We start from the raw sequence: 144,179 nt of genomic DNA on the forward strand, positions 1-144,179 counted from the left end.
CAGTAGGTCTGATGTGAAATGAAGTAAACCTTCCCTGTGGAAATCAGGAAGCCACTCACCCAGGAGCCAATAGACAGATGAGCACAAAGAGTGCAGTTCATGATTATTGGGTAATGCAAGGGCATACAGACAGCCACATAGCGATCATAGGCAATGACAGCCAAGAGAGTGCACTCTGTGCAGGCCAGTGCCAGAAAGAAGAATAACTGGACCATGCAGCCTGTGAAGGAGATGCCTTGGCTCTTAATCACCAAGCTCACAAGCATCTTGGGCACTGTGACAGAGACATACCAGATCTCCAGAAAGGAAAGGTTGCCCAGAAAAATATACATTGGCTTGTGAAGCTGGATATTTGTCCTGACAAGCACAACAATCATTGCATTTTCTGTCACTGTCAGCACATAAGCCAGGAAGAATATCAAAAAGAGCAGGATCTGGATCACTGGTTCACCTGGAAAACCAACCAAAATGAATCCAGTCACGGAGGTCTGGTTATCTGAGGGCATGCTGGTAATCCCACAGAAGTTGCTGTGAACTTTGTAGGAGAAGCAGATGTAGCAGCAATTTGAACATTCACTCAGGCTAGCTTATAAAGCACAGGCTGGCAGCAGAAAATCTGTGTTTATAGCAAGAGCTGGCTGGATTTAAAAAAAAAAAAAACATATTAGTTGCAATTAGATTTTCATAATGAAAACCAAACAAAAGTGAAACAAAAAATCCCAGCCACCAACAGTAACAATACATCAACTTCGCAAATTAACACTGAGAATAACAAGAATCTTGACTAGTCAATAACGTGTACACACATAGAGGTACTTGAGGTATTTTCCAAAGTAGATAGAAGGGTTTTTCAAGGACCCTTTCTGGAAATACAATTAGGATCATGATCAAACAGCTGTCAGTTATATTACTGATCTAGGTCTCAGGTATCTTGTGATACGAACACAGCACAACATCCTACATACTACATATGGAAAGGAGTACAATGCTCAGGATATACAGATATGCATATATGTGTGTCTGTCATTTTCTTTTGTTTTACACAATTTTTTTGCCAGTCTCCACATTTCTCCTCACCCAGAGCTCCACCAGCTATTACTGTATCAGGACATTGAACTTTAGTGCTTATGAGCTCCTCTGGACAAATTTAATTGAACCATGTCACTAAATGTTAAGGTTAGTCATCCTCGTGTGAATTATCAGGGCATCTTCATAGAATGTTTCATATAAACGGCTTTAATGTAATTTTTAAATGTAGTTGCATATCTTCTATTGCTAGTCTTTAATACTGAGAAAGGACCTGTCTCTGCTTGAGTTAGGGTAGATAGATCTCCTCATTATTAACAATATAGTCCTTGGCCACTAACTGTGATTCGTTTGGCCCTCACTATGGTTCTAGTTAGGAATGAATTAAATATTTCTGGATGATGCTGTCTCTGTGGCTTGCACTTACACTACTTTGGAATTACACAACAGTAAACAGAACATAGGCACTACATTACATAATAGTTATTGCACTGTGGGGACTCATGGCAACATTGAGGCATCTGTAAAAAGTGAATGCAATTTTACCTGCCAAAGATATCTTAGTCACTTGCTTGGAGTTAAGAGATATGACACAAGTCCTGCAGAAGATCTGTGGCTTTCCAGAGCAGAGCTTCCAGACTACCTCAAGAGGTCTAAAATAGCACTAGATGCCAGTGTTTAAGGACTTAAATTCTCAGTCCATTGTCATACACAAATAAGTAGGTGAGATGTCAGTAGCTGGGTGGACAGGGGGGAGCAGTAGATGTAGTCTACCTTGATTTCACTAAGGCTTTTGATACTGTCCCCCATGACATCCTTATAACAAAGCTAAGGAAGTATGGGATAGAGGAGTGGACAGTGATGTGGGTGGAGAATTGGCTGACTGGCAGAGTGCAGAGAGTTGTCGTTGGCAGTGCGGTGCCTGGCTGGAGGCCTGTAAATAGTGGCGTCCCCCAGGGGTCTGTGCTGGGTCCGGTTTTGTTCAACATCTTCATCAACAGCCTTGATGAGGGGATAGTGACCACCCTCAGCAAGTTTGCTGATGACACGAAGATGGGAGGATTGGCTGACACGCCTGAAGGCTGTGCTGCCATTCAGCAAGACCTGGACAGGCTGGAGAGCTGGGCAGTAAGAAACCAGATGAGGTTTAACAAAAGCAAGTGGAGAGTCTTGCACCTGGGTAGAAATAATTGCATGCACAAGGACAGGCTGGGGGAAGACCTGCTGGACGACAGATTGACCATGAGCAGCAGTGTGCCCTTGTAGCCAAAAAGGCCAATGGCATTCTGGGATGCATTAAAAAGAGCGTGTCCAGCAGGTCGAGGGAGGTGATCCTCCCCCTCTACTCTGCCCTGGTAAGGCCTCATCTGGAATACTGTGTCCAGTTCTGGGCTCCCCAGTTCAAAAAAGACAGGGATCTCTTGGAAAGAGTCCAGTGGAGGGCCACAAAAATGGTGAAGGGCCTGGAGCATCTCCCCTATGAGGAGAGACTGAGTGAACTGGGTCTGTTTAGCCTTGAGTAAAGAAGGCTGAGAGGGAATTTGATAGGAAGTTCCACACAAATGTGTGGAAGAACTTTACGGAGAGGGTGACAGAACACTGGAACAGGCTGCCCAGGGAGGTGGTGGAGTCTCCTTCTCTGGAGATATTCAAGACCCGACTGGATGCCTACCTCTGCGACGTGGTGTAGGGAACCTGCTTCGGCAGGGCGGTTGGACTCGATGATCTCTAGAGGTCCCTTCCAACCCTTACAATTCTGTGATTCTGTGAGATAGCAGAGATTGCCTAAAACTGCTGTTCTTTCTGCTTTCTATGACAGAAAGCAGGTTTCTTAAAGGCACTTGTTAAATCTTGCATACGTGCTTGTAGTTAATTCTGAGGTTAATTTATTTTACAAATGTGCTATGTGATTATAAACATACACTTATGTGTTTACCTACTCATTCATCTATGTTTATACCAACATATTAACACAGTGTACCTGATGATAATCTTCCTTTCTATATGTGTACTAGATACGTGTTTCTAATGTCAGATTTGGCTAGATAGAAAAAAGTATGCTGTAACAGAAATGCAAAAAGGTATGCCTACATTATTTCCCTTGTGGGATTATTGTCTTTTTCCCATGATTTCTTAATTGTTAATTTTAATGTTCTGCTGTTCCTTCAGGGCTCTATCCCCCTATCTGCATCTTCAACAGAAGAAAAAAACAGCAGAAATGTTTCATGATAATTTATAGGTGAATGTAGAAATGTGTATGTGTAGGTGAATCTGTTTTATAATTAAATATTTGTGTACAAAATTTTTATAACAATGACAGTTGTTTACTTCTCTATTAAATACAGTGGTGGGGCTATCATCGGCTGGCTGCCTAGTGCCCACCAAGGTTGTCTCTCACTCCTCCTCAGCAAGGTGGTATAAAATACGATGAAAAAGTTCATGTATCAAGATGATGACCAGCAGATCTCTTAGTTACTGTCATCAGTTACCGGCAAAAGAAATTTGGTTTGGGGAGATTCATTTAACTGCCAGGTAAACAAAAAAGAGAACAGTGAGAAAGTAAAATAAAAACACCTTTTCCTCACATCTCTCCTCTATCCAGGCTCAACCTTACACCTTTGTTTCCAACTCTTTTACCTCTTGACTGAGCTTAGCAGTTAGCATGGGGAATGGGGGTTTGCCACCATTTGATAACACATTCTCTCTGCTGTTCCTTTCTCACATTCCTTCTCAGCTCCACTGTGGAGTCCCTGCTATGGGATGCTGTCCTTCACAAACTGCTCCAGCACAGGACTTTTCCACAGGTTTTGGTCCTTCAGGAGCTGAGTGCCCCAGCTCGAGTCACCCATAGTGCCACAGTTACTCCTGCGTGAATTGCTCCAGTGTGGGATATCCACAGGCTACAGTCTCCTTCAAGGTATATCCACTATCCACCCACTCCAGTGGACTACTCCATGGGCTGCAGCAAGAATATCTGCTTTGACATGGTCCTCCACATGCTGCAGAGGCACAGCACCTGCAGCATCTCCTCCCCTCCTCCTTCACTATCTTTGGTGTCTTTCTCACATTTTTCTCTCTCTTCTTTCTCACAGCCTCAACACTGCAGAGTTTTTGCCCTTTATAAAGTATACTTCCACAGAGATGCTGACTGCATCACTGATGGGCTCATATTTGCCCAGGAACACGTCCATTTAGGATTCAGGCGGAACTGGCTGTTTCCAACATGGGAGAAGCTCCTAGTCTCTTTGCACAGAGGCCATTCTTGGAGTCCTCCACTTTCAAAACCTTGCCACATAAAGCCAATACAAACTCACTCAGAGAAAATGAGGTTATCAGAAAATGACAAGCAATCTCTTCAAATTAGTTCCATTTGGGATCTGAAGATCCAATTACATCCATTAACTGGACCAAATATTTTGCCTATTGTATTAAAAATGGGATGGTGTCCCTAAGTAATAGAACGTTTTATGCAGGAGAAAACATCAGGGAGATTTGATAACAGTCTGCTCACAGGCAGAGAAAATGTCATGTGTTCTTCATTTTAAGGTGTATTAACTTTACTCATAATAGGAGCCTCATCAACCTATAGATAAAGTACGTATTTTAATCAATTAATTCTATGTAGAGTTCCCTCTGTATAACATGAACCACATGGGATGGTCTTGAAAATAATTCAGGTGAATTACATTCAAAGAGTTGTTGACAACAGAAACATTAGCAATGGAGGTAAAGTATAGAAAGCTGTGCTGATGGTATTTATTTTTATTTTATTGATAATTAAGTGAAATTAATCTCATAGTTCCCAGATTTGAGGAATAAGGAAGATTATAAAAAAGAGAAATGGTGAAAGGGTAAAAAAAAATGATAAAGGTGATAAAAGTTGTTACAATAATAAACATGCTTTAACATAAGCACAAAACAAAAAGCACTGCTTATGTGAGAAGTATGATGATGAATATTTCAGCCTATTATTTATTACTTGATACTTGTTCTCAATAACTGATGAACAGAACAAGGAGAATCAAGGGGAAATGTATCTTGGAGCATGAAAGTGGAAATCTGCAAGAAAAAAAAGAAAAGTACTGTCAAAATAAAAATACGTTGAAATGCTTTTATACTGAAGTTAAAGATGAAGAGTTATGCAAGGTGTGCATAACTCTTGCACATTCTCCTGTTGCATGGGAAAAATAAACTATTCTCTCATGGGAAAAAGAAAGGAAAAATGAAAAACAAACAAACTAACTAACTTGTAGGTTGGGATAAAAACTGTTTTAACAAGTGCAGAAGAGGCAGAAGACTGGAAAAAAGCAAAGCCAAACAAAACGTGAATGCAGTCACTCACCACATCCCATGGGAAGACTGATGTCCAGACTGTTCCTTGGCAAAAGATGACTAACCTACGCTACAACACCTATTTCCCCTTTTTAATGCTGAACATGACATTATATAGAAAGTAGTAATTATTTGGTTAGATTAAGCCATCTGCCTTGATGCTGTGCAAACGCTGTGTAGCAGGAGCAGGAGGCTATTTTGATGCTCAGGGGCACCTGAAATATCAATATGCAACGACGTACAGATACATGAACCCTGTCCTTACCTTGTGTAGAATGTATATAATAAATAATACTGTGTGAGATCTGAAGTACAGTCTCTCACTGAAAGCAGATCCAGTCTAATGAATGCTAATCATCGCTAATGTTGATAGCGATGAACATTTCCCTTGATTTACCATCTATGTTGTCTTTTATACAGTATAGGATGCTGTTGATAATGTAGAGCTACTCTGCCACCACGGAACTCTAATTACTGATGTTCACCCCAGGGATCTTCTCCCTAGACTGTCAGTCAGTTACAGTTGTTGCCAGGGGTTATATCTTGCCACATGCAGGAATTGATATTTATCTTTGAGCCTTCGGGGGAGGGGATTGCAGACGCTTCCCAGCTCCCAGGATCAGGGCACCCAGGGCCTGGTCCAGCCTTGCCTTGAAATTGCCCGGGAATGGGGCATCAACCACATCTCCAGGCAACTTTTACCAGTGCCTCACCATCCTCACTGTGTGAGGTAGATTTTGTTTTTGCTGTAGAAGTTTACAGTATTTTTTGTATGTCCTGTTCTCCCATGCTGCAATTATATCCTTATAGAATTATATTATATATGATATGTATAATATATTATTATCTATATTACATATTATATTATATTGTATTATATATGACATTATATTATATATGACATATATTATATATTATATAATTACAATTATGAAATTATAACCTTATTATAAGGCTGTGGGCTCTTCCTTCTCTAGAGGTACTCAGAACCCGCCTGGATGAGTTCCTGTGTCAGCTAATCCGGGTGTTCCTGCTCCAGCAGGGGGACTGGACTAGACAATCATTCGAGGTCCCTTCCAACACCTGAGATTCTGTGACTCATGAATATGTGCTGACGTCCATTTGGGCATGCGCAGTGGTATCCAGGGTGGTACTGAAGAGTGAAAAAGGACCCCGTAATAGATGAAAAGGGAACACTTTTCTAAGGAAAGGGAAAGGGGGCTTCACTAAGGCAAAGGGTAGTTACAGAGAGCTTATGTTAAGGGGGGAGGGACTGCATGCTAATGGCGTCTCAGGAATGTAACGAATATGTATCCAAATTCCTGCAAACTACTGATTATGCATTAGTTCAGCCTATATCTGTCACATGATTTCTCCTAACAATGTGCAAGTGAGGTGGAGCTATCCCCCTTGCACCAGGGTGTCTGCGCATCACTTATTAAACATACCTGCTTTATAACTACTTTGTGGTTATGGAGTTTGATTCCACAAGTCAGTATCTGGATGACTCAGAATCCCCTGGACCCATACGAAGACCCCCTGGACACCCCAAGACCCCATTGGGACATCTCCAGAGCCTTCTGCGTGACTTCAAAGAGTCTCTGGACACACCCAGGGATCCCTTGGAGACAAATTTTACCGGGACATCTCCAGGCCCTTCCATTTGCTCCTGGGAGCTTCTGAACCCACACCAGGAGCTTCCAGATCCCTCAAGGAACCCCATGGACCAACATGAGGTGCCCCCTAGCAAGACCCTGCTGGGACACCTCCAAACCATTATGGATGACTACAGGACGCCCCAGGAGGACCAACCAGACCCAACACGATCCTTCCGGGACATCTCCAGCCCCTTCCAGTTGCTCCTGGGAGCTGCTGAACCCTTACTAGGAGCATCCAGGTCATTCCAGGGTCACCCTGGACGCTGTAAGTCCTCTCTGGGACACCTCCAGACTATTCTGGATGACTCCAGAGACCTCCCAGGCCCACAAAAGGACACCCTGGACACCCCAAGGCACCTCCAGACCCACGTGGAGGACTCCCCAGGAAATACCTGAATCCCCTCTAGACCTGACATGATCCTTCTGGGACATCTCCAGACCCTTCCGGTTGCTCCTGGGAGCTTCACAACCCATACTAGGAGCTTCCAGACCCTTCCAGGGACCCCCTGGACCCACCTGAGGACCCACCTGGGCACCACTCGACCCCCCAGGACCCCTCTGGGACATCTTCTCCAGACCCTTATGGATGATCCCAAAACCCCCTAGAACCACCTGAGGACCACCTGGCCACACCAAGATTTATCTGGGACATCTTGAGATACTTCTGGAGCACTCCAGGACCACACAGACCTACATGAGTCCTGGACAACCCAGGACTCCTCTGCAACCTGCCCGAACTCCTTCAAGTCACCTCTAAACCCACCTTCAAACCTTCCAGATCCATCCAGGCCCACTGTCCCCGTTCCCCTAACTCCTCCCCACCCCTGCACCCCTACCCCCCCTAGCCCCCCCACACCTCCCCCCCATTAAAAAAAATAAAGAAGAAGAGAGAAAAAATCAAAAGAAAAAAACAACACTGGTGGGGAAGACAGGGGATAGGTTTCTATGGGGTGGAAAAGGAGCCTGGAGGGGAAACTTGAAACTTGGGGCAATGGGGAGGAAGATGTGTAGGGGGGAATGGGGTGAGTAAGGCTTCTTCTAAGGGGAGTAAAGGGGGCCTGAAGGGGAGGTGAGGGGTGGAAGGGGAAAGCTGGGGGGTTGGGAGAGACTTCTACAGGGTAGAAAGAGGGTCAGGAAATGGGGGAAAGGGTAGGGAGATGAGCCTGAAAACAAAACAGTGGCTACCATCTGAGAAGGAAAGCTAATTTACTAAATGTAATATCGGAATGCAAGATAACACAATACAGTACAATAATCCCGTCCCACAGCAACTGGAGCGATCACCTTTTTAGAAGAGATTGCCATGGAGGCTGATCTGTCTTGCTATTCTTTTATGCATGCTTGAAGTGCAGGAGGGGTTTTTTTTATGCCACTTCTTCATATTTTCTCCATGCTCACGCAAGCAATTCCACAAAGCAATACGCAACATAATCTTACTGTTGTCACTTGCTTGAGCTGGATTGAACAGTGAAGCAGGAAACAGATGTTCTGCTGGAATTCGGAATAAAGGGGGGCTAAAAGGGGGATAGTTAAAGGTAGTTTATAGAAACAAGTAAAGGAAACTTAAAGGTAGTTTATAGAAATAAGTAAAAGAAACTTAAAGGTAACAAGTAAAAGAAACAAGGGGCCTGAGAGAGCAGGGAGGATGCAGATAAGGTGTGAGACCTCACGGACGACCAGAAGAGGAGTTGCATTCCCCCTGATAAGAACAAGGGGGGTCTGTATGCTAAAGACAAGAGGGGGTCTGTATGCTAAAGAGCTATTGAATATGTACCAGAATTCCTAGAACTATTGACTATGTATTAGAAGTCTAAGAAATCATTGACTATGTATCAGAATTCCGAGAAATTATTGACTATGTATTAAATGTACCTATAACTGTGTCACGATTTTACAAGTCGGTGTGCAAGTTTGAAGGAGCTATCCCCCTTGCACCTGGCACTGCGCAACGCTGGAATAAACATACCTGCTTTATAACCCATCTCTGGATTATAGAGTTTGATTCCGCAAGTCAGGAGGACGTCTTAACAGCTGAGACACTGGATGATGCAGGCTGGGAGGAAACCAGTTTGATCAGCCCCTCCAGCATGCTGTTTTGATCATCCTGATCCTCATCAGCTGTGTCCCATCTCACCACGGGTTCACAGGGCTCATCACGATGAAGCACAGCAGACAGTTCCTCCATCCTACCTTCCTGATTACCTTCTACTCTATCCAATCTTTCAGTTACTTTCACAGGGGCTGAAACATAAGCACATAGAGGGGTAAATGTAGCTCAAAGTCATGAAGCTTAGTAATCGTTTCATTCAAAGGGGTCTTCTTTGCCCTCTGCCAGATGTTGCTGCTCATGTACTGCCATACTCACCTGGTGCAGACCTTGTGCACATATGCCACATACTTGGTGTACGCCTGACTCTCTCAGGATCGTGGCCTTGGTTTGGACTGGAATTTGGATCAGAATTCTGAGGAATAAACGTGGGGTCATGTAACATCTCCACCACGGCCCGTTCTCTCAAATAACGACGCCTCTTTCTCTCTAAGTAAGTCACAATACGAAGACTCATGGGGACGACAGTGTATTGTAGGGGTCAGAAACGGGGACGGGACGGGACGAGGGGGGGGGGCACAGATAGGGGAGCCTAGGGGTCAGAATGGGGGCATGGGGTGGGGCAACGAGGTACCCCTGGGAGGGGAGGAGGCACAGGGAACATCCCGCCGTCCAACAGAAGCCCTGAGAGCCACAGAGGCCCCGCGGGGCCAACGCAGGCCGGCTCGTGGCGCCCCCGGAGGGGACCCCTTCAGGCCTCCCCCAGAACAGCCACTTGCAGAAGCGGAGGCGGCGCTCGGAGCCCCGGGGTTGCCCGGCGGCGCTGCAGCAGTGCAGAGAGCAGCTCGACTTCGGCACGGCCGCCTCTTCCTCGGGGAGTGGGGTGATGACGGCACGGCTGGCGCCGCTCGGGCAACGAGCACAGGCGCAGGCGCGCTGACGCGCTGTTGCTATGCCGACGTTGTCACGCATGCGCTGTCGCCGTGGTGGCAGTTTCAAGTGCGCGCAGAGAGGGTGGAAGGTGCGCTGTCGCCATGGCAACGCGGCCTGTACACGCGGGGCCTGAAGCCTGAGTGGGCCTCGGGGGCGGTGGGGGGCAAAGAAGCCGGGGGGGAACGGAGAGCCCTCGGGGATCTCCTGGTGAGGTGTGGGGGGGCTTAGGGGGAAGGGCAAAGCTCCGGGTGTGCTCAGTGGTATCCGGGGTGGTCGAGCGCACACCTACTTCTTCCCCATTTTGTCACCATCAGCTTCATCACTGAAACCTCTGACTCACTTCCATCCGCTCTTCCCCGGTTTGCAAGATTTCCATTGCTTGTTAGGCCAGGGGGTGCCACTTTCTAAAAACAATGCATGTGGAACGCGAGGAAAATGCCCATGGCCCGTTTTGAGGCAAAAGACACAAGAATTCTGTTGCAAATGCAGTCCTTATTGTGAGGCAAAATCACCAAGTGTAAAATTATTGAGGAAAAACAAGACTCTTCACCCAGTAAAGCTGAAATGGACAGTTTTACAACTGTAGCTTATGGATTCCTTTTGCTAAACTAATATATTGGTTCTTATACTAATGTGCTAATTGCTATTGGTCAGCAAACATAGGTTGCTATGTTGAGCTGAACATGTCCAGCCTTCAGTGGATTCTTACCCTCTTTTTCACACTCCTTTATAACCCTTCTAATTCTTTTAGGACCAGAATTTGTCTTCTCTCTGTCTTTCAGGTACCCGAGGAGGAAAGACTATTCTCGCTTCCAATGTCCCTGTCTTTTCTCCTTTGCAGGTAACACTTTGTTTTCTATAAGAGTCTCTGGCCCACAGCTCGCTCTCTCTCTCTTACTCTCTCCCCCTCTTAGAGAGTGCTGATTCTGAGGTTTGGGGGGAGGGGCGGGGGGCACAGTGCAGAGGATGTGTTCTCATGCCCGCAGCATCTACTTTGGCTAGAGCAGATCACAGACTTAGAAAGATATTATAATTCTGACTCACCGCTTTTCCTTACCCCTTTTGCCGTTTTGTTTTGGTTTGGTTTGGTTTGGTTTGGTTTGGTTTTTTTTGTATGTGTTGTGATAAAGTGTTTGCTCATTAAGACCAGGATGTGGCAACAATGTTTGTAAAGCGCGCGAATTTACAGGTAGATTTTGCAAGTCTCAGCAAGTCTCAAGGAAGGACCAATCAACTAACGACACACTGGCCTAACAACCAAGGCCGACCAGTCGGATACCAGCACACCCGGGAGCCTGAGGGGGCGCCCCGCCTAAATAGGCGGCCTCGGCTCCTATCCTCCCGCCCTACTCCTGCCGACGATCCGAAATTTAAAACACAAAGGCAAGGAAAAACCGGTTAACCCTTTAAATTTCGTGCACGAAAGTCCGGACGAAGACACAGGACAAGTGAGTATAATCCGGTCTGGGTCGGGAATCCAGCGTGTGGCGAGTGTTGTGTGCTTGTGAAGGGGGGCCGGCAGCCGGCACTAACCCGAGCGAGTGTGGACCCCACAGTAGTGCGGTTCCCATTGCCCGCGAGGGCGTGGGCCACGACCTGGGGGAAGCGAGTGAATGCAACACTGACTGAAGGCACGCTGAAGGGTGGGTACAGGGTATAAGCGGGACCCTTTCACCACCACAACCCCTAGGGCTACGGGCACTAGGGAGGATTACTATTAGGTATTCCCCTAGAGCTACGGGCACTAGGGAGGATTACTATTAGATATTCCTCTAGAGCTACGGGCACTAGGAAGGATTACTATCAGATATTCCCCTAGAGCTACGGGCACTAGGGAGGGTTACTATCAGATATTCCCCTAGAGCTACGGGCACTAGGGAGGGTTATTCTTACGTATTCCCCTAGAGCTACGGGCACTAGGGAGGGTTATTATTAGGTATTCTCCTAGAGCTACGGGCACTAGGGAGGGTCACTAGGTGAGGCAAGAGATCAAGAAGTAGGAAGTGAGATGGGGCAAAGTAAAACCAAACCATCTGCCCCTCCTAAGCGGCCACCCGTTCCTAGAGATTCGCCTCTAGGATTCATGTTAAGTGACTGGACACATTACCCAGGGACGAAAAATAAGGATAAGGCAAAGATGATATATTATTGCGTAGAAATTTGGGGTGGGCAACAAATTGGCCCAGCAGTATGGTGGCCTAAATACGGTTCCAGTGAAGACTGGGTACAACAACAGTTAAATTTTTGGGTAAATTCCAGAACCCCTTTCAATCAGGAAGAAAGCGACTATGCAGCTGTATGGGTCACACGTCCAGAAGGTTCAGGGGTCTCAATTTTTAATTTGACACAAACAGAAAAAGGCATTGAAAAACGTAGATCCCGAAAGGAAGAGGAGACCTTAGTAGGACCCCCACCATATGCATCACCACCAGCAATTCTCTTGCCTCCTCCTTCTCCCCCTCAAACGGATCATGGGCAACTGGACCCAAGAGAGGAGAAAGAAGCACAAGGAACAGACAGAGGAGGGCCTTTGACACGAGCAAGGGCACGACAGAACAACCTTTTTCCTTTAAGAGAAATGCCCATGGGAGGCCCACAACCCCAGATGGGATTTATATCCGTGCCTCTAAATTCAGGGGATGTCAGGGATTTTAAGAAAGAAATGGGCAACATACTAGAAGATCCCCTGGGGGTGGCGGACAGAGTAGATCAATTCTTAGGGCCAAATATTTACACTTGGGAGGAACTACAGTCTATTTTAAGTATATTATTTACAGTGGAAGAAAAAGGCATGATTAGGCGTGCGGGGATGCGCATTTGGGATGCCCAACATGCCCATGGGCCTGCTGCAGATGATAAGTGGCCTCTACAAAATCCTCATTGGGACCATCAGAACCAGAATCATAGGACTCACATGCAGGACCTACGGACTATTATTATCCAGGGCATTAGGGAGGCGGTCCCAAGAGGTCAAAATATCAATAAAGCTTTTAATGAGAGACAAAAGAAGGAGGAAACACCCACTGAATGGCTAGAAAGGTTACGCAAGAACTTACAACTATATTCAGGATTGGATCCCGATACACCGATAGGCCAGGCTCTGCTCAAAACACAGTTCGTAGCTAAGGCTTGGGAAGATATCCGCAAGAAACTAGAAAAGATAGAAAATTGGCAGGATCGGGGGCTTGATGAACTTTTGAGGGAAGCTCAAAAAGTATATGTAAGACGGGAAGAAGAAAGGCAGAATAGGCAGGTTAGGATGATGGTAGCGGCAGTCAGAGAAAGTAGGGAATTGGAAAGGAAAATGGGGGGATGGACGCAAAATCGAATTCCAGGACAGCAAAAATTTAGGAAGCCTGAAAACAGGAAGGAGGAGAGAATATGCTATTATTGCAGGAAAAAGGGACACCTGAAGAGGGACTGCAGGGTTAGAATGAGAGACGAAAAGTCCTTCCAAGAAGACTAGGGGTGTCAGGGACTATATATATTGGGGACCCAGAAACAACAGGAGCCCTTGATAAAATTGAAAATTGGTCCCCAAGCTGAGGAGGTAGAGTTTCTAGTAGATTCAGGAGCAGAAAGGTCTACTATACAACAGATCCCCCTTGGATGCAAACCTTCCCGGGAAACTACCAAAGTAATAGGAGCAAAGGGAGAACCTTTCACAGTAGGAATAGTTAAAAATGTAATGATAGAAGCAGAGTCCAAAGTGGGGTTGGGTGATTCCTTGATACTGCCTGAAGCGGAGTTCAATTTGTTAGGACGGGATCTGATTATTGCATTAGGCATAGGACTAGAAGTAGAGAATAAAGAATTGAGAATCAAACTCTGCCCTCTTAGGGTAGAGGATGAACAAGAGATCAATTCTGATGTCTGGTATACCCCCGAGAGTGTGGGACAACTAAAAATACCCCCTTTCACGGTAAAAATCAAGAATCCTGAAATCCCAGTAAAAATAAAACAATATCCTATTTCCCTGGAAGGAAGGAGGGGTCTCAAACCAGAAATAGATAGATTAGTGAGCAAAGGATTACTGGAACCCTGTATGTCCCCATTTAATACCCCTATATTACCGGTAAAGAAACCTGATGGAACATATCGGTTGGTTCATGATCTGAGGGAAATTAACAAGCGCACTGTATCTAGGTTCCCAGTTGTAGCTAATCCCTATACGTTGCTAAGTAAATTAGGGCCCGACAACTTGTGGTATAGTGTCATAGACTTAAAAGATGCTTTTTGGGCTTGCCCTTTAGATGAGACATGCCGCGATTTTTTTGCATTTGAGTGGGAAGACCCAGATACTAACAGAAAACAGCAATTAAGGTGGACTGTACTCCCCCAAGGCTTCACAGAATCCCCTAATTTGTTTGGGCAAGCCCTAGAACAGATCCTGCAAGAGTATCAGCTAGATCCTGATACCAAATTGATACAGTATGTAGATGATCTATTAATTGCTGGAGAGGATGAGGGAAAGGTTCGGAAAGAAAGTATTAAATTGCTGAACTTTTTGGGACTGAAAGGACTTAAAGTATCAAAAAGGAAATTGCAATTTGTGGAAGAGGAGGTTAGATATCTAGGGCATTACTTGAGTAAAGGAGAAAAGAAGATAGATCCTGAAAGGATACAAGGAATATTGTCCCTGACGTCGCCAAGCAATAAGAGACAAATAAGACAATTGCTGGGATTAGTGGGATATTGTAGACAATGGATTGAAAATTATAGCAGTAAAGTAAAGTTCCTATATCAAAAGCTCAGTACCAATGGATTAATAAAGTGGGATAGACAAGATGAAGAGAATCTACAAAAGCTGAAGGAGGATCTCATCAATGCCCCTGTCTTGAGCCTGCCTGACTTAAAAAGACCCTTTTATTTATTCGTTAACATAGACAGTGGTACAGCGTATGGGGTTTTAACACAGGATTGGGCAGGGAAGAAGAAACCCGTTGGATATTTGTCAAAATTATTAGACCCTGTGAGCCGAGGATGGCCCACTTGCTTACAAGCAATTGTTGGGTGTGTGTTATTGGTAGAAGAAGCCAGGAAAATTACTTTTAACAGCAATATAAAGGTACTATCTCCACACAATATTAGAAATGTGCTCCAACAAAAAGCTGAAAAATGGATATCTGATTCTCGTCTTCTAAAGTATGAGGGTATCTGACTGGAAGCCCCTAACTTAACCCTGGAGACCACAAGTCTCCAGAATCCTGCAGAATTCTTATATGGAAAACCCGAAAATGTGGGACTCATTCATAACTGTTTACATACGATAGAAGAACAAACAAAAATCAGACCAGATTTAGAGGAAGAAGAATTAAGAGAAGGGGAAAAATTATTTGTGGATGGATCCTCTAGAGTAGTGGAGGGAAAGAGAAGATCAGGTTATGCAATAGTAGATGGAAAGACCCTCCGGGTATTGGAATCAGGACCCTTGAGTAACACTTGGTCAGCTCAAGCTTGCGAGCTGTATGCTGTTTTACAGGCACTAAAAAGATTACAGGGAAAAGAGGGCACTATCTATACCGATTCCAAATATAGTTATGGGGTAATACATACCTTTGGGAAGATTTGGGAAGAAAGGGGATTGATAAATTCCCAAGGAAAGGACTTAATACATCAAGAATTAATAAAGCAACTCTTAGTGGCCCTACGAAAACCAAAGAAGATAGCGGTGGTACACCTTAGAGGACACCAACAGGGGACCGATTACAAAACTAGAGGAAATAATGCAGCAGACCTACAAGCTAAGCAAGCTGCCCTCAGGGAATTGGTCCTGAGGCAGGAGAGGCAGGAAGAATTGACACATGATAAGGCCCCTTCGTTTACTCAGAAGGAGGAACAAAAACTTAATCAAATGAGAATAACGAAAAACGCAGAAGGGAAGTGGCACTTAGCTGATGGGAGAGAGGTACTGCCTAAGTCAATAGCATCTCAGGTGCTGACCCAGTTGCACGAACGGACCCACTGGGGAAGCCAAGCTTTAATAGATCATTTTGCCACTAAGTACATGTGTATAGGCCTACATAATTTAGCTAGACATATTACTCAAGGATGTATTACGTGCTTAAAGATAAACAGAGCCGTACAAAGAAAACTGCCTATGGGGGGAAGACCCTTGGCCACTAGGCCATTTTCTAGAGTCCAAATTGACTTTACCGAATTTCCTATAGGAAGATATAAATATGTATTAGTCATAATAGACCACCTCACACATTATGTAGAGGCATTCCCCACAACTAAAGCAACAGCTCAGGTAGTAACAAAAATATTACTCGAACAAATCATCCCTAGGTATGGGGTAACAGAAGTAATAGATTCAGATCAAGGACCACACTTTACATCAAGAATCACTAGAAATATAGCTGAAGCCTTGGGAATAAAATGGGAAGAACATACTCCCTGGCACCCACAGAGTTCAGGGCGAGTAGAGAGAATGAATGGAGAACTAAAGAAGCAATTGGCCAAATTAACGTTAGAAACTAAACTCTCATGGATAAAATGCATCCCCCTGGCCCTCTTAAACCTTAGGGCCCAGCCCCGGGCTGACATAGGGATATCTCCCTTCGAAATGTTATACGGAATGCCATATGATGCAGGAACCCCTAAAGATCACCTGGGGGTGTTAGATAAGAACATTCAAGCTATATATAACGGAATTAATGAAATATAAACAGGAATTGTGGAAATAGGGACAATTGACTCAAAGACCCCCTCTGGACATTACCCTCCATCAAATAAAGCCTGGAGATTGGGTTCTGATAAAGACCTGGAGAGAAACCACACTGCAGCCTCGATGGGAAGGTCCCTATCTGGTACTATTGACTACTAATACGGCCATCAGGACTGCCGAAAAAGGATGGACACATGCTAGTCGTGTTAAGGGCCCGATACGAAATCACGAATGGAGAGTCACTAGTCCAGCGGGTGATTTGAGAGTAAAACTGTCACGAAGACCTCCGATGGGGAACATAAAAATATGAGTTAGTGTATTGTTGGTGGTTCATTGATTATATAAGTGTACCAGAGTGGAATACTTAGACTTAGCATGTATAAATAACTTGTAATACGTTTATTGTAGACACAATTGCCATTTATCTGTACACTTAGAGAGGTGGTGGACCCACTGCAGAAACGGGGATTCTCTTAGAAGGGAAAATTTAAAAAGAAAAGGGGTAAATCCGGATCCTGACTAGCATTACGTGGGTGTGTCATCGGTGGGTAAAAGGAGCAGGTTGTGGCATCCTAAAGATCGGGGATTAGAACTGAAGTACTTGTACCTTAAGACCCACTTAGAAGGAGAGCAAGCAACTGCCCCTCCTGAAGAATACTCTTGCTGCCGAGAAGATGATACACCCCATGTCTCGAGGCAACCGAGTCGATGGGCGAGACAGACGAGATAAAGTGTGTGGAGGGGTTTGCTCCATTACGAATGGATCCAAAGACTCAGGATCCAGGAAACGACCCAAGGCTGGGAATAACCCCCCTAAACAATTAAAGACCTGCTACTGCAGTGGGGAAACCGCCTATCTAAGACTATTTCACTTAATAATGGCATTAAGTCTCATTAATGGAGGATGGGGCACAGAGGTACAGATAAGTACAAATGTGACCCCAGGCGCTTCCGTTCTCAAATGTCAAGTATCTGGTATGAAAATTGGTTTAATAGTTCCCCTTGGTTCACCACCTTATTATCAACAATAATGGGACCGGTAGTTATAATAATATTGGGGCTGACTTTCGGACATTGTATCTTTCATAAACTAATAACTATCGTTAAGAATCGACTTGAGGCAGCCCACCTAATGGTGGTTAGGGAAAAATATGAACCCATTAATGGGGAACCAGAAGAGGATGCTCTAGAATGGAGTCGACAAGAACTAAAACGGTTTAATGAGCAAAACAAAATGGTACAATAAAAGAAAAGGGGGGACTGTGATAAAGTGTTTGCTCATTAAGACCAGGATGTGGCAACAATGTTTGTAAAGCGCGCGAATTTACAGGTAGATTTTGTAAGTCTCAGCAAGTCTCAAGGAAGGACCAATCAACTAACGACACACTGGCCTAACGACCAAGGCCGACCAGTCGGATACCAGCACACCCGGGACCTGACAATACAAAAGAAGTTGCAAGGAACAGGAACGCGCAGCAGTTGGAGGAACGATAATCCCCCTGTCGTCCAGCGCTGAATTGCCTTTTTGTTTTACCCGCTACAATTAATAAAATTTTCTGATTGGAATATCGTTGACTCATTGGCGTATTGCTTATAAATTGATGACATGTGTGTGTGTGTGGTTTTTTTTTTCCTCCACAATTCCACTATTCACTATTCGTACCCTCCATTACACTTCCATTGTACCATCAATAATCAAGCAATACCTTTCTTCACTTCCCACTAATATCCAGCAGTTGGTCTCACAATTAGGATACTTAATTATAAAAACTGGTCCCAGAACTCCATTTATGATCCTGGTTTCTTACTCCCTATTCCCCCTGACTCACCAGCAAAGACTCTTCAGTGAGCCAAAACACAGCCCAGGGGGTCTTCTAGATATTTCTTAGACACCCCTTGTACCGTAACAGCTTCTTAGATAGCACTTTCACAAGTGTGAAATTTAACAGTCACAAAGACAGAGACAGTAACCAGTACAGTTTATCCTCGGGATCCTTCCTCTCTCCACCTCTCCCCAGGGCCCAACCTTCCTTCTGTGTTCCATTCCTACTCTTGCATAGCTGCCCACCTAATCGTGCCTCTTTCTTGTCCAGTAAACAACTTATCCATGATAAACATCACTTCCACCCATGAGTAGAAATCAGGCCCTGAGAATCAATCTCTGCTTCTCTTCGCGGATCTTCTCTTTTTGATAGCTAATTCCTCCTTTTCCATCTCTAAAGCAGAAAACACATTCTATTCCTACACTAACTACTGTGCCTGGCAGCATCCCTCCTCGCCTTGGTCATTTTTGTAGGATGTCCGTGGCACATCTGACGTCGCGGTCAGAGATAAGTCACGGGAGGAGGACGTATATAATCTCGCTCCCAGGCTGGAGTTTTCTCTCTCTCTTGGACTCTCGGGGACTGGGAAGCATTCCAGTCGTGTCACCTAGAGTTCACAGTAGGCCTCTCGGTTTTCTGGGGACTCTCTCTCTCTCTCTGTTTTGTTTGATTTATTAGCCTCAATCATATTGTATTATATTGTGTTATCTTGTATTCCGATATCATATTTAGTAAAATAAATTTTCCTCCTTAGATTGCTGCCGCTGTTCTTTTTCCCATTCCCCTTTCCCTTCTTCTCTGGGCTGGGGGCCCTATGGGGCGGCTGTCCCCTGTCACGGGCAAAGGTAAATCTAGGTAACCCGTGACACTCACTAAGCTGGCAATACCTTGCTTGATGCACTCCAGGGGACCATTGGCCTTCTTGGCTGCTTGGGCCCACTGTTGACTCATGTTCAATCTGATGTTGACCAGGACCCCCAATCCTATTCAGTCAGACCGCTCTCCAGTGTCCCATATCCAGTCAGTGTGTATGTCCAGGGTTGCCCCTACCCAGGTGCACAATCAGGCACTTGTTATACTTTCTGCACTTGGTGCTTAGTACCAACTGGTACCCAGTTCTCTGACTTGTCCACATATCTCTGCAAGTCCTCTCCACCCTCAGTGGAAGCAACAGCACCTCCTCATCTGGTATCATCAGCAAACTTGCTCAGAACATCTTCTAGTCCTGCATGCAAGTCATCCGCAAAAACATGAAAGAGAAGCAGCCCTAAAATGGAGCCCTGGGGAACCCTGACAGTGACCATCTACCAGCCCAATGGAACCTGTTGACTCTAATCATTTGGACCTCACCTATTGGCCAACTGCTCAACCACCACATTCTGTTTCTGTCTATCCGTATGCAGGACATTCTGCCCAGAAGGGTGCAGTCAGAAATAGTTTCAAAAGCTCTACTGAAATCATCAAGGATAACATCAACTGGCTTCCCATGGTCAGCTAAATGGATAACCTTGTGATAAAAGGAGCCAGGGAGCTGAACTCCAAACGAGCAGGGTGAGAAAGAGTCCCCTACTGATGATAAGGCCAGGCATATCATGCCATTCTCCTGGTGGGAAGTCAAAGTGGCCAACTCTTTCAAGATATTAGATGCCACATGGTTGAGCAGAAGTGAAAGAAGCAAGGACAGGCACTGTAGAGGTCTTACCCTAGAGTGCTTGAAAGAGTGTATTTCAGGATTTAACAAATCTAGTCTTGAATTGAAACGTCTTTGTCTGGAGTATATGACTCCCTGGCTGTCCAGTCTGGTCTGATTCTGCAAACACAATGACAATGCACAGCGCCAGCGAGTCACTGCTATCCTTGCTAAGCCTATAACGACGACAATAAATGAAATGCAGATGTATCCTTCTATTCAGGCCAAAATATGGGGAAGTCTTGAACAGATCACAGATCTCCTTGATGTAATGCTGGACAGTTTCATCAAAACTAGTGCCACAGGGGACCACCCCCTACGTTCTGGATATTCACAGCCCAGGTACACAGAACAGACACACACACCAAGTACCCATGACCCATATGTCTCGCATATGTGACCGACCCTGGTGCACGCAGGCACCAACCACCACTACACCCCACCTGTGTCCGCGCCCTGGTGCATGCAGGCACTGCCCGCAATGCCGCAACCCATCGGGACCGGACTCGCTCTGCCTTCCAGTGCCCCGCAGCGCTCCGCACAGAGAGATTTCCAGATGAGGCATTTGCACTTCTGCTAGGCAACCACGATCTGTTAGTAAACCGATAGAGTAAAAGAGTAAATCTCAAAGTTAAAAGTCAGGTATGTGGGCCCATAACCAAGTAGGATGTGCAGTTATGATAAGGGAAGAACATCCTGCATACTAAAAGGGACATAGCCCAAGAAGCCGTCCAGAAACAGACTAGTTCAATCAAACATGATGGGGTAAAAAGGATGGAGTGAGGAAGACTTTGAGCCTTTGCAAGGAAGACGTCTGACTTCATCCCCACAACCTCCGGAGGAAGAACCCAGCTACAAACAGCCCATGTGCTGGAGGGAGGGGCAGAATATAAGTGAGTTCCTGGAAAATAATGAATATGTAGATGAATTCCAGGAAATCTGTTGAATATGTATCAGCTTGGCTTTCAAATGGGTAACACTTCTGTTTTCTGGTGTGCAAGAGAAGTGTGATCCCCTTTGCATTCAGTGCCTAATAAACGTATTCCTGCTTTATAACCTAATTCTGGGTTATAGAGTTTGATACTGCAACTCAAAGCCATGCTTCTGGAATCAGTCTGTCCACTAGTGAAAAATACATCTTACTCTGCCGCCTGCCAGGGTCAGCAGTCATCCTGCTCGGGAAGCTGCCCAGGGCGCTGCGGGGAGACGTGTGGGGGGAAGGAGCCCCCCGGCAGGGCTTGTGCTGCCACAGCTGCTGCCTGGGGCAGGGGGATCACAGCTCCACTGCACAACTGAATGTTGTAAGGGTGCTTTGCAAGAGGAGAGCCAAGGCAGGGATTTTCCATTTCCTGTTCTTAGGGAAGGAATAAGGATTGGAGGCAGAAATCTAAAAGGGGTGGTCAACTTTCAACACAGCTCTGAGACTCCCAAATATTTCTTCAGTAAGTCGCTTGTTTTGTGAACAGTCACACAGGTTGTGCTTTCAGCCTCACCTACCGAAATGGATACAGTCAGCTTAAGTTATAGTTGTTTTCTGCAGACATTAACAGTTCACTTGTCCTGTAAACAGGCTGATTTCTCTGAGACAAACTGAAGTGCACAGAGGCTGGTGCTGGGGTCTCGAAGAGCAGCTGGAGTAAAGAGGAAAATATCCAGGAGGCTGTGATGTGATTAGGAAATGAGAAGGAAGAAAGAGCTCCCTAATCTCCTATTCCTCATTCCTTTCAAGAGTCCCAAGGAGATCTGTAAGGGACTCGGCAGTGCTGTGGTTTAGAATTTGTTGGGTTAAAGCTATTTACTAAGACAGAGAAAAAGAAAAGGATTATGATTATGACATAGATCTATATCTATATATATAAACACATGCTTACTTACGGTATATTTTCACATATATATAATGTATGCAGATGTAAAAATACATGCAAAGATGCTAATACATATGCATATCTGTTTGCAAGTCCAGGACATGTGGCAGGGGTTTTAACAGCCTCAAGGTTCACTGTAGGAACTGGAGTGGCTGTTGGGCTGTTGCAGGAGTTGGAGCAACTGCAGAACTCATTGCTAGAGCTGGAATCACCACAGGACCTGTGTCTGAAGTTGGAGCAGCCACTTGGCTCATTGGAGGGGTTGGTTGGAGCAACCACAGGGCTGTACATCCTGGCATATTGCACCTCCCTTGGGAGGCATTTGTTTCATTTTCTTATTGCAGTACTTGGAACAGCTAGAGAACCTGTAGCAGGAGTGACTGCAGAGCTCATTATGAGGGGTGGAGTGACAGCAGGACCTGTCCCAGAGCTTGGAGTGACCGTAGGACGTGTAGCACAAACTTGGAGCTGCTGCAGGTTCTGTGATGCAGTGTCATCGTCATTGGGTGTCACTTTTGGCAGCCAGCGTTGGGTGTCACCATCATGCAGAGGGGACAAAAAGTCCCCCCTGGGGACACTGCACTGAAGCTGGGAACACCATGACCAGCTCGAGGACTTCCTGGGGCAAATGGGGATACGGCGTCATGGTGCCTCACCCCCATAGCTGGGGACATCCCATGTTACTCTCAGAGTGTCGCATGCCAGAGTTGGTGACATACCCACACCACACACCAGGGTTGAGGACACCCCCTCAGTGTCACACCATGAAGTTGGGGATACCTGTGTCACCCCTGTGGTGTCACACCCCAAAGTTGGGGACACTCCTCAGGGCACCTCATCTGTGTCCACCCCCACAGACCACCATTGTTCTCATGGGGTGGGGGTGACACCCCTTACTTTTCTTATTAAGATTTCTTTCTTGATAATGGCAGATTGGGGATGCCCCATTTTCTGATCTTCTTTTCATATCCTCACATCCCAATCCCAATTTTCGCAATCCCACATCCAACAATCCCAACCCGACGTTCCAAATCTCATTCCCAACCCCACCTCTCACCTGTCAATCCCAATCCCTCATCCCAATCCCACATCCCATCCCATCCCATTTATTGCTAGAATAAATAGGGTGCTCCCATAGACCCCTCCCCCACCGCCACTCCGCCCCGCCACCTGCCCACCCGCCTCCAACCAGGGGCCACGTGACATAGGTTGCTATGTTGTGCTGAACGTGTGCAGCCTTCAGTGGATTCTTACCCTCTTTTTCACACTCCTTTATAACCCTTCTAATTCTTTTAGGACCAGAATTTGTCTTCTCTCTGTCTTTCAGATATCTGAGGAGGAAAATGCTGACCTAATGTTGGAAATATCCAAGTAATTTATCTGGAAGTTATCTCTGATAAAGCAGAATTTATTCACAATTGCAGTGGCAGGCGTCCCACAAGCAGGAGCACGCACAGAAAACAGCGTTAAATCTCTTATGCCCTGTTACTCAACGCTTATCTTTCCTTCCCCTGGTTCTTCATTGGTCGAGTAGTTCAGGTTCACAGCCTTCCTGACACTCAACCAAACATACGGATACTGGATAAACATAAATTTTTGCTAGCTAAGCATGTGTCATTTTTTATATAACTTCTAACATTTGCTCACTCAACACTCAGTCATTATTTCTGGAAATCTGCTCGTCCTTGGATAAAGGTAAGTTTGGAAGAAGGACAGAGGGCAGTATCTTGATGCCTGCCTGTTGCATCCCAACCTACCCACAAAGCGAGGCAATGCAGACACTTCTGGAGGCCCTGGCTTCTCGATGCTGTTTGTTAAGTCTGTTTTTCTTTGGCTGAGGGACTCTTATCCAAACAGAATAGCCTTGCATATGCTTTTTAGTCCACAATACTATACACATACTATTTGCAACATTTGAAAACAGTTGCAGTTTTGCAAGCAATAATTAATCACATAATTCAGCAATTGTATTTCTAAAATATGCTACTAACAGATATGGTATTTCTACTTTTTCGCATCAGTGATTTCTATGGTCAGGTTACAAAATACAAATACATTTTGCTCTACTTCTTCAGATCAGTCCCCCTTTTCGACATCTAATGCAGAAACAACATTCCATTCCTACAGTTCCCGCCTTTCTTTATATGTTGTTGATTTCTGCAATTCTTTTCTACGGTACAATTTTATACAATTAAACAATTATATATGTATTTTTATCTACAGTCTTGTTGATCATCACCCAACAAAACAGTGACTCTAGCTCTGCAACTGCTTGATTTCTTGCCTTGAATTTGCCAGGGACTCTAAGAAGTGCAGAGTTAAAATCGTCAGCTTGCCCACATACTGATATTATTATACTTTGCAGCGTTTTTCACAAGACATACATAAACATTTGCATCCAAAGCTGCACTTATCAAATTAACATTTCTAATGATTACAAGAGCTCATATTACTGTCTTTGGATTTGCAGTTTTAAAGGTCCAGCTGACTTCGATCCGCATCGTGCTCGAGGGACCTTCTAGATTCTACTGTGATGTATCCACAGTGCTTTTTCTTCAGTTTTGTCTGTTGTGTGAAGCATTAGCAGCACCTGGAATGGACCTTGGACCCAGGGGCAAATCTGAAAGAGACGTAATATATACACCATCTCCTGGTAAAACATTGTGTACTGATCTGTCACGGCCTTGGGCTCTTGTTACTAGAACCAGTTTCCCTACTTCCCAAAGCTATTTCTGTAGACCTATCACATACTCACTTAGTATTTCACACCCTGCCTGGGTAGAGATCCCTGTCTGCGCAACACACAGTATTTCAAAAGGATTTATCTCCTTTTTGGCTCTGCGTTTTGTTCTGATCCACAGAAGAGCCGAAGACAATGACTGTGGCCAGCACAGTGCAGCCTCCTGGCCCAGTTTTAAAACCTGTGATTTAAGCAAGTGGTTCATCTTTTCCACCTTACCATTTGCCTGAGGTCTTTGTGGTGTGTGCAATTGCCAGTCTATTTCCAACAGCTTGCCGACCTGTTAGACAGTCTTCGATGCACCATTCTGTCAGCTTGCTCTCTTCCCTTTTAAATCATTAACTGGATTTCTATTCTCTCTAGAATACTCCACAGGTTCTGACTCAGGTTCAGAGGTTTCAAGTTTACTGTCCGGAATTAAAGCTAGTTTACCAATTTCTTTTCCTTCAACTGCCTGTTCTGCCACCTGATCCACCATCATATTTCCAGTTTCCCATACAATGTTACCTTTCTGATGTCCTTTACAATATATAATAGCCACAGTCTTTGGTAGATTTACACCATGCTGAATTTGTTTTCCTCATGTGCGAGTGATCCTTGCTCTTTCCAGATGGTACCGTGAGTGTGTACCACCCCAAATGCATATATTTAGCCTCCCAGAAATTCTCAGCAGTCCAATAGTTCCTTCTTTAGGTCTGGGCCACTGGCACAGAGAGTCTCCAAGCAGTCGCACACTGCCAGCTCGGAGGCAGCTCTGTGTAGGTGCTCTGCGTGTCCAGTGAATTGCTTCCTTACTTCCCTTAGATCAGTTGAGCTTTCTGTTGAGAAACTTGATAACCACTTAAACCAAGAAATTCAGTAAACTCACAGTCCATTGCACACAGTCCTCTTTGGGTTCTGTGGCATCCACATACTGCAGTAAAATTCCACCCTGGGATGGAGGCACCCACATCTCTAACCGTTTCTCAAAAATCACTGGGCTGTTCTTCTAACCCTGGGTAACACTGTCCCGGTCAACTGAGTCTTTTCTTCCCGTACTAAAGTTTTCCTTCTCAAAGGCAAATAACTTTAGACATTCTGTGGCTGAAAAAGGTGTCCTTCAAATCCAGAGCGGTAAACTCCACCTACTCATTTTTCATTTTTTATTTATTTTTTTAAGTTGGTTCATAAAGTGTCTAGATTTACCTCCACTAGGTGTGTATATCTTCAACAGTTCTACTATTTGCCCTCAAATCTTGTGCCAAGCTATAGCTCTTGCTATCCAATCTTTCATCGGCAAGATTGGGGTGCTGTATTTGGATTCATATTCAATTAATATCCAAAATCCAGTAAGTTTTTATAATTTCTTTTATCCTTCTAAAATCTCATATCCTCAAAAGGCACTGCTTTGCCGTGACTGGGCTGGCTCCCACTTCTAACTTAACTTCCATTGGGCTGTGCTTTTGGTTCTGCCAGGTATCCCTGGTGCCCACACTCCCTGGCATACCTGATTCAAGATTTCTGTAACTTCTGGGGGCACAACATTTTTCTTCCCAGCTTGTGTTGAAGCCAGACTTAAAATTTTCCATCTTCAGTCTCGCTTTACCCTTAACTCCAACTTTTCTGTACTTAATTGGTAAGCTTTTTCATTTTGGCTTGTAGCTCCTACTACTGTTACAGAAATCATCTATGGTTAGTAATTCTTGATGTACACTCTTGGCTGGGTACACTCTTGGCTGGGTAAGGAGCTGACTGGAGGGTCGGGCTCAGATAGTGGTGGTGAATGGAGTTAAATCCAGTTGGAGACCAGTCACGCGTGGTGTTTCCCAGGGGTCGGTGCTGGGGCCTGTCCTCTTCCGTATCTTTATTGATGACCTGGATGAAGGCATTGAGTGCACCCTCAGTAAGTTCGCAGATGACACCAAATTGACGGGGAGTGTGGATCTGCCTGGGGGTAGCGAGGCCCTACAGAGGGATCTGGACAGGCGGGAGAGCTGGGCTGAAGCCAATGGGATGAGGTTCAACAAGACCAAATGCCGGGTCCTGCACTTTGGCCACAACAACCCCAGGCGGTGCTATAGGCTTGGGGCGGAGTGGCTGGAGGATTGTGTGGAGGAAACGGACCTGAGGGTATTGATTGATGCTCGGCTGAATATGAGATGACAGTGTGCCCGGGTGGCCAAGAAGGCCAACGGCATCCTGGCTTGCATCAAAAACAGTGTTACTAGCAGCATCAGGGAGGCAATTGTCCCCCTGTACTCGGCATTGGTGCGGCTGCACCTCGAGTACTGTGTTCAGTTTTGGGCCCCTCACTGCAAGAAAGACAATGAGGCCCTGGAACGCATTCAGAGGAGGGCAACAAAGCTGGTGAGGGGTCTGGAGCACAGGCCTTATGAGGAGAGGCTGAGGGAGTTGAGATTGTTCTCTATAACTTCCTGAAGGGAGGTTGTAGTGAGCTGGGATTTGGCCTCTTCTCTCATGTAATCAGTGATAGAACTAGAGGGAACAGTTTCAAGATGCAGCAGGGGAGATTCAGGCTGGACATTAGGAAGTATTACTTCTCAGAAAGGCTGGTCAGGCATGGAATGTACTGCCCAGGGAGATGGTGGAGTCGCCAACCCTGGGGGTGTACAAGGAAAGACCGGATGCTGTGTTGAGAGACATGATTTAGCTGGGAAGTATTGGTGATGGTTGGACTGGATGATCTTCCAGTTTTTTTCCAAAATTGATTCTGTGATGTCTTAGTTGGCCCTACACAGTCCAACTCCCTGCGCACCGTGGAGGGAGACAAGGTTCCTGTGGTGCATGTAAAGAATATGCTGGGAAAAGCGGTTTGGGTCCTTCCAGCCTCTGGAAAGGGGAGGCCCCTGCGTGGAACTGTCTTTGCACAGGGACCTGGGTGCACCTGGTGGGTGATGCAGAAGGATGGGGATGTTCAGTGTGTGCCACAGGGAAATTTGATGCTGGGGGAGTGCAGCCTGTGATTCCATGTGTGTATATATATATATATGTATCTGTATGCACATATGTAATGCATGTTAACTACTGTTCTGTTTATATGTTGATAAAAGTTAGGCATGATTGATGATGTGTAATAAGGGGTGGAATGTTATGGTTTTGCAATTTGGTTGGTGTTGGTATTCCACATCAGAACACCATGCCTCATAATGGGAGTAAAGGGGACAAGTTTTTTTTTCTGTGGGCTGCCTTAATGGGCATGTGGGGAGGGGCACCGGAAGGGAAGTGAGGAAGGGGACGGGGTTGCTGGCCGGCTCCCGGCGAGGAGACAACGTAGTCAGAACTTCCTGCCTTCCACAGCTCCATCGGTGAGATTGGGGACTTGGTATTCTCTTTGTTGAAACTCTCTTGTTGTTGTTTAGTGTTATTAGGTTATTAAACTGCCATTCGTTCTCAGATCACCTTTTTTTTTCTCCCTCATTTTTTGTTAGACCTAATCGCAATCTCCCTTCCCTTCCCCTCTTCCAAAACGCACGTGGCCGGGCCGGGCCACGCCGCACTTTTCCGTACCGTGCCGTGAGAGAAAAGGGGGGGGGAGGCTTTTGTTCCTGCTGCCCCGGGTTTGTGCCCACTGTCCCGGAGTGAGCTGTAGAGAGAACTCCGTGACAGTAGCACACATTAAGTGCTGGGTTGACCATTTTGACATCTTTCATTTAAGTCTCTTAATAGCTCACATAATTGTGATGTCCACCCCTTCCCAAACTGAGTGTCAGCCCTATGGGCTGTTTTCAATACACAATTATCCCACTCTGATGGGATTGTATGGTAAGTGGAAACATCATTCAGTGTTATTATCTTCAACCCATTGTACAAGAGCGCTAGTAGAATGTGATCCTTGATCACTTTCAGTGACTTGTGGGGTCCTGTATGATGCTGTTAATTCTGTGAGTCCTCTGAGTGTACAAGTCTGTCCAGATCACAGCACTCGACAGGCTTGAAGAAGGCCACATACTGTATCTACACTGGTTAAGGTGTGTTTTGCTCCTGCAAACCAGGGCAAAAGTCATTCATAGTTGATTTGCCACTGTTATAATAGACCATGTCCTCTGGCAAGGTGGGCTGTTTTTGGGAGTAGTGAGTATAGCTACGTTCTGACAAAGGCTTCACAACCTTGACAAGCCTGTATCACATCAAACATGTGAATCAACAGACCCAAGCTTTTACTGCTGCCCACATGGTCTTCTGTCCCTCATGTCTTAGTTTCTTATGCAGCTACTGGGCAGTATGCTCAGCTGGTGAATCTTCCAGCCACTGGAACTGAGCTAAGGCATCCGCCTCATCACTCTTTGGTGACTGTAAAGGTTGATGTCCAGAAACATGGAATGATTATGTTGGACTGTGCACAGCCACATTCCAAATGTCTTGCTCTCAGACTGGGACTATGGCCACACTCATGAGGAGGTAAACGACCAACACATAATGTCAGTCAGGCCTGAGTATTGTTGCTTGTTTAGCACAATAAGGGCATGGAAACATGAAAATTTTGATGGATTGCCACAAATTATTGTCATTTCTATGTTAACAAGAGCCACAAAGCCACAGCTTGCCTTTTTTTTTTTTTTTTTTTTTTTTTTTTTCTTTTGTTTGTTTGGTTGGTTTTGGTTTTTTTTTGTTTGTTTGCTTGTTTTAAACTAACAAGTGGTCAATTCAACATTAGGTCTTCAGTCCCCCAGTCCCCTACAGATGCCATTATTCCGTGTAGAACTCAGCCTCCATCAAAACCCAGGTCTTGCTTTTTTGGGCACCGGGTACCACAAGCTGAGCTACCTGAAGGGCTTTTCTCTGGGTTGTAGGCTTTAAGAATTCATGCATACTCATGGATCACAAAGGGGCCCACTCCAAGTAACGTATTTTTCTGTCCCTCTGGAGTATGTCAAAAAAGATCAATTGCTTACTCAAATTAAGAAGTATATGATTCACCTGTCTATCTCCCCTGACTGTAGGCATGCTTGTATCAAATTAAGCCATATCTGTTTTTAAGTTATTGTCACTGGTTCTTGTTACTTCAGCTTGTACATTCAGTTTTGCCTAGGTCAGCACCTGTATTCACTGCTCATATTGTGACATCTCCTGCTACCAAGGGATTTGAAACTGCCACTGATGTCTCATACTGATTGGAGGGGGCCTGCTGCAGGATCAAATCATGCACTCCTACCATAAATGTAATTAAAACAGGCCCCTCTGAATCGACATGAATTCACCATTCATTCCTAATTCTTGGGTCTGATTTTGTAGCTCTTCCATCATGACCCACTTTTTACTGGGCACTGGTAAATCACTTTCATTTGCCCAAGTATCCCTGCATGCATCTGTAAGCCATGGCAAAAGTGAGTTACTCTTATCCTGATGCTGAACAGCAGCATGCTCTGCCCGTGTCTCATCAGAGATATGTGGCTCAAGGGAGATCTCATTGCTCTCTACAGTGGTCTGAAAGTGGGTTGTTGTGAGGTGAGAACTGGCCTCTTCTTCCAGGTATCTGACGACAGGACAAGAGGGAATGGCCTCAAGTAGTGCCAGGGGAGGCTGAGGCTGGATGTTAGGAAAAACTCTCTGAAAGAGTGATTGGGCACTGGAATAGTCTTTGTAACAGAGATAATGAACATGATGTTCACTATGTTCTTGCTTCAGTCATAATGTGGAACTCCGTAGTTCCTTTCTTGGAACATCCTTAAAAGCAGTGAGATAGGCGAACATCAAGGAAAGCTGTTAAGCCCCTGGTTGTGGTTTCACTGTGCAGAAAAGGAGATGTTCCAGAGCTGATGTAACACAGGACTGGGACTGAGGTGCAGCATTTGAGCCTGTATGTGTCTGAATGCAGAGACAGCTGGATCAGGGTGCAGGGGAGGAAAGTGAGTTGGAACAGAGCCTGTCAGCAAGTTTGTGATGCATGAACACGTCAGGCACATGTACTGTTGTCACAGTGTTTTGGCTGGTCATTATAACGAAGGCCTGGAGAGTATGGTCTGTGCATCTGCTGGTCTCTTGGAAGCACAGGTGTGCATAGGTGGGTCCACAGCGCTTCCTTTCCACATTCTGCACATGGAGATCGCTGACTGAAAGGATCACTTTTCCTGATGCCTGGAGACGCTGTTTGACTTCAGTAAGGGAAGTCTGATACAGAATTCTATGTCTTTCTGTTCTGTTGGTAATTAAAACCTGTGTGCTTCTGCTTTAATGAGCCCCAGTGGGAACACATTGTCCAACTCCATTTCCAGTCTTGCATCTCGCGCTGGGCCCCATTAAAACTCCAAGTAACTTTTCTGTCTTCTTCAGCCTGTCATTTCTCCAAGGCAGATCACCACATTTTGCCACAGCTTCAGAGTATGAGATTAGCACCATGTTCCTCAAGGGACTCATTAAAATGCTGACAGCTATAACGAGCTCTGCTCATAGTTTTCTGCCACTTCCTTCGGCTTTATAAACACTGTCCATTAGGGACCTCTCAGGTGTGTTTCACTGAATGCATACAGTACCACTTTCATTTGTCCCTTTGTTCTAATTATATTTTATAAGAAGGATGGAAACAAGCACCTTTTGAAAGGAAATTATTCTGCTTTATATCATGGTGGGAATCAGACAAGAGAAAAGTTTCTTTGTGATCAAGCAGTGGGTGGCCAGAAATATCCATTGATTCATGGTCTGGGAACAAGACAGACTTTGTTACAGTTTTTTTTTTCATGCCACCGCAGCAGCTATTAGCAAAGCTTTTGTTTACTCTAATTACAACTGTCTTTACCTGTTGTCCTAACTATGCACAGAAACCAGAGGAATATTCATCATCATTCCCTGCAGATTTCAAGGCTTGCTTTAATGAAAGGAAGAAAAGTGTTTATTAAAAATAAAAAATGATGTTGTGCCTGAAGAAGATAGGAGACCTGGTTGCCTGAGATGTAGGGAAGGCTGGGGTACTCAACAAGGTTTTGCCCATTTTCACCATCATATGCTTCAGCCACACCATGGAAATTGCAGAAGACAAAAGGAAGATCAACTGATGTCATTTACCTGGACTTGTGCAAAGCATTTGATACAATCCCTCATTACATTCTTCTCTCTAAATTGGAGAGACATGGATTCGATGAGAGACATAGACCACTCTGTGGATAAGGAGCTGACTGGATGGTTGCATTGAAAGAGACCACTGATGAGCAGCATTCCTCAGAGGTCGGTTCTAGGACCAACGCTATTTGATATCTCTGTCTGAAATGGACAGCGGGACTGAGCAAACCCTCAGCAAATTTACTGACAGTACCAAGCTATGTGCTACAGTCAACATGCTGGAGGGAAGGTCTTCAGTACAGAAGAGCAATCTGAACAAAGACAAGATCAGGTGCTGAATTGACCTATCAGTCATGAACGTGGTAGTTTTTTCTATCCTCTCCCTCACATTCTGCATTTTCTTATCAACTCCTTCAACACTCATATATCTCTCCTTTCCTGGACGGACATCCTTATATCCAACTACAAAGTTACTCATCCATTCTCCTTTCCAGATTCCTGTATGTTTTTCTGCCATTCACTCCTCCTGACTCTAAATACAGCCCACTCCAACCACTCAGATGTGCCACCTGCCTCACACAAATCCATGCATGAATGACCTCATCCATCTGGACCGTTTCATCTGTTCTGTCTGTCCAGTCCTCTGCCCATTTCTTCCTCTGTCAGCTCTGATGCTGGTTTTGTTTAGGCACAATATTATGTCTTAATTTCCCAGCGTGCAACTTGTAAAGGAGAAGACATGGAGTAAATCAATGAGTGAGTTTGAGAGGTGTAGCGGCTTAACCTGGCAGGTGGCTCAGCACCACGCAATCACTTGCTCACTCCCCATTTGCAAGTACAATAATAAGATGCTTGACTATTAAAGATGTCAGGGGTTGGGATGGAGAATGTATCTTTCTTGATGAATTAATGAATATTTCTTCTATGCTGCAAAGTAAGAAAATCACACGAGCAAAAGAGAAAAAAATCCATCACCAACATCTGATACAAGGTAATATGAGGGAATACAAGAAGGATTTTACAGAGCAGCAGCTATGGAGCAAGATAAGGACTTCACAGAGCTGCAGAGCAGGATAAACGGCATGAGAATCAAGGGCACCTCTAGAAGACAAACAAACAGCTCACAGCTTTGATTGGATAAGCGCCTGCATGAATGGTTGAAGAGTGTTTGTGGAATGTCCTGTTGACACGGAGGGGCGAATGGGAAAGCTAAGAACAGAAAACTTGTATATAAATGATGTGAGAACTTGTAATAAACTATTTGGATCGTTCACACCTGAGTCTGTGCATCAGATGCAGCAGTAATAAATCCAGAATACTCAATTAGTAATCAGCAATTAATATACACTCATAGCAAACAAAAGAAAGTTAAAGCTGCTAAGCACACTTTGAAATGCATCCAGTTTTCCAGAATACCAAGTTAACAGGGCATTTAAAAAGAGTCAAACACACAAATTTATATCTTCCTCAGGTAAGCTAAAATTCTGATTATCACAGCTTTCACTTCCTTATTCCTCAGACTGTAAATCAGGGGGTTTAGTGTGGGGATTATAGCTGTATATATGAGAGATAAGACTTTCTTAGTGTCCTGTGAATTACTGGACTTGGGCCGTAAGTAAATCAAGGTCCCGCTGCCATAGTAAAGCGTTACAACAATTAGATGTGAAGAACAGGTGGAGAAGGTCTTGCGTCTGCCCTCTGCAGAGGAAATCTTGAGGATGCTGGAGATGATGCAGGCATAAGATACCAGGATGAGACAAAAGGGTGTAAAGATGACCAGCACCGTGGCTGTAACAATCTGCTTTTCATACAAGGAGGTGTCAGTGCAGGAGAGCATAATGAGTGGAGGGATATCACAGAAGAAGTAGTTAATCTTATTGGGTCCACAAAATGGCAGAGTGAACACCCAAGCTGTCTGCACAACAGACACTACATTCCCACTGCAATATGACAGCAGGACTAGAAAAAGACTAGCTCTTCTGTTCATGATGATGGTGTACCTAAGGGGGTTGCATATGGCCACGTAGCGATCATAGGCCATAGCTGCCAAAATATAGCATTCAGTGGCCGCCAAGAAAATCACAAAGTAGAGTTGCGTGGCACAGCCCACATAGGAAATTTTCCTGTCCTCTGACTGGAAGTTTACCAGCATCTTGGGGACAACTATGGATGCTGTGGAAATATCCAGGAAGGACAGGACCCGGAGGAAGAAGTACATGGGCATATGGAGGGTGGGATGCAACGTGACCAGGAAGATGAGAAGGTTCCCAGCAATGCTGAAGGTGTAAATCAAGCAGAATATGAAGAACACCAAGTTCTGCATTTCTGGGTGGCTGGACAATCCAGAGAGTACAAATCCCATCAGAAGAGTGTGGTTTTCTAGTTCCCGTCCCTCATTTGCCTTCATCTGGGAGGAATCAAATGGATAGAGAAGAAGGGGGCTTGTCAGTATGCTGAAATCAGAGTGCTTCAGCCCAGCTGACAACCAAAACACCTAGAGTGTAAAAAAAAAAAAAAAAAAGGAAAAGCATTTTTGTTACCTTGGGGAGCAGTGGGCACTTCTCTACTTCAGCAATGCCCGCTTGCTCTCTGCCACAGTCTAGTTTTCCCAGCTAAGAGGACTGGTAGGATGTCTTCTAACGCACTTGTTTTCTTGGATTTGAGGAGTTCATATGCAAAAGTCAAGGGATTTCAGGCTGTAGTAAGCTTTGGCTTAACGGACAAAGAGGTAATTAGAGGAAAACAATATCTACAGAGAACAGGTGAGGGAATCTCAGTACTATTTGCTTCAACATCCGCACAGGCTCATTACCCTCAGTTGGGCCTCTGTGTGAAGCAAACCAGAACAAAGAGACTTTGGAAACCCATCTGGCAGTCAAAACAATCACAATCCAAAGAAAGTAAAACCAAAGCAAAACAAAGCAGAACCAAATATGTATCCTTTGCTTACTGTCTTCCATTGGAGGAAAGGGGAATTATCAGATAGATACCCATAGAGAACACCAATGAAAAAAAATAAAAAAGGGTGAAGCTCATTACCGTCTGCCTTGTTAGTCACACTGGCTTGTTACCCAAGGAGTGCCACTGTGTTTGCGATGCAGATGGATTATCCATGCAGCCATCCATGTTAGCTTGTTTTTTTCTTACTGCCTTGAAGGAGTAACTGATGCACAGTGAAAGAGAAGAAATTAGACTAACACAGCAGAGAAAGTAGTCCTTAATTCTGTGTTTTCCAGGCTCAAACTCAGCTACCTAAATGGGAAACCCATCAATGGACTGAACTGGTAATCCTCATGGCACAAATATTTTTTGGTGACAGAAATCTATCCTTACCTCAATAGGGTGCTGGGGAAGTACATTTTCAACCATACACATGAGGATGTATATCTGGACAGCAGTTCACAAAAGATAGAGAATATATCTTCAAGCAGGTGCAACACTCACAGCGTTGTCAGGGTACACCTACCTGTCTTAGCCCAGTTTCTCTGTCTGCTGTAACTTACCTTGCACAAGGTGTCCTTCTATCAGTGGTATTTCTAACAAAAACAAGAAAGTGGGAACTGTGGAAATGAGAGTCGTGTATGATTTTATGATCTATATAAAATAAGGAAATTTAACTCTTTTAGGCAGTTAAAAATCTGATGTAATTGAATGGAAGTTTTCTTGAAGGGTTCTCCATGTTTCCTTTGGCATTGAAAAGAAGGAACAGTACTAATGTACTGAATTTCCACATTTTGAGAGACACCACTGTATAACCTACTCAGAATAGAGATGAACATCTTCCACCTTGTGTACAGCTTGTTTAGTGGATGCCAGAATCAATAAATTTTGGTCCCAATACTTCCTTGGATTTAATTCATATCACAACAATGAGCACTTTGATGAAAGTGTCCTACCTTCAGCAGTTCTGCCATCAGGTGCCTTCAAGACAGATGATGTGAATTTCACCAGAAAAATATAGCTTGTTTTCTTATATTGGGGACAATGTTGGACAGACAGCTCAGATAGACAGCTCACACTGCAGATTTAAAATTGTATTTTAAATGCGGACACTGTTCTGCCACAGCTTGAATAGTCTGTGGCATTAGCACAGTCCATATTTTGCAGGGATCATCAGGCATTATTTCTCCTAAGCATGATAAATGGAATTAGTCTGACCTTAACACAGATACTACCATTCCAGTTGCCAAAGTCTAATCTCACACTGAAGAAGAAATTTGTTAATGTTGATTAAATTTAATTTAAATTGGATACAACAGAAAAAAGCAGAGGCCTTAATTCATCTGTTGATTTATTTATTTCTTGTCCAGGAGTGCAACTGAGCTCCCTCCAAGCCGTCAATTGCTCCAGGTTTAAGTAGACTCCCTTGAAATCCCCATTACCCTTCTGGGCGGGATTACTTTCAGATGATTTCGGAAAGGTAGGTGTTGATTGCTCAGAACTTCAGTCTCCCTCTATAGTTAGTGGAAAGGGACAAATCAATTATATATTTCTAATAGTAGATAATCTGCCATTTTGAGTGGTAATTTTCTCTTGCTTGTCTGTTAAGGACTTAGACACATCATATCTTACTTATTTAATGTTATGAATATGCATCCTTATCCAGCTGATGATCACTGTTAGCCAAAACGGTCTGACAAATAGCCAGAAACATCAAGGGCTTTGTGATTCAAGTGACAGAATTAAGGAGGGAAATCCTTGCTAGGGAAATACTTGGGCATCTTGAACCATCATGATTATTTCTGTGAGTGTCTTGAATTGTGATGCGGAACATAACAGAGTAACACTGTGATAGAAGGGAAAAGTAGAGAAGGTAAAAGGAGAAAGATTCAAAGTTAACAAGTAATTAGTCAAGACCAAAGGTTCAAAAGTGATTAGCTAGAGGTGAATGAAATCTCAGATGCTTCCTCTAAAGGTAGGCAATCCAATTAGACAAAGACAGCAAACTAGATCAGCAATTAAATCTAAGACTAAAGCAAGGATTTCCTCCAGGGAAAGTATTTCCCTAGCAAGGATTACCAGTTCAGTCCATTGATGGGTTTCCCATTTAGGTAGCTGAGTTTGAGCCTGGAAAACACAGAATTAAGGACTACTTTCTCCGCTGTGTTACCTTCTCATCTTCCTGGTCACGTTGCATCCCACCCTCCATATGCCCATGTACTTCTTCCTCCGGGTCCTGTCCTTCCTGGATATTTCCACAGCATCCATAGTTGTCCCCAAGATGCTGGTAAACTTCCAGTCAGAGGACAGGAAAATTTCCTATGTGGGCTGTGCCACGCAACTCTACTTTGTGATTTTCTTGGCGGCCACTGAATGCTATATTTTGGCAGCTATGGCCTATGATCGCTACGTGGCCATATGCAACCCCCTTAGGTACACCATCATCATGAACAGAAGAGCTAGTCTTTTTCTAGTCCTGCTGTCATATTGCAGTGGGAATGTAGTGTCTGTTGTGCAGACAGCTTGGGTGTTCACTCTGCCATTTTGTGGACCCAATAAGATTAACTACTTCTTCTGTGATATCCCTCCACTCATTATGCTCTCCTGCACTGACACCTCCTTGTATGAAAAGCAGATTGTTACAGCCACGGTGCTGGTCATCTTTATACCCTTTTGTCTCATCCTGGTATCTTATGCCTGCATCATCTCCAGCATCCTCAAGATTTCCTCTGCAGAGGGCAGACGCAAGACCTTCTCCACCTGTTCTTCACATCTAATTGTTGTAACGCTTTACTATGGCAGCGGGACCTTGATTTACTTACGGCCCAAGTCCAGTAATTCACAGGACACTAAGAAAGTCTTATCTCTCATATATACAGCTATAATCCCCACACTAAACCCCCTGATTTACAGTCTGAGGAATAAGGAAGTGAAAGCTGTGATAATCAGAATTTTAGCTTACCTGAGGAAGATATAAATTTGTGTGTTTGACTCTTTTTAAATGCCCTGTTAACTTGGTATTCTGGAAAACTGGATGCATTTCAAAGTGTGCTTAGCAGCTTTAACTTTCTTTTGTTTGCTATGAGTGTATATTAATTGCTGATTACTAATTGAGTATTCTGGATTTATTACTGCTGCATCTGATGCACAGACTCAGGTGTGAACGATCCAAATAGTTTATTACAAGTTCTCACATCATTTATATACAAGTTTTCTGTTCTTAGCTTTCCCATTCGCCCCTCCGTGTCAACAGGACATTCCACAAACACTCTTCAACCATTCATGCAGGCGCTTATCCAATCAAAGCTGTGAGCTGTTTGTTTGTCTTCTAGAGGTGCCCTTGATTCTCATGCCGTTTATCCTGCTCTGCAGCTCTGTGAAGTCCTTATCTTGCTCCATAGCTGCTGCTCTGTAAAATCCTTCTTGTATTCCCTCATATTACCTTGTATCAGATGTTGGTGATGGATTTTTTTCTCTTTTGCTCGTGTGATTTTCTTACTTTGCAGCATAGAAGAAATATTCATTAATTCATCAAGAAAGATACATTCTCCATCCCAACCCCTGACATCTTTAATAGTCAAGCATCTTATTATTGTACTTGCAAATGGGGAGTGAGCAAGTGATTGCGTGGTGCTGAGCCACCTGCCAGGTTAAGCCGCTACACCTCTCAAACTCACTCATTGATTTACTCCATGTCTTCTCCTTTACAAGTTGCACGCTGGGAAATTAAGACATAATATTGTGCCTAAACAAAACCAGCATCAGAGCTGACAGAGGAAGAAATGGGCAGAGGACTGGACAGACAGAACAGATGAAACGGTCCAGATGGATGAGGTCATTCATGCATGGATTTGTGTGAGGCAGGTGGCACATCTGAGTGGTTGGAGTGGGCTGTATTTAGAGTCAGGAGGAGTGAATGGCAGAAAAACATACAGGAATCTGGAAAGGAGAATGGATGAGTAACTTTGTAGTTGGATATAAGGATGTCCGTCCAGGAAAGGAGAGATATATGAGTGTTGAAGGAGTTGATAAGAAAATGCAGAATGTGAGGGAGAGGATAGAAAAAACTACCACGTTCATGACTGATAGGTCAATTCAGCACCTGATCTTGTCTTTGTTCAGATTGCTCTTCTGTACTGAAGACCTTCCCTCCAGCATGTTGACTGTAGCACATAGCTTGGTACTGTCAGTAAATTTGCTGAGGGTTTGCTCAGTCCCGCTGTCCATTTCAGACAGAGATATCAAATAGCGTTGGTCCTAGAACCGACCTCTGAGGAATGCTGCTCATCAGTGGTCTCTTTCAATGCAACCATCCAGTCAGCTCCTTATCCACAGAGTGGTCTATGTCTCTCATCGAATCCATGTCTCTCCAATTTAGAGAGAAGAATGTAATGAGGGATTGTATCAAATGCTTTGCACAAGTCCAGGTAAATGACATCAGTTGATCTTCCTTTTGTCTTCTGCAATTTCCATGGTGTGGCTGAAGCATATGATGGTGAAAATGGGCAAAACCTTGTTGAGTACCCCAGCCTTCCCTACATCTCAGGCAACCAGGTCTCCTATCTTCTTCAGGCACAACATCATTTTTTATTTTTAATAAACACTTTTCTTCCTTTCATTAAAGCAAGCCTTGAAATCTGCAGGGAATGATGATGAATATTCCTCTGGTTTCTGTGCATAGTTAGGACAACAGGTAAAGACAGTTGTAATTAGAGTAAACAAAAGCTTTGCTAATAGCTGCTGCGGTGGCATGAAAAAAAAAACTGTAACAAAGTCTGTCTTGTTCCCAGACCATGAATCAATGGATATTTCTGGCCACCCACTGCTTGATCACAAAGAAACTTTTCTCTTGTCTGATTCCCACCATGATATAAAGCAGAATAATTTCCTTTCAAAAGGTGCTTGTTTCCATCCTTCTTATAAAATATAATTAGAACAAAGGGACAAATGAAAGTGGTACTGTATGCATTCAGTGAAACACACCTGAGAGGTCCCTAATGGACAGTGTTTATAAAGCCGAAGGAAGTGGCAGAAAACTATGAGCAGAGCTCGTTATAGCTGTCAGCATTTTAATGAGTCCCTTGAGGAACATGGTGCTAATCTCATACTCTGAAGCTGTGGCAAAATGTGGTGATCTGCCTTGGAGAAATGACAGGCTGAAGAAGACAGAAAAGTTACTTGGAGTTTTAATGGGGCCCAGCGCGAGATGCAAGACTGGAAATGGAGTTGGACAATGTGTTCCCACTGGGGCTCATTAAAGCAGAAGCACACAGGTTTTAATTACCAACAGAACAGAAAGACATAGAATTCTGTATCAGACTTCCCTTACTGAAGTCAAACAGCGTCTCCAGGCATCAGGAAAAGTGATCCTTTCAGTCAGCGATCTCCATGTGCAGAATGTGGAAAGGAAGCGCTGTGGACCCACCTATGCACACCTGTGCTTCCAAGAGACCAGCAGATGCACAGACCATACTCTCCAGGCCTTCGTTATAATGACCAGCCAAAACACTGTGACAACAGTACATGTGCCTGACGTGTTCATGCATCACAAACTTGCTGACAGGCTCTGTTCCAACTCACTTTCCTCCCCTGCACCCTGATCCAGCTGTCTCTGCATTCAGACACATACAGGCTCAAATGCTGCACCTCAGTCCCAGTCCTGTGTTACATCAGCTCTGGAACATCTCCTTTTCTGCACAGTGAAACCACAACCAGGGGCTTAACAGCTTTCCTTGATGTTCGCCTATCTCACTGCTTTTAAGGATGTTCCAAGAAAGGAACTACGGAGTTCCACATTATGACTGAAGCAAGAACATAGTGAACATCATGTTCATTATCTCTGTTACAAAGACTATTCCAGTGCCCAATCACTCTTTCAGAGAGTTTTTCCTAACATCCAGCCTCAGCCTCCCCTGGCACTACTTGAGGCCATTCCCTCTTGTCCTGTCGTCAGATACCTGGAAGAAGAGGCCAGTTCTCACCTCACAACAACCCACTTTCAGACCACTGTAGAGAGCAATGAGATCTCCCTTGAGCCACATATCTCTGATGAGACACGGGCAGAGCATGCTGCTGTTCAGCATCAGGATAAGAGTAACTCACTTTTGCCATGGCTTACAGATGCATGCAGGGATACTTGGGCAAATGAAAGTGATTTACCAGTGCCCAGTAAAAAGTGGGTCATGATGGAAGAGCTACAAAATCAGACCCAAGAATTAGGAATGAATGGTGAATTCATGTCGATTCAGAGGGGCCTGTTTTAATTACATTTATGGTAGGAGTGCATGATTTGATCCTGCAGCAGGCCCCCTCCAATCAGTATGAGACATCAGTGGCAGTTTCAAATCCCTTGGTAGCAGGAGATGTCACAATATGAGCAGTGAATACAGGTGCTGACCTAGGCAAAACTGAATGTACAAGCTGAAGTAACAAGAACCAGTGACAATAACTTAAAAACAGATATGGCTTAATTTGATACAAGCATGCCTACAGTCAGGGGAGATAGACAGGTGAATCATATACTTCTTAATTTGAGTAAGCAATTGATCTTTTTTGACATACTCCAGAGGGACAGAAAAATACGTTACTTGGAGTGGGCCCCTTTGTGATCCATGAGTATGCATGAATTCTTAAAGCCTACAACCCAGAGAAAAGCCCTTCAGGTAGCTCAGCTTGTGGTACCCGGTGCCCAAAAAAGCAAGACCTGGGTTTTGATGGAGGCTGAGTTCTACACGGAATAATGGCATCTGTAGGGGACTGGGGGACTGAAGACCTAATGTTGAATTGACCACTTGTTAGTTTAAAACAAGCAAACAAACAAAAAAAAACCAAAACCAACCAAACAAACAAAAGAAAAAAAAAAAAAAAAAAAAAAAAAAAAAGGCAAGCTGTGGCTTTGTGGCTCTTGTTAACATAGAAATGACAATAATTTGTGGCAATCCATCAAAATTTTCATGTTTCCATGCCCTTATTGTGCTAAACAAGCAACAATACTCAGGCCTGACTGACATTATGTGTTGGTCGTTTACCTCCTCATGAGTGTGGCCATAGTCCCAGTCTGAGAGCAAGACATTTGGAATGTGGCTGTGCACAGTCCAACATAATCATTCCATGTTTCTGGACATCAACCTTTACAGTCACCAAAGAGTGATGAGGCGGATGCCTTAGCTCAGTTCCAGTGGCTGGAAGATTCACCAGCTGAGCATACTGCCCAGTAGCTGCATAAGAAACTAAGACATGAGGGACAGAAGACCATGTGGGCAGCAGTAAAAGCTTGGGTCTGTTGATTCACATGTTTGATGTGATACAGGCTTGTCAAGGTTGTGAAGCCTTTGTCAGAACGTAGCTATACTCACTACTCCCAAAAACAGCCCACCTTGCCAGAGGACATGGTCTATTATAACAGTGGCAAATCAACTATGAATGACTTTTGCCCTGGTTTGCAGGAGCAAAACACACCTTAACCAGTGTAGATACAGTATGTGGCCTTCTTCAAGCCTGTCGAGTGCTGTGATCTGGACAGACTTGTACACTCAGAGGACTCACAGAATTAACAGCATCATACAGGACCCCACAAGTCACTGAAAGTGATCAAGGATCACATTCTACTAGCGCTCTTGTACAATGGGTTGAAGATAATAACACTGAATGATGTTTCCACTTACCATACAATCCCATCAGAGTGGGATAATTGTGTATTGAAAACAGCCCATAGGGCTGACACTCAGTTTGGGAAGGGGTGGACATCACAATTATGTGAGCTATTAAGAGACTTAAATGAAAGATGTCAAAATGGTCAACCCAGCACTTAATGTGTGCTACTGTCACGGAGTTCTCTCTACAGCTCACTCCGGGACAGTGGGCACAAACCCGGGGCAGCAGGAACAAAAGCCTCCCCCCCCCTTTTCTCTCACGGCACGGTACGGAAAAGTGCGGCGTGGCCCGGCCCGGCCACGTGCGTTTTGGAAGAGGGGAAGGGAAGGGAGATTGCGATTAGGTCTAACAAAAAATGAGGGAGAAAAAAAAAGGTGATCTGAGAACGAATGGCAGTTTAATAACCTAATAACACTAAACAACAACAAGAGAGTTTCAACAAAGAGAATACCAAGTCCCCAATCTCACCGATGGAGCTGTGGAAGGCAGGAAGTTCTGACTACGTTGTCTCCTCGCCGGGAGCCGGCCAGCAACCCCGTCCCCTTCCTCACTTCCCTTCCGGTGCCCCTCCCCACATGCCCATTAAGGCAGCCCACAGAAAAAAAAACTTGTCCCCTTTACTCCCATTATGAGGCATGGTGTTCTGATGTGGAATACCAACACCAACCAAATTGCAAAACCATAACATTCCACCCCTTATTACACATCATCAATCATGCCTAACTTTTATCAACATATAAACAGAACAGTAGTTAACATGCATTACATATGTGCATACAGATACATATATATATATATACACACATGGAATCACAGGCTGCACTCCCCCAGCATCAAATTTCCCTGTGGCACACACTGAACATCCCCATCCTTCTGCATCACCCACCAGGTGCACCCAGGTCCCTGTGCAAAGACAGTTCCACGCAGGGGCCTCCCCTTTCCAGAGGCTGGAAGGACCCAAACCGCTTTTCCCAGCATATTCTTTACATGCACCACAGGAACCTTGTCTCCCTCCACGGTGCGCAGGGAGTTGGACTGTGTAGGGCCAACTAAGACATCACAGAATCAATTTTGGAAAAAAACTGGAAGATCATCCAGTCCAACCATCACCAATACTTCCCAGCTAAATCATGTCTCTCAACACAGCATCCGGTCTTTCCTTGTACACCCCCAGGGTTGGCGACTCCACCATCTCCCTGGGCAGTACATTCCATGCCTGACCAGCCTTTCTGAGAAGTAATACTTCCTAATGTCCAGCCTGAATCTCCCCTGCTGCATCTTGAAACTGTTCCCTCTAGTTCTATCACTGATTACATGAGAGAAGAGGCCAAATCCCAGCTCACTACAACCTCCCTTCAGGAAGTTATAGAGAACAATCTCAACTCCCTCAGCCTCTCCTCATAAGGCCTGTGCTCCAGACCCCTCACCAGCTTTGTTGCCCTCCTCTGAATGCGTTCCAGGGCCTCATTGTCTTTCTTGCAGTGAGGGGCCCAAAACTGAACACAGTACTCGAGGTGCAGCCGCACCAATGCCGAGTACAGGGGGACAATTGCCTCCCTGATGCTGCTAGTAACACTGTTTTTGATGCAAGCCAGGATGCCGTTGGCCTTCTTGGCCACCCGGGCACACTGTCATCTCATATTCAGCCGAGCATCAATCAATACCCTCAGGTCCGTTTCCTCCACACAATCCTCCAGCCACTCCGCCCCAAGCCTATAGCACCGCCTGGGGTTGTTGTGGCCAAAGTGCAGGACCCGGCATTTGGTCTTGTTGAACCTCATCCCATTGGCTTCAGCCCAGCTCTCCCGCCTGTCCAGATCCCTCTGTAGGGCCTCGCTACCCCCAGGCAGATCCACACTCCCCGTCAATTTGGTGTCATCTGCGAACTTACTGAGGGTGCACTCAATGCCTTCATCCAGGTCATCAATAAAGATACGGAAGAGGACAGGCCCCAGCACCGACCCCTGGGAAACACCACGCGTGACTGGTCTCCAACTGGATTTAACTCCATTCACCACCACTATCTGAGCCCGACCCTCCAGTCAGCTCCTTACCCAGCCAAGAGTGTACCCAGCCAAGAGTGTACATCAAGAATTACTAACCATAGATGATTTCTGTAACAGTAGTAGGAGCTACAAGCCAAAATGAAAAAGCTTACCAATTAAGTACAGAAAAGTTGGAGTTAAGGGTAAAGCGAGACTGAAGATGGAAAATTTTAAGTCTGGCTTCAACACAAGCTGGGAAGAAAAATGTTGTGCCCCCAGAAGTTACAGAAATCTTGAATCAGGTATGCCAGGGAGTGTGGGCACCAGGGATACCTGGCAGAACCAAAAGCACAGCCCAATGGAAGTTAAGTTAGAAGTGGGAGCCAGCCCAGTCACGGCAAAGCAGTGCCTTTTGAGGATATGAGATTTTAGAAGGATAAAAGAAATTATAAAAACTTACTGGATTTTGGATATTAATTGAATATGAATCCAAATACAGCACCCCAATCTTGCCGATGAAAGATTGGATAGCAAGAGCTATAGCTTGGCACAAGATTTGAGGGCAAATAGTAGAACTGTTGAAGATATACACACCTAGTGGAGGTAAATCTAGACACTTTATGAACCAACTTAAAAAAATAAATAAAAAATGAAAAATGAGTAGGTGGAGTTTACCGCTCTGGATTTGAAGGACACCTTTTTCAGCCACAGAATGTCTAAAGTTATTTGCCTTTGAGAAGGAAAACTTTAGTACGGGAAGAAAAGACTCAGTTGACCGGGACAGTGTTACCCAGGGTTAGAAGAACAGCCCAGTGATTTTTGAGAAACGGTTAGAGATGTGGGTGCCTCCATCCCAGGGTGGAATTTTACTGCAGTATGTGGATGCCACAGAACCCAAAGAGGACTGTGTGCAATGGACTGTGAGTTTACTGAATTTCTTGGTTTAAGTGGTTATCAAGTTTCTCAACAGAAAGCTCAACTGATCTAAGGGAAGTAAGGAAGCAATTCACTGGACACGCAGAGCACCTACACAGAGCTGCCTCCGAGCTGGCAGTGTGCGACTGCTTGGAGACTCTCTGTGCCAGTGGCCCAGACCTAAAGAAGGAACTATTGGACTGCTGAGAATTTCTGGGAGGCTAAATATATGCATTTGGGGTGGTACACACTCACGGTACCATCTGGAAAGAGCAAGGATCACTCGCACATGAGGAAAACAAATTCAGCATGGTGTAAATCTACCAAAGACTGTGGCTATTATATATTGTAAAGGACATCAGAAAGGTAACATTGTATGGGAAACTGGAAATATGATGGTGGATCAGGTGGCAGAACAGGCAGTTGAAGGAAAAGAAATTGGTAAACTAGCTTTAATTCCGGACAGTAAACTTGAAACCTCTGAACCTGAGTCAGAACCTGTGGAGTATTCTAGAGAGAATAGAAATCCAGTTAATGATTTAAAAGGGAAGAGAGCAAGCTGACAGAATGGTGCATCGAAGACTGTCTAACAGGTCGGCAAGCTGTTGGAAATAGACTGGCAATTGCACACACCACAAAGACCTCAGGCAAATGGTAAGGTGGAAAAGATGAACCACTTGCTTAAATCACAGGTTTTAAAACTGGGCCAGGAGGCTGCACTGTGCTGGCCACAGTCATTGTCTTCGGCTCTTCTGTGGATCAGAACAAAACGCAGAGCCAAAAAGGAGATAAATCCTTTTGAAATACTGTGTGTTGCGCAGACAGGGATCTCTACCCAGGCAGGGTGTGAAATACTAAGTGAGTATGTGATAGGTCTACAGAAATAGCTTTGGGAAGTAGGGAAACTGGTTCTAGTAACAAGAGCCCAAGGCCGTGACAGATCAGTACACAATGTTTTACCAGGAGATGGTGTATATATTACGTCTCTTTCAGATTTGCCCCTGGGTCCAAGGTCCATTCCAGGTGCTGCTAATGCTTCACACAACAGACAAAACTGAAGAAAAAGCACTGTGGATACATCACAGTAGAATCTAGAAGGTCCCTCGAGCACGATGCGGATCGAAGTCAGCTGGACCTTTAAAACTGCAAATCCAAAGACAGTAATATGAGCTCTTGTAATCATTAGAAATGTTAATTTGATAAGTGCAGCTTTGGATGCAAATGTTTATGTATGTCTTGTGAAAAACGCTGCAAAGTATAATAATATCAGTATGTGGGCAAGCTGACGATTTTAACTCTGCACTTCTTAGAGTCCCTGGCAAATTCAAGGCAAGAAATCAAGCAGTTGCAGAGCTAGAGTCACTGTTTTGTTGGGTGATGATCAACAAGACTGTAGATAAAAATACATATATAATTGTTTAATTGTATAAAATTGTACCGTAGAAAAGAATTGCAGAAATCAACAACATATAAAGAAAGGCGGGAACTGTAGGAATGGAATGTTGTTTCTGCATTAGATGTCGAAAAGGGGGACTGATCTGAAGAAGTAGAGCAAAATGTATTTGTATTTTGTAACCTGACCATAGAAATCACTGATGCGAAAAAGTAGAAATACCATATCTGTTAGTAGCATATTTTAGAAATACAATTGCTGAATTATGTGATTAATTATTGCTTGCAAAACTGCAACTGTTTTCAAATGTTGCAAATAGTATGTGTATAGTATTGTGGACTAAAAAGCATATGCAAGGCTATTCTGTTTGGATAAGAGTCCCTCAGCCAAAGAAAAACAGACTTAACAAACAGCATCGAGAAGCCAGGGCCTCCAGAAGTGTCTGCATTGCCTCGCTTTGTGGGTAGGTTGGGATGCAACAGGCAGGCATCAAGATACTGCCCTCTGTCCTTCTTCCAAACTTACCTTTATCCAAGGACGAGCAGATTTCCAGAAATAATGACTGAGTGTTGAGTGAGCAAATGTTAGAAGTTATATAAAAAATGACACATGCTTAGCTAGCAAAAATTTATGTTTATCCAGTATCCGTATGTTTGGTTGAGTGTCAGGAAGGCTGTGAACCTGAACTACTCGACCAATGAAGAACCAGGGGAAGGAAAGATAAGCGTTGAGTAACAGGGCATAAGAGATTTAACGCTGTTTTCTGTGCGTGCTCCTGCTTGTGGGACGCCTGCCACTGCAATTGTGAATAAATTCTGCTTTATCAGAGATAACTTCCAGATAAATTACTTGGATATTTCCAACATTAGGTCAGCATTTTCCTCCTCAGATATCTGAAAGACAGAGAGAAGACAAATTCTGGTCCTAAAAGAATTAGAAGGGTTATAAAGGAGTGTGAAAAAGAGGGTAAGAATCCACTGAAGGCTGCACACGTTCAGCACAACATAGCAACCTATGTCACGTGGCCCCTGGTTGGAGGCGGGTGGGCAGGTGGCGGGGCGGAGTGGCGGTGGGGGAGGGGTCTATGGGAGCACCCTATTTATTCTAGCAATAAATGGGATGGGATGGGATGTGGGATTGGGATGAGGGATTGGGATTGACAGGTGAGAGGTGGGGTTGGGAATGAGATTTGGAGCCGTCTCGGTTGGCTGATCCTCGGGTGTTTACCAGCCAGGTGGCTTCTGCTAGATGTTTCTCCCAGTTCTTAGATGTTCCACCACCCATCGCTTTCAGCGTGGTTTTCAGCAAACCGTTGTGGCGCAGACATTGCAGTAATTTTGTTCATCACGTCTGTTGGGATGTGGCAACGCCCATCTTGCCATTTCACCCCTAGAAACTGGATTTCTTGGGCAGGGCCCTTCACTTTGTCTTGCTTAATAGCAAAACCAGCAGACAGGAGGATTTGGATTATCCGTTCTCCTTTTTTTAAAAACCTCTGTCGCTGTATCACCCCACACAACGATATCATCTATATACTGCAGGTGCTCTGGAGCACCGCCCTGTTCCAACGTGGCTTGGATCAGCCCATGGCAGATGGTCGGGCTGTGTTTCCACCCCTGGGGCAAACGATTCCAAGTGTACTGAACACCCCTCCAGGTAAAGGCAAACTGTGGCCTACACTCTGTGGCCAAAGGGACAGAGAAGAATGCATTGGCAGTATCAATGGTGGCATACCATTTTGCCTCTTTCGATTCCAGTTCATACTGGAGTTCCAACATGTCTGGCACTGCAGCAATCAATAGGGGTGTGACCTCATTAAGGCCACGATAGTCCACTGTCAGCCTCCATTCTCCACTGGCTTTGCGCACTGGCCATATGGGGCTATTGAAGGGTGAATGGGTCATACTAATTACTCCCTGACTTTCTAGTTGTTGAATGAGCTTATGGATAGGGAGCAAGGAATCCCTATTAGTACGATACTGTCGTCTGTGTACTGTTCTCGTGGCAATTGGTACCCGTTGTTCTTCCACCCGTAGTAACCCCACAGCAGACGGGTCCCCTGATAGGCCAGGCAAATCAGACAGCTGCTTAATACTGTCTGTTTCTATAGCAGCTATTCCAAAAGCCCATCTGTATCCTTTGGGGTCCTTGAAATGTCCCCTTCTTAAGTAATCTATTCCAAGTATGCAAGGAGCCCCCTGGCCAGTCACTATGCGATGTTTCTGCCAGTCTCTACCAGTGAGGCTTATCTCGGCCTCTAAAACAGATAGTTCCTGCGAACCCCCAGTCACCCCATGTATATGTATCCATTCTGTCCCTTCGAAACCTGAGGGTATCAGAGTGCACTGTGCACCGGTATCCACCAGTGCTTTATATTTTTGTGGTTCTGATGTGCCAGGCCACCGAATCCACACAGTCCAATACACTCTATTATCCCTCTCCCCCCCCTGGCTGAGGGCAGGGCCCCTCTATTGGTTGTCTGAAGCAGTAGAGGCAACCTCAGTAGTGGCTGACCTCTTTTGTAATTTTCTTACCCGTGCTCGCAGTACAAAATTGGGTTCGTCATGCCACTTCTTCATATCCTCTCCATGGTCACGCAGGTAGTTCCACATGGCACCACGTGACATAGGCTCACTGCGGTCCTTCACTCGGACAGGTGTGCGTTTGCGTCTGACAGCTGAGACTGCCACAGGTTCACTGTGGTTCCTTGCCGCAGACCAGCTCTTCTGCATGTTGTCCTGTTTTCTCTCCATTCGGTCCATTCTATCCACCATTTTACAGATGGCTGTGATGGTGGTACGGTGTGGCAGTAGTGAGTATTCGATATTTTGCAGTGAAAGGATGAGCTCAAAAATTTCAGGTCTCCTATCCAGCTCATCATACCTGTTAGAGTTCGTTAATAGTATACTGGAATACTTCCCTGGTGCTGACCGTATGAGTTTCTTGCATATTTCCGGAGTACCGCTCACCTTTTCTGGGTCATGGTAATCCTCTGGGTCCCCAGGGACAAACGTGGGATCGAACAGCATTTCTGCCACAGCCATTTCTCTCAGATACTGGATACCTTCCTCAGCTGTACTCCATTTTTCCAGTACAGGCTCCAAATCACTTTTGAGAAGACAGGTTGCCTTTACAGCTGATAGAATCCTCTCCCAGAGATTGGCGACTCCATCGAGACATCTGCTGATCCCTCTATCAATAGATGAGTCTCGAGCAATGTTTCCTAATTGACGAGCCTCGTCGCAGCTTAGGGACATGCAGGAGGCCCCATTGTCCCAACACCGGAGCAGCCAAGTGACAAGGCGTTCACCTGGGAGTCGGGCAAACTCCTTTCTCGCACTTTGGATTTCAGTAATTCTCAGAGGTTTACGAGTAGAGGAAGCAGTGACTTTTCCCTCATCATCACTATCTTCTCCGCGTCTGTTAGTCTTCTGGGTTGCCTTTCTCGGTGGTTTTGGGGAGGGTCCCTCACCAGGATCTTCCTCTACTTCCTCCATCTGTTCCAGACGTGAGGGCACACGTTCCCATCTCTGGCCTTCATCGTCACTATCTTCTCCATGTCTGTTAGTCTTCTGAGTGGCCTTCCTTGGTGGTTTTGGGGAGGGTCCCTCGCCCGGATCTTCCTCTACTTCCTCCATCCGTTCCAGACGTGAGGACACACGTTCCCATCTCTGGCCTTCCACTGGAGCGACTGACACTGATGCTGGTGCTTCCTGTGGTCGGCTGGGATTAACTTGTTCCCTTCCCCTTAGGGTTTGGATCTCATTCTCGAGACTCTCTATCTTTTTCATAAGCCATTCGTTCTGAGATCCCCCTGATCTCCCACACTCACTCAGGGGTTCTATTACTTTCCTAAGGTCCCTCTGGTGTTCAGGGGTGAGATTACCTGATACTGGGGGTCCCGATGCTTCTGGCCCTTTTTCTGAGACTCTCTGCACTATTCTTTGCAAGTCTCTCTGCAATTTATAGTAAACTACTACAATTAGAGAGACTAACAACACAGTATTCCATTTGACACCCCAGTCATACTTAAGGAATTCAGAGCATTCATGAGCCAGTTCGAGCACAGTGCCTGTGATGTTCATTAGTCTGGAAGGGAGCCAGGCAGATATCTCTATCCCTGCCAGCCATCGGCTTAATAAATCTACCCCTACCCCCAACATCAGGATGTCCTTAAGCCAGGACCACAGGAACCTAGGGACTATCAGTCCTACATACAGGGCTGCTGAAAAAAACCACCTAATTACTGCCCAAAACATTGCCCAGAGCTCTGCCCGCATTCTCCACCAAAAATGTCACAGAGTTCTCTCTACAGCTCACTCCGGGACAGTGGGCACAAACCCGGGGCAGCAGGAACAAAAGCCTCCCCCCCCCTTTTCTCTCACGGCACGGTACGGAAAAGTGCGGCGTGGCCCGGCCCGGCCACGTGCGTTTTGGAAGAGGGGAAGGGAAGGGAGATTGCGATTAGGTCTAACAAAAAATGAGGGAGAAAAAAAAAGGTGATCTGAGAACGAATGGCAGTTTAATAACCTAATAACACTAAACAACATCAAGAGAGTTTCAACAAAGAGAATACCAAGTCCCCAATCTCACCGATGGAGCTGTGGAAGGCAGGAAGCTCTGACCACGTTGTCTCCTCGCAGGGAGCCGGCCAGCAACCCCGTCCCCTTCCTCACTTCCCTTCCGGTGCCCCTCCCCACATGCCTATTAAGGCAGCCCACAGAAAAAAAAACTTGTCCCCTTTACTCCCATTATGAGGCATGGTGTTCTGATGTGGAATACCAACACCAACCAAATTGCAAAACCATAACAGCTACAAACTACCTGGGTTTCTCCACTTAAGATACAGATAAGGGGGACAAAAAAATGCATAAATCTGCAAATTGGCACCATGAACAACATACTGCTCCCTGCCCCTGCTGGCCTTGAACCTGGTAACCACACAGTAGAACGTTCATGGGACATACAAGTAGGGCCAAAATGGTGTGGTCTATTTGTTCCTTGGGGAACATTCATGGAAAAGGGAAGTTCTGTAACCCCCTCAGGTGCTTGATAGCTGGCCCAGTAAAATACTTGTCAACACACCAATCTTTATTTTACATGGAATATTGATAATATCATGATGGCAAATCCAGGTTCCTCCTCTGTTACCAGATACACCTGCACAGCCTCCAGTATCAGGACAAAAATTCTGGTATAACCTACCTAGTCATAACCCTATTCAAGCAAAAGTATTGACACAAGATCACCATGTTCAGTAATCCACACAACCACAACTGCCAACTGATAACTGGTAAACCTTTCACACTAGATGTCAATATAAATGAACTGTTTAGTGATTCTGTGCAATGGCCATCTTTTTGCCACTGTCTGTCGTTATTTCTACTGAATGGCGAGTATCTGCATTAGCTAATCTCACTACAGCAGCACTATATTTAACTGAACAAACTATCAGGCTGATCAACCAAGAATTAGAACAAACACACACACACAAAATAAAAACAAACTGTACTACAAAATTGCATGGCATTAGACATACTGGGGACAAGGGGAAAAGGCTTGTTCTAGGTTGGGGGACACAAACAGGCTGCACCTGCCTGCGCTTCTGCACATTGCTAGAAGAAACCTGCTTATGAGAAACTGTTTCAGAGTTGTAACCAATTATCCTTGCTTTTTGCAAATGTCTTTGCTCATCTTGGCATGCAGTGCTGTGTTGTGTCCTGATGGATGATCTTCAGAAGCTGCTTGGATATGGTCCTGAACAACCTCCTCTAGGTATCTCTTGCTTGAGCAGAGGTGTTGGACCAGGTGACTCCCAGAGACCCCTTCCAAACATAACCATTCAGTGACTGTTGTGCAGATCTCCCATGATCAGGGAAATGCATTAGATGGCCATTAGATGGTAGCAGAGGGTAAACAGCAATTTGACAGTCCTGGGGTTGGGAAAGGAAGATCTAAGAAAAAGGCAGACTGTGCAAATTATGTGTTCTGGAGAGTGTACTCAATCTGGTTGGGATGCAGTTAACTTTCCAACACAGCAGCCCATATATTGCAGGGATTTGCACTTGTTGCTACAACAGCATTGATGCTGCACCAGTAGTCCACTGGTGCTACAGTTTGCATGGTAGTTTGCTCTGGAGAACACACGGGGAGAGTGGAAGGCTGTCCATTTTCTCTCTTCTGGAAGCAGCTGGGAGCAGTAGTATCCTGTTGAAAAAGAAATGGTGACCACCTAGAGCAATGGCCTGGCTGAGGCACACAGGGGTCACAGTCCCCCTCCCTGCTCAGGAGGAGATCTCACCTAGCAGCCATCACTCTTGCAGAAGAACTAGACCTAGGCTTGTTCTCCACGTGGCCAAAAATCTCTATCAGAAAGATTGTAGTGTCCCAGACCAGCTGCCCACAGCCGCCCACACGCAGCTGTTCAGCTCTTCAGCTGCAGGGATTGTCTGAGCCCAGCACAAGTGCTGGAGGGTTGCAAAGTTACCACCAGTGTGCAGTGAGAGCTGCTGAATGACCTGCTCAGCCTGGTGACAGAGCTAAAGGAACAGGTGGAAAGATTAAGGACCATCAGGGAGGGTGAAAGGGAGACGGACTGACAGAGCCATTACCTGCCATTCTTGAAAGGGCCACAGGGTGGGGACACTCCACAGGTGGAGGACTCCCTGCCTTCCCATCATCAGGCAGGAGGGGATTTAAGGGAGGAATGGAAACAGGTCCCTGTTCAGGGAGGCAGGTGAACCCTCTCCCAATCTACCTCATCTTCTCAGGTAACCTTGCACAATAGGTATAAGGCTTTGGAAACTGAGGAAAAGGAAAATGGTGTGGGTGAAGATCCATCCAGAGGGCTGTCTAGGGTGAGTCAGTCAAACACATACCTTAAGACTGCCTCTGCCAAGAACAAAAGAAGAGTAATTGTCATAGGTGACTCCCTTCCAATGGGAAGAGAGGGCCTGATAAGCAAACCCAACCCTACTCAAAGGAAAGTCTGCTGTCTATCCAGTCAGGGAGATTGCTTGGAAGCTTCAATTATTATTCCCTTCTAATAGGTCAGACTGGCAGTGACGAAGCTGTGTGGAGAAGCCTGAGCACTATCAAAAGGGATGTTAGGGAACTGGAGTTAGTTAATGGAGTAAGAGCTCAGGTTGTGTTTCCTCCATCCCTTCAGGGAAAAATGCAAAAAGGAATTGCAAAAGGGAAATAAGCCTTCAGACTCTTGTCAGCCAGGAAGGAAAGGTACCCCTTCAAGAAAGACCTGACACATAGCCCAGGCATGTTCCTGAACGAACTAACCATGCTAAAGGTGATATATAATACTGACGTGGAATAGCACAGGTATATGAGTTGCATGGAAAAACAATCACAAAAGGAGTTCTCCTGGGAAAACTGCCACAGCGGTTTCTAGTCACCAGTTTTCCAGGCAGGTTAGATGAGCTGATCTTACTTCTGAGTATAGTGAAGGGACTTGTGGTTTGCATTTACAAGAATGAATAAAAGATGGATACTGCAGTCAGTACTAGAGGTGTCTTGCCTCTGTCCATGTGAAGGAAACAGACAGCCGAGTTTGTTGGACTGTGTGAATCCAGTGGCCTGGCACATCAGACCCATGTTTAAGTCTCTACTTGATGCTGGTGCATCCTAATGCCACCAAGCTATAAAGGGACAGAACCTATCTTGTTTTTCTGGCATGACATGGAAATCCCAGCAGCTAAATGTACTGGAGGCCAAAGTGAGACCACCAGGGAAGGAGTGGCAGAAGCACCCCATTGAGACTAGTCTGGATGCCCTGTGAATCCTTGGTATAGACTACCTCAGGAGGTAGGACCCCAAAGGGTGCACTTTCAACATAGCTGCTTTGGAGGTGGAGGACATGAAGCAGCTGTTTACTTTGTTTGGTCTCTCAAAGGATTCTTCTGTTGTGGAACTGTTGAGAATTGAAGAACAGCACAAGCTGATCACTACTACTGTTGTGCACTGGTGGCAATATCACACCAATTGAAACTCCCTGATCCCCATCCATTCATTGACCAGAGAGGCAAGGAGTGAACAGCAAGACTCGTTCACTCTTCAATAGTCCCGTATGTCCTGTGGGGAAGTCTAATGGAGAATGGAGGTTAACAGTGAACCATCTGAATGAAGTCACACTACTGCTGAGTGCTGCCATGCCAGACAAGCTAGAACTTCGATGCAAATTGAGTCTGGAGTACCAACTTGGTTCCCCCAGTAAGTGAAATGACAGAGAACTTTGGAGTGTGTATATGCATACGTATGTGTGTGTGTGTTCATGAGAGAGAAAGGATAGTGAGGAGATGACTACAACTATGCCTTCAGAAGCAGAAACCAACTCTTTACATTGTTGTCAACAGTTGGGACTGGCATCATAGAATTGCGTGGGTTGAAAAGGAGCGTAATGATTATCTAGTTTCACCCCCCTGCCATGGACAGGGTTCGCCAACAACCAGACCAGGCCAAGGTGTCACCCATCACCTGACTGCTTCCTACCTTGGATTTAACAGACTCTGATATCTTGTTTGGACTGAAAGAAAATGAGGATCTGATCAGACTAGGTCACATTAAATCCAAGTGTCATTCCTTTGCTCTTTAAAAGAGGACTCTTTTCTTCAAAAGACAGCTCTTCAACTAAGATGGCAGAAAACCTCCACAGATGCTCTGGAGAGAGATGCCAGGGGTCCAGCATCCAAACATCATGCATAGACACTGAGTGGTCTTTATCAAGAGTTGGTGAGGTCTTTTAAGTATCCAGCATTTATTAATTCATAAAATCATAGAGTCTCAGAATGGCTAAGGTTGGAAGGGACCTTAAAGATCACCTAGTTCCAACCCTCACACTGTGGACATGGTTTTTTAGTTCCTCAGGTATAGCAAATAGCATCTACACCTGGGACTTAGAACCTGAGGGAATTACATTAGATTACATCGGAGGAAGTTCGGATTGTATATTAGGAAAAAGTTCTTCCCTGAGAGGGTGGTTAAGCACTAGAACAGGCTCCCCAAGGAAGCACTTATGGCACAGAGCCTCCCAAAGTTCAAGAAGCATTTGTACAACGCTGTTAGACATATGACATATAGTGTAATTTTTAGGTAGTCCTATATGGTATGATTCATTTTGCTACTCAAAACCACCAGGACAACTGGAGACAACATGAGATATTCAATCAGTTCTTGAAGGTAGTCATTTCCCGATGGCATGTTTATACACTTCCTCAAAGAACCTGATCTCCACAAGTGTAATGAGAATGGAATCACTGTGTTAAAATTAAAAAAAAAAAAAAAAAAAAAAAAAAAAGGCAGCCAGAATTGTCTGTGATGATCAAGGCTGTGCCACCATCAGCACAGCCCTCTGTGTTGTTTTGTCTGAAGAGCACACCAGACCTGAAAGGCAGTTTAAAGGAAGTTGCCCAGGTCTGGTGGAGAAGTAAGAGTTCAGTCCTATGGACACTCATAGAAGAGACAGTCAGGGTGTGCTCTGGCATAAATGCATCTGAAGTCAGGTGTGATTTGGCTTCTTGAGCATCTGTAGACCACAAATGAGGTGGACTGTCTCAAGCTGCTGCCAAGAAGGCATGAGTATGGAGCTGGCTTATGCGAAGAAGCTGAAGACAGTGTATTCCAGTCTAGCAAGGACAGAGAACACCCAAATCAAAAGGAGGTTTGTGAGTTTGGGTACATCTACCAACTCTCTCTTATTCAGCTGGCCAGAATGTTGGGCTTGCAGCTTTGCAGTCACTCACTCAATTAAGAATCCAGCACTATTCAGTATATGAACATGAGCCTAGCCTCCAATTCTGGCAATGAGACAGGACTGCAGAAGAAAGAGTGCCACTGCCTCAGGCACTCACCAATCACAACTCTGTTTGCAGAAGCCCTTGGCAGTTAAAGTTAATTACATCAGATGTGAGGACACAGAAGAAGAGCTGGGAGGTAAGAGAAGATTTGGCAGATGCTGCTTGGCCAGGAGCAGTCCTGCTGAGTAATTTGCAGCAGCTTCCTGTGCACAAACCTGTGTGCACAAAGCATCCTGCAGCAGAGGAAGATGTTCTCCGCCCTGGAGGTCCCCCCACACTCGCCTGTCCCCGCCCCTGCCAGCCTTCCCTTGTCTGTCCACCCATCTCTCCGCCTTTCCTCTACTGTCTTCACTGCAGAAGTCCCTGTTTACACAGCCCTGCATCTTCGTATCTGCCTGAACATCTCTTGTTCTGTCTCTCTCCTCCTTCCACCTCAAATCTCATCCATTTGTCTCTTACTCTCTATCCTTCTTCTTCCATCTTTCCCTCCCTACGTCTGATTGTCTCGTCCTAGCTGATGACCTAGACCATTATTCTGGTGAGTGTCTGCTTGTTTGTCCTTCATTTTGTTACTTTCTCCCTGTTCTCTGTTCATTGTCCTCACTCACTGGGAAGAGATTGACCCTATTCAATTCATCCCTCTGACCATTCCTCATCCCTACTACCCTGAGGATGTGCACCCTATTTCCTCTGCCTGTCCACTGTCAGCATGTTGGCAGGGTGGGAATTTTTCTAATGCTGCTCATCCTGCCACCTCAAAGCAGGAACTGTGGAAAGTGAGGTAAATGTTACCGTATCAGAGAGACATATGGTTGGGTTTGGGGTAGAGGTGGGAAAACCCATTCACCTCCATATACTTAGGAGAGAGCAACAAAACTATTTAACAGCACCATCCCACTGGTGCCTTTCTGGGATTTATTTGCTCTGCCACCATGGACCCTGGCTTAATTTCTCTCTCTCATACGTCCCCCCTTTCAGTCTGCCCTTGCGTGTTATTCCAAGAATGTACTTCACAGGTGCAATCTCTTGTGCATCTATATTCACACTATACTGTTTATGCTGGGTACCCACTCACCTCTTCAAAAATGGATCCTTCCACCTTCTTATCCATCCATCCATCCATCCATCCATCCATCCATCCATCCATCCATCCACCCATCCATTCTTCCATCCACTTGTTGGTCCATCTATCCTTCTACTTAACAAAAATTCTTGCCTCTGCATAGTTCTGCATCTGCCTGTCCCCACATGGATCCCATCTGCTGATCTGCCAATGCAGGATGTATTGCCATCCATCCATCTTTCCATCCATCTATTAGTCCATCCATCCACTCTTGCTTTCATAGTATCATATCATAGTATCATAGTCTCGTGCGGGTTGGAAGGGACCTTAGAGATCATCGAGTCTAACTCCCGGGATTCGAGCCTCCTGTGTAGCAGAGGGACACTTCTGCCACTTTCACCACAGGGGGGATTCGAACCCGGGCCCCCGATGTTGCAAAGTGGCATTCCTACCACTGCGCCACCGGGGCACACTTGCTTTCACACCTTCTTTCTTTTTATCTCTTTTTGCTATTCTTCAGCTCTCTTCAGATTTCTCCCATGATGGGGATAAGGTGCAGATCTCTTTAATGCATAGATACTCCTGGTTAGTCTTTATGAACAGGGATTTCTGAATCTCTGAATTTGCTCTGGCTATGCATGGTGGCTTAGGGCCTCCAGACATGCATGTAAGCATGGTAAAATTACAAGGAATCTTGACCACACAGAGGTTGCCTGCTGGTGTCTGTGGATCTCTCTTCTTACATGAGACTCTTTCCTGTCTGCAGGTCTCCAGAGATGTGGCATCAGAGCTTTGGACTTCCAGGAAAAAGCTACATCAATGGTGAGGGGGGGATCAGACAGCTGAGGGACATTTAGGGGATAGGGTATGCTTCCAAAAAGAGGTAAAGAAAGGAGAAGGATAGGTTGCCGTAGTGGGGAATGTCTGGACTGGATCTTGTGAAGGGAAACAAGGATGGGAATCGTGAAGGGGTCTACAGGATTAGGGTGGGGGACAGAGGCATGGATGGGGAAAAGAAATTGGGCTGCACAAATAGATCAAGTTTTTTATGGCAGGATTATACTAGATCCTCATCAGTGCTGTTTCTTATGCTGTACCTAATTAATGCACAAAGACTTTTGCCCTTGAGAGAGGAGAATCTCTCCTTGTGCAACACTGAACCGTCAGCTGTATTGGTCTCCATAATGTCACACTTGAAGCAGTGTGTTGTTTGTGGGATTGGATGGAAAGGTTGCAACTCTCTCAACAGTACCAGGATCCTTTTTGTTGGGAAAGGAGTTCTACGTACCCCTGTGGTCACTGCCCCTCTGTAGTGCTGTGGTGGATGTTGCTATCCAGGATTATGTAGCTGACGCGGTTTCTGAACTGATATACCGTAACGAGAGTCTGAGATCCTCAGAAGTCACCTTCGTCTTCCCCCTGGAACACCATATGGCCATCTATTCTTTCCAGGCCTGCAGTGAGGATGCCAAGGTCAAGGCTGTGCTGCAGGATGAGGTAACAGCATTTGGGAAAGCATGGGAGAACCATGAGAGCAGCATGGGATGAGCAGCCCGTGGCCTGGTTAGCGATCTGCTTTCTGTTCCTCTCCTTCCCATCCAGACCCAGCGGCTGTACGAGGCTACAGGGGAGGAGGAGAATTTTGAGTACCTTCAGTATAAGGTTGAGAAATCAGGCGAGGTGTTTGCCTGCTTCCTGGGTTCCCTGTCCCCTGGCAAGGAAATGGTTGTGACCTTATGCTATGCCCAAGAGCTATCACGGAAGCCAGATGGAGCAGCCCAGTTTGTGCTGCCATCCACACTGCATCCTTACAAGATTCTCTACAGTGAGTAACCCTACAGAAAACCTGCCCTGACAGTTACATACCCTATAGAAGGGTACATGATTGAGAAGAACCACAGTCCCCATGCACTTTATGAACAGACCCAATGCAACCTCCTTTGCACCCACCGACATATTGCCACAATGCAGCCCCTGAGCAGATCTGTGCTTCCTTCCTTGTGTCCTTTGAAGTGGATCCATACCTCCCTCATGAATTTCCCATAAATAAAGACACTCTTCCAAACAATTGACTGACATCCAGTTATCTCCACATGTCCTATACATGGATGCCAAATCCCACATGCACTGCATGGAAAGCTAGTGTCCCCTATGCCATATTTCTCCCCGCAGCCTGTAATTGTCGCCCTGGCAAGCTGCACTACAGCCTCCTGCTAACTGCCAGCCTGCAGTCACCCCGTGGTGTGGCTGATGTTCAAGCCAACTGTGCCCTCACTCCTTTGATCTACACTGCCCAGGACCATAGTGCTGCACAGGTGAGCCCTCCTGAATGCCAGAATCCCAGGAAAAGCTGTCAAGTGGCATCACCACGGAGTCAAAAGGGATTCACTGGGATCAGTGCTGTGCTCCCAGACTAATGCTGGGTCTGGCTTTCTTCCTCAAGTGTAAGACCAGGCAACCCCTCTCCAGGTCTCACTGGCTGGCACTCCCCCAGATCATCATTTGGAGCTGCTGGTGTACTACAGAGAACCCACTGCAGTCAGTGTCGTGGTGGAGAAAGGAGACCCTGTGGCCACTGCAGGTGAGTTCAGTTGAAAAGGGAACATTGGAGCACCTCTGGATATCAGAAGGCACTGGGGCACAGGGAGACAGTGGGGACTGTGGGATGAGAGGCTTCACTGGACTACTGCATGGGAGACATTCAGGTGGCTTGGTGGGGGTCTTAGGGCTCCAGGATGGGGTGTTGAGTACACTGAGGTGAAGTATTAGATGTACCAGGATGGGTACAAGGATCTCTGTATTAGGACTTACTGGGTAACCGTATTGGAGGCACTCAGCTAGTGGGACACTGGGCTGTGCAATTGGTGGACAATACAGTAGAGTATCAAGGCACCAGTATGGCGTATCAGGGTCTCTGGGTCAACAGATGCTGAGAGCACAATGAGGAACAGAATCAAGATCAGGAAAGTGATCCCAAACTGGGCTTCATTGCACTCTGTATCTCCTCCAGGCTCTCTGTTTGGTAATTCCCTAGTGTTGGTGACACTGGCACCCAGAATCCCTGATGCAAAACCTGGGCAGTACAAGTCTGGAGAGTTCATCTTTGTTCTGGACAACACCATCCTTGAGCACACAAAGGTACCTTCACAAAGCAGGGACCAATCTGGAGTGAGAGAGTAGGCTGAGAGGGAGCAGAGACTGAGCTTTAGCAGGACAAATCTAAGGACAAGGGTATCTTTATCACACACCAGTACTGGCCAAGACAAGCCTTCTTTGTCTTTCCACAGGACCCCTTGCTCTTCCTTCTCAAAAGCCTACCCCTGGGCTGCTACTTCAACATCTACTGCTATGGAGCAACACCTGTGGGCATCTATCCGTAAGCAAACATGAGTCAGGATGAGTGTTATGTAGCTGGTTGGAACGGCTCAATACTGTGGAGCATGACTGGGTGCTATGGGGCTATGCTAGATGTTATGAGGCAGAATGAGATGTCAGAGAGCAGGTTGGGAAGCTCTGAAATAGGCTGATTGGTATGGGGTAATGTTGAGTACTGGCAGTGCGAGTGACTGGAGGCAATACTGGATGGCAGGGCTGAATTCTGGGGAAGGGATCTGTGTGGCAGTATAGGATAGCATTTCTTGTGGTTCTAGTGAGCAGAGTCTTGTAGGAACTGGGACTCAAGATCTCTTTACAAACTAGTAGGGGGTAGGATCTTGCAGAAAATTATGGGGTACAGCTATGGTAGTGGGTCTCAGGGAGCACCAGGACCAACACAGGGCAGTGTTGGCAAGCATACTCATGGCAGGGGTGTTGGAGCTCAATGAACTTTAAGATCTAACACAAACTATTCTATGATTCTATGAATGTGCTCTGCAAACACATTCTGTCTGCTGTAGGCAGAGTGTTGAATATACCCAAGACAACCTGAATGAGGCAATTCAACTCATTTCCACAACTGGCTCAAGGCTGGGCGACAGACCTGCTGGGAACCCTCCGCACAATCTACAATACTCCCCGCCCCTGCAGACATGCACGCCAGGTCTGGGCACATGGGTGTGGAGAGATGGAAGGACAGATATCCCAGGGGTACAGAGAGAACTTAGGAAATGGGGGTGGAGAAGGGAGTGGACTGGGCAACCCAAGGGGAATGCTGGTCATAGGTGAACAAGAAGGATATTGTGAGGTGTAGAAGAGTGCAGAAAAAATAGTTCCACATCTCAAGGGGTTTCTGTCCCTGAGTGGATATCTCCCTGGGGTAGTTTCTCTTTAGGGGATCTCTCTCCTGGGCCCATCTCTCAATTTCAGGGACCTGCTGTCCACATTTGGGGGTTCTTGTGCAAAGGCTCACCACTGATGTCTCCTGTCTCCCAGCTCTTCATCTTCATGTCTGGACTACCACCTAACAAGGAAGCCATTGCTGCTGAGGTGTGCCGTCATCGCAACAGCCACCGGTAACAGGGACTCTGCCCCCAGTCTTTCAGTCACTCTATGATTTCATCCCATCACTGATGAGTGTCTCTGTTCAACAGTCTCTGTCCTTAGGCCCATTCTCTCTGACTCTTCTCACCTTGCACAGCTCTATTCTGTGTCAAGCCTCCACAGGGGAGTCCTTACTTAATACTCACATACCCAAGGCACCCTTCACAAAGGGAGCAGGGAGATTGAGGCACAGAGACTGTACACTCAGATGTACAGCCCCACTAGACTGGCCCTAGATCTGCCCCAAGCTCCAGCTCTCCTCTGACATCTCCCTGTCTAATGCCAGCTCCTATCCCAGTTCTTCAGTCCACTCACTGATACTCCTCCTACCCTCTTGTTCTGTACCCCAGATTTGTATCCCCTGCTATAACTCCAGTATTCTTTAGCTCTTTTATCTGCATCCTTGCATCTATACTTGTCTCCCATTTCTGAAACCTTTCCTTGGTTCTGCAATAGGTGTTTCTCCTTCTGTTTTTCCACGGACAGTGCTTCCCTGGCCACAGCCCTGGCCAGGGAGACGGAGGGTGAAGCTATCTATGTCTCTTCCGACAATGCGGTAGTTCAGGTAGGAACCCAGGAGCCCTGGTTGGTGCCCTCTATTCCACAAATACTAAGCTTTCCAGGTACTTGGACAATTCACTCATGGCAGCCAAGACCTAGCTGCCCCAGGGAACCCAAGCATCCAGGCTTCCCTGACTCAACCCAACTGCCCCATTCCACTGAGAACCCCAGTGCCCAGGCTTCTCCCCTGCTATGGCTCACAGACCTGACTGCTCCCAGGGAAGCTACCTTGTGCAGGCCATCTGCTGTGGTTAACCTGGCAGGCAGCAAAGCAACATGCAGTCCTTCACTCAGTCTCCACCAGTGGGTTGTAGGAGAAAACTGGAAGAAATGTTAAAACGCATGAGTTGAGATAACAGTTTAGTAGGATGGAAAACAAAGGAAAAATAATGATAATAATAATAATGATAAAAGAATATATGGAGAAAGTGATGCACAAAGCTATTGTTGACCACCCACCTAGTTCCCAGGCAGCAGTCTCTCCCTGCAGTGTTATCATTTAGTTCCCCCCTCCCAGTGTTATCATTTAGCATGATGCCATCTGGTACAGTATATCCCCTTGGCCAGTTTGGGTCAGTTGTCCTGGTCCCATCCCCTCCCAGCTCCTTGTCTTTCCTCAGACTTCTTGCTGGCAGGGCACTCTGAGAAACTGAAAAATCCTTGACTTAATATAATCACTGCTTAGCAACAACTAAAATATCAATGTGTTATTAACATTATTCTCATTCTAAATCCAAAATGCAGCACTGTGCCAGCTCCTAGGAAGAAAATTAACTCTATCCCAGCCAAGACTGGAACACCACCAATCATATCCCGATGTCCAATAAGAACCCAGAGGGGCCACATACTGAACTCTAATGGAGTTGCGGGATTGTGGTGTTGTGTCATTTCTCTCTAGGTGCTGAAATGCTTGAAGCAGGCCCTCAAGCCAGTAGCTGAGGGAGTCTCCCTGGAGTGGACTTTGCCCTCTGGCCTGGAGGTCGAGGTGCTGGGAGGCACCCCTCAGTTCATCTTTCAGGGTCAGCACATCTTCCTCTATGCACAGATCCACGGAAAGGAACAGGTGAGAGCTGGGGCTACCATCCCAGTTAACTACAGTTACCTTCCAATGACCTCCAAATAACCACCAGTAATCTTCCAGTAACTTCCAAATATCCCCCAGCAGCCATCATGTGTCTCCAGTAATTTTACATGTGTTTCCAGGATATGAAGGAGGCCAGTGGTGTCATGACTTTGCAGTTCAACCTGGATGGCCAGGATGTCACTCACAAGATCCAGTTCCCACTATGCTCACATGGAGATGGCCGGTAAGAGCATCTCCTTGTTTTCTACACATGGACTCCAGCTGATGGAGGACACAGATAGCTCACACATTCCTAGCTTCCTCACACCATACCAAATTGGGAGAGATCCCAAGTGTCCAAGCATGGTCTCCTTCCCTGTTCTGAACCCACATGGACAGGATCCAGGAACATGGGCATCACTTCCTTCAAGACAGAAAGGTCCATGCATCCAGGTCTTCCCTCTGCACATCCTCACTCCTGAAAGGAGAGAACCCACACCCTTTCTCCCCAGGTTGACAGGCCTCACCCCACTCTATCCCCAGGATGGCTGGTCATCATCTGGCTGCAAGAAACTTGCTGGAGAAGCTGTTGCTAGAGGTTGCAAGAGGGTCAGGGGATGAACCAATGCAGCGTGCCATTGAAATCAGTCTCACATCTGGGATCATCTGCCCCTTCACCAGCTATGTGGTCGTTCGTACATCACGGAGGGCCCACTGGTACTGTGGTAAGGAAAGGCACTTGGGGAAAAGAACTTGAGAGGTATTTCCTTCTGTTGTTCTCATTCCACAGGAGCCAAAATTCCAATCACAATATGCAAAAGCCCCATCATCAACAGGTGCTTTTCTCCATGGCCTTAACTCAGCCCCTTTCCCTCTTTGCTCTCAAAGGGCCCCTAGCACTGCTGCCACCTCGCCAGTCATTTGTTCCCTGCAAGATCCTTATGCTACGTGGCTCCTTGACCAGCACTTCCTGCTTTCCTAAGACCATATGGAACCCACCTAGCTGGTACACTGCAGTGCAGGAGTGCCATCAAGCGTCTCACCAATGACATTGCTAACTTACTCCAGCATGGGGCCCACAAGGAAGGTACGAGACTTTGACACAGATAGGAAATACAGGAATTAATTAATGTATGATAGGAGTGTTGTGTTGCTTTTTTACATGTCCTGCTCTTGGTCTTGAAACTAGTGAGTTTGATCTTTCCCTTAATTATTCCTAAAGTTGAAAGTCCGTTGCTTTTTTACATGTCCTGCTCTTGGTCTTGAAACTAGTGAGTTTGATCTTTCCCTTAATTATTCCTAAAGTTGAAAGTCCTTCAGCAATTGTGAGATCCAGGTCAAAGATGCCCGTGGAGGTGTCAGGGCCAGTGCTTCAGTGCATGAAAGCACATTTGGATGATATATGTTGAGGATGTCAGGAGACCACTGGGGCACCTGGCTGGGCAGAAATGTCAAGGGAAGAGGGGTGAGGGATGTCCAAAAAGGGCTGGGTACAGGACTATGTTGAGGACATGCGGGTAGGGTCTCAGTCTGAAGGTAACTGCCCAAGGAAGAGTAGTGTTCTGGGGCACTGCACAGGGGAACAGAGAGGAGTCATCTTCCTGTGATTCCCTGTTCATGTCTTGTTTCACAGCACCTAAACAGCCACAACCATCGACTTCCTCTCTCAAGTATGTGGATTCAACAACATTTGTTTTGTGCTCTCCAATTTTTGGGCCATGGATGAGTGAAACCATAGCTGAGTGCAGAGAGCTGGTGGCACTGCAGAATGTAGATGACTCCTGGACCCTCACCTCAGGTTTAGCTTCTGTGCTACAGGTCGATGAGGCTGAAATCAAGGGAAAGATGCCTGGTGAGGTAAGAAGAGGATCATTTCTGGAGGCAGCGTTTAGTCCTGGGGCAGGGAGAACTAGTGAAAGGATCAGAAACCACTAGCCACAAAGGAGGGGGGTGGGAAGGAGTGAGGGTCAGGGAGGATGTACAGCAGTGTCATTGATTGTTCTCCTACAGGTCATGGATCCTAATTTCTGGGCAACAGTGATGGCTGTGACCTGGCTGCAGAGACACAACAGGTGTTACCATGAGCTATGTGACTTGCTGGAGGCAAAGGCTGTAACCTGGCTGTGCAGTCAAGCTGGTGAGCCTTGAGCGTCCTTTTCCCACAGATCTACACAGCATAGCCTCCTTCCCGTTCTCTCCAATGGGACTTGCCTTATCCCTTTACAGGACCTCAGTTCCTGGGGGCAGGTGAAATAGTCCTGTGCCTTCTTTTTCCTTTCCTTCTGTGGACCCTCCTTCCTGCCTCATTCCCCATCTTTCCCTCATTGCAGTGGCTCAGCTGGACAAGTGCCTGGAAGCAAGTAACACCCTCCTTGGGAGCAGTGTGAATCCAAGTGTCTTTAGGCTATGAGCTCAACATCAGCATGTAGAACATCAGCTCCTGGGAAACAAAATAGGAACACAAAGCATAGCTTGAAATTACCTACCATGCTGTAACCCCACTGCTGCTACCAACAAGGATTTTACACAATAAGATGAATTCTCATTACTTGTGAGATATCTTCTACTAGCTGGGCTGCATTCACACAACAGAAAGATTTGGCAAAATGGTCTACTGGCCTGCTCACAGATGGCTTTTCTCTTGACACAGAAGTGCCACACACATTAGAAAAGCTGAATGTTTAGAGGTGTCAACAAAAGGCATAGTAACCATAGCTCTCACTGAGAATGTACTGTACCACATTTCCTGCCCTCCATGTTGGCAAGTCTCTGGTTCATCTTCCAATAAACAGCGAATTTTCTGCAAGCTGCAAGATGTGACAAAGCCTTGATTCTTAGTTGTAGCAGCACTCTGCCCAGCAGATAGATGGCTGATGGCTGACTTATCCTAGCTATAGCAGGAAAGTCACTGGGTTGTTAATGATCTACCTTTATGGCTTTAACGTTTTCACTCCATTGCACTATGTAACTCCCAAAATAAACACTGTTCTTCCTTTAAGACTCACTTTTTCTGTTTGGAACAGACAAGTGCAAAGTGCAGAGAAATAATTATATATCACTCCCTCCCTGAAATCTCAAAGGAGACACTTCCCAAAATAGTTATTTGTATACCACAAGGAAAGCTGGAAGTGGTTAAAGCATTCCAGTGTTTTAGATCCAGAGCTCAGTTTATGGAAGGAAAAGTCTAAGAGCTGAGCTTTCCGTTGGCCTTCCTGTGAGGTAAGGATTTCCTGAACAAACAGGGAGGTAAGGCATATGGGGTGAAAAAAGTGACATTCAGACCTGGGTTCTCATTCTCAGGCACCAGGAAAATCATGGCTTTATCCTGAAGATTAGAGGAAAGTGCGGTATTTGCTCAAGATACTCTGGAGTATTCCAATGTAGCCAGTAGATCTTTACATACAGGGAACTAAAGGTGAAGATGTAGTTTAGTTCTGCCCCTGCCTAGGAGTTTTCTCTCCTGAAAGTCTGGAAAGTCATCATAGTGTACAGTGAGGTAAGCTCTCCTAATCGTGCCTGTTTTCATCCATCCCAGCCTAAAATAAATGTGTATTTGTGTTTGGGTGAATCATCATCATGAGCAGCTGTCCATCCTAGGACTTCTGTGAACCATGTAGGTGCTCTCCTTATGCTTTCTTTAAAAAGGTTCTAAATAATGAGAAAGAGATATTAATGTGCTCGTTTGCAATGCTGGGAAAACCCTATGAAAGAGTACAGGCAGAGACTCTTACTCCTGAAGCATTGACTTTCCTTTAGCAAGCAGTTTACCACAAGCATGCACTAGATGATGCTCCTTCTCCAGCTCACTCTCTGCTCATGCAGCCACTCACTGTTAATACTGCGAAAGAGACCCAAAACTACAAGTGAACATACTCGATATTTGCAGTACCAACTCTTGTTCTGATCGAATGGTGCTGGTGGTGATACACCATCAGCTGAGGAGGAAAGTGTGAAGCATTACCCAGTGAAGACAGAAAGTGACTTTACGAAGTTACGCGTATAGTGCTCTTTTAACAGCTTACATAGACCACGGCATGTAGGTATGACAATTACACAACTGGAACACTGCATGCCAGATGTTCTACAGAAGATATATAGGCAAACCTCCATATTGCGTCCAGGCAAAACCAACCCATCCGCGCCACCTCCTGCCCCGCCATCTCAGCACGTCCCAGGAGACTGGCGGGCTTCTGCGCACGCGCCAGCCGCTAACACCTTGCAGCCAATCCGGTACACGCTTAAGAGCATGCGTATTATCACTGATGACACCTCAGTTCCGCCCTTTTGCGAGTGGAATAGCTGCGCCTGCGCACTAGATCTAACCCGGAAGTGGGTTAGTCACGCCCTTGCGTTGCTCGCCTGTGTCCCGGAAGCACTTGTCCACCCTGTTTCCGGCCACCTCAGCTTTCTTGGTGGGGAGGGGACCATGTCGGGCGCGACGGGTTCGGGTGCGGGGGCTGCAGGCTCGGTCGGTTCCGTGGTGCGGCGCTTCCTGGCGGAGTACGGCAGCGGCACGCCGAGCCGCCTGAAGGTGCTGGACGCGTACTTGCTGTACGTGATGCTCACCGGGGCGCTCCAGTTCGGCTACTGTCTGGGTGTCGGCACCTTCCCGTTCAACTCCTTCCTCAGCGGATTTATCTCCGCCGTCGGCAGCTTCATCCTCGGCGGTCAGTGAGAACCCCGCGCGGTTGTCCCCGACACCCAGGGAGTCCCTGGCCTTGACCATTTCCATCATCCACAGCTTTTCTGGGCAGCCTGTTCCAGCACCTTGCCACCTTCTCTGTGAAAAACTTCTCCCTGACGTCTCATCTGAGCCTCCCATCTTTTAGTTTAAAACAGGTTTCCCACATCTATCACTGACTATGTGAAAAGTTGATTTCCTTCCTGTTTACAGTGTCCTTTTAAATATTGGAAGGGCACAATGAGGTCTCCCTCCAGACTGAACAAGCCCAGTTTACCCCCACCTGAATTTACAGGAGAGGTGCTCCAGAGCTCTGAGCATCCTCATGGCCTTCCTTTGGAAACCTCTCCAAAACTCCACATCTTTCTTGTGTTCAGGCCCACCTTTCAAGTTTGTTAGAGTCCCTTTGGATGACATTGCTTACACCAACTGCAGACCCCCCTTGGCCAAACCCACAGCCCAGAAACTGGACGGTGCTGGTGTTTGGCATTCCTTGAGTGATTCCAGACCCTTTCTAGAAACCAGGAAGTTGCCATAGCAAAGATGAAAAAAAAACTGAGAAAGGGTAAAATCTGAGAACTCCAGGATGTTCCCTGGTAACCTTGAAGCAACCAGCTCTGCTCCCAGAATACCCTTCTAGGTCTGTCCGACAGTGTCCAGATCTGCACCCTGTCACTGAGGGTTGGTCCTGGCCTGGTCCTGGCCTGCTGGTCCTGCCCCCCAGCAAGGTGGTCTGAAGCAGAATGTGAACTTACATGGCTTTGCCCTTGTGCACCACAAAACCCAGCTAGCTCATCACGAGCCCCACATGTCCCTCCTTCTCCAGGGTGATCAGGGAATCTCCCCTTTTATTATTTTTGTATTGATGTCTTTTCTTAGTGTTCATCCTCTGGAGACACCAGCCCTAGCAATAACTGCTCCAGGATGGTGCTCCCCTATAGTGCACCCTTTTAAAAACACCTCGTCCCTGTCCAGCCTTTCCCAGCACAACTAACAACGTGTTGCTGGCTTTTTTTCTGTGCCAAGCCAATCCTCTTGTAAGTCATTTCCCTCAGGTTTTCTGTGGCCATCTCTGATAAGAGTAGTGCTGTGAGAGAGCTGGTTGCCTATTTGCCCCATGCAAATCCCCTGTCAATGTTTTGCTCTTCTTATAACAATGATAAAGTTGGTTTTGCTTGTTATGTCATAGGGGAACAATGATCTGGACCAGGGTGGACTGGCTTAGCAAAGCCATGCTCCATGCCATGAATTCCCTTTGTGATCTCTGATGTATCATTTTCTCTCTGCCATACAGTTTGTCTACGGATCCAGATAAACCCCCAGAACAAAGGCGAGTTCCAGGGCATTTCACCAGAGCGGGCATTTGCAGATTTCCTTTTTGCCAACACTATCCTGCATCTCGTCGTTATCAATTTTGTTGGATGAACTCTAGAAGAGTCTGAGGTACTGATCCATGGGGTCACAGAAAGGGACAACACTTTCTCTACTTATGTAGATCTGGGAGAAAACTAGAAAGCTCCCAAGCTTTCTAAAGAGCAAGTACAGTTAAATCATTGTTCTTTATGTTGATATAGGGGTAAGACTAACTAGGTGTGTCACAGAAATCTTACCATATTTCACTCTTAGAGAGACGAAAAATACCTCCCTTTTTCTTTGCAGAAGGAACTTACTGGACTGAGACTTCAAGGCTCTGTCCTTGAGAGTTGTCCTGTTTAGAAGCCATGAAATGGCTGGTATCTAAGTATGAAGTTTATCAGTAGATGAGAGAAGAAAGTTAAGAATAGGGAGAGAGTTAAGAGAGTGATACCAGAATGGGGAGAGCATGTTCTGTTGTTAAAGTTTATGGTTTATATTTTTTCTCCCTTTGCAGATGCATTCTTCATATTATCTTTCTTTCTTTCCAGGTCTTGAATTCTTCTGGAACTGTAATGCCAAATCCTGTTAGAAGGAAGTGTTGTTTTCCAGCAGTAGCTGCTGCTTTGGTGAAGAAGCAGAAGTCAGAGATTATTCCCAGACTGTCCTATGGAGTGGTCTGCTGCCTCATTCCAGTTACTGTAATTCTTTCTTTAAATAAAGCCCTTCATAATACTGCAATCTTTTTTAGCTTTGTGACAAACAGAGTTTCTTATGATGCTTAAGTTCCTGCTTGGGTGTTTCCTTCTCCCTTTCTCCTGCCCTTCCTCCCTTCCTTTGTAACCTTTGGGCTTCTTTTTTTTGCTTTTTTTTTTTCATATCCCTGTTTTGTCCCCGTTTATCATTAGCAGTATGCCTCTAGGCTTCAAAGCTATAGAGAACTTGTTTTAGACTGTGGTTAGAGATCACAAATGAAGGGAAGCTGCAGCTGTTCTCCAGCACATTCTCACATGTACCCATCTTCCCGAAGTCTCTTCCATACCCCTCAGGGCCATATGGGGCACAGCTAGGTGTGCCAGTTGAAACTAAAGGTTTATTAGGTCTTGTTAGTAATACCTTAGGACTAAGTTTTTGAAAGTGCTGATAAACCCAAGATGTTGGAAGAGGCTGCCAGGCTGTGTTGGCCTGGGGACAGAGCTTTACTTGAGCTATCCTGGCTCAATGGAGTAGGACTTCCCAAATTAAACCTTAACCATCCCTCACCTCCAAGTATTTGTGAAATGCTTACAGTGTCTTTGGCCATTGGCCTCAGTTAGTGTCTGGTTTAGTCCAATTGCTTCTTAGTTCTAATGGAAATTAGAGACCTGTAATGATCAAATCAGGCACAGGGTGGCATGTTAACTCTAGCTACCCCAACCAGATCTTTGGATAAGGAATGTGCCTGGGTCACTTTCAGTCTTGAGGCTCCATCCTTCTGCTTCACATCTGTTTTGTTTGTTCTGCAGCTGAAACATGGATCAGAAAATGTGTACAGTAATGGTATGTGACAAAGGAATGCTTGTCGACTGACATCGAGGTGCTACAGCTTGATCCAATAGCTTCAACATTTACCACTGACTATGGTTTGCTAACCATAGTTTCTGATCTACCGTTTCCAGCTGTGCTACAGCCATTAAACCAGTGAAAATGGAAACATAGAGCTCTTAAGCATAGCGTAGACTGAATAGTGAAGTATGAGGGAGCAGGGTTTTGAAAGATATTGTTGGTTTGCAGCACAAACAGAAAGTTCATGCCAGCTCTGACTACTTGCATTAGACTGCATTTATTTATTACGATACTACCAGCTCTGTACCAATAATAGGGTGCTGGGAGCAGGCAGAGGACTCAAGAGCATGCAGAAATTGAAAATGAGCTATCATGTGTTTTTTCCCATAAGAAGGGCCTTCTGATCCAGGCCAATGGCATACAGTCATCGTGGAAGGAGGAACACATCAGGGAAGTGGTTTCCCCTTGCCACTGCAGTTGCTGTACTTGCAAAGGCTTCTGCAAAGCCTTTGACATGATCCCTCACTACATCCTTCTCTCTAAATTGGAGAGGCATGGATTTGAAGGATAGGCTGTTCGATGGATTAGGAATTGGTTGACTGGACCAATTCCTGTAAACAGCCAAAGGGTTGTGATTAATGGTTCTGTGTCAGGGTACAGGCCGGTCACAAGTGGTGTCCCTCAGGGGTTGGTCTTAGGACCAATGCTCTTCAATATCTTCATCAACAGCAGACGATGACATCAAGTGCACTTCCAGTGAGTTTGCAGATGACATCAAGCTGGGTGGTGCAGTTGATAGTTGGATAGGGAAGCCACTCAGATGGACCTGGATAGGCTGGAGAAGTAGGCCCATGAAAACCTAATGAGGATCAATAAAGCCAAGCGCAGGGTGCTGTACTTGGGTCAAGGCAATTCCAGGTATTTTTGCAGAGTGGGGGAAGATCTTGAGAGCAGCCCTGTAGAGAAGGACTTGGGGGTCCTGGTGGACAAAAAGCTGAACATGAGCCAGCAGTGTGTGCTTGTGGCCTGGAAAGCCAACTATGTTCTGCACTGTATTAGAAAAGGGGTGGCCAGCAGGGAGAGGGAGGTGACTGTCCCCCTCTTACCAGCTTTTGTGAGGCCCCATCTGCAGTGCTGCATCCAGGCCTGGGGCCCCCAGTACAGGAAGGACGTGGAGCTCTTGGAGTGGGTCCAGAGGAGGGACACTAAGATGGACAGAGGCTGGAGCACCCCTCCTATGGAGAAAGCTTGAGGGAACTGGGCTTTTTAAGCTTGGAGAAGGCTCCAGAGAATTCACTGCAGCCTTCCAGTACATGAAGGGAGGATATAAACAGAAGGGGGAATGGCTGTTTATGGGTGGGGATGGTGATAGGACAACGGGGAATGGTTTTAAACTGAGACAGGAGAGGTTTAGGTTAGATATTAGGAGGAATTTTTTCACACAGAGGCTGGTGATGCACTTGAACAGGAGTGCATCACCAAGGAGGTTGTGGGTGCCCCATCCCTGGAGGCATTCAAGGCCAGGCTGGATGTGGCTCTGGTCAGCCTGGTCTGGTGGTTGGAGACCCTGCACATAGCAGGGGGTTGAAACCAGATAAGCATTGTTGTCCTTTTCAACCCAGGCCATTCTGTGATTATGTGATTTGCAAGACACCAGTGCCTCCCTGTGGGTCTTTCTACCTGAGTATCCTCAAGCTTTGGGTGCAGGGAGAACAGGAGGCTGGGGCCCTCCTGTGGCCACTGAACAGGTGCCTCTGGGAAGAGTGAAACCCTTTTTGTTATTTTTTGTTTTCTTTTGTTTTCTTCTAAGTTTACATGCTTTCATTGTCTCTTGTTGCTACAAACTAATCCCAAAACCTTAAGTCCTAGTTGAAGTATTCCCACACCTGAACGATTTCAACAAGTCTGTGTTTATCTTCAGCCTTCTACTCCTTAGAAAGGCCTGGGGTCACAGCGCACCATATAGAAAAAGTAAAGAAGAGAGGTGGCTTTGTGTACGAGGCCATGTTTAGTGAAGGATAACAGATGCAGGGCAGGGTGTTTTTTTTAAATCCCTTAGAAAAGATGCGAGTTCATCTCCAGTCCATAGGAAGGCATTAGGGAGCAGGAGCTTGCATAGGGGAGAGTGTACTGTGGGTTGTGGAAAGATCTCCTTTTCTAGCAATGTGAGAGGACTCTGGCCTCCCCTATCTTCCTGCTTTGTCTTTTAGGTCAGAAGTGGAAGGATTTTCCTCCATAGATTCACTTCCTCTGTAGCCGGGCACAGAGGAGTATTGTCAAATTCAGAAATCTTACACTCTTCTAAGATCTCCCCTTGCAGCCCACCAAGCTTTATAATTCATTTTTTCCCCTCCTTTCCTCATTCTGAGCTATACATAGCTCAGTCTTTCCTGTTGTACCCAGAACAACTTCCCCCCCCCCTGTACGCCCAAGAGCAGGTTCTGGTGAGGGGGTGTGAAGAGGGGGTTTCTTTATCTCTTTCAGCTTTGGCTTGTGGTCTAACGTCTGCTGTTTTTTTTTCAGTGTGCTTCTCATCCTCCCTGCCACGTGCCACACCAGCCCTGCTCCCCCACAGCATTTTACATCCCATGTGCTAGAGGAAGAGGTTTCTGTGGTAAAGCATAGAGGAGCATCAAAAGATGACCCAGATCTCAGCACTGACGTCATGGAAGCAGTGATGTGCCCTTTCCTGCCCCACATGGGCCATGAGACCCATTCCACATCCTGTCTCACTGTATTATTTCCTGCCTTTGCTTTGCACTGTGGTTTTTCTCTCGAAATAAACAAGAAACCACAAAGCTGAGAGCAGGAGGGAGGTTTCACAGTGGTGGTGGGAGATCAAAACCCCAATCTCTGAGAGAACCTTTGAACTAGACCTATAAATTCAGTGCTTTGGAGATCACGTGTTAGGAGTCATTTCAGTCAAAACACTTAACTTCAGCTTATATAAGTATAAACTCATCCCCTCACTCAGTAAATCTTATAAATGAGGTTGTTTGGCCTGGATAATATTGAGATGTGTCCTTACAACTAGGAGAGGGCTCTAATTACAACACAATAATAGTATTAAAAAGTGTTGTTAAAGGCAAATGAGCATGGAAACTTACCTTCCGCATCTCTGAAGGTTTTCAGAATGAGGTTAGTCAGTTGAAAATGTATGTAAGTAGGGCTGCTTTTGCTTTGTAATGCGGAAATGGTTTAGGCAGTTTCATCAAGAGTGGCTTTCTTTTGATGCAGCAGCCCTCATCATGAGCAAAATGGAAGGTTCAAGAACTGGCTGAAATTTAGAGTTAAAATAGCCATGGGCTTTCTACAGCTGGAGAGAAAGGAGGCTGACACTTTTTGTCAAGAATGAGTCCTTGAATGTCTCTGCTATGAGATAATTGTAGACCTGTAAACTTAGATGCTGTCCGTGGGTAGCAGCAGCCAGTAAGTGTGTTTCAGGTTGTCTGCAAGGTGATCAGATGGCAGCACAATGGCAGGATATCAGGGATACTTTATTTTTTGCTGCTCAGAACTGTGGACTCAGACCCCGTGGCAAAGGTGCTGACATGTTCTGTACAGAGACAGACCTTCCCCATATCAAACACCAGCACTCTGGACTAAAAGTATTTGAAATATGAGCTGTTCCAAAATCAGGGCTTCGGAATCCATCAGGGTGAGAAATGTCCTGTATCAGTTAGCAACGAAAGATGGAACAATGTCATCAACTGGATTTCTGCAACCCATTTTATGTGGTTTCATGCAACATCCTTCTCTGTGAATTGGCAAGAGATGGATTTGGAGGGTAAATTACAAATCGGATAAAGAATTGGTTGGATAGCCACAGCTAGAGGGTTCTGGTCAATGCTCCCATGTCCGGGTAAATGCTGGTGATAAGTGGTATCCCCCAAGGATCTGTTGTCAGACTGGTGGTCTTCAACATCTTTAGCAATGATACAGATGATGAGATCAAGTGCACTCTCAGCAAGTTTGCTGATGACACCAAACTGAGTGATGCAGTTTATATGATAGAAAAAATGTCATTTGGAAGGACCTGCACAGGCTTGTAAAGTGAGCCCATGTGAACCTAATGAGGTTCAACAAGGCCAAGTGCAAATTGTTGCAGTTGGGTTGGGGCTGTCTGAGATACATATAAAGACTGGGAGAGGAACTCCTTGAGCAGCCCTGTGAAGAACAACTTGGGGGGTTCTGGTGGATAAAAAGCTGGACATGAGCCAGCAGTGTGCACTTGCAGCCCAGAAGACCAACAGTATCCTGGGCAGCATCACATGAGGGGTGGCAGCAGGGCAAGGCAGGTCCCCCTCTCTTCTGCTTTTGTGAAGCCCCATCTGGAGTACTGCATCCAGAACTGATGCTCACAGCACAGGAAGGATGTGGAACTGTGGAAGTAGGTCCAGAGGAGGGCCATGATGATGATCAGAGGGCTGGAGTGCCTCTCCTGTGAAGACACACTGAAGGAGTTCAGCTTGTTCAGTCTGGAAAAGAGAAGGCTCCAGAGAGATCTTATTGCAGCCTTCCAGCACTTGAAAGGAGCTTATAAATGAGAGGAAAACTGATTTTTTTGCATGGTCTGATACATAGGACAAGAGGGAACCTGGGGAGATTAAGGTTCCTTACTCAGAGAGTGGTGAGGCTCTGTCACAGGCTGCCAAGAGATGTGTGTTCCTCATCCCTAAAGGTGCTCAAGACCAGGTTGAATGGGCTCTTTGCAGGTGTTGGCAACCCTACCCACAGCAGGGGATTGGATCTAGATGATGCTTAAGGATCGTTCCAACCTTAGCCATACTACAATTCTGTGATATTATTCTATCCTAATGGGAATCATGCCCCTCAGTATAGTAAGACTTTCCCTACCACTTAGATGGGCAGTGATATGAGGTACAAGCAAGGCTCAAGTGTTTCCAGTCTTGCCAGTGAGAGATTGAACCTGGAGAGACAAGTGTCTCGCTCCCATTTATAGGAGGGAGGCAAGGTTCTTTGATATATATATACCCGGTATGAGATTAAGAAACAGTGGTTCAAATGTTGGTCCAACCAATTTATTACAAATCTTAATCCCCTGATTAAGATTCTCCTTAGAGAAGAGAAGGACAGACAATTTAGGGTGATGGGGAAGGGAAGGCAGGCAATAGGAAAGGTAGGAAGAAAGCAAGAATTGCGTAAAGTGGGGATAGTCACCACCAGGATCCAGCAGGGTTCCCGTTGCAAGATGTTCCGATGGTCCAAGGCAGAAGTGCAGAGACGGAGAGCAGCAGCAGCGTGGCAGGCCTTGGGCAACAAGCAGGTAGCAGGAAGAAGCCGCAGGGTAAGTCCAGAAGCAGGCAGCAAGATTCAGGTAGCAGGTCCAGGAGAGTCCATCAGCAAGCAGGATATCCATAGTAAGGGATGTAGTGGCAGACACCTTGTTCTTCTTCAGCACAAAAGCATCACATTGTGAGGAAACTGATGGCAGAAACCTTTCTTGTTTTTCAGCATGCAGGCATCTTCTTCAGCATGCAGGTGTCAGGTCATGAGGAATCTGATGTCAGAAAACCTGTCTTGTTCATGTTGTATGGAATCTGATGTCAGAGAACCTCAACTTCATGGTTGCTGATCTCTATTTTATCCTCCTTTCTCCTGTCTAGGTAACATTCCTGAGTGCCTGGGTAAGAGTCATGAGCAGCACCCCTTGAGATGGTCATCTTCCTTGAGATAAGCCCACACAAAAGACCACTTCACGGCCATTCACTTGCAGCTTATCTCTCTCTCCTTGCCCCTGGCCTTGTCCATCCCTTAGACAAAAGATTTCTCAACCCTTGACCTGGACTTGCTTGGGCATTTCATCTATGTCCTTCAGCAAGCCTTGAGTCAATAGTATAACAGAATATAATCTCTTACAACAAGCCAGCCAAGTGACACCTGTAATGCAAGGCAGACACCTTATTCTACAGGGCCTGCTTAGGAACAGAGGACATTTGGGAGTATGATACTACAGACTGTGGCATTACCTGCAGCAGTAAATATCTTTCAAGTGCTTGGATCGCTTTCTAGTTCTGTCACCATTAGCAAGCTGCATTTCACCATTGTCTTCACATAGCACAGAGCCTAGACTTGGAGATGTTCCCTTCCTTTCTGTTCCCCCCTCTCTAGGCCAGTCACAATGTCCTCCCCCAAATACAGCAGGGAATTGGATGTCCTGAAAGGGTAGACATTCCCTCTGCAGTGAACCAAGCTGACTGCTGCACACAGTACCTGGTGCCCAACTTCTGTTCTGCATTTCCTGGCACCCCTTCCCTCCTTCATCCCAAAGGCTAACCTGGATTCTGAAGCTCATGTGAAAGATAAAACAAGCTCCTCCAATGAGAGATACAAAAACTGAATAAGTTTATTGTTATCAGTAATAATTATTTAATAGGCCTAAAGAAATGCCATGTAGACCTTAACAATTTGATAGAAGCAGAAATTTTATGTTGTTTTAATGCAAGTAATAGAGATGTTTGACAATACAGTTACAGCAATCTCTACTTCTTAAAAAAAATCATGCTAACTAAGCACAATGCTGAGAATTGTAAGCATATTTCTGAGTAGCTTTATAAAGATGCACATAAAGCAGTTTAGACTATAATGGCTGGTGTGATACACAGGAAAACTGAATTGTATTCTATATTGCAGTAGCAGAACCTCTTGCACCCATTATTCCAATAATGATTCTTCAGCAGATTTTTTTCAGTACTTCACATCTGCGCTGTCTGGTTACTTTCCTTCCTGTAACAAAATAAATAAATAAATAATGAAATGTAGATTAAGTCATTATTTAAATAGAGTTACAGCTATATAACGGTACACCTGAAGCATCTGGGCAATAGAAAGAGGAGAAAGACAGTGGGCCGAAACCAACATATTAATTCTGAGGACTTTCAAGTCAATGCCTATCAGACTTTCACATCTGGAGACCATGAGGGGATGAATCTGAAAAATGAGTGCAGACAAGGGAGGAGAAGGTTGAGGGAAAAGGAGAGATATTTAGAAAGATGTTAAATTTGCATGAGGATAAGGAGAAGTAATTAGATTTGAACAGTGGGGAAAACAATGATAGCATGATGATCTGCAATGAAGTAGAGGGATTTTACAGGCAAAAGCTGTATGGATGAGCTACACAAACAGTTATAGAGAAGGAACATAGGTAATGAATTGTCCCAGGTGCTTTCTCAGACACCTTACCACCCCCTCTGTATACTTACATTTTTTTTCCACATAAGCATCGTCATCACCACATTAAAAATTATTGCTTTTAATAAAATTATTTTCAGGCCCAGTTGTGAAAAAGTCAGCATGTTCAGGTTCTCATCTGTTGAAGTAAAAAGGAATGAAAGTCACAAGAGCACTGTGACATCTTCACTTCCAGGCAGACATAACAGTGCTTCTTAATGAAGCTTTTTCCACTTTGCATGGCTGAGCTTGTAGCTCACTAATGAAGCAGTGAACGGGACCAGCTCACCAAGAGTCTACTTCAAGGGCCAGGCTTTCAGCCAGTATGAGCTTAATTCTACAGCAAGGAAGACTGCCAATCACATGGTTGTTATTAACAGTGTGTTATACTGTTATTAACAGTATGAAAAAGGGATGCTGGAAGAGTCTATCCATCCTCTCCCCCCAATTTTTAGAGTGGCAGAAAGAAAAACAAGTTAAATTTTGCCCAAAGAACACAGAGTCCATCCAGATGTTCTACTAATCATAGAATCATTAAGGTTGGAGAACACCTCCAAGAGCATCTAGTCTAACCATTCACCTACCACTAATATTGTCCACTAAGCTGTGTCCCTAAATGCCACATCTACACGTTTCTTGAACACCCAAATCTTAGCTACAGTGTCATTTTCACCTGAAAATATGCTGATCTATACTAGAGAAGCAGGATGTGGTCATCAAAATGTCATTTTAAATTTCTCTTTGAAAACCTCTCCCCGTAACATCTGGTCCAATCCACCAAGTTTGCTTATGAGTACTTTTTTTTGAAGTACTGTTTTGGAAACATTTGGCTAACTGTTTTTTGGTGGGCTTTGCTGTTATTGTTGCCTGTTGTTTTTCCTCTTACCCTCCCCACCCCCCCAGAAAGGTTGCATGTTTGCAAGAGTAAAGCTATTCTGCAAACCAAGCCTGTGCAGAGGCAGGCTCAGCTCCTTTGAACTTGCAGAGCTTACTCTCATGTGCTGTATCTGTAGTGCACACTCACTGCATATACCACCTCCTTATCTTTTGGTTCATTAGGTGTGCAGCCGAAAAGAAAAACATCCCTTCTGAAATACAGGCAGGCATTCAGTCAAGCTGACATATCTGTACCTTACATCAGCAAACAGGGAACATTAGCAAAAAACTGGGAAGAATTTCCTTAAATCAAGCTTTACTAGTAAAATGCTGTGTTCATACCTGTCTTGAAGTGCGGCGACATCCCTGTAATGCAGACACTGCTGACACCTGCAGATACCGAGAAATTAAATTAATAAGAAATTGACTTCTTCAGAAGTTCACAAAGGTATTTCTAACTAGAAGGGCTAAATTTGAGTTTCTGGCTATAAATACATATGCTATTTTCAGTGCAAGCATATAATAAGATCTAATTAAACATTCGTGTCCCATCAGACAAAGGATTTTCAAGCTTTATATCTCCCATGGAGTGATTTTGAGATCTCTCTGCTGTGACTTTCCCAGCCTACTGACTCTTCAACTTGTTTCTACCAAGGAATAAGCCAAAAGAAAGTGGAGGCAATGAGACACCATTCCTTTAGAGAGTGGAAGCACAGCTCAGCACTGCTTACAGTGTGAGGTGAACAAGTCCTGTTCATACTAATAGTAGAGAGACCATGTATAGCCCTGAACGCACATCCAACATTACCTGCTTCAGGATCACCTCCTTCTAGTATTCCAAATCCCTCGTGCTTGGCACCACACTGCATTTCATCCTTCTTGGCCCAGTAGGTTGACAGGTAGCTCACTTCATGTTTGTTCTCAGATGTTGCCACTTCCACAACAGCTTCTGTCTTACTATCAACTGAGCTAAGATCAAGCTTTTCAGGGGAGTAATCCGTGATGAGGCACATTTCCAAATTCTTGTCATCTGCAGAGGTCAGCCTGTAGACTGAAGGAGATGGAGTAACATCTGGAAATGGAGAAGAGGCATTAGGTGAGATTAGAACGTGAGCTGACACACATTAGCTGTGACAATCTTGACACACTAACACTTTAGGTATGGATGTTCCTCCATGATTCAAATGGGAAGCTGTCTGATCATACGGATCTTGAGCTAGGACACCATTTCTGAACCAAAGCATTAACAGCAGATTATACAGGAGCTACATGAAACTTACTTTGACAAATGATGTATGGGAGCCACAGGTGGTCAACCTGGATCCCTAGAGCATCTCAAATGATAGTTATGAGGCCATCCACAGCCTAAAGGTCTACATCTAACCTGGCTACGCCCCTCTGTAACAGCTTGCTCAGCTCTACACCACAGCCTGGGATTCCTTTAGGATCATAACCTGACTGCAGGGATGTGTAAAACAGGCAGAGACCACTCTCTTCCTGCTTCACAGCCATAATCTGTGGAGGACAGATTGGCCTAGGGTCATTCTTTGCTTTCTGCAGATGCAACCTCAAATCCACCACTGATATTCATAATCCCAATTTTTTTAACTTTTTTTTTAATATGGTTATTCTTCTGGGAATAGATTACAGATTCAGATAAAATAATAAAGCTGGATCACAGAATATCAGGGACTGGAAGGGACCTGGATGGTAGACCCCATTACAAAGCAAACAACAGCAAAAAAAGAAACACAAATGAACCAGTTTGTATCATTAACATGGAGTACAAGGATAGAAAAATAAATAAATTAATAATTAAAAGAGAGAGAAATAGGTAGATCTGTTCTTCCCTTGCACATCAAGTGCTCTTCTATCAGAAGAGCTGCAAATCCAGCTCTCTCTAAATTAGTATATGTTTGTGCTTTTTTTTCCCCACTGCCTCTGCAATGCTTTTATCTTGTGCAGATTTTAAAAGTGTGTTTTTTTTTTGCTGGCAGCTTCAACACCACCAGCTTTGCAAAACACTCATTTCTCATTCTTGCTCTGAGTGGTTGCTGGCTTTGTTCTGTCACTAGAGGCATTTTCCAGTTTGTTCCCTTGTATTTGCATGCTGTTTTGCAAGACTGCAGATAGCGGACTTGGTAAATACCAGCTATTTTGACCACAGCACTGTCACCTACGTTTCCTGTTATTCTGTCTTAATGAGTTGATGGATGTGTTGTTGCTGTGTTGGTATCTATGACCTTTATTGTCAGAAAAGTTTGAGAAGTAAATAAGGATGCTCTGATCTCTCCACCCTGCCTAACTGCATCCTCATTGAAGGGTGTCTTCCAGGTGGATGAAGAGGAGCTATCTAAATGCCATCCCTGACCATTCTACAATGAAAGCCAACTCCAGAAATCAGTAGAGTTCATTGAGACATCAGTTTGAGTCTGTTTCAGCATCAAAGATTTGTGTCTTTCATCTTTTCCCCAAATAGAAAGCTGAACTGATTTAACACACAACTGGTATTCTATAGAAAATTATCTCACTATCCATTCCCACCAAAGCAGAATCTCTCTGTCTCTTGTCAGACTAGAATCAGTGTAATTGAATTCACTGACAATTTAGAGTTTAACCATTTGTGCAATAATTGTCTCTGGAAACAAAGAGGCTTGAGGAAGCAGTCCACTGACTTTCTGAGAGCTGTCATTCTCATAAATCATTTGTGTAGGCTTTTTCTTCCAAAACCAGCATGGGTTTTAACTGTCAGAAACAGCTTCCAGTATTTTTACACCAGGTATTTCATTTATAGGGGGAAATAAATAATTTCAACTCAAAACAATAAACCTCTTGAACTGAGATCAACTATCCTTTCAGCTAGTAAATAAATGAATAGTGATAAATGAATAAATAATAAATAAATGTACAGTGAGCAAGAATAAATGTATTCAAAGAATTAATCCTGAAATCCCTCTCTAAACACAGGTGGAAGAAAATAGTTTTTTTGTCAATAGTTGTCAGAAGAACATTTGATTTTATACTTGTGGTATTGCCTCAGATATAGATGTGTTTTTCGCAATGAAATGATGTCCTTCACTGACCAGTCTATCTAAGGGGCACTTGTAATTACATAACTTACTTGGGATTATAGACAGCCTTGTGTAACTTCCAAAAATTACTCTTGTAGCTCCAGTATCCTAAACATCTGAGTTCAAATCATTACAAATAACATAGCTTAAGTCACTTGGGAAATTTCTTCCTTATCCATTGTGAGACTATGACTTAAACATGAACCCAGAAGGGTCTGAATTTTTCTCCTTCCTAAGTAAAAAAAAAAATACAAAATACAGCTTCTGGTGTTTGTGCAATAAAGTTCTTCCAAGCTAACATTTTCCTTTTCAGAATGACATCATGAGTCTTCATACTGTCTGATAAGACTCTAAATTAAGGTCAATGACATGCCAGTGTCACTAATCTAGGAAACTGATGATGTTATCTAATTTCCCAGTATTCCCAGGATCCCTGATGCATCTTCACCATCACACTGTTGAGAAATAATCCTGGCTTCATTTTCTTTCATCCTCCTCTCTTCCCTTCTTCATCTAGAGAGCATGTTCATTCTCCATAAAGGTAGCTGTATTTAGAAACACTAATTAGCATTCACTGCTCCTGTTTTCATACCATGTCCATCTCCAGATCTCAAGCACCTGAGCTGACTTTAAATCTAGTTCCTCTTACATATGTACTATATCCTTCTCACTCAACAATAAGACTTTGCAACCAACTGTTGCCTAGTAGCTGCATATTTTGGTGTCTTCTCACCCAAAGTATATAGGAAAGCTGTCTACTAGACACAAAGTTATTTGAAATTTCTTTCCATCTTTACAGGTTTCTACAGTCTTTTAAAATTTTACCAAGGAAAGGAAAAAGGCTTAAAAAGCATCACAAAAATTTTCAAATGCAAATTTTCTAATTCCTAACTGCTCACATTCTAACATTACTTTAAACAAATACGGGTTTTACTTTCAAATATTAAAACAAAAACATCTTGATATATTCTTAGGCTAAGAGTTAGAAAAGCCATTCTCAAGGTCATTAGGCCGAATGTCTCCAAAACATCATATAATTGTTATTTTAAAGACGGATTTATCAAATATGAAGTGCTAATAACCAAAAATTCAAGACACACATTAAATCTGTTATATAGTTTTATAGCATGGATACTCCTAGCCACACAGCATGCCTGACCACACCGCACTGTGACTGCTAAGCTTTGGTAAACTGTTTAGCAATAGAGACCCATAAGAAACACAACCACTTTATCTAGCTGTTCTTTTCTGTAGTGAGTCATTGGCGTACCTTATACAAGCACTTCTTGGCTTTCAACACAGCATGTATATATCAACATATTTTTTTCTGGAGGAAAATGCTCCCCTAGTCCACCTACCTAAAGAACAAGTAACTACCAATCCTGGTGCTAATATTATACAGAGAGTTTAAACTTACTTGGGGTAACAAGAAGTTGAGTTCCAGCTCCAAATACCAGTTCAGCATATCCCTGATTGGCACACTGATGCCAATCTCTGCAAAAACGTAGGCACGTTTTCCAAACTCATACTGACAGTCAGATCAACAGGCATTCGAGAGCGGGAAGTAACTTAAGGGAGCGGTTGCAAAACACACTGATTTAAATCACTGTCCAATTACAAAAGATATCTACAAAAAAATAGTCAGGAACAGGAGAATTAAAAAAAAAAAAAATATCATTCCTTCCTTGGTTAGGGCTGTGTACTACATATTTTGAGAGTGATGCTAGAGTAACCTGTGTTTGTCTATAAAATTGTCCAAAATTCAATTCAGAATACCATGTGGTTAAGAACACTTCTCATCAGTCCAACTTTTTTCCTTAACATTTCATTGTTTATTACTTATTACTGGATTAATCATCAGCAGAGCTCCTTTTGATAATGTCAGCTTGCATCCTCTCTACCCCCATAATCCATATGTTGCGGAAAACCTTTGACTTTTCTTATATTTATCTCCTCTCAGGTTTCAATGGCACACTGATATCCTATCCAGATCTTGCAGATTCACTGAGGAGTTGCATAGGCATCTGAGCCTTTGCACCTCAAGGTTCTGACACTCTCACTCAGTAAAGCAGTAGCAGAATTAAGGATTCAGGATGGACTTGTGGCTTTGGCAGCCTGGTAATTCTGGATTAATGTTTCAGTCACATATAGAATCCACTTGCAGTATCTGTGGATAATACCACTATTGTCCAACATGACAAAAGATAGTCCAGTTCCCATTCTGACACTAACTAGAAATGACACTAAAAAGAAATTAGTATATTATACCTTGGTATGTTCTCCTGCAAGTAAAGATAAAATGGTGATAGTACCACAAATAGATATTTTCTAAATGTTCTAACAATTATTTTATTTCAATGTTTGTTCATCTGACATATCATCCATGACATTGCTTGAGGACAATGGAAGTGACATGGATTTACCCTTAGGATAGAAGAAATGCATGTGACTTGTCAGAAAAACAAAATTAGTCTTTGTCTTAGCTATTACAGGAATGCAACTGACTGAAGAGCATTGTAAGCACGTTTTCCTTCAGCTGCCTCAAGAAATACTGCTTGGATATTTTCCTTGGAATAACTTCCGCCAGTTAGCATGACACCTCAGGTTACTGAAGTATTTTTCCAGATCTTAACGTGTATCCTCAACAAGCTTGCAAATTAGGCAAAAATTTAAGATACATGTACCTGGCAGAAACAGAAGTCTTGTCCCAGATCCAAATATGAGTTTGTAACTATTTCCATAGTCACACATTAACACAGGCCTCTACATTATCCAGAGAGGTACTGAATGGAACCTTTGGCCATGAAACACTCCACCAAAGGAAATCCCGTTTATCTCCACAGTTAGACAGGATGGTCTATCTAGGATTTTCTATCCATCCTTTATTCATATTTTCATAGTGAAGCACTGTCATATTCAATGTTTTTCAACTTTTCAAACTCTTCCTCTTTAACGTTCCCCCTGTATTTATATTTTGTTTCCACAAAACCACCTGCATCACAAATCTGTCCTTCACCTCATTCCTCATTTACTTAATCTCACTGCCAGCCAGATTAATCTCTCAAAATTTAGTGTATATAATTTTAACTCACAGCTCACAGGCTCTGATGGAATAGTATAAACCCCATCATCCCATCTTCTTGGATTTGCTATCTGGATTAGTCAAGAGTGATTAAAAAAAAAATAATAATAATAATAAAAAAATGCCATTTAGATTTTAAGTAGAAATCATGCTTTTCAGTATGCTATTTTTAAATTCTATTTATTTGGCACTTTTTTTTTTTTCCTAACAGGGAGACCATTTCTTATTCTGCCAAAAATCATTGAGGTTTTGGTATGCATTCAGGAAAATCCTAGTTTTTACATTGTGAACAGAGTTAGATCTGTAGCAGCTCCATACAGATACAGCCATAGCAAGTCAATCTGAAAACACATACAAATGAACTCAAGGAGAGCTCTGATTCATCCCTACTTTAGCTTGCTAATAGCTCCATATAAACTGGAGGATCTTATTTTTCTCATGTTTTTTAACAAGGTCAGAGAGATCATTTGAAATATAAGAATTTTTTCCCAGAGATTTCCAGAATTGACTGTTTCTTTATATTGTGTATTTTTGCTTTCAGAATAAAATCACTTTGAAGTTATCTTAAATATACCATTTAAGAAATGAAAGCATTAATTTTTCAGAGTAAAAAGAAAATCATTTCTATTAAATGATTAAATTAAGAAATTTAGAAAAAATGTCACATTTACAAAAAGAAAAAAGAAAAAGGTTGGTTTCACTGTATCTGCCTTCCTTTCTTTCCCTTCTCCAAGATGTTTCAGACAACAGAAGAACACCTACGTTTTTCAGATGTTATCGAAAAACATTGAAATTCATCAGGAGAATGGGTATGGGCAAAAAAACCCCGTACATTGTATGTTTGGAAAATTAACTACACTTGAGAAAACAGGAGCTTAGTCAAATGATCCAAAGGCATTTCTACGTTGAACTGTACTAACACCATGCCACAGCCCATGGATATCAGATTACAAGTTACTTGAGAAAGAATATAAGAAACAGAGCACTCATGCAAGAGGAGACTGCACTCTTCCCCTACAGCCCACTCTAAATTTCTGTGAATTTTGAGCTGGAGGTTGTCCATACATCATCATGTTCAGTCACCACCTAAGAACACTCAGAGGTCGTAAGTGCTCACCAACTCTTTAAAATTACTTTGGGTGTCCACTTTGTGGCAGCAATGACCAAAACCAGTATTTTTTTCATGTACATTTTCCAGACCAAACTATTTATCATATTTCCACAGAAATAATTTACTCATAGCTTTCAAGGCCTTTCGCACCCCAGATTCTCATGCAATTACAAGAGAGACAAAGGTGCAAAAGGAATAATCTCTTACAACTTCTACTGCTCATGTGGATGTTGAAGGCTCAGGTAACCTCACAGTACTCCTCACTAATTGTCTGTGACTACAAACTTGGTATAATTCTGCCACAGTTTGGCAACCATGACACAATCTCAAAGATAAGCTTGCTCCTTGAGCTTCGATTATTTGCTCTTCACATTATGGAAGAAACCCAGCCCAATCATTACAGCTTCATTCAGGATCTCCACAGTAAAACCCCATTATGTGCTTCTACTTTGCATTAACCTACCCTGAGGATCCTCTTATCTTAAAGCATTAGCATCCACATACCAGAAAGGTCCATTTTACACACTACAACTTTATGGGACAATACTCATCACTCTGGATTTTGCTCGCCATTGCTGACGTTCCCATTTCCCTTTGCCTATTCTCCACATATTTTTGGTAGCCTAGACTTTTTGTCCAGGAACAGTCATCTCTTTTCAACTTCTCAAGAAAAGTGATCTTGAATATTTTAACTGTCTGATTTGGGCATCATCAAGCATAGGGAGGTGAAAATATATATACAGTCATTTTAGGCACTTTTACACAAGCTGAAAATGTATAGTCCCATTTCCACTATACTGCAAAGCAACTAAAAAGGCAAAGTAACTTCTAAAGCAGTGTAAGTATTTTCAAGAGAAATCACATCTGAGAATTCAGACATACCCAGAGAAACTCTAAGTTTTGTTCCGGTTCCAAATATGAGTTTGCCATAACCCCCAGTATTACACTGTGACACCATTGCAAAATGGTGCCTTTTTGCGCTCATATGCTGCTTTGTACACATGGCAATGCAAGATGCTTATTGAAATACTCTAAGGAAGGCAAGTTACTGCCATCTCCTCAACACATACAGTGAAATTAACATGTTAGACTTATTGCTCTGTCTGTCTAAACGTTGGTGACACTCACTGTCTGGCCTTTGCCCATAGTCTAATCAGACATCTGCTTACTCTTTCCTCTGTGTGTCAGTTAGTGTATGCATACATAGCCTTCCAGAGAGTGTTTAGAAGCCTTCTGACTGCTGCTGTTGTGTCTGACCAGTCTGTACTGCCAATCTGCTCCATTCACTTGTGTTGTCCATCATCCTCTTCCAGGCTGCACTTTACATTGTATTATTTAACACCTGCTAGGTTTCACCCAAAGGTGGGTGCCACTACTAAGCATGGGCTTGGATCTTGCCCTGAATTCTACACAGCCTTTCAGGACACAATAGAAATCTCCCCTTCATTCTCTCCAGAACCGGGTCTTCCACAGCTTAACTCTGATGTGTACTCAACTACACAAACACACAAATATGAATTTCAGTGCAATAAATAGTCCATTTTCCATTACCAAGAGCCAGAAACTACAAAAGTGAAAATAACACAATAACACAATAAATAACATAACAAACCAACATGCTCCCAGTTTGTGGAGCTATCTAGTTTTGCACGTCAAAAGTGGGCTAAATATAGTGAAAGCTCTATATGCCATGTTCTATGTAGCTGGAAAAATGCACTCACACAACAGTGAATACTGGGGCAAAGCAAATCAAAACCTCACTCACTGGCTAACATCAAGTCGAATCCTTCCTTAAAGAACAATAAATCCCTGTTGCAAATTAAATGCAGAATGAGATCATAATTAAATCATCAGTTAATAAGTGAATGAAATCCAGTCACTAGTGAAACCTCTCTCTCCTTCTTTCTGCAAAACCCAGATCATTATTAATTGTGCTCTCCACCCCAAAAAGAAAGTGGGACTGAATTTCTAACAAAGTAGAGATAAAATCTAAGACACAGAAGACACAGGGGAAGAATTTTTAATTGTTTTCACTCTCTTCCAATAGGAAAAAGAAAGTATTTTCACTACCTTCCTGAACAACTTTGCTTTTCTTCAATAGTTCTTCTTCAGTTTCAGAAATTCCTTGATGAATCTACAGGACTACTGAATATTTGCTTAACTGAAGTAATGAAAAATTAACATGAGGTTTCTGATTAAAATGCCCATTAAAGTTTGTTAGGTATGAGAACACATGCACAATTTTCAAATGATATAAAATTTCCTTCACCATTATTATATGTTTCCAAATTCAAGCAGCTAAAAGGAAGTCTCTGCTAGGGACCAATTTTCTTAATCCTAATTTTATTTCAGATGAAGTGAAAGAACATACTGAAGAATCTTCTGTGAATATTTTGCAAACTAAGCACACCTATAGTTTGGTATTTATCTAAGCTGGGCAACCTGATCTAGTAAACATGGAAGTTTGGTGGCCCTGCCAGGCAGAGGGGTTGGAGCTTCATGATTCTTGAGGTCCCTTTCAACCCGGGTCATTCTGTGATTCTGTGATTCTGTAAGCTAGAAAGTTTGCGTATCTGGAGAAAAATAGAAGGAAGTTATCTCCAACTCCACATATAAGTTTTTTATTTAATTTCCAGAAGAAATACCACGACACAAAGATTACCTACACCATGATGCAAGTGTGGAAGTACTTGCATGCACCTATGTTGCTGGATTTTGAGTGTTCCCCCATAGGGAAGCTCCACAGCTTGTGAAATTTAACTAATTGCACTGAAGAAGATCTCTGTCCTACAACATCTAGCAGATGCTACAGTAAGAATGAAATCCCTGTAATTCTCTTTTGGCTACAACCTGCATCTGAACTGCATTTTGTTACTCTTCTAGCAAGCTTTTGCTTTACTTTTGGTGGGCTGGATTTTTTCCACCAAACAACTCAAAAGTCCTGAGTCTCAGAAATCTTACTTGGTTTTACTACAAGTGCGGTTCCATCTCCATAGGTAAGCTGGTAGGTATTCATGGACACACAGTGCTGTCTGGCATAGCAAAAATCTTTGCATGCTCTTTCAGAATTGTGAGGGGTGTGTTCCGCTCAACATCCCTGCCTCCCATCTCACAGGGCTGAGTACCCTGAGGATAACTACTCTAACTCTGAAAGTCAGAAATAAAGAAGACATTGAGTATCCCCACCTTTTCCTCATCCTTGGTGGCAATGTTCCCTACCACAACCATTAGGAACTTTTTGAACTGTACCAACAGACATTTAGTAATGAAGCTGCTTAAGATCCCTGCTGAAGCAAAACCATCTGTTGACTTTGCTGTTAGACATGGTACAATAGCTTCATCACAAAGCCTTGTTGGGCTAGAAAAGGATGGGAACAAAATCATGGCCATAGTTTAGGATCAGAATAACTGATGAAGATGATCTTCCTATCAGTCCACTTTTCCCTCCACAGCTTTTTTCCATGATACATCAATTGGGTAGATAATGCAAGAACAAATACAGTAATTTAAATCAGGGCTACATATTTCAACTAGCCAATTCCTTTCGCTACCAAGCCACAATCTTAAAAGCCGTTCTGCTATTCAAATCTAAATCCACAATAAAAAAAAGAAGCACATATAAACTTGGTTCTTACTCGGTTTCACAATAAGCTCTGTCCCTTTTCCAAAGATGACTTTATAGCCAGTGTTCACACAATGAAAAACAAGCCAACAAAAACTGTCCTTGAAGCCATCACATCCACAGGCACAACTACAGTTTGTCTGATCTATCTCAGGAAATTTAAACATGAAATACAGAATCATAGAATCACAAGCTACAGCAAACCACTAAACCGTCTCTCGTAGCTCCTCATCCAGTTGCCTCTTGAACACTGCCAGGGACAGCGACTCCACCACCTCCCTGGGCAGCCATTCCAGTGCCTGACCACTCTCTGACAGAAAAAGTTCTTTTTTATATCTAGTCTAAACCTCTTCTGGTACAAAGTAGTACCTTCATGCAAAGACAGTGATATGGGAATTTAGATGTCTAATCTAGCTATTATTCCTCTATCAGATGTTCTGCATGTAGAGATTTTCAAATGATGGTTTGAGAAGCAAGGCAATGTTTCAAGTGCATCTAGAATCCACTACACTGTTCTCATGCAAAAAATGGCCTGAAGTCATAGAAAAAATAAACAACAACAGTACAACCCTACATTTTAAAGAAAGCAAACTATATTCTTTATCCTTTAGGCTTTTTTATTTTATTTTGTTTTATTTTATTTGAATTTCCAAGTCTCAGAATTTGGTCCTTGACTCTTCAAATATTCTTCTGCCTAAAAATTAATGTAGGTCTATCAAGCTCAGTGCTCAGCTCAGTACTGAAAATCTAAATTACTGATTATTCTAAATGTTACACTGCTCACCATGTCTCAGGGTTAACATATCCCTTCCTGCCAAACACCACCTTCCCCACATCAGCATTCACACCATGGCCAAGGAGGTAGCAAACATAGCAGCCCTTCTGTTGGGGTCAACATGTTGTTTATCCTGAAATATGAGGTGAGAGAACTGGCAATGAATTTATCCAGAGATCTGGGTAGGACCAGGATCTGCAGCAAGCCCTGCAGAAGTAGCATCAAGGATACTAAGGAAGCTAAATCACTTCTAGAGAATCCAAGTGATTCTGGATCACTGGAAAATGAAATTTAAAGTTTTGTGATACTGTGAAAATACGCAGACACCTAAAACTTCAGACATAACAAGAAAAGGAAAATTCAACCACTCAGTTTAAATGTAGAATGCTTATTCACTGCTTAACAGAAAGTACCCCAGCATTTTTCAGATATTGAAGCTGCAAGCCACATAGCTCTGCAGGACATGTTCTGAAAATGCCACCCCTACTGCACCACTGCAGCCTCCAAAATCCACTTGAGCTTCAACAAGACCAGGTTCCCAAATTTATCTGGAATGCCATTATCTACACCACATACTGCTATCTAAGTTTAGAATAAAGGGAAAAGCCCTCTTTTTCTATTAACTTAGACACTCTGAAATACTGCAGAGGAGGCCACGGCAACGGGGCACATGCCTGCAATCATTTTCTAAGAGCTTCTAGAGAATTTCACAGTTCAGCTCACAAGTTTATCTCCACTAAACAAAAAGTATGGAGAGAAAAAATGACACAAATTCTAGTTTCCAGTGTACCTGGGTACTTACAAGCCACAACTGAAAGCGAAGTTCCCTTTCCAAATGTGACTTTGTCTGCAGTATACACACTCCAACACATTTCATTACAAAAATATTTCTGTCAGCCTTGCGCCTTGCCTTGCACAAAGAGCTGCTGCAAAGCTCTGTCACAGCATGCTCAAAGGCTGTGTAATTACTTGGAACACAGTGGAATCTGTTTCCCAAACAATGTTTCAGATACTCTTGTTCATCTGAATGGCGTGCCTTTGAGAATACCAGCCATTCACTGGCTCTGGTTTTCAATCACAGTCTCAAAAGAGCTTAGACTTGTGCTGTTAAGCAAAACGAAGTGTAGTGTTCCTGCCAGCTACTTTATGATTTAGCAACAGAACAAGTATTCTGTGAGGGTTCAGGTTGCATTTTACCTCCTGAGTTATTGCTAGAGCAAAGCCACAGGGCATGACTGCGAGGTGAGATTGTACCATTAACTCTCCTAATTGGCAAGGTGGTGACTTTAGATGCAGAACCAGTGGTGAATTTGAGGGTGCTGTCACAACACTGACAGAAACTTGGAGGGTTTGGTTGCCTGCAGGTGAAACCAGCACTGGAGATGTACTGGTATCCTCCTTGCTTACACCCTGGGCAAGTGGAATGCTCACACTCAGGTGGAAACAGTCTGCCTTTCTAAAGGCTGGACTGATGGTGGACTTGCTTGGCTTTATTGGGAGTCCACCTCCCACTTCTGGCTGTCTGCTCACCCACATAAGGTGCCCTTTTTCACTGACCACACTTCTCTAGGCTGAAAGCAACTGTGGTGCACTTATCACTCCATTTATACTCAGAAAAAGTCTACATACTGAAAGCTATCTAGCTTAACTGAAAGGAAGGAGTTGCACCAAGCAAATTCTGGGCCTTGCCTGAAATAACTGAAAGGAAAAAAAGTAAGAAACAGAACAAAAACCCAATTTTGCATACCCTATCACCTTTCATACAGGCACTGGCATAAGTTGATCTACCTGTTCCTCTGCCCTAAACAATACCTTTCCTGCTCACTCACAGACTGTCAGCAACCAGGAGAGTGATGTTCACAGCATCTTTCTCTCAACAGCGTAAGTCCACCTCATAGAAATATTTCTAAGGACAAGGCCACATTTCAGTGGTGATCTCTAACATGTGTAGGGATTTCATGCAAGGTCATTTTCCCAGAGGGTCCTCTGATGGCTACATCATCTACATAAAATGAAATAGCACCTATTTTCTCCTCTACCTATGTAAGGTGATATGGATGCCACAGAGACATCTACAGGGCGCTACAGTGGATACTTAAGGAATATGACAAAGGAAACAGAAAAACTGAACACTCACTTGGCTGGACAGACAGACTGGTCCCCACACCAAAGGTCACTTTGCCATATGCAGAGCTATAATCACACAGCATTTCCTCCCACAACAAAAAGCCCATCCACCATCTTGAGAAGCAGCACGAGCCCCTCAAGGCTAAGCCCAGCAGTGCTAAGGCCAGGAAGGGCAGAACACTTCTTGAGCAACCTATTCCAATGAATCACTACTCTTTCTGAGTGGATTTTTTTCTGTTATCCAAACTGAACCTCTCCGGGCACAACATGAAGCCTTTCCCTTTAGGCCCCTAGCACTAGGTACATGGGAGAAGAACTGTATGCCATGTCACCACAAACTTCTTTCAGGTAGCTGTAGTGGGCAATCAGGTCTCCTCAGAGCCTCCTCTTCAGACTGAACAATCCCAGTTCCCTCAGCCACTCCTCATAAGACTTGTGCTCCAGACTCCTCACCAGTTTCATAGCCCTTCTCTGGACATGCTCCAGGGCCTCAATGTCTTCTCTAATAAGGGGCCAACAACAGTATTCAAGGCCACCAGTGCTGGGTATGAAGGGAAGATGACTTCCCAGCTCCTCCTGGCTACAGGGTTTCTGATACACTTGGGCACTCTACTGGTTTATGTTCAGCTGCCCATGGACTAACACCTCCAGATCCTTTATGCAGTTTCCAGCCAAACTGCCCCAATCATGCAGTGATTCACGGAGTTATTGTGAACAAAACACAGGACCTGGAACTTGGCCATGTTGAACACGATACAATTGGCCTCGGTCCATCCAGCCAGCTTATTCTGACCCCTTTGTAGAGACTTCCAACTCCAAAGCTTCCTACCCCAACTTTGTGCAACCTGAAAACTCAATGAGGGCACATTTAATCCCTTGGTCCAGATCATCAGTGAAGATATTAAACAGGAAGAGCCCCAGTACTGATGTCTGGGGAGAACTACCTATTGCAGCCTAGATTTAATTTGATCCATCACCATTTTCTGGGCCAGTCCATATAGACAGATTTTTACCAATTAAAGAGTATGCCTGTAGAAGCCCTTGATTTACTTTAGCTTGCGAAAAAAGGAAAAGCCATAGGGAAAGAAAGCACAAAGGTAGCCACATAAGCTGCAAAGTGCCAACATGGACTCAGTGCTTGTACTCACAGAGCTTTACAGTCAACAACGTTCCTTCACCAAATGTCATCTTTCCACCTGCCGCATTATACCCACAGTGTTTCCTGCTGCCTCAAAAACCCAAGACTTGGCTCATACCCACTCTAATTCATGTCTTCAATTAACCACCTCTGACCATCCTTTGTAAATAGACTCTCCCATGTCCAGAGAGAAACTTCAGCTCTGTCACCTCTTCTTCCCACATCATCCTGCAGCTCCTTTGCTATAACCAGACAGAAGACAAAGGGCTGTGCTTGCTGTCCATAATGTGTGTACTAACAGAAATGTTTTAGATATTTCTGCAATACCATGCAAGGCTACAAAACATCACCAACAGTACTCACAAGGCTTTACACAAAGCTTTGTTCCAGTTCCAAAGGTGAGCCTGCTAAAGCTATCACTCACAACAACACAACCCCTTACGCAAAAGCACTCCTATGCCCATAATGAAGCCCTTAGTGAGGCTGGCCGACCCCCATCCCAGCAAGACTTCTCCTTTTCTTCCCTATCCTTCCATACTGTCCCCTAGGTTGCCATCACAATAGTAAATTCCTCACAAGTTTCAGAAAATCAGTGTCACAAAGCACACTCCATGTTCAAAGATAACCCAGTCCCAAAAGCATGCTAATCTCCAGTTCAGTTCTACTCCCACCACCTAAAACCAACATAACTGCAGCAGCAAGGGCATTCTTGGAACCTGTAAGGGCCAGGAAGTGCTTTCAGCTCAGCAAACAGGAAATCAAAAGATGGAACACCAAACTACATCTATGGGAAGAAGCACCTGTGGAAGACCTTTGGGAGCTGCACGCTCACATGGTAGGACACAGTCTGGTCCCTGAGCCAGAGGTCAGCTTAGAGTCATACTTAGAATGACACAGCATTTCTGACCCTAACAGAGGTCTCACATGGAGAAGAATGTTCTTCCCTCAATCCACAGCACTGACCTTCCTTTCTTTCTAAACAGCCTTATCCTCTGTGACAATTTAAAATCCCATTCTGTCACCCCTTCTTCCCACACCAGCCTGCATGTCTTTTGCCATAATGAGACAAAAGTGAGGGGATTGGGCATGCCAAATGAAAGCCGTTCCATAAAATGAACTATCTATATATTATACAGTAATATATAATAATACTATCATTCATGTCTTGGGTACTTCTGGATTTCCACATCTCAATACAACATACCACCAGCAGTACTCACTCGGATTTACACAAAGCTTTGTTCCAGATCCAAAGGTGAAGCTGCTCCAGCCAGCACTCAAAGCAACACCAGCCCTTGCACAAACCTTCTCCTGTCCCCATAGAAAGGCAGACCTCTGTGTGACTGGCCAAGCACAATCCACACAGTACTCAGGTATCCTTTCCATAAGCATAAAGACCAGCAGTTCAGCACTGCTCCCAACACACAGAAACACATGATCTGAAGCACTGAGGGCACTCTCAGTGACTGTAATGGCAGAAGAGGGATTTTAGCACTGTTGTGTCTAGATCCAAAGGTGAAACACAAAACTACGTCCGTTGGAAAAGGCTCCTATGGAAGACCTATGGACACTGTGTACTCACAGGGTCAGATGGAGAGCCTGGTCCCTGTGCCAAACTTCAGCACTCTGCCAGATCCTGTATTCACACAGCATTGCATTCCTTAACAAAAAGCCTGTTCAGACACTTGAGAACAAACACTGGTGCCCAGAAATTAGTCTGACCTTGCCGTGTAATGGAGGGGCAGCAGAAGGATGAGGAGGGACCTTCTGATCCCAAAGCAAGAGTGAATGTTACCAGGGTGGGAGCATGGAATGAGGCTGGTCTGCAGAAGGGGGTACTTCCAATCATTCTCCTCCAACTCCTGAACTCAGATTCCATACAATTTTTCCTCTATGTTGCCATTTCAAAGGGAAATACCTGACAATATATGGGAATAACAGCGTGACTGCAGAGAAATGTCCAAGTACACAAGTGACTCTTTCCCAAAAGAATTCAGACCTCCAAGTCAGCTCTTCTCAAAATATATCCTTAACAACTACAGTGAGGATGCTGTCAGATCCTTCAAAAGCACAGAAAGAAAGTTTAGCTCTGCAAATATGAGATAAAAAAGAGGAACAGAAAACTACATATATCGTAAGGAGCTCTTATAGAGCACCTATGGAAACTGCAGTGCACTCATGTGTTTGGACAATGAGTCTGGTCCCCGAGCCAAAGGTTAGCATGTTGCTTGAGCCAGAATCACACAGCATTTCCTTCCCTAACAAAAACGCCCCTCAGGCACCTGGGAAGCAGCACCTGACCTGTCCCCATTCTGTGGTGCACACTCCTGATAAAACTGATGCCGATCGAAGTCTTGAGCAAGATGAGGCTTTACAGCTGCACAACAACAAGCACAAGCAGCAGCAGGGAGATCTGCATTCCTCTTAGACATTCCTCTTAGACCTTCTTAGACCTTAGGCATTCCTCTTAGACCTGGATCAGCATCACAATCACATAATTTCCCCTGGACATTCTGCGTATTGTGTGTGTCTGTAACAACTGACTGCAGAATTCTTCATGCACAGGTGCTTGTGCACATGCACATGCACACACTAATTGCATCCAAGGGGGCTCCAGGCATAACAGCTGTTTCTTCTAAAGTAGGGAATGCAAACTCCATATCTTTTCTCATTCAGGGCTGTTTTCATTTACAGCTGAACAACAACAAGCACAAGCAGCAGCGGGGAGATCTGAACACACAGTGTAGAATCAGGAATGCAGTGCTATTGGCTTTGCAGGGACCTTCTGGGAACACATAAAGGTTCCTTTGAGACAGACCAAACTTTACCCTAATGAACTCCTTGACCAACAGCCGAAGCTCAGTTTACCATGTGCAAGTAACTAAGAGGTACTTACTGGGTTGCACAACAAGTCTGCTTCCTGGACCAAAGGTGAGCCTGTCAAAACTGGAGCCCGAATATTGCCACAGTCACAGACTGCTTCACAGAAACCCCACAGCTCAGAGACAAGGAATACTGTTACCCTCAGAAGAGGCTGACATTTATAAGTGTGATGGAGCATGAAATAAATGATGCCGGACAAAGCTGATCACTGATGAATCATCTCCAGTATCCCACCTCAAAAGCTATACCAAAAAAAAAAAAAACAAACAGTGAGAGGGCAGCCCTTAGTGTAGCTGGCAGAATCCGATCCCCACAACTCTTGTGTGACCCTTTCCCAAGAGCACAGAGACTTGCAGTTCAGCACTGCTCCCACCACACAGAAACACGTGAACTGCAGCACTGAGGGCATTCTCGTTGCCTGCAATGGCAGAGAATGATTTCAGCTCTGCAAGTCTTAAATAAAGTACATCAACTGCAAGTATCAATTATAGTAGACCTTCAGAAGCAACACACTCACATGGTTGTACACAAAGTCTGGTCCCGGAGCCAAAGATCAGCTTGCCAGTGATGGAGCTAGAATCACACAGTATTTCCCTTCTTAACAATAACCCTCTGGTTGAGGCAGCACCAGACCCCATTCTGTGATGCACTCTCCTGATAAAACAGTCAGGGACTGCTGAGTTGAGGAGGAGTAGTTTAAGTTGGAGAGAAGAACGCAGCTGACCTGAGCTCTGGGAAGGCCACGGGCATTCCTCTTAGACCTGTATCAGCATCACAATCAGACAATTTCCCCTGGACGTTCTGCTTACTTTGTATGTCTGTAACAACTGACTGCAGCATGCCCCTCTTTCCTAAAAAATAAAAGACAGGCAGCCAGTTGAGAATGAACACTGGTCCCCAGGGCTTATTCTGACCAGGCAGAGGCAGCAGAATGCTAGGGGGATCCCGTTTATCCCAAAGCAAGAGTGGAAGTTACCTTGCTGGTTGTACGCGATGAGGCTGAGACTGTACCTGAGGGCACTCCCAATCATTCTTCTCCACCTTTCTCATTACCATCCATTCTTGGTGTCCAAGCAGCTGCCATCACAAATGCAAATCCCTTACCAGATGTGAGAATACCAGTGTGACACAGCACAGATTGAGAGCACAGATGACCCTTTCCTAAATGCATTCCCTCCTACAGCTCAGCTCTGCTCCCAGCTCATCTGTAATTTTTGCATTGAGGGTGTTATTGAAGCCTGTGGTGGCTGGAATGCCTTTCTGCACATCAAACATGAAGTGAAAAGCTGAACGTAAAACTACATCAGTTTGGCAAAGCACCTATAGAAGGTTTTTGGAAGATGCATACTCACATGGTTGTACAGAAAGTCTGGTCCCTGAGCCAAAGGTCAGCTTTGTGAAACCAGATCCAGTATTCACACAGCATTGCATTCCTTAACAGAAAGCCTATACAGACACTTAAGAACCATCACTAGTCCCCAGGAATTAGTCTGACCATGCCAGGTCATGGAGGCACAGCAGAAAGGTGAGGAACTTCTGATTCCAAAGCAAGAAAGTTTATCAAGGTGGGTATATGGGATGAGGTTGGGCTGAAACTGAGGGGTACTCCCAAACATTCTCTTCCTTCTCCTGTCCTCACAGTCCATCCAAGCTGTGCTTTTCACTACCATCACAACGGTAAATCCCTGATTAGATATGAGAATACCAATGTGAGTGCAAAGAACTATCTGAGAACACCGGAGACCCTTTCCCAAAAGCATTCAGACCTCTAGTTTGGCATTGTTGACAACTCAACATTACATTTCACAGCATGGGTATTCTCTAGGTCTTCAATGTCATATTGGAAATACTAGCAATGCAATTTTGAGATGGAAAAGAGGAAAAGAGTACAAGACCTATTGCACGGAGCACCAGTGGAAGACCTATGGAAACTGTAGTGCACTCACGTAGTTGGACTATGAGGCTGGTCCCTGAGCCAAAGGTCAGCTGGTAGCCATAGCCAGAATCACACAGCATTTCCTTCCCTAACAAAAACGCCCCTCAGGCACCTGGGAAGCAGCACCTGACCAGTTCCCATTCTGTCATGCACACTACGGATAACACAGGCACAGATTGACATCTTGAGAAAAAGAAAGCTTTACAGCTGCACAACAAGCGCAAGCAGCAGCAAGAAGCTCTGAGCAGACATTGTGACCTCAGGAATGCAGTGCTAATGACTTCATAGGGACCTTTTGGGAGTAAATAATTGTTCCTGTGGGACAGACCAAAATGCGCCTTAATGACCTCCTTCCCTACCTCAGCAGCTCAGTTTAACATGTGAAGGTAATTAAGAGGTACTTACTGGGTTTCACAGAAAGTCTGCTTCGTGGACCAAAGATGAGCTTGCCAGTAAAACCTGAGCCTGAATACTGCCACAGTCACAGCCTGCATTACAGAAACCCCTCAGCTCAGAGACAAGAAACACTGTCACCCTCAGAAGAGGCTGACATTTGTAAGTGTGATGGAGCATGAAATAAATGATGCTGGACAAAGGTGATCATTGATGAGTCATCCCCAGTATCCCCCAGTATCCTCAAAATCTATTTCCAAAAACCAGTGGCTCGGTCACCAACACTGCCCTTATGCAGAAGATATTTGCCCTTGTGCTCATTCAATGGTGGCAAGTTCTGCCTGGGAATGTCACGTGGAGAAGAATGTTCTTCCCTCAATCCACAGCACTGACCTTCCTTTGTAAACAGTCGTATCCTCTGAGACAATTTAAAATCCCATTCTGTCACCCCTTCTTCCCTCACCAGCCTGCATGTCTTTTGCCATAACGAGACAAAAGTGAGGGGACTGGGCATGCCAAATGAAAGCCATTCCATAAAATGAACTATCTATATATTATACTATAATATATAATAATACTATCATTCATGTCTTGGGTATTTCTGGATTCCCACATCTCAATACAACATACCACCAGCAGTACTCACTCGGATTTACACAAAGCTTTGTTCCAGATCCAAAGGTGAAGCTGCTCCAGCCAGCACTCAAAGCAACACCAGCCCTTGCACAAACCTTCTCCTGTCCCCATAGAAAGGCAGACCTCTGTGTGACTGGCCAAGCACAATCGCCACAGTACTCAGGGTGACCCTTTCCATAAGCATAAAGACCAGCAGTTCAGCACTGCTCCCAACACACAGAAACACATGAACTGACGCACTGAGGGTACTCTCACTGACTGTAATGGCAGAAGAGGGATTTTAGCGCTGTTGTGTCTAAATCCAAACGTGAAACACAAAACTACGTCCGTTGGAAAAGGCTCCTATGGAAGACCTATGGACACTGTGTACTCACAGGATCGGATGGAGAGCCTGGTCCCTGTGCCAAACTTCAGCACTCTGCCAAAATCTGTATTCACACAGTGTTGCATTCCTTAACAAAAAGCCTATCCAGATGCATGAGAAACAACACTGGTGCCCAGGAATTAGTCTGACCCTGCTGAGTAATGGAGGGGCAGCAGAAGGATGGGGAGGGAAATTCTGATCCCAAATCAAGAGTGGAAGTTATCAGGGTGGGTGAATGGAATGAGGCTGGTCTGCAGAAGGGGGTAGTTCCAATCATTCTTCTCCTTCTCCTGAACTCAGATTCCCTACAGTTTTTCCTCTACGTTGCCATTTCAAAGGGAAATACCTGACAATATATGGGAATAACAGTGTGACTGCAGAGAAATGTCCAAGTACACAAGTGACTCTTTCCCAAAAGAATTCTGACCTCCAGTTCAGCTCTTCTCAAAATATATCCTTAACATCTACAGTGAGGATGCTGTCAGAGCCTTCAAAAGCACAGAAAGAAAGTTTAGCTCTGCAAATATGCGATAAAAAAGAGGAACACAAACCTAAATCTATTGCAAAGAGCTCCTATGGAAGACCTAAGAAAATAGCAGTGCACTTACATGGTTGGACAAAGAGTCTGGTCCCCAAGCCAAAGGTTGGCTTGTTGTAGCCAGTATCACACAGCATTTCCTTCCATAACAAAAATGCCCCTCAGGTTCCTGGGAAGCAGCACCTGACCTGTCCCCATTCTGTGGTGCAGACTCCTAATAAAACTGATGCAGATTGATGTCATGTGAAAGACGAGGCTTTACAACTGCACAACAACAAGCACAAGCAGCAGCGGGGAGATCTGAACACACGGTGTGGCATCAGGAATGCAGTGCAATTGGCTTCGCAGGGACCTTCAGGGAGCACATAAAGGTTCCTTTGAGACAGACCAAACTTTACCCTAATGAACTCCTTGACCAACAGCTGGTGCTAAAACCAAATCTGGTCCCCAAGGATTACTCTGACCATGGCATGTCACTGAGGGGCAGCAGAAGGATGAGCAGGGACCTTCCTATCCCAAAGCAAGAGTGGAAGTTACCTTGCTGGTTGTATGGGATAAGGCTGGAGCTCTAATTGAGGGGCACACCCCAAACATTCTTCTCCTCCTCCCTTCATCCCTGCCCATTCTGGCTCTGTGATGCACTCTCCTGATTAAACAGCCACAGACTGCTGAGTTGAGGAGGAGTAGTTTATGAGGAGGAGAGAAGAATGCAGCTGACCTGAGCTCTGGGAAGGCCACAGGCATTCCTCTTAGACTTGGATCAGCATCACAATCAGACAATTTGCTCTGGATGTACTGCTTACTGTGTGTGTCTGTAACAACTGACTGCAGAATGCTGCACGCACATGTACTTGTGCACATGCATACACTAATTGAATACAATGGGTGCACCAGGCATAACAGCTGTTTCTCCCGCACTAGGGAATGCAAACTCCCTATCTTTTCTCATTCAGGGCTGTTTTCATTCACAACCAACAGTCCAGTTTAACAGGTCCAACTAACTAAAATGTACTTACTGAGTTTGACAGCAAGTCTGCTCCCATGACCAAAGGTGAGTGTGCCAGTGCGTGACCCTGCATACACCCCAGTCACAGCCTGCTATACTGTAACTGCTCTGCTCAGAGAGAAGAAACTCTGTCATGTTCAGAAAGGCTAACATTTCTAAGATGTGGTGCAGCATGGAAAAACTGGTGATGGACAAAGGAAAGCATTCCCTTGAGATCTAAATTATGCTTTCACATGCTCCAGTCCAGAAAAATAGTGGCCCTGTCGCCACTACTGCCCTTGCTCAGAAGTAAATTTTGCTTGAGATCATTCAGGAGCAGCAGGTTCTCCCTGGGATGTTCCTCATGAGAAGAATGCTCTGCTCTCCATCTGCAGTGCTGACCTTCCTTTGTAGCACAGCTCAAACTGAGAAATAATTAAGCACTTTTAGATTTCAGTGCAGCTCATAGCTGCAGCAGTGAGGGCACTCTCAGTGCCTGTAATGGCAGAAGAGGGATTTTATCCCTGTTGTGTCTAAATCCAAAGGTGAAACACAAAATTACATCTGTTGGAAAAGGCTCCTATGGCAGACCTATGGACGCTGTGTACTCACAGGGTCGGATGGAGAGTCTGGTCCCTTTGCCAAACTTCAGCTCTCTGCCAAAATCTGTATTCACACAGCATTGCATTCCTTAACAAAAAGCCTATCCAGATGCTTGAGAAACAACACTGGTCCCCAGGGATTGATCTGACGCTGCCTAGTAATGGAGGGGCAGCAGAAGGATGAGGACGGACCTTCTGATCACAAAGCATGAGAGGAAGTTATCAGGGTGGGAGTATGTAATGAGGCTGGTCTGCAGAAGGGGGTAGTTCCAATCAATTTCCTTCTTCTCCTGAACTCAGATTCCATACAATTTTTCCTCTATATTGCCATCTCAAATGGAAATAACTGACAATACATGAGAATAACAGTGTGACTGCAGAGAAATGTCCAAGTGCACAAGTGACTCTTTCCCAAAAGAATTCAGACCTCCAGGTCAGCTCTTCTCAAAATATATCCTTAACATCTACAGAGAGGATGCTGTCAGAGCCTTCAGCAGCAGAGAAGGAAAGTATAGCTCTGCAAACATGCGATAAAAAGGGGAACAAAAACCTACATATATCACAAGGAGCCCCTATGGAAGACATATGGAAACTGCAGTGCACTCACGTGTTTGGACAATGAGTCTGGTCCCCGAGCCAAAGGTTAGCATGTTGCTTAAGCCAGAATCACACAGCATTTCCTTCCCTAACAAAAACGCCCCTCAGGTACCTGGGAAGCAGCCCCTGACATCTCCCCATTCTGTGGTGCACACTCCTGATAAAACTCATGCTGACAGATGTCTTGAGCATGACAAGGCATTACAGCTTCACAACAAGCACAAGCAGCAGCGGGGAGCTCAGAGCAGACTGTGGCATCAGGAATGCGGTGCTAATGGCTTCACAGTGACATTCTGGGAGCTCATAAATATTCCTTTGAGATAGACCAAACTTTACCCTTATGAACTCCTTGACCAAAAGCCACAGCTCAGTTTAAAGTGTGCAGGTAACTAAGAGAAACTTACTGGGTTTCACAACAAGTCTGCTTCCTGGACCAAAGGTGAACTTGCCAGTTATTGCACCTGAATATTGCCACAGTCACAGCCTGCTTTACAGAAACCCCTCAGCTCTGAGACAAGAAACACTGTCACACTCAGAAGAGGCTGACATTTGTAAGTGTGAAGGAGCATGAAATAAATGCTGCAAGACAAAGGTGATCATTGATGAGTCATCTTCAATATCCCTCCTCAAAAGTTGTTCCAAATAAACAGTGGCTCTGTCACCAAAACTGCACTTATCCTGAAATTTTTGCCCATGTGCTCATGCAGGATTGGCAAGTTCTGCCTGGGACAGTCCTGTGGTGAAGAATGTTCTTCCCTCAATCCAGAGCGCTGACCTTCCTTTCTAAACAGTCTTATCCTCTGAGAAAATCATGTTCTGTTTCCACTTTTTCCCAGAAAAACCTGCATGTCTTTTGCCATAACGAGACAAAAGTGAAAGGATAGTGCATGCCTAATGAAAGCCTTTACATACAATGCATACTATCATTCATGTCTTGGGTATTTCTGGATTTCCACATCTCAATACAAAATACCACCAGCAGTACTCACTCGGATTTACACAAAGCTTTGATCCAGATCCAAAGGTGAAGCTGCTCCAGCCAGCACTCACAGCAACACCAGCCCTTGCACAAACCTTCTCCTGTCCCCGGAAAAAGACAGACCTCTGTGTGACTGGCCAAGCACAATCCACACAGTACTCAGGTGCCATTTCCCTAAAGAATAAAGACCAGCAGTTCAGCTCTGCTCCCACCACACAGAATCACAAACTGAAGCACTGACGGCACTCTCAGTGCCTGCAATGGCAGAAGCAAAATTTTAGCCCTGTTGTGTTTAAATCCAAAGGTGAAATACAAAATTACATGTGTTGGAAAAGGCTCCTATGGAAGACCTATGGACACTGTGTACTCACAGGGTCGGATGGAGAGCCTGGTCCCTGTGCCAAACTTCAGCTCTCTGCCAGATCCACTATTCACACAGCGTTGCATTCCTTAACAAAAAGCCTATCCAGACACGTAAGAAACAACACTGGTGCCCAGGAATTAGTCTGATCTTGCCGTGTAATGGAGGGGCAGCAGAAGAATGAGGAGGGACCTTCTGATCCCAACACAAGTGTGGAAGTTATCAGGGTGGGAGTATGGAATGAGGCTGGTATACAGAAGGGGGGTACTTCCAATCATTCTTCTCCTCCTGGACTCAGATTCCATACAATTTTTCCTCTATATTGTCATCGCAAACGGAAATAACTGGCAATATATGAGAAAAACTGTGTGACAGCAGAGAAATGTCCAAGTACACAAGTGACTCTTTCCCAAAAGCATTCAGACCTCCAGGTCAGCTCTGCTCAAAATATATCCTTAACATCTACAGTGAGGATGCTGTCAGAGCCTTCAAAAGCACAGAAAGAAAGTTTAGCTCTGCAAATACGCAATAAAAAAGAGGAACACAAACCTACATATATTGCAAGGAGCTCCTATGGAAGACCTATGGAAACTGCATTGCACTCACATGGTTGGACAATGAGTCTGGTCCCCGAGCCAAAAGTTAGCTTGTCGTTGTAGCCAGTATCACACAGCATTTCCTTCCCTAAGAAAACGCCCCTCAGGCACCTGGGAAGCAGCACCTGACCTGTGCCCATTCTGTGGTGCACACTCCTGAGAAAACTGATGCACATAAGTTACTTGAGCAAGGCGAGGCTTTACAGATGCACAACAAGCACAAGTAGCAGCAGGGAGCTCAGAGCAGACTGCATGGCATCAGGAACACAGTGGCTTCACAGGGACCTTCTGGGTGCACATAAAGGCTCCTTTGAGACAGACCTAACTTTACCCTAATTAACTCCTTGCCCCATTGCTGCAGCTCAGTTTTTCATGTGCAGGTAACGAAGAGATACTTACTGGGTTTCACAACAAGTCTGCTTCCTGGACCAAAGGTGAGCTTGCCACTATAACCTGCGCCTGAATATTGCCACAGTCACAGCCTGCTTTACAGAAACCCCTCAGCTCTGAGACAAGAAACACTGCCACCCTCAGAAGAGGCAGACATTTGTAAGTGTGATGGAGCATGAAATAAATGATGCCGGACAAAGGTGATCACTGATGAGTCATCTCCAATATCCCTCCTCAAAACCTATACAAAAAAAACAACAGTGGGAAGGCAGCCCTTAGTGTGGTTGGCAGAGCCCAATCCCCACAACACTTGTTTGACCCTTTCCCAAAAGCACAGAGAACAGCAGTTCAGCACTGCTCCCACCACACAGAAACACATGAACTGCAGCACTGAGGGCGTTCTCTGTGCCTGCAATGGCAGAGAACGATTTAAGCTCTGCAGGTCTTAAATAAATATAGGAACACAAAACTGAGACTACTGGAATAGGCATGTATGGAAGGCCTATGGAAGCTATGAACTCACGTGACTGGACAGAGAGTTTGGTCCCTGAGCCAAATCTAATGCCAGCATAACTGGATCCTGTATTCACACTGCACTGCTTTCTTTAACAAGAAGTCCATTTAGCATGTTTAGCACCATCTCTGGTCCCCAAGGATTACTCTGACCATGCCATGTCACTGAGGGGCAGCAGAAGGATGAGCAGGGACCGTCCCATCCCAAAGCAAGAGTGGAAGTTACCATGCTGCTTTTATGGGATAAGGCTGGAGCTGTAACTGAGGGGCACCCCAAACTTTCTTCTTCTCCTCCTCTCATCCCTGCCCATCCATGCTGTCCCAGGGGCTGCCATCTCAATGGTAAATGCCTGACCAGATGTAGCATCGTGACACAGCACAGATTGAGAGTACTCATGACCCCTTCCCAAAAGCATTCAGACCTCCAGCTCAGCTCTGGTTAACCACACCTCCCTCACTACCATAAGGAAGGCATCTCCAGAACCTGCAATGGCAGAGAAGGGTTTCTAGCTCTGAATGCGTGAAATAAAAAGAAGAAACACTAAAGTACATCGACTGCAAGTAACAATTATTGTAGACCTTCAGATGCAACACACTCACATGGTTGTACAGAAAGTCTGGTCCCTGAGCCAAAGGTCAGCTTGCCAGTATAGCTGCTAGAATCACACAGTATTTCCTTTCCTAACAAAAACCCTCTGGTGGGGGCAGCACCAGACCCCATTCTGTGATGCACTCTCCTGATTAAACAGTCACGGACTGCTGAGTTAAGGAGGAGTAGTTTATGTTGAAGAGAACAACGCAGCTGACCTGAGCTCTGGGAAGGGCACAGGCATTCCTCTTAGACCTGGACTTCTCCATCTGCAGTGCTGACCTTCCTTTGTAACATAGCTCAAATTGAGAAAAAATTAAGCACTTTTGGATTTCAATGCAGCTCATGGCTGCAGCAATGAAAGCATTCTCAGTGCATGCAATGGCAGAAGAGGGATTTTAGCTCTGTCATCTTTAAGTCCACAGGTGGAACATTAAATTATATCTATTGGAAAATGCTTCTATGGAAGACCTATGGAAGCTGCGTACTCACATGTCTGGACAGAGAGTCTGGTCCCTGAGCCAAATGTAAGGCCAACATAGTTGGATGCTGTATTCACACAGCACTGCTTTCCTTAACAAAAGTCCCATGCAGTCACTTGAGAACCAACACTGGTTCCCAAAGATTACTCTGAACGTGCCACCCCAAGGATTACTCTGTCCATGCCACATCATGGAGGAGAAGCAGAAGGATGAGGTGGGGCCATCTCACCCAAAGCAAGATTGGAAGTTATCATGCTGGTTACATGGAATGAGGCAGAAGCTGTAACAGAAGGAGAGTCCCAAACTTTCTTCTCCTCCTCTCATTATTGCCCATCCAGGCTGTCCTGGAGGCTATCATCACAAAGGCAAATCCCTGACCAGATGTGAGTATACCAGTGTGACACAGAGCAGATCTAGTGCACAGATGACCATTTCCCAAGAGCATTCAGACCTCCAGATCAGCTCTACTCCCAACACATCTATAATTTGGGCAGTGAGGACATTCTCAAAGCCAATAGTGGCAGGGAAAGTATTTCATCTCAACAAACATGGAGTCAAAAGGTGGAACACAAAATTGTATCTATTTGAAGAAATTCCTATGGAAGACCTTTAGAAATTGGGCACTTACGTGGCTGAACAGAAAGTCTGGTCCCTGAGCCAAAGGTCAGCTTGTTGGAGCCATAGCCAGAATCACACAGCATTTCCTTCCCTAACAAAAAGCCCACACAGGCACTGGAGTTGCCGCACCTCTCCCCATTCTACGGTGCACTGTCAAGAGAAACCAGGCACTGATGCATGACTGGAGGAAGAGTAGTTTAACTTCGAAAGAAGAACCCAGCTGAACTCAGCTATGGGAAGGCCACAGGCATTCCTCTCTCAGACCTGGATCAGCATTACAGTCAGACCACCATCCCTGAACATGCTGCTCACAGCACGTGTCTTTCCAAGAACTGACTGCAGCATGCCCAACGCAGACATGTGCATGAACAAAGCCACACACTGACTGTATCCCTGTGGGGAGCGGTTTCCAAAGCAGTACAGCTGGTTTGACCAAAGGAGGGAATACAAACTCCCAAACCTATCTCATTCAAGGTTGATTTCTACCTAACAGGTCTCACTGTTGGTTGTGTTCCACATCCAGAGGTCACCTTCCTGCTGGGTACTGAATTCACACCTAGACACACACAATGGCAAACACTGCATACAGCCCTACGCCCCAGAAACAGAACCGGGTTCCCCAGAAAAATGCAGCGGGACAGCAGATGTTACCCATGCCTTCTGCATCTGACTGCAAATTAGGATGCCTTTCTGGTGGTGCACTTCTGACCTCTCCAAGAGTGAAACACCCTGGAACAAAACCAAGTGGGAAAGCAATCCAGCACTCAGGCAGCAAGGTAAGGAAACAGCCACCACACGTGTGGGCATTCAAAGAGAGCTCTGTGCCATGCCCAGAGGACACTCTCATGTTCCTCTGCCTTGAGTTCAGCCAACACTGAAAAGCTTTACAGCTCTACAACAAGAAGCACAAACAGCAGCAAAGAGCTCAGCAGAGAGCTCAGAGCACACAGTGTGGCATCAGGAATGCAGTGCTAGTGGCTTCACAAGGACGTTCAGGGAGCAAATAAAGGTTCCTTTGAAACTGACCAAACTTTACCTTAATAAACACCACGCCCAACCTCCACAGCTCAGTTTAACATGTGCTGGTAACTAAGAGGTACTTACTGGGTTTCACAACAAGTCTGCTTCCTGGACCAAAGGTGAGCTTGTCAAAACCTGCACCTGAATATTGCCACAGTCACAGCCTGCTTTACAGAAACCCCTCAGCTCAGAGACAAGAAACACTGTCACCCTCAGAAGAGGCTGACATTTGTAAGTGTGATGGAGCATGAAATAAATGATGCTGGACAAAGGTGATCATTGATGAGTCATCCCCAGTATCCCTCCTCAAAATCTATTTCCAAAAACCAGTGGCTCGGTCACCAACACTGCCCTTATGCAGAAGATATTTGCCCTTGTGCTCATTCAATGGTGGCAAGTTCTGCCTGGGAATGTCACGTGGAGAAGAATGTTCTTCCCTCAATCCACAGCACTGACCTTCCTTTGTAAACAGTCGTATCCTCTGAGACAATTTAAAATCCCATTCTGTCACCCCTTCTTCCCTCACCAGCCTGCATGTCTTTTGCCATAACGAGACAAAAGGAAGGGGACTGGGCATGCCAAATGAAAGCCGTTCCATAAAATGAACTATCTATATATATACTATAATATATAATAATACTATCATTCATGTCTTGGGTATTTCTGGATTCCCACATCTCAATACAACATACCACCAGCAGTACTCACTCGGATTTACACAAAGCTTTGTTCCAGATCCAAAGGTGAAGCTGCTCCAGACAGCACTCACAGCAACACCAGCCCTTGCACAAACCTTCTCCTGTCCCCATAGAAAGGCAGACCTCTGTGTGACTGGCCAAGCACAATCCACACAGTACTCAGGTATCCTTTCCATAAGCATAAAGACCAGCAGTTCAGCTCTGCTCCCACCACACAGAATCACAAACTGAAGCACTGACGGCAATCTCAGTGCCTGCAATGGCAGAAGCAAAATTTTAGCCCTGTTGTGTTTAAATCCAAAGGTGAAATACAAAATTACATGTGTTGGAAAAGGCTCCTATGGAAGACCTATGGACACTGTGTACTCACAGGGTCGGATGGAGAGCCTGGTCCCTGTGCCAAACTTCAGCTCTCTGCCAGATCCACTATTCACACAGCGTTGCATTCCTTAACAAAAAGCCTATCCAGACACGTAAGAAACAACACTGGTGCCCAGGAATTAGTCTGATCTTGCCGTGTAATGGAGGGGCAGCAGAAGAATGAGGAGGGACCTTCTGATCCCAACACAAGTGTGGAAGTTATCAGGGTGGGAGTATGGAATGAGGCTGGTCTGCAGAAGGGTGTACTTCCAATCATTCTCCTCCTTCTCCTGAACTCAGATTCCATACAACCTTTCCTCAATATTGCCATTTCAAAGGGAAATACCTGAAAATATATGAGAATAAAAGTGTGACAGCAGAGAAATGTCCAAGTACACAAGTGACTCTTTCCCCGAAGAGTTCAGACCTCCAGTTCAGCTCTGCTCAAAATATATCCTTAACATCTACAGTGAGGATGCTGTCAGAGCCCTCTACAGCGGAGAAGGAAAGTTTAGCTCTGCAAATATGCAATAAAAAAGAGGAACACAAACCTACATATATTACAAGGAGCTCCTATGGAAGACCTGTGGAAACTGCATTGCACTCACATGGTTGGACAATGAGTCTGGTCCCCGAGCCAAAGGTTAGCTTGTTGTTGTAGCCAGAATCACACAGCATTTCCTTCCCTAACAAAAACACCCCTCAGGCACCTGAGAAGCAGCACCTGACCTGTCCCCATTCTGTGGTGCACACTCCTGATAAAACTGATGCAGATCGAGGTCATGTGAAAGACGAGGCTTTACAGCTGCACAAGAACAAGCACAAGCAGCAGCGGGGAGATTAGAACACACGTTGTGGCATCTGGAATGCAGTGCTTTGCAGGAGCCTTCTCGGAACACATAAAGGATCCTTTGAGACAGACCTAACTTCAACCTATTAAACTCCTTGCCCCACCACAGCTTAATTTAACATATGCAGGTAACTTAGAGATACTTACTGGGTTTCACAACAAGTCTGCTTCCTGGACCAAAGGTGAGCTTGCCACTATAACCTGCGCCTGAATATTGCCACAGTCACAGCCTGCTTTACAGAAACCCCTCAGCTCTGAGACAAAAAACACTGCCACCCTCAGAAGAGGCAGACATTTGTAAGTGTGATGGAGCATGAAATAAATGATGCCAGACAAAGGTGATCATTGATGAGTCATCTCCAATATCCCTCCTCAAAACCTATACAAATAATAAAAAAAAAACAGTGGGAAGGCAGCCCTTAGTGTGGTTGGCAGAGCCCAATCCCCACAACACTTGTTTGACCCTTTCCCAAAAGCACAGAGAACAGCAGTTCAGCACTGCTCCCACCACACAGAAACACATGAACTGCAGCACTGAGGGCGTTCTCTGTGCCTGCAATGGCAGAGAACGATTTAAGCTCTGCAGGTCTTAAATAAATATAGGAACACAAAACTGAGACTACTGGAATAGGCACGTATGGAAGGCCTATGGAAGCTATGAACTCACGTGACTGGACAGAGAGTTTGGTCCCTGAGCCAAATCTAATGCCAGCATAACTGGATCCTGTATTCACACTGCACTGCTTTCTTTAACAAGAAGTCCATTTAGCATGTTTAGCACCATCTCTGGTCCCCAAGGATTACTCTGACCATGCCATGTCACTGAGGGGCAGCAGAAGGATGAGCAGGGACCGTCCCATCCCAAAGCAATAGCGGAAGCTACTATGCTGCTTTTATGGGATAAGGCTGGAGCTGTAACTGAGGGGCACCCCAAACTTTCTTCTTCTCCTCCTCTCATCCCTGCCCATCCATGCTGTCCCAGGGGCTGCCATCTCAATGGCAAATCCCTAATCATTTCTGAGAATACCAGTGTGACACAGCATAGATTGAGAGCTACGCTGTGCCAAACTTCAGCTCTCTGATGCCAGATTCCGTATGCACACTGCATTGCATTCCTTAACAAAAATCCAATCGAGAGACTTGAGAACCATCACTAGTCCACAGGAATTAGCCTGTCCATGCCACATCATGAATGGGAAGCAGAACGATGAGGAGTAACCTTCTAATCCCAGAGGAAGCAAGAAGGTTTTCAAGACTGCTATATGGGATGAGGTGGGGCTGAAACTGAAGGGTACTCAAAAACATTCTCTTCCTTCTCCTGCCCTCACAGTCCATCCAAACTGTGCTTTTCACTACCATCAAACGGTATATCCCTGATTAGATATGAGAATACCAATGTGAGTGCAAAAAACTGTCCAAGAACACCAGAGACCCTTTCCCAAAAGTATTCAGACCTCCAGTTCTGCTCTGTTCACAACTCATCATTGCCTTCCACAGCATGGATATTCTCAAGGTCTTCAATGGCAGATTAGAATTACTAGCAATGCAATTTTGAGATGGAAAAGAAGAAAAGATTACAGGCTCTGTTGCAAGGAGCCCCAATGAAAGACTTATGGAAACTGCAGTGCACTCACGTGGTTGGACTATGAGTCTGGTCCCTGAGCCAAAGGTCAGCTTGTAGCCAGAATCACACAGCATTTCCTTCCATAACAAAAACGCCCCTTAGGCACCTGAGAAGCAGCACCTGACCTGTCCTCATTCTATGGTGCAAACTCCTGAGAAAACTGATGCAGATCGATGTCAAGAGCAAGACAAGGCTTTACAGCTGCACAACAATAAGCACAAGCAGCAGCGGGGAGATCTGAACACAGAGTGTGGCACCAGGAATGCAGTGCTAGTGGCTTCACAGGGACCTTCTGAGAGCACATAAATGTTCCTTTGAAACAGACCAAACTTTACACTAATGAACTCCATGCCCCACTTCCACATCTCAGTTTAACATGTGAAGGTAACTAAGGTACTTACTGGGTTTCACAACAAGCCTGCTTCCTGGCCCAAAGGTGAGCTTGCCATAACCTGCACCTGAATATTGCCACAGTCACAGCCTGCTTTACAGAAACCCCTCAGCTCAGAGACAAGAAACACTGCCACCCTCAGATGAGGCAGACATTTGTAAGTGTGATGGAGCATGAAATAAATGATGCCGGACAAAGGTGATCACTGATGAGTCATCTTCAATATCCCTCCTCAAAACCTATAGAAAAAAAAAAACAGTGGGAAGGCAGCCCTTAGTGCGGCTGGCAGAGCCCGATCCCCACAACACTTGTGTGACCCTTTCCCAAAAGCACAGAGAACAGCAGTTCAGCACTGCTCCCACCGCACAGAAACACATGAACTGCAGCCCTGAGTGCGGTCTTGGTGCCTGCAATGGCAGAGAACAATTTCAGTTCTGCAGGTCTTAAAAAAATACAGGAACAGAAAACTGAGACTACTGGAAAAGGCACGTATGGAAGGCCTATGGAAGCTATGTACTCACGTGACTGGACAGAGAGTTTGGTCCCTGAGCCAAATCTAATGCCAGCATAACTGGATCCTGTATTCACACTGCACTGCTTTCTTTAACAAGAAGTCCATCTAGCCCCTTTAGTACCATCTCTGGTCCCCAAGGATTACTCTGACCATGCCATGTCAATGAGGGGCAGCAGAAGGATGAGCAGGGATCATCCTATACCAAAGCAAGAGTGGAATACTGCTTTTATGGGATAAGGCTGGAGCTGTAATTGAGGGGCACCCCAAACTATCTTCTCCTCCTCTCATCCCTGCCTAACCATGCTCTCCCAGAGGCTGCCATCGCAATGGTAAATCCCTGACCAGATATGAGACTACCAGAATGACACAGCATAGATTGAGAGTACTCATGACCCCTTCCCAAAAGCATTCAGACCTCCAGCTCAGCTCAGGTTAACAACACCTCCCTCACTACCACAAGGAAGGCATTTCCTGAGCCTGCAATGGCAGAGAAGGGTTCTGGCTCTGCAAGCGTGTAATCAAGAGGAGGAACACTAAAGTACACTGACAGCAAGTATCAATTATAGTAGACATCTGGAAGCTACACACTCACATGGTTGTACAGAAAGTCTGGTCCCTGAGCCAAAGGTCAGCTTGCCAGTATAGCTGCTAGAATCACACAGTATTTCCTTTCCTAACAAAAACCCTCTGGTGGGGGCAGCACCAGACCCCATTCTGTGATGCTCTCTCCTGATTAAACAGTCACGGACAGCTGAGTTGAGGAGGAGTAGTTTATGTTGGAGAGAAGAACACAACTCACCTGAGCTCTGGGAAGGGCACAGGCATTCCAGTTAGACCTGGATCAGCATCACAATCAGATAATTTCCTCTAGACGTACTGCTTACTGTGTGTGTCTGTAACAACTGACTGCAGAATGCCCCATACACATGTGCTTTTGCACATGCACATGCATACACTAATTGCATCCAAGGGGGCACCAGGCAGGACAGCTGTTTCTACTGCACTAGGGATTGCAAACTCCCTATTTTTTCTCATTCAGGGCTGTTTTCATTCAGGGCTGTTTTCATTCACAACCAACAGTCCAGTTTAACAGGTCCAACTAACTAAAATGTACTTACTGAGTTTGACAGCAAGTCTGCTCCCATGACCAAAGGTGAGTGTGCCAGTGCCTGACCCTGCATATGCCACAGTCACAGCCTCCTTTACAGAAACTGCTCTGCTCAGAGAGAAGAAACTCTGTCATGTTCAGAAAGGCTAACATTTCTAAGATGTGGTGCAGCATGGAAAAACTGGTGATGGACAAAGCATTCCCTTGAGATCTACAATATGCTTTCACATGCTCCAGTCCAGAAAAATAGTGGCCCTGTCACCAGTACTGCCCTTGTTCAGAAGAAAATTTTGTTTGAGATCATTCAGGAGCAGCAGGTTCTCCCTGGGATGTTCCTCATGAGAAGAATGCTCTGCTCTCCATCTGCAGTGCTGACCTTCCTTTGTAACACAGCTCAAATTGAGAAAAAATTAAGGAATTTTGGACTTCAGTGCAGCTCATGGCTGCACTCTCTGTACACTCACTGTAAGGGCACTCTCAATGCCTGTAATGGCAGAAGAGGGATTTTATCCCTGTTGAGTTTAAATCCAAAGGTGAAACACAAAATTACATCTGTTGGAAAAGGCCCCTATGGAAGACCTATGGACGCTGTGTACTCACAGGGTTGGATGGAGAGTCTGGTCCCTATGCCAAACTTCAGCTCTCTGATGCCAGATTCCGTATGCACACTGCATTGCATTCCTTAACATAAATCCAATCGAGAGACTTGAGAACCATCACTACTCCACAGGAATTAGCCTGTCCATGCCACAACATGAAGGGGAAGCAGAACGATGAGGAATGACCTTCTCATTCCAAAGGAAGCAAGAAAGTTTTCAAGGCTGGTATATGGGATGAAATTGGGCTGAAACTGAGGGGCACTCACACACATTCTCTTCCTTCTCCTGTCCTCACGGTCCATCCAAGCTGTGCTCTTCACTACCATCATAACAGTATATCCCTGATTAGATATGAGAATACCAATGTGAGTGCAAAAAACTGTCCAAGAACACCAGAGACCCTTTCCCAAAAGCATTCAGACCTCCAGTTCTGCTCTGTTCACAACTCATCATTACCTTCCACAGCATGGGTATTCTCAAGGTCTTCAATGTCAGATTAGAAATACTAGCAATGCAATTTTGAGATGGAAAAGAGGAAAAGAGTACAAGCTCTATTGCAAGGAGCCACAATGAAAGACCTATGGAAACTGTAGCGCACTCACGTGGTTGGACTATGAGTCTGGTCCCCGAGCCAAAGGTCAACTTGTTGTAGCTGGAATCACACAGCATTTCCTTCCCTAACAAAAACGCCCCTTAGGCACCTGGGAAGCAGCACCTGACCTGTCCCCATTCCGTGGTGCACACTCCTGATAACACAGGCACAGATTGACATCTTGAGGAAAAGATGGCTTTACAGCTGCACAACAACAAGCAGAAGCAGCCGCAGGGAGATCTGAACACACAGTGTGGCATCAGGAATGCAGTGCTAGTGGCTTCACAGGGACCGTATGGGTGCACATAAAGGTTACTTTAAGACAGACCAAATTTAACCTAATGAATCCCATGCCACACCACCACAGCTCAGTTTAACATGTGCAGGTAATTAAGAGGTACTTACTGGGTTTCACAGAAAGTCTGCTTCCTTGCCCAAAGATGAACTTGCCAGTAAAACCTGAGCCTGAAATTGCCATAGTCACAGCCTGCTTTACAAAAACATCTCCGCTCTCAGAGAATAAACAGTCATTCTCAGAAGAGGCTGACATTTGTAAATCATGATGGAGCACGGAATAATTGATGAAGAACAAATGTGATCATTCTTATGAGATTTGCAAAATCCTTTCTCACTAACTATTCCCAAAAAACAGTGGCTCTGTCACCAACACTGCCCTTATCCAGAAGATATTTGCCTTTGTGCCCATTCAGAAGAGGCGAGTTCTGCCTGGGACATCCCTGTGGAAAAGAATGTCCTACTCTCAGTCCACAGCATTGGACTTCCTTTATTAATAGTCTTCTCTGCCCAAATATATAGTTCTGCTCTGTCTCCCCTTCTTCCCTCACCACACTGCAGCTCCTTTTCCACAACCGGACAGAAGGTACAGGATCATGCATGCTCATCAAAAGCCTGTCCTAAATGAATGTGCTAACAATATTGTCTTGTGTATTTCTGGATCAACGTGCTTGAAAATAACACCAACAATACTCACAGGGCTTTACACAAAGCTTTGTTCCATCTCCAAAGGTCAACCTGCTCAAGCCATCACTCAAAGCAACACAAGCCCTTACACAAACACTCTCATCTGCACATAACATGGCAGCCCTTAGTGTGGCCAAACTCCTTCCCAAAAAAACTCAGGTAATCCGTTCCAAAAGCGTTGATCTACAGTTCAGCTCTCCTCACACCACACAGAACCACATAACCTGCAGCAGCAAGGACATGCTGGGAGTCTGCAATGGCAGAGAAGAAATTTCAGCTTTGCAAGACTCAAACATCGGACCACAAAATTACAGCTATTGGAAAAGGCACCTATGAAAAACCAATGGAAGCCATGCACTCACGTGGTTGGACAGCGAGTCTGGTTCCTGAACCAAATGTCAGCTTCATGTAGTTGGATCCTGTATTCACACAGCATTGCTTTCCTTAACAAAAAGCCCATGCAGTCACTTGAGAATGAACGCTGCTTCCCAAGGCTTAGTCTGACCATGCCAAGTCATGGAGAGGCAACAGAAGGGTAAGAGGGTCCTTTTCTTCCCAAAGCAAGAGTGGAAGTTATCAGGCATGTTGTATGGGATGAGGCTGCAGCTGTAACTGAGGCTCACTGCCAAACATTCTTCTCCTCCTCCCATCTCTGCCCATCCATGCTGTCCCAGAAGCTGTCATCACAAAGGCAAATCCCTGACCATATGTGCGAATACCAGTGTGACGCAGCACGGATTAAAAGCACAGATAATCCTTTCCCAAAAGTACTCTGACCTCCAGTTCAGCTCTGCTCACAACACACCCTTAATTTCTCACAGGCTGCAATGGCAGGGAAGGGTTTCAGCTCTGCATGGTTGAAACCAAAAAGAGGTCCCATTTCCTTCCCTAACAAAAAGCCCACAGGCACTTGAGTGGCAACACTTCTTCTGATTCTGTGATGCAATCTCCAGATAAATCAGTCATGGATTGATGAGTTGTGGAAAAATAGTTTAAGTTGGAAAGAAGAACTCAGTTGAGCTCTCCTCTCCCATAACAAGGAAATCCTTAGTATGGCTGGCCAAAAGCCTTCCCAGTAACACTCAAGTAAGCCTTTCCCAAAAGGGCGCAGACCTCCAGTTCAGCTTTGCTCCCACCACCCAAAACTTCAGTAACTACAACAGTGAGGGCATTCCCAGAACCTGCAATGGTACAGAATTGATTTCAGCTCTGCAAAGGTAAAATTATAATAAGAACACATTTATATATGTGTGCCTCCGGTGGCGCAGTGGTTAAGGACACCACTTTGCAACACTGGAGGCCCTGGGTTCGAATCCCCCTGTGGCGCAAGTGGTAGAAGTGCCGCTCTGCTACACAGAGGCTCGAATCCTGGGGGTTGGACTCGATGATCTCTAAGGTCCCTTCTAACCCGCACAAGACTATGATGATATGATGATGATATATAATGGAAATGGCACCTAAGGAAGAGCTATGGAGGCGGCACACTGATGTGGCTGGACAGAGAGTCTGGACCCTGAACCAAAGGTCAGCTTGGAATTGTAGTTATAATTGCAAAGCATTTCCTTCTGTAACAAAAAGCTCATCCAGACTCTTCTGAGGCAACACCTGTCCCCATTCCATGGTGCACTCTCCTGACAAACCAGGCGCTGATCTACGAGTAGACAAAGAGTAGTTTAAGCTGGGAAAGGAGGGTCCTGAGCTGAGCTCAGCTCTGGAAAGGCCACGAGCATTCAGGGGGCTGTCAGAGACAAGAACATTCCTTTTCTGACTAGATAACAGGAATGCTGGGGGACTTGGAAAGTGATGACCTCTATAGCAGAATGACAAAGTATGACAGAACTTGTACTCACTGGACTTCACAACCAGGCGTGTTCCTGTGCCCAGCACCACTCTGTAGCTTCCTGCATTTGCACGGCCCTTCATGCCACAGCAAAAACCATTGACTCTCATGCCACTGACTTCACAAAGCAACTTGAATGGAACAGCTCCTTCCCATCAAAACCAGCTGTCTGTAGCCAAGAATCATCTGTCCTCATCACAAACCTGTTTTAGGAATGAACTAAAAGCAATCACCTCTCAGAACTCTATCACAAACCACTAGAAATATCAACTCTTATTGCTGCTACCGGTACAGGAATCCAACACGCGTTTAGCACTCATAGCAGTCATTTTTTTTAGGGAATCCCATCTATGGGAGGGAAGAGGACTGTGTTTAAGAAAGTGCATGACTGTTCTGGCTATTTTACAGCAATGCAAAGCCATTTACCCCAGACTTTGAGAGAGAGACATCTGACCCAGTCCAAATGTCACAGGTTGCAATGGCCACCGCTCATAAGCTTTTTCCCTATAAGTAGTGTTTTTGGGACTTCATTTTTCTGTTCTGTGTGACAAGAATATAGATAGAATGGAATCGTTGTGATTCTACTTCATTCCATCTTTTTTCAAAATCAAAAGCATATATTGTTCATATTTTTAAAAGAATGTTAAAAAAAAAAAAACAGGAAATTGTGGGTTGGTGATTTTTTGTTTTAAAGTTATTCAACACTGAGCAGAAAGTGTCTTAAAACTTACTTGGCTTTACTCTTAGTTGAACTCCACTTACAAAGGTGAATTTTTCTCCATAGGCACTCACACAGCATTTGTCTTCACAACAATAACCTTAAGGTTTCTTTTTTTACATGGCTTCAAACAACAACAAACATACAGTCTTCCCAAGTAAGTTCCTTGAGAAATTCATCATACTTTTCCTATGAAGATTTTCCTAACTGGCAATGTCTTTAAATGTTGACGAGAGACCACCACTAACCACTAACTTCTCCTTCGTTCATGAAAAGATGTAAAACTGCACTTTCAACATCAGATTAACATTCAAAGGGCCCTCCTGCACACTGCACATTCCTTCAAAGTCTCTTTCCTGATTCCAGTTCTCTGATCTGCCCAAAACTACACCCTGCTTGTTCCAATTTGCTTCCTTTACAATCTGCTAGTTTTGTCAATGAAAACAGTTGTAAAGTTTTTGTTCCCAGTAGGGACACAAACTTCAGCTTCTGAAAGATAACTAGACAAGGTTCTGGGAAATGGAAGTAAAAGGGTAATGAGGGTACCTGGAGGTCCTGAGATTTCTGGGAGCAAAAAGTGCTGAAGAATAGCAGTAAGGGAGGTGGGACTCCTCTCTCCACACATAGAAATCTGTCACTGAGTTGTTTCTATAGAAAAAGAAACATCCAGCATGCAGACCCTTGGGATGAATGCTCTTTGTCCTCCAGTTGGCAATGGACATCAGTATAGGCTTCCCAGAAAAGCATTGCTCAGTAACCTGTATTAAACTTGTTTTAAATATTTACAGTTGAAACAAAGCATTTAGCTGTCAGCAAGATAGATAAATGGAAAACAGGACATTCTTGTAAGACTTTCCCATTACCTCTAAACACCCATTCAGCTTTATGAAATGCTTTCTTCCTGACGCAATGTCAAACTTGACTTTTGATCATCCCCAAAATGGGAGAATAGCAGAATTTCAATGGCTTTTTCACTGAAGGGAAAATTTAACTTTTCCATCACTTCTCATTCAGGCTGGGTTTCTACCTACCAGGTTTCACCATCAGTTGTGTTCCAGTTCCAAAGGTAACTTTCCGGTTGGATTCTGAAGACACAGTGATGCATTCACTAACAAAAACCCCACATGACTTCTGGTCCAAAAAACAAACTTCCTTTTCCTAATGATATCAAGAGGGAAAGCAGGTACCATTATTATCACATACCTCTAGTTCTATGTTAGGATAATTCCTTACATATTTCCACAGAAGTGCAGATGGAAATGGATTTGTATTGAATGGAGTGGAAAATGAGGCTGAAGAACCCAAGAGTACAACTTGTACCACTGAAATTCCTCTGAGAGTTTTAACATAAAACACTTTTTGCTATAGCTAGGAAGACAGGAGAATCTCAGCCCTAAGTTAATATTTATAATATGAGTCTTTGTTTTAAGATGCACTAGTTTGGTGCTTCTTCCAAAGGTGACTTTACAACTAGATCCAGTTTTCCCATGGTTGTAAACACCTGTACAAAACATTTGCTGGGAAAACTTAGGGGAGACAAATCTCAGCATTTAGAATCCTGAACACACTGATAGATACAGTTTTAGTGGAGCGGCATTTTCAGCAGTTATTTTGAACATAGCAGTTTTTAGTGTTTCTGTCATTGGGAAATCTGTATGTACTCCTTCACCCTCAGGCAATCTCAGAAGCTAAGCAACAGAAGAGTCATAAAGAAGCTATGAGAAGCTAAACAGAAGGAAACTCCCATAGAAAAGAATTTACATCCTATTTTTTCTTGTTTATTCAGTGGGCAGTAAGTCAGGTGAAGGATCCAACATAAGCCTAAGTCCCAGAGCCAATTTTACCTAACAGGAGTTACTTATGAACCCTCATCTCAAATGGATCTTTCTGTAGAGTTCACTCTGAACAACATGATGTTTCCACAGCACAGAGGTAATTCATGTATTTTACCACAACAGCAGTAACTCTGATTAGTTTCAGTCACATTAAGGGGACATCTCTGATCTGACTCACAGGTGAGTTATTTAGAATGCCTGCTTCCCTTTTCATTTCAAAAAAGCCCTTCCCTCTGTATTTCAAGGGGAATGTACTGCAAACAAACAAGCAATACCACCAAACTAAGTGCTCTGTTTTTAAGTGAATTTACTTGTGAAAAGATACATACTGTGCTTCACCAGCAGTCTAGTTCCTCTCCCAAAGTTGAGTCTGTCTGCATTTCCTGAATATACACAGTCAAAATCTCCTTTACAAAAAAAAAATGTCTCATGACTGGAATCATCAAAATAGAACTGTAGAATCAGGTTGGAAAAGATCAAGTCCAACTACCAACCTAACAATACTGAATTCACCACTAACTGTCATATCCATATTTCTTAGTATTTTCAGAGTACTAAGTACAGACTCCACCACTTCTCTTGGTAGACCCTTGAACTAAAAGTTCCAGCACACACTTATTCCTGCCCTAAAAGTAGTGGATGTGGAAGAAGGTTCCCTTACCAGGATCATTATGTAGTACCATTTCCAAGCATCATGTTTGCCAGCACTTCTCAAAATCATTTGTTCAGATCATGCACTTACTTGCTTTAACTCTGAGCCTTGTTCCTCTGCCAAACTTCAGGTCACTGTAGCTGCTTCCTGAAGTCACACACCATTTAACTCCTTTGAAAATACCTTTGCTGTTCTGCAGCTGTGCATTTAGCAGGGAAACACCTTATCTGTGATGAGCTCTGGACAGGAATGGACCAAGATGACCCTCAACCCAGCAAAGAATTCTCATATTTCCATCTGTAAGCTATCTGGGCAAGAAACTTTATCACACTCCTAACAACAAGGTTTCATTCTTAATTCATAATTAAGAGTTCAGATCTAATGTGCAGATTAAAATGTAAATAGAAAAGGAAAAAGAGAACCTGCCTGTACAGTCAAGTAATCAACCTTGGTTTTGGTGAATTAGTGTGAAGGACTGCATGTCTCAGCTCTTCACATGCATTAATTCTGCAGTCACGTACATATGTAAGAGGATAAGTATTAATGTAAGGTTTTTAGCAATGCAATAATGTAGATGCCATGAACTCAACCTCACATATTCCTCCTTTTCCATCCACCTCCAGACATTAACCACTCACTGCACTTAAAATGGATTGGAGTCAAATCAAATAACTGAACTCACGTAAAAATGTAGTAGTGCACATTTACTATGAAAACCTTTGTTTTTTTCCCAACCCTTCTTACATTTTACTTCTTATTTCCAATATCCCTCTCCTCAGCTTACACAAACACACACTATTATCCTTCTTTTTGAATAAGCAAAATGCTTGCCACTGATTTCAGCAGAACCATGACTCCTCAACTACTAATCTAAGGTAAAATCTATCAGGAATACCGTTTTGGTCTCAAATCAGGAGCCAGGATTTATTACAACTATTTAGCCAGACCCCTGCACAACAGAAGAAAGAAAATAGAGTGTAAGATTACTACAGGACCTGAGATTCTTTATACAGGAACAAAATGGCACCCTATGGGCTAGCATTAAGTACCAAAAACTTGAGCTGGGTACATCTCCAGAAGAACTTTGGAAAACATTGGACTTTTTTTGCTGTAATTTACAGCAAGTAAACTGTCCCTTCAAACTTTAGTTTAATATCTTCTGTTAAATCTTATTACCTGAGCATACTCAATACTTGCACTATTTTTTAGACTAACTTGCAGAAGAAAACATTAGAAATTTTCGTCTTTTCTGGGAAAACACACGCTCATTAGAATAAACTGCTTGATAACACTGACTGTATCATGATTTACTTTTAGCTTTCAGCTGCTCTACCACTGCACTTTATCTTCCCAGTCAGACATATCTGTAAATCTTAAAGACTATGATAAGAAACAGGTAAAAGTAACCAAGAGAGTGCTGTTAATTAGATCACGCTTAACTGGCATCACTATTGATGGTGTGCATTGCCCAAATACCTCTTTTCTTCTTCCTGCAGTTCCACTGCCCAAAAATCTTGTAAAAAGTCAGCTCTGAAGTCTGCACTTAAGAATTTCTTGGCTAAAAACCTCCTTGTCATACCAGGACCTGAATGTAAGGAAAAAGACTTTCGAAAGATAAAATAGAAAAATATATATAGCTGTATATAGAAAAAAAAAAAAAACAACTAATATTTTGAGTGTCATCTGGATTGTTTTTCTTCCTTTGTCTCTCAAGTATTTTCTTTGAATTAAAGCCACAAATTACAAGTTCCTATCCTCTTCTTGATTGATTGTTCTGACTTCTTTCTGGTAAGTGAGCATAAAATTCTATTTATTCTACGGATTTCAGGTGTAATTGCCTGCTATGTCCCTGCTTCTCAACAGAAGCATAAATGATCATTTTGTCACAAAGACGCAACAGACAATGAAGTCAGTCATCATCACAGAACAATATTTTAAGTACCTATGTATCTGAGGTGAAAAGGGCAGTCAATTAAGTTTGCTTATTACTTTTCTATTTAATACTACATGGGCAATACAACAGCTGTGAACAGGTCTTGCTGAAGTATCAGAATATGCAGAAAATTCATAGTGACTTGTTTCACAGTCCCTGAAAATGTGCCTTCACTTTATCCAATATATAGCTTGTAAATAAAAGCTTGTCACTGATGGGCTTGGATACAATCTTCTTTCTAAGGCACCTCACTGCAATTTGAAGGGGATAAGAGAATTCAACAGAAAGCTGATGCTAACCTATTTCATTTGTATTGCTGCACACTTTCAGGATGACTCTGCACTCATTGGAGAGATGTACAGATGAAGAAGGCAGCTATGGCCAGGACAAAAGAACATTCCTGCATATCCAGCTCCACTAAAGACATGGTGCTGGAACTGGGAATATGCTGAAGCCATGTGATTTGAGATCACTCTTTTTACTTACTTGGAAGCACAAACAGGTGAGTTCCTCCACCAAAAGTTATCTTTCCATAGCTCCCAGCAGCTCACTGTGACAAGGTGCTTTACATAAACCATTACGGGAAGAGTTTTGCAGATTCTGAATCTGTACTGAACTATGGAGCTAAATGCTGTCATTCCAAAATCCTTAGAACCAGTACATCCTTCTGTGCTGATCACTGTACAGTCAGAAATTTACTTTAGTAGTTTACAAGTATGCTGAACCAAACCTTAGCACAAATGGCATAAGATAATACTTTTCTACCAGTGCCAGTGCACCTTTGAGGTCTGTAAAAACAAACAAGTATCTTCCAATTGAGGCATTTGAAATTAAATATGGACATAAAATGAGGAACATTTAGCATGCAATGTTTCCATCCAAACATTATTATGCTGGCATATTCATTTTAAAGAGGGAAAAGAAATTCTCTTAATTATTCCTCACTCATCACCCTTCTAAGACAGTACATGTAGAAAGCTGGAATAAGAAAAAACAATCCTGAGAAGATATTCAGTCTTAAGGATACTATGCAGGACAGTCACAAGATTTCCTAAGGAAAGACTTACAGATTTAATGTCTAGAAAGAAACAAGCAAAAAATTGAAGTGAAATGTGTAAAGTTGCTTTGGCATAGCAAGCTGAACCTTGGAAACTGAAGCTGGATTGTAAAGGCTAACTTATGAAATTCTTTCCTTCTTCACTTACTTGGTGTTATGAAAAGCTTTGTTCCTTGGCCAAAGGTTACAGTCCTTGAGCTTTCTACATTCGCACAGCCAACAACTGCTTTACAAAAACCATCCAGAGAAACACGTGTGTCTTTTTAACTCCTTCTCTCCTAGAAGAAAACTTAATTAAATGCAGTTGAAAATATTAAATAATGATATCTATAGTTTATTGCTGAATTTGTCACTTGGCTTAGCTAAGGAGATGAACATCAACAAGTTATTATATAAATTATTTAGATATAAAAGGCAATAATGCCTATAGATGTCTGCCTTCTGAATCACCACTGAACTATGGAGCTAAATGCTGTCATTCCAAAATCATTTTATTTCCACTTCAAGCTGGAAACTAAGTGACTTAATCAAGGAGCAATTACTGCTTCATCTGACCTATACATCTGCTTTCAAACCTTTACAAGGCATTTCTTCATTGGGAAAAAAACACCTGATTTACCCACAGTTTATTTGCTTTCCCAAAGGTGAATGAAGTGTTAATTTTTTTCATGGTGCCATGTTTGGGATTCCTGATGCAAACAGTATGGATACCAAACCAACAGTTATAACTGTTGCTGGGTAGTGCTGACACCATGTCAAGATCTTTTCAGCTTCTCAGACTGCCCTGCATGCAGGGAGGCTGGGGGTGCACAAGAAGATGGGAGGGGGTACATCCAGGACAGCTGACCCAAACTGGCCAAGGGAATATTCCACAGCATACAGCATGAGCTGCTGGGGGTGAGCTGAGTCCTGGTTTTTGCCAGATTTATTGTACTCAAACCTATAGAGCTTTACAAGATCCTGTCCACAGAATGTTTCTGACCCAGGACAGGACTTCTCCAATTCATAATTTTCACTTAATTGCAAACTAGTAGTAATCTTGGTTTGGAAGTGGGTTTATCACATTGTTTTGTTCCTTCTGTCCCCAGAGCCTTCACATGGTGCAAAGAAATTGAGAATCTGGACTATATGTTCATGCCTTGTGACAGACCAGGTATAAATCCTGCACATCTGAGTTGTCTAAATTCAGCACCAATGTCTGAGTGCCTCCCCACAGTTAGTGGAAATGCGCAGGCATTTCTCAAGCCCAGTTCTCACAGTATAAAAACAAACAAACAAATAAAATCTCTTTCGGAAGAAAGCAAACAAAGAAATAACTGTATAAAACCATTGATGGAAATAGAAATAAAAAATCACTTTTGGTTAGAAGATTTGACCATAGATGTTTAGTTTTAAAGAGACTAAACCTGGACTCTCCAAACAAACAATAACACTCAATCTCTTTCAAGAAGAGTTATCATTAGCTCCCTAAATCCCAAAGCTGCTCTCAGCATCACCAGTCTCTGCTTTTGAGACAGATATTTTTTTCATTCACTTGAATGAATTGACAGCCTTATCCTCTTGCCAAATGTCAGCATTTCATGAGCATGCATGAAGTTACTGTGTGACAAATTGCTTTATCGAACATTCTGACCGTAGCTTTTAATGAAGAGGAGAGCACTTTGGCTTTGATGTATGTATATATATCTCCTGAGGACTTCTTCAAATATGTTCTAAATAAAAACCCCTTTTAATAATTGACCAATTTTGCTGCCTTTCTTCTATGTCATGTGCTGTGGGATCCTCTCTCACCAGCTCGTGTCTATCACAGACCATAAAGTAGTTGTATTGTTCTGCATTAATTACAGAAGCTGTGAATGTGGGTAAGCCAAAGCAGGACTGGGCAAGTTTTTCTATAGCACTTTCTTCATACACCTCAGTCTGTGCATATCCCATCATATACCACCCTGATGCACTGAGACAATCCACACTGAACCTCCTCATCCAACATGGCCTAAACCCAGCAATGAAACAGTGGTATTTCTTCACTTGGGTCCTTTCTTGCAGATTACCACAATCCCCCTGACCAAAATGACGAAGGAAGAATTTGTTCCTCTTTCAGATATGAATTTGCCTCCATTCTCTCATTCTCATATTTTAGGTTATGTAGGGTGGGAGAGTGGGGCAAACACTCCTACTAACTTCCTCTGTAGCTGAAATTAAAGACAGACACTCTGCAAAGCAACTCAGTTTTGTTGCCTCTGATTTCTGTTCAGTAGAAGAAACAGAGCTTGCTAGAAGGAGCCACTGTAACTCCAAAATTCAGTATTATACTCTTGCTCATGCATGACTAGCTACACCTAAGTAAGCCTGAAAACTGAAGTGCTGGAATTACAGTGAATTATATTCTGGTAGTTTTTTATTCTAGTAGAGATCCTTCTTCTTCCAAAATACTCACTTGGGTTTAGCTTCAGAAGTGTTTCTGTCCCAGAGTTAATCTCACAGTCACTTATAGCTTCTCCATTACAATGAGCTACCATAAAATGCCACTCAAATCCTACATTTAAAAACTTCTGAATGGCATCCAGTTCCAGACAGTCTCATACTGTTGTCAAGTGGTTATCATGAAGCGATCACAGAAACACGAGCTTCAAAGTCAATTGAGAATTCTCACAACTTAAGCAAGCAGATTCATGAGTTCTGGCTTTGGTGCAAGAAATATCCTCTTCTTTAAGGCAAATTCTGAATATTACTTCAGTATCTGGTAATTTGTTGGACTCTCTTCACTTTATTTGTGTCTATTGTACTCAGGACACCAGAACTGTACTCAGTATTCCAAGTGTGTCTTCAGCAGTGCTGAATAGAGTGGAAGGACCACCTCTCCTGACCTACCAGCAAGACTCCCTAATGCAGCCAAGAATACTGTCAGCCTTTTAGTGTCAAGGGCACATCACTGTCTCCTTTACGTCCACCAGGATCCCCTGGTTCTTCTCTTCTAGGCTGAGTAGTTTCCAGGATGTCCTGGTACCTGAGTAAGTTTCTCCACAGATATAGGTCTATGCATATCTCCTTGTTGAACTTCGTGATGTTCCTATCAGCCCATTTCTCCATCTGTTGAAGCCCTGCTGAATGACACCATGACTCTTTCATCTGCCCTTTTGCCTGTTTTGTGTCACCAGGAAACTCAGCATCCTTAAGAAAGATTTTAGGCAGTACCTAAGACTGATCCCTTGGGTACAGCAATAGCTGTACTTCCAGCTGAACTTCATGTCCCTGGTCACCACACTCCAGGCCAAGTTGCTCAGTTAGTTTTCAACCTACGCCACTGTCTGCTCACAGACAGTGAGCACAATGTCCACCCCACATATCAGTAGCTTGACTATGAAGTTTTTAGGGGACACAAGCACTGAAATCCTTCCTGACATGAAGGTAGACAAAATCCACTGCTGTGTCTTAAATTAAGAAGGTTTAACCTATATTTAAAGGGAAAAAATAAAAATAAAAACAGGAAAAAAGATCAGAAATTCTTACATTGAGTAGAATCCTGTATTAGTTTTACACCCTAACAAAAATTAAGTTGATATTTGCCACAAATGTTTTTAGCTACTACAGAAAGTTTTGCAAAGACTCCTTGGAGTTTGAAAACAAAAAAAAGAGAAAGAAACAGAAAAGAAAAAAAAAAAAAAAAAAAAAAAAAAAAGGGAGAAAAAGACACAGCAGGATAACACATCCAGTTATTCTTTGAATCTCATGAACTTCTAATCTTCTCAAGTTGCTGATGGGAAGAGAAGAAGTGTCCAAGGAAAAATCTAAAGCCTTTTCTCAAATTTAACTTCATATCCATACCCGGTTACAAACTGTCCAAGTCTGAGGTTCTCTCTTTAAATAAACAGCAACATTGAAACCTTCCTAGTGTGGGACTGGACTGGCAATTGTGATAATTGTGATCAGTTGTTATACAGACATAAAGTAGTTAAGAATTTACAGAACCAAATCAGACTGAAAAGTGTTTTAGCAATAATCTCAGCTGATACTGACTTTAAAAAAAAAAAAAAAAAATACCCACTACTACTACTGGCTAATTTAGTCATAATCCAATTTAAATGCACTGAGAATGATATGATATATATGATATGACATATTATGCATCATATATATATTCCTATGTATGCAGAAGTTTTTCTCCAATTTTTATCTGACTGAAATTTCTGGTTCTAAATATCCCCTTTGGGAAGATTCTTCATCACTGTATCCAACAACAGCTTACACAGTACCTACTGTGAACTGGATTTTTATCACAACCTTTCTTTTACTTCACAAAACTGATGGAAATATGATTTGTTTTCCTGGCAGTTCTTCCCATGTTTGTCCCTTGGAAATGTCATCCTCATTTTTCTATAGTTAAAACGCAGTATCTTACCTGAAAGCACTGTGCGTTGTACTGCTTGCACAAATATGGTCTTTTCAATGACTTCCATACACTGTAGCTCAGCCCTTTACAAAAACAGGATATCTATACTCTCCTGACTTTTAAGAGGTTCTCATCATGACTCCTTACCACATAAAGGTAGTGATCATCTGAAATTTAAAGCAACTTGAGAAATACCTTCATCTGCTGAAGAGAACAATTGGTAGACGTGATGATATAAATTAATCACTCAGTAACTCTGCTAACATAACTCAATATTAGTAAATCTGATTTACATTAAAATGGCTCTTTCTGAGCTGCACTGTATATGTAATCTGTACTAAAGTCAAAGACTTTCACCTAAATACTGCCTGAGGAGTGAGAAGGAATGTCCAATTCCCTGTAGAATGAAAAGCAGTAGACCAAATCACTTGACATTTTTAAGTATCTAATAGAGAAATAGAACAGAATTAGAAACCAGAGCAGTCCAATTCTATCTTTCTGCTTAAGGCATCCCACACTCCTCCAAGTCCATTCATTTTGGTACATAACAAGTTTTAAAGAATTCTTCTACATCATTTCACACACAGTGGACCACAAAGGATAAATCATTTTAGCAGAGTCCTATAGTGAATAACTGCCCCACAGAACAATCTTCCCACCCTCCTATCCCTTGGTTGGTTGTACCCAATTACTTCTGATCAAGAGCACAGCTTCTGGACAGTGTCTTGCAATTACACTTAGTCATCATTGATTGCAGTATACCTAATGAAAAAAAAAAGGATCCCTCTGTATTTCTTAAAGAACAAAGGACCACCCAAATTAAAAATCCCTTTTGCCAAGGAGGAAACTTAATCCTTTAAATCTCAGTAAAAGTAAAGAAAGACTATATTTTTGTTGGTTTTGTGCCAAGAGAAGATCTTTGATAACAACAAAGAAACTGACCTGTTTCAAGTGACAGCTAGGTCCATGGGCAGCACTGCTGTGCCTGGTCCTTCCAGAGTGAGAAACTGCTGTGCAGAAGTACTCTCAGCATTCAAAGGAACAATTACTTGAGGTTCAGAGGAACAAAGGGTGTCACCATATCAACACAGATTCTGAATGCATCTCATTTGTAGCTTTCCTAGGTGCAAAAATTTGCCTTCTAATTTCTTCCTCACAAGGCACCAGACAGCTGGCACTTAATAGTCATCCATCTTATCATCAGTTCCTTCATTTATTGTAGCCAGAAAACGTCTGCTGCATTCCTCACTGTTTCACTCTTCATCCTTGTTTAGCAAGACATCCGTATCTTCAAAAAACCCCAATGTTTGGACTGCTGAGGCTTGTTTTCTTTAATTTACAGTTTAAAGTCCCCCTATGAGTACTAATATATTTCAAAAGGAGTTCTACAAGTCTTTGCCATATTCTATTTTTTTTCATTCTTAAGAAGTCACTTTTCTGTACAACAGACTTTATCTTGCACAATCAAATAAGGCATATTTGCATCTCAGTCCAATTATTCATCTTCTTTCACATACAGATTTCTGGTGGTGGGCTTTTTAAAGCTTATTTCTCATATAACAAGAGTTTTCACCTGCACCTGTTGGCAGTTCAAGAATGCAAAGTCAGAGGTTTAGTCAGAGGTACATAATCAGTATATGCAGAGGCAACATTCACTTCATTTTGGTTTGGTTTATTCTTGCTGTTTGTATTTTGTCTTTTGTTGGGCTTTTAAATTATTTTCTTTGTAGGTTGTTTTGTTTTGTTTCTTTTTGTTTTGTTTGTTTATTTGCTTTTTCTTCCCCCCCCCCCATTCAACTTAATTATTGGAATTCAGCAAATACAAAAGAGCAGAAAAATTAACACTCTGACCAGCAGGTAGCAGGAGAGATCAAGGAAAGAAATTCATTTTACATCAACATACCTGATTTTGTACAAAACAGTTCAGTATTTCAGGAAAACAGAGCATGCAGATGATACTATTATCAGAAGAAGCCAGGGCTGTTCCTATTGTATTCATAATGCCATATAAAACAGTATAAAGATTCAGCTGCACAAAAGGAAACTTTTTCTTTTTCATGCAATTTTTTATTATTTAAAATAATAGCAAAAGAACAATCAGTTTACCATCTCTATAGACACTTAAAACATCTATAAATAGTTCTATGGCTAAAAGTGAAATAAAGCCTGGTTTACCATCTCAAAGTTTAAATGGAAAAGGGTAGACTGGTGGAATCCAATTCACTCCCAAAAAAAAAAAAAAAAAAAAAAAAAAAAAAAATTGAGATTTTTTACCCCATTCTAATGCATTTTCATTACTTTCAGCAAGTTACACTCCAGGGAAGTACTGGGTTCTGCCCTGAGAACCCTTTAAAATATTTGCGTACTCCATACATTTCTGGGATGTGGGCAGAAGGAGGAGAACAAATCAGTTGAATCATTGGCTGCATGGATAGTACTGTGCTCAGGGTTTTGGGCTCTATGGTAGCAGGACACACCTTCAAAAGACCAGACATGCTGACGCTGGTTGGGATGCAGCTGACCAGGAGAGACAGGAATATATGAGGCAGCAAAATGGCTGTGCTTATCAACAGAGCTTTGAACTGGATTTGATGGGGGAAGTGGATGTACTGCTCAGTGAGTAGAACTAGGGGACACTGTCACTTTAGGAAGGAGCAGGAGAAAACCTCAGGGAAATTGGGGCAGGCTCATCCAGGAAGGTAACACAATAGCCCAGCTGAAGTGCCTCTATGACAGTGCTTGCGGCATGGTAAATGAGCAGGAGGAGGTGGAATACTGTGATTGAGGGCTACAAGATTATTAGAAGGGATAGGCAGAGCAAGAGGAGCAGTGGAGTGGTTCTCTATAAGAGATAGGTTGCATAAACAGCCATGACCAGGTTGAGAGCTTGTGGGTTAAAAATAGGTACTGGAAAGGACATCTAGTGGTTGAAGTCTACTACAGGACGCCTGATAAAGCACTCCTACTGATGGGGTGTTCTTTTTGCAGCTACAAAAACCCTGAACTTCGGGAGAGGGAACTTCAGGTTGTTTAAGAACTTGTTGGATGATATCCCCTGGGAAACTGTCCCTAGAGACATAGGATCAGAATAGAGCTGGAAGCATTTTATTGACACCTTTCTGAGAGCACAGTAGTTCCCAGTATAAGAAATCAAGCAGAGGAGATGGGAAAGCAGCATGGCTGAGCGTGTACCTGTCTGCCAAGCTGAGGGATAAAAAAGGAAAAGTACAGGCAGTTGAAACAGGGATGGGTGGTCTGGGAAGAATGCAAGGATGTTCTCTGTACATGCAGAGATGAGATCATGAAAGTCAAGGCACAGATGGAGCTGAACTTGGTGAGATTTGTGAAAATAACAAGGGATTCTATAGGCACTCTGGTCAAGAGACAGGTCAAGGAGAGTGTACTCCTGATAAATGAGATGAGAACTGGCTTCAAAAGACATGGAGAATGCTGAAGTATTTAACAATTTCTTTTCCTCCTTTCTCACTGACAGGCAGATTTCTCATGTCTCTTATGTCCTTGAACCTCTAGGTGTGGGTTGGGGGAGATGAATCCCTCCCACTGTAAGAGAAGAGCATGTCAGAGACCACCTCATGAGGCTGAATTTGTACAACTGCATGGGGCTGGACAACACCCATACCAGGGTCGTGAGGAAGTTGGTTGATGTGGTTGACAAACCTCTCATATTTGAAAAGTAATGGCTGTCAAATGAAGTCCTCAGGGACTGAAAAAATAGAAACAACTTGGCCATTTTCAAGAAGGGGAGAAAAAGGAAGATGCGAGGATCAACAGATATGTGAGCCCCATGTCTGTACCTGGGAAGATCATGGAACAGATCCTCCTGGAATATATGCTAAGCCACAGGTGAGATGAAGAGGTGATCTGAGACAGCCAGTATGGCTTCACCAAAGAAGACCATGCCTGACCAATCGGGTGGCCTTCTATGATGGAGTGACAGCATCATTGCACAAAGGAAGTCTGGATGTCATCCATCTAGACTTCTGCAGGGACACTGATGTAGTCTCACATCACATCCCTGTCTCTAAATTGGAGAAATATAGATTTGATGGCTGGACTGTTAGTGGACAAGGAACTGGTTGGATTATTGCAACCAGAGGGTTGTGATCAAAGGTTCTATATCCTGGTGGAGGCTGGTGACAAGTAATGAACCCCGGGGATTTCTGGATTCTGGGACCAGTGCTCTTCAACATCTTTATCAGTGACATAGATGATGTCAAGTGCACTCTCAACAAGTTTGCTGATGACACCAAGCTGAGCAGTGCAATTGACACAACTGAAGGAAGAGATGTCATCCAGAGGAACCTGGACAAGCTTGAAACATGAACCAAATGAGGTTCAACAAGGCCAAGCGTAAGCTGTTGCAGTTTGGTCACACAATCCCTGTGTGTACACATTGGGAGAAGAACTGACTGAGAACAGTTCTGCAGTATCTTGGAGGTTCTGGTGTATGGAAAGCTTTACAGGGGCTAGCAGTGTATACTTGCAGCCCACAGGGCCAACTGTATTCTGGATTGCATCAAAAGAAAGGTGGCCTTGTGAGGCACCATTGAAGTGCTGTGTCCCAGCCTGGGGACCCCAGCACAAGAAGGATACCGAACTGTTGGAGTGGGTCCAGAGAAGATGACCAAGACTAAGATGACTAAGGTGACCATAGGGCTGGAGCACCTCTCTCACGAATAAAGGTTGAGGGAGTGGGTTTTGTTTATCTTGGAGAAGAGTAGGCTCTGGAGACACTTCATTGTGACCTTACAGTATTTGAGGGGAGCTTATAAACAGGAGGAGACCAATTTTTACATGATCTAATAGTGATAGGACAAGAAGGAATGGTTTTGAACTAAAAGAGATAAGATTTAGTTTTGGTGTTAGGAAGAAATTGTTTATTCAGAGAATAAACCAGGTTGGATGGGGCCCTGGGCAACCTGATCTGTTGGTGGTTTCCCTGCCCTTCTTTAATTCCATTCTAACTGAAACCATTCTATGATTCTGTGATTCTCTGATGTTCAAAATTTAACCCTTGCAAAGGAGTATGTAAGCACATTGAGTAATCATCACTCTTAAATAGCTCTTAAAGCTTGCTGAGTTTTGTTGTAGTTGAAAAAAAAAAGAGGGGAGGATAATTACATTACATAGCAAGAAATCCCACTTTAGCTTGAAATGCTGTACACATAAACAGTTCGAAGACTTATTGATGAGAAAATAGTCTAGACCTAGTAAGCTTTGGAACATCACATGAAAAAAGCAAAAATCAAGGTTTACTGCAGGGGTAAGAGTGAGTCTTGCTCATGGTACATAGTTGTGTGTTGTAGAGGGCTTTACGTTTTGTTGGAAAAGCATTTGTGGTTTTTATCCTGTTTTACTGTTTAGTAACAACTAAAACAATGGTGTGTCATCAACATTGCTTTTCTCCTGAAGACAAAACATAACATCATACTAGACAATATGAAGGAAAAATCAGCTTGAAATAGAGCTGAAACCAGGACACACTCCTGATTTAGGTGCTGGAATCCTTTAAAGACAAGATCACAGAATCACAGAATCACAGAATCACAGAATCACAGAATTGTAGGGGTTGGAAGGGACCTCTAGAGATCATCGAGTCCAACCCCCCTGCCAAAGCAGGCTCCCTACACCACGTTGCACAGGTAGGCATCCAGGCGGGTCTTGAATATCTCCAGAGAAGGAGACTCCACCACCTCCCTGGGCAGCCTGTTCCAGTGCTCTGTCACCCTCACTGTAAAGGAGTTCTTCCACAGATTCGTGCGGAACTTCCTATGCTGTACTTTCATCCCATTACCCCTAAATATCTGATCCCACTAAATACCCCACTAAATACCCCACTAAATATTCCACTACCCCTAAATACCCCTAAAGATCTGAATCACTGAACCCATTGAGATAAATATTCTCAAAAGTTTTTGCTGTTTCTGATATTGGTCTCCATAAAGATATGAGAGATTTTGCAATTGTTTAAATAGGTTCTGAACTGGATTTGTGTCTTTTGCAAGGCAAGTTTATGGGATAAATTTAAAAGCTACAGTGCAGTTTAATTGCCCCTTTATACCAAATATCAATAGCATTTTAAGATCTTCACTCACTTTTATTCTTTGCTGATGAGCATCTGGGATCAACAACATACAGAGAAGGTAGAACACTTCCTGAAATGAGATCTCTTTCCAAATGACAATCCAGATGTGTATATCATATGTGTTTCATGTCACTCTGTACACCTAAGGCCATCTTGCAGCACCAGCCGCAGTGCTGAAAGACAACAGTCCCGCAGTGCTGAAAGACAACAGTCCTCCAGAGGTGCTGTGATTCATCTATCACATATTCCCTATTTCTTACATAAGTCCATCAATGACAGCTGCCTGGACAGCCCATTCCAGTGCTTGGGCACCTTTTCAGTGAAGAAATTCTTTTTAATATCTCATCTAAACCTACCTTGGTGCAACCTGAGACCATTTCCTCATGTCCTATCACCTGCCAACAATGAAAAGAGACCAACATTCTCTTTGTTCAACCTTTTTCTTAGGTAGTTATGAAGTAATGAGATTTCCCTTCAACCTCCTTTTCTCCAGATTAAACAATCCCAATTCCTTCAGCCCCTTCTTGTAACACTTATTTTGTAGTCCCTATACCAACTTTGTTGTGAATCTTTACACACTCCTGAGCAACACAATATCGCTCTTATAGTGAAGGGCTCAAAACTGAACACAGTATTCTAGGTGCAGTCTCACCAGTGTCACATTTGAAGGATCTCTTCTGATACGGAAGAGGATGTCTCTGGTCTTCTCGGTCACCACTGGCTCGTGTTCAGACAGTTGCTGACCAGCACCACCAAGCCTTTTTCAGCTGGTCAAAGCTCCAGGCATGGACAGTTTTCTTCACGTGTTCTGCATTGGTTCAAAATTATAGTTTTAACTCTTAACAGAAAAACCACTGATTGTAGGAGATAATTACAAGTTCACAAGGACAAAAAATAGACCAGAGCTGCTACTTAACTCAAACTAAAATTCCTAGATTCAAACAACTCACAACAGTGGAAATAATTGGATGTTTTATTGAAACATCCAACACAGTTTATCTAGAAATGTAAAAGCTGGAAAGCATTTGTGTGTCTGCATACATACTTGCTTCTTCCACTTGTATCAGGTAGTATAGTAATGTATTGCCTTTCCCATTAACATCTTTTTTTCTCACACTGGCTGCCTAGGTACCAAAATTCCTCATTGTGTACACAGACTTCTCCCAAGGGCTTACCTACATTTCTTTTTAGTCTTTATTTGACTGATATATTTCTGTACAAATTCACGCTATGCCACTTGGTTGTCAAACGTTTATAGTTCCCAGTCTTCCCTGGTGCAAAGTCACAGGATTTCCATTCAGTGGTTTCCAGACACAATCAAGGACTACTTTTTCTTGATGTTCAGAGAGATCCAGAACTTGTATTCCCAGTCTGAGTCTTGCCTGAAAAAGAGTGATCTGGAGTTTAATGAGTAAGTGTGGTGGGTGTCATCAGAAAATCAGGATAAAATATGAATGAGCAACTTCTTTTGATTTATATTTAACTTGATTTGTTTTGTCATGTAAATTTCACTCACCTCCTGAATAAGTGCCCAAGCCTGGAGCCCCAAATACAGGAAGAATGTGAAGCTGTTGAGCCATAATTATTTTCAAAGGGCTGGAGAATATCTCTAGTGAAGAAAGGTTAAAGGAGTTGGGCTTATTTAGCTTGTAGAAGAGAAGGCTCCAGGGAGATCTCATTATGGCCTTCCAGTACTGGAAAGGAGCTTACAAGCATAGGAGGACTTTTTTTCACCATCTGATTATGATAGGACAAAGGAGAATGGATTCAAACTAAAAGAGGGGAAATTTGGGTTAGATGTTAGGAATAAATTCTTTACTCAGAGAGTGGTGAGGCACTGGTGCAATTTACCCAGAGAAGTTGTGGATTCCCCATCTCTAGAGGTATTCAAAGTCAGGTTGGATGGGATCCTGGGCAGTCTGATCTGGTGACTGGCAAAGCTGCCCCTGGCAGAGGGGGTGGAACTAGTTGATCTTTAAGTGTCGTGCAACTTAAGCCAGTCTATGATGTTGTGGTTTAACTTGCCAGGTGGCTGAGCAACATGCAGTTGTTTGTTCTCTCACTCTTCCTCCCCCTCCCACCCCCCCCAGTGGGATGTGAAAAGAATCAGGAAAAAAAAGAAAAAAAGAAAAAAAAAAAGAAAAAAAAAAAAAGTAGAACTCATGGGTTGAGATAAAACTATTTACTAATATAGAGAAAAGAATAATAATTCTGACAAATAAATATATCTATGCGTGTTTATTACAAGTGATACACAAGAAGCAATTGCTCACCACCCCCCATCTGATGCCCAGATAGGGCCCAAAGCAGTGGAATAGAGCAAGATGAACTCCATCCCTCTTCAAAACGCCTTCTGCATTATGTCGTATGGTATGGAATATCCCTTTGGCCAGTTTAAGTTACCTGTCCTAATTCTGTTCCCCCCTAGCAACTTGGACCATTCACTGCAAATGGTTTTTGCTCTGTACAAAACTGCAGCAACTGTGAAGATCAGCATGTTACCAACATTGTTTTTCTCCTAGAACCAAAATATGGCATCATACCAGACACTCTGAAGAAGATAAATCTGTCCCACTTGATTATATGACTCTACGACAAGATGAAGGTTTTCCTCTAGGTGTTTGCAGGGTGTGAAAGACTAACCTGACCAAGTTATTGAGCACTGTTTTTAGAGTCTGGCTTGAAGGCAGCAGTAACTCAGTTAGTAGCTGAAAAATCTGATTTTCTCTCCAGGATGTGGTTAACTTGTTTTTCAAAACAAGGGGGAATTTACCTTGTATGCTGCAAGTTAGTTGTGTTAACCACAGCATCCTGCCTGCTGCTTCTGAAAGGAGGATGAGCTGGGGAGTTTGAGAGCTGAGTGGCTCTTTAGCAAGTTGCTATAGAATCTGTATCTCTGCATCAAGTATATGTTATTTCCTGCTGGCCCCTTTCTGGTGACAGCAATTGGAAGAAAACAGTGTTTTCTCATCTCTCTGCTTTTCTTCCCCATGCTCATACCAACCTGTCTCTCAAGTGTTTTCTCCTTATGTCTCTTTTTGACATGATCTAGAATATCACACCAGATCATCTAAAAGGTTAAGGAAAAAAAAAAAAAGTGAGAAAAATTCAAATCCCCTTAGTCTGGCCTTCCTGGAGCTTTTTAATGTGCCAAAGAATGCCTTCGCTTCTCAGTACAACCCTAGGAAATACAAATTCAGTCAACAGGAAATCCATGTTATAAAGCTCCATTTCTGATTTCACTGGTCATTGGAACAACTAGATTTTAGCAATCTCCTTTCCAAATTCAGAGGAATAAACACAGCACAATCTACAGCACTTTAGCACACTAAAACTTTATTTGGGTAATTACTACAGTTACTTAAAATGGAGGTGTTGTACACTTTGCAGAAGTTAACAAGTTAAGTAAAGAAATGCAAGTATAAATGTTACTGTGGTTGAATATTATCTGGTTGCACTGAATCACTTCATGTCCAACACAGATTCCCTCATCTACACTAGAAAAAGATTGTTACTGAAGCTATCTAAAAAGCAATAAGACCATTAGTAGCCTCTCCTGAATCCTCTTAGCAGTAAAATCTCGGCTCTCTGGAGTAATGCAGCATTCCTGTAAAGGTGTTTTTAAATGGTTGCATACCTATTGTGAGGCTCTGATTTTTAAAATTATCAGTGCTGGTGGGATGCTTATATGCAAAAGATAAAAGAGTGGGAAAAGCAATTTCTACTTAGCAAAGGAATGAAGAAAAATATACTCTCTTCAGTTCACAGAGAACAAGAAATAGCAAAATCAGTTACAACTCCAGCAGTTACATGAACTGTTTAGGAAGGTTTTCCACCTCTGAAATTCATTCTGCTGGTAAACGCTCTCTCCTGCTGTTCCTCACACTTTTGCTGCCTTTTTTTTCTCCATTGCCTGGAAGAACAAAGTGTGTTTTAGTCTATATTTAATGTAATACATTTAATGCATATACCCCTCTGCTGTTTGATTGCTGTTGGGTCAAGACAGGAAGACTCACAGGCCTCATTCTGGACTATTTTTTATCACTCTGCGATCATTTATTTAAAAATTCTTCCTCCTCCTCTCTTTCCTGCCAGCCATTCACATATTTTTGTTTTGGGAGCCATCCTTTTGATTCCTTACTCACCTTGATTGTTTTCCAAGCTTCAGGTTCTGCCATTTGAGCCAGTCAGTGAAATATTTCTTGGGCATCTGTGATAAAATCTGAGATGCTCTGGCAAAACAAGCTTGCTGCAAAGCACACTCAGGAACCAGCAACCAAAACTGAGCACTGAACACAGAAAAAGTCTGGTTTTGCTTCTTTGCTTTTTTCCAGAAAGAGGCAAGATATATATTTTAATGGAAATAGAAATAGATGAACAGGTATCACTCCTTGTGTGGTTCAAGAAGTACACAAAGCCAAGCAGTCATTTCAGACACATATTTCTACTGTTTCCACAGACCAAGCTATGTGTTTCCTTACCTCAGAAAAGAATCAACTTGATACTCATGAGTGTATTAAAGGCAATACTTTTTGCCAGAAGTACTCTCAAACCCAACACAGCCATGGACAACATGTTCACTTTCTCCATTTTGATATCTGCTTAGTGAGAGAGAAAAGAGGGGAGAGAGAGGTCATGGTCTAGAGTGAGATGCTATGATATGGGTATAAAAGTGGGGGAAAAAACACTGTTAATAGTGTCAGATAGAGATATGACAGTAAAGATTACAGAAACATCATAATGACAAAGGAGGAATGCAGTTATCTTGATTGGATTTTTCCTCCTGTTGCTTATTTTCTATTTGAAAACTTGTCTGTTCCCAGTTACACTGAAAGAAGCAGTTTGTGTTTGATGAGTACATGATTCTGATACCTCTGCCCCTGAGAAAAAATATTTCCGTGCTTTTATCCCCAACACAGTAACAGAATTTCACAGTATCTTTAGGTAACTAACCTTCTGCAGAGGTGTCTGTGGTGTTGCAAACATTTGCTGGCTTTATTTCTTCAGCTTTCATTTCTGTAGCATAAATAAAAAATTAAAAAATAATTTTTAAAAAGGCACTATAAACAAAATCTGAATTGTAAAAGGTATTAAAGAAAGTGTCCATCTGACTTTTCCACAGGTTCAGCAGACAAATCACAAATACATATTTGAGGAGAACAGTCCTCAGTGCCACTGCAGGAAAAAGGAAATCTTGAGTTGGTTTGTTACCACCTTTTTGAATGAACTTCACAGTGGAAGAACCAAAAATACAAAAAGTGATTTAAGAAAACAAAACAAAACAAAACAAAAACACTTTTACAAAGGCTACCTCCTATCATTTTCTGAGTGGTTTATGCTGTATGTTGAATTATTTAGTCATAAGTAAATATGAATTCAGAAAAGAGTTCGTATAGTGTTATATTTTTTTCCTTTTTCAAGGAACCTCAGGTTCTTAAAAGCTAAGACCACTTGCTTAAGTTGTTTTTAAATATCTTTTAGCTCCACCTGCTTCAGTACTTAGGCTTCCTCCCCATTTCTGCTGGGCATGCACGAGGCATGTTTATTAGCAGGAAGGCATGCAAGTGTTGGAAGACACTGCCTCGAGAAATGAGTTGTAATTGTACCACAGAATTGTACCTGGTGATGTTGAGTTGGCTGTAAAATTGCCATTGCTTAACCTGGCCGTGCACGTCACCTCCGATTTTTTTTTCACTTTGACCACTTTAATAGTATTATATATTCCGTTTGATGTCACAATGGGAGCTTTTGGTTCATATACAACTTCATCAGAGGACATCTCCAAACTGATGTTCTTTTTATAAAAATTCCTTGCCAAACAAGCTGCTTTCCCAGTGCCACCATCTTCTTCATGTTTCTTTGATTTCATCACAATGACCTCTGGAGTAGAATCTCTCTGGTTATCTGTTTAAAAAATAAAAATTTTAAAGGAAACATTCTATGGGCATGATTTGATTTCATTGCAGTCTTGCCTGACAGTTAAATCACCTGCTGTTCAGGTGCTCCCCATCATTGACTAATAGCCTTTCTTTTATCTTTATATATTCTTGCTGCTTATTCCAAAGAAGCAGGTAAGAGGCAGAAAGAAAGTTAAAAAGTAGGTTTTCAAGAAAGCTTTAATTCTACAGGATCCTAAGCTTCCGTTTCCTAGAACTAATACCTGTATGTGAGTTCTTTATTTGATAAGGCAACTAAAAATTAGAACTTGTAAGGATTCAGCTCCAAGAGTCAAATTATTCTGCTTTCTCAACAATCTAATTCCTAAAAATAAAAGATCTATCAAGAACAGTTTTGTATATTCACAAGACATGAGGAATTAACTGTTTTTCCTTTACTCTCTCGCACCTCCCTGAAGTCTTCTTCTGATGTGGCTGTAAGGTCTAACCATGGCAAAACCGTTAAGGCAAGGGGAGAAGTCAGTTTGTTGCATCATTGCTGTGCAACATTACTCCACTGATGAGTGGCATTACTTGCAGAAATGAAGCACTGTTGTTAAAAAGGAGGACAAGGCTGATGAATTAGGAGAGAAGCAATCAGGAGCCTCTGAAATGATTATTTCCACTTCTCCAGGAATAAGGTCAAATACGTTAAATTGTGAGAGATTTTCCCTACAAAATGTTACAGACCTTTAAATCATTCCAATCCAGTCTACAGATACTGAAAAGATAGTACATTTGTCAATTGGTTTAACAAGCCATATTGCTAGTCACACAACTACAGGGGTGTTCAGAAGTGCAATACAGATTTAGTACAAAATATAACAAACAAATTTGAAGAGCAGAACACCCTGAGGCCTATAAACTTGAAGCCCATGTATAAATATTTTACAACGTTCCTTACATTAGTGTACTAATTTCAGTGGCAGTTTAACAAAAATACATGCCCTAGAGCAGGAGTCTGTTAAAGAGAGGTGCATTAGACTGCATTCTGCACAACATCTGTGTTATATTCTACTTAGAAATCCCTCCAGATGTGACATTTCATTCATCACATTTATCTTTGTAAGTTCTTAAACAGGCACTCTTTCCCACTGTACTCACATAAAAAAAAAGTGCAAGCTGAACAATACTCTGGCATAACATCATTATGATGTTAGACAATCTTGTAGGACCTTTACAGCCTTATGATTCTATGATCATGGGCTGTCTCTGCTAATGAGAACAAGCACAACTCCATGTTTGTAAACACCTAGAGAAAACAGATTCCCAAATTTGCATATTCATTGACTTCCTTGGTCCTATATAGTTTAACCCAAGCTGAACCAAGTAAGATTAGACTAATAGATAAAAATCTTTTATTTATTTTGTGTAATTTGTCCATTTTCCCACTTACTGCTGCCTTTCTAACCTCTAGAGAATTTAAATTCTTAGGATCTTATATATATTCCTCTACAGAACCTTTTGTTCCCTTCAAACTGCCCAGCCATGGGTGTGAAACCTAATAATGACTATTAAAAGCTTATGAAAATGCCAATTGGTAGATCATAGAATTATAGAATCATCAAGGTTGGAAAAGAGCTCTAAGATCATCCAGTCCATCTGTTCATCTATCACCAAAATTTCCTACTAAACCATGTTCCTCAGTACAACACCTAAACATTTCAACACCTCTAGGGACAGCCACCTCTCTGTGCAGCCCATTCCAGCACCTGACCATTCTTTCAGAGAAGAAATGCTTCTGAATATCCAATCTGACTCTCCCCTGGTGCTACTTGAGGCCATTCCCTCTAGTCCTATTGCTGGTTACATGGGAGAAGTGTCCAACTCCCACCTCACCACAACCTCCCTTTAGGGAATTGTAGAGAGCTATGAGGTCTCCCCTGAGCCTCCTCTTCTCCAGACTGTACATTTCCAGCTCCCTCAGCTGCTTCTCATAAAGGCTGTGTTCCAGACCCCTCACCAGCTTTGTTTCCCTTCTCTGGACTTGCTCCCAAGAAAATTCAGTGTGAGCTTGTCCTTGCAGAGCCCAGATTCTTTGGCAGTTCCCGTGAAGGGGATTCAGCATGCTTTTTATACTTAAACTAATTGCATATCATAGGGTTATGCACAGAAATCGTAATGTCTAATTAATTACTTGAAGTATGAGGAAGATGCTGCTTGAGTTTTAGGAGGAAGAAGAGAAAAAAAAGTTGAAATGCAAACAATAACAACTCAGAAAATGTTAAAGCATAAAGAATACCTACTTGGCTCCACAGTCAGTTGAGTCCCAGTCCCAAAGATTAGACCAGCTGTTACACACGGTTACAATGGGTATATCAAAAAAGGCTCATTTTGTTATTCTTCCTCAAACATTTCCCTTCCAGGTGTAACATGTTCTTGACAGCTACTGTTAGCCCTATGTTCTTTTTATTATCTGAGAAGATACTTAAAGTCCTTTCATGTTTTCTAATTTCCAGTATTTCCAAGCAACGAGTATAAAAGGCATAACCGACTCGGTAAGATTCTCAGCAAGAACAAATGCGCACCGTGCAATTATTGTTAGTAAAGCAGAATTATTATTATTGTTGTTGTTGTTATTATTATTATTATTATTTATCAAGCCCAGCAGTCTCAACAGAATCCAGTCATTTTGCATTATCTGAAAACACACCTGTGAATTCCTTGCATTGTTTGGTGAGTGATTTTTATATTACATTCTGGAAGAGATATTTTATTAGTACATAAAGTCATAATTTTTTTCTTTAGTCTTACAGAGGCATAGAAATAGTTATATATTCCACTATGCTGCGGGCCTTATTTTTCTTAATAAAGGTTTTGTTTAGAATAAGCAAAACCAAAGGAAAAACCCTTACAACCCCTAACCAAGAATATCTTGTTGGAGTCAATGACTCAGAGAACATTTTTTGTCCTTTTTTTTTTTTTTTTTTTTCTTTTTTTTTTTTTTTCTTTTTTTTTTCTTTTTTTTTTTCCTTTTCTTTTTTTTTTTTTTTTTTTTTAAAAAAATTAAATTTAAGGACTGCAGGTCAGGTGTTTGAGGATCGTGGACCAGGAATTACTAAAGCAGAAAATTCTTACAATGAACGCAAACTACTGAATCCCTTCAGTATGATTTTACAAGTGAAAATGAGGGTACTTACTTGGTTCAACTGTGAGAGTGGTTCCACTTCCAAATACAAGCTTATCTGTTCTCACACTGTTAATACCCAGTCAAATAAATAACTCTTTCCTTGCTGCATTCAGAGGTTATTTTTTTTTAATAAAAAAAAAAAGAAAATCCTGATGCTCCTCTTATAGACCCATATA

At 43.8% G+C, this 144,179-nt stretch overlaps 6 protein-coding genes, 1 long non-coding RNA gene and 1 gene segment (V, D, J or C); 4 read left to right on the forward strand and 4 right to left on the reverse strand.

Moving 5' to 3' along the window:
• The window catches only part of LOC107306911 (olfactory receptor 6B1-like), a 921-nt gene extending 415 nt beyond the window's left edge, over positions 1-506 (reverse strand). Inside the window, exon 1 of the mRNA XM_032441620.1 lies at positions 1-506. This exon is cut by the window's left edge and continues 415 nt beyond it. Coding sequence (XP_032297511.1) covers positions 1-506 — 506 coding nt within the window.
• Positions 507-23,436: 22,930 nt separating this feature from the next.
• Positions 23,437-67,874, reverse strand: LOC107324966 (uncharacterized). Of its 23 annotated transcripts, none has more exons than XM_085523707.1 (6): positions 67,740-67,874; positions 65,847-66,075; positions 62,778-62,893; positions 58,821-59,153; positions 49,198-52,870; positions 24,696-26,638 (listed from the first exon to the last, which is right to left on the reverse strand). In XM_085523707.1, exons 5-6 carry the CDS (start codon positions 50,941-50,943, stop codon positions 26,447-26,449), a joined length of 1,938 nt encoding a protein of 645 aa, XP_085379833.1. In that variant the 5' UTR covers positions 50,944-52,870; positions 58,821-59,153; positions 62,778-62,893; positions 65,847-66,075; positions 67,740-67,874; the 3' UTR covers positions 24,696-26,446. The 23 variants fall into 23 exon arrangements, with proteins under 23 accessions (XP_085379842.1, XP_085379833.1, XP_085379831.1 ...); XM_085523705.1 differs by having other exon boundaries at positions 62,801-62,893; positions 67,740-67,873; XM_085523693.1 differs by lacking the exons at positions 65,847-66,075; positions 67,740-67,874 and adding exons at positions 63,032-63,221; positions 63,675-64,191 and having other exon boundaries at positions 62,801-62,893.
• On the reverse strand, positions 33,234-34,184 carry LOC107324939 (olfactory receptor 10A7-like). Its single transcript, XM_015885398.3, has one exon. The coding sequence runs from the start codon at positions 34,182-34,184 to the stop codon at positions 33,234-33,236; it is 951 nt and encodes a 316-aa protein (XP_015740884.3).
• LOC146757183 (uncharacterized) lies at positions 36,086-47,493 on the forward strand. Its single transcript, XR_014937124.1, has 2 exons — positions 36,086-36,197; positions 46,264-47,493. It is a non-coding gene; the product is annotated as an uncharacterized LOC146757183 (long non-coding RNA).
• Positions 36,387-37,694, forward strand: LOC146757184 (olfactory receptor 10A7-like). The gene is made up of 2 exons (XM_085523269.1): positions 36,387-36,408; positions 36,865-37,694. Exons 1-2 carry the CDS (start codon positions 36,387-36,389, stop codon positions 37,692-37,694), a joined length of 852 nt encoding a protein of 283 aa, XP_085379395.1.
• Positions 56,254-66,633, forward strand: VWA5A (von Willebrand factor A domain containing 5A). Its single transcript, XM_085523643.1, is given in 22 exon segments — positions 56,254-56,337; positions 56,545-56,605; positions 57,448-57,532; positions 58,299-58,354; positions 58,782-59,029; positions 59,135-59,357; positions 59,705-59,847; positions 60,002-60,113; positions 60,543-60,670; positions 60,820-60,908; positions 61,429-61,506; positions 61,508-61,571; positions 61,904-61,983; positions 62,468-62,570; positions 63,471-63,635; positions 63,776-63,879; positions 64,179-64,360; positions 64,524-64,650; positions 64,652-64,722; positions 65,269-65,492; positions 65,646-65,772; positions 65,966-66,633. Coding segments are annotated over 22 exon segments (2,634 nt in total). The 3' UTR covers positions 66,046-66,633.
• A 148-nt stretch (positions 67,875-68,022) lies between the features above and the next one.
• DAD1 (defender against cell death 1) lies at positions 68,023-70,410 on the forward strand. The gene is made up of 3 exons (XM_015885407.3): positions 68,023-68,302; positions 69,611-69,759; positions 70,221-70,410. The coding sequence occupies exons 1-2, from the start codon at positions 68,062-68,064 to the stop codon at positions 69,739-69,741; spliced, it is 372 nt and encodes a 123-aa protein (XP_015740893.2). The 5' UTR covers positions 68,023-68,061; the 3' UTR covers positions 69,742-69,759; positions 70,221-70,410.
• A 7,146-nt stretch (positions 70,411-77,556) lies between these two features.
• Positions 77,557-115,918, reverse strand: LOC107324954 (M1-specific T cell receptor alpha chain-like). The segment is given in 5 exon segments: positions 77,557-77,961; positions 78,438-78,544; positions 79,624-79,671; positions 80,090-80,353; positions 115,831-115,918. Coding segments are annotated over 5 exon segments (504 nt in total).
• Between the last annotated feature and the right edge of the window lie 28,261 nt (positions 115,919-144,179).

Source organism: Coturnix japonica, chromosome 24 (genome assembly GCF_054131305.1).
Source record: "Coturnix japonica strain WE chromosome 24, WE-NBRP24, whole genome shotgun sequence".
Classification (NCBI taxonomy): Eukaryota; Metazoa; Chordata; class Aves; order Galliformes; family Phasianidae; genus Coturnix; species Coturnix japonica.

Excerpts from the sequence above, each read along its gene's own strand:
- DAD1 (XM_015885407.3), top strand. The coding sequence starts at position 68,062 with ATGTCGGGCGCGACGGGTTCGGGTGCGGGGGCTGCAGGCTCGGTCGGT. Across the intron at positions 68,303-69,610 it reads CGGCAGCTTCATCCTCGGCG|TTTGTCTACGGATCCAGATA; the intron begins GTCAGTGAGAAC and ends TCTGCCATACAG.
- LOC107324939 (XM_015885398.3), bottom strand. The coding sequence starts at position 34,184 with ATGAAGGCAAATGAGGGACGGGAACTAGAAAACCACACTCTTCTGATG.
- LOC146757184 (XM_085523269.1), top strand. The coding sequence starts at position 36,387 with ATGATCACTGTTAGCCAAAACG. Across the intron at positions 36,409-36,864 it reads GATCACTGTTAGCCAAAACG|GACTACTTTCTCCGCTGTGT; the intron begins GTCTGACAAATA and ends CACAGAATTAAG.
- LOC107324966 (XM_085523707.1), bottom strand. The coding sequence starts at position 50,943 with ATGCGGGCAGAGCTCTGGGCAATGTTTTGGGCAGTAATTAGGTGGTTT. Across the intron at positions 26,639-49,197 it reads ATTTTGTACTGCGAGCACGG|GTCATCAATAAAGATACGGA; the intron begins GTAAGAAAATTA and ends GCCTTCATCCAG.